This window comes from Bacillus rossius, chromosome 12, assembly GCF_032445375.1.
Source record: "Bacillus rossius redtenbacheri isolate Brsri chromosome 12, Brsri_v3, whole genome shotgun sequence".
Lineage (NCBI taxonomy): Eukaryota > Metazoa > Arthropoda > Insecta > Phasmatodea > Bacillidae > Bacillus > Bacillus rossius.
The window spans coordinates 31,424,441-31,568,619 of record NC_086339.1 but is presented as its reverse complement, the minus strand read 5'-3'; the positions used below and the strand labels follow the sequence as shown (position 1 = coordinate 31,568,619).

The window sequence follows — 144,179 nt, the reverse complement described above, 5'->3', positions numbered from 1 at the left end:
ATCCCGAAAATATCCTGAGTTCACCGCGCACTCTTGCACCTTCGTGATCAAGATTTCTTAAAATAAAATTTTAAAAAAATTATTTTAATTACCTTATTTTCGAATTGCGAAAACCCACTCTCCCGGGGGGGGGGGGGGAATAATAAAGAACGTATTTTTGCGAGAATTTCATTTATGTAACTGAAACGTCCCACTATGGTTATATGATTATTATTTATGAATATCTATATAAACATAGTTTTGATACGTGTAACTGTTAGTGTATCGAATTAATGTACCCAAAACACGTTTTCAATAAATAATATAATCTTTGTTACTTTTCATTTTACTGGTTATAATATTTAAAGACATACTATAAATCCTGTATGATTGCTATAGAATACGATAAAGTAAATTAAATTAGAATACATGCATAGTGATGAAGAAAAACGTTAATAAAAGTAGAAGGGTCCATTCACAAATATTATTTTTTTTTAAATTAACATGCTTACAGTATCTATACGAGATATATATTTACCGGTTTTAATTTTCAGTGCTCGCATTTAAAAAGTAATATTTTATTTCCTTAGCATGATGCCTCGGGGAACGGCGTGAAAAGCATGACAGCTCATTTTGGATATTTGATTGAAGACAGGTGATTGAACATTATCTTGGGGGGGGGGGGGGGGGGGCTATATACAACACGTAGAACCACTGCATCACACACTGCATCACACAAAGTAATACGATGTTTAAAAAACAAAATAAAAAAGGCATATAACACACTTAACTTAACCTACCGTTACAATAATAAAATACTAAATCACAGTAATGCGAAGATGGTGATGCGACAGAAAAAAATATCCGTTTATTTTTTAACACGCGGTTTTTACCCAAACGACAACCAAAATTAAACGATTGTACATAGAATGTTTCCTTGCTGTTACGTGCGCACCAAACATACATCAGCCTTCAGTGCTTGCAGTTGTTTCTACTACATATGTTTGATTCAAATTCAACATTAAAGTATAAAAATCACTGTGCGTAGACACATTTCAGAGATTTCGCAGATGAAATTAGTATACAAAACCAACTGTCCAGTTTAACCATCATTTGAAAACAAAATAGAAAATATTTAAAATCTGGTTTTCTGTCGCATCCGCCATTTTGCTCGCGCTGACGTCACAGAACGTCGAACGTGATTGGTTAGAAATGTTCGCGTCGCCGCCGATCGCTGTTGTGATTCCAGCGTGAATAGTGTAGGAAATTGCACGAACGTCGATTATTTGTGATGTGTGCCTCCGTGTCGGTGAATGCTGAGGCTTGTAGGGATGGAAATCATTTCAACACATCGATATGTGTGTGTGTTTATTTCGATATATTGCTTGAATTATATCAACACAAATAAATATCCTCCAGAAAATATCGATATTTTCCATTGATCGGTCTATTATAATGTACAAACTTTTCTCCATCCTTTACTTGTTATAAAATTATTATTTAAGTATGTGTTATATTGAGTTCTTTATACATCTAAGCTAATATAAATGTATAATCTAATAGAAGTTTAGCTCTTTCTAACAAAAGTGAATACAACTAACACAACTGAACACAACACTGGATACAAAATCACTTCATCACACGACAACACTGAAAAAGACTGAATACGAGTAAAAATAAAATCAGTTTGCTAGACAAAACGCTCGTGTATCTTCTTCTTCCACGTCTCACCAGCCACTGTCCTCGCCCAACGGTCGACAACTGCAACGCTTAAAATTTACCAAACTTTAAAAATTCCCTATTGCGAACTCCAATATTTCCCTTTTTTTTTTTTTCACCCCTCCTTTTAAATACTTTCCAGCGGCGTAGCAAGCGGGTGGCAGGGACGCCAGGGGCGCCGGAGCAGGGGGGAGGGGGGGACACTGCCGCGACGGTTTCGCGGTTACTTAACCCTCCCCCCTTCTCTTTAAAATCCAAGGAGGGGGCCCGCCATTTTCAAATTCGGCCAGGGGCGCCAGTTACCTTAGCTACGCCACTGATACTTTCCACCACTTATTTTTTTTTCTGCCAAATTTATTTACAGATAATTTTTTTTTTAATTTTAATAATGTTATTTTATTCATACTATCGGGGGGAAAATATCGATGGTAAAAAATCGATATGAACAATATCGATTGCAAATTATCGATGGTTTGAACGTGAAGTATCGATATCGCCGATGTATCGACACACAGAGGTTCGAGGTCGGGACTGCCTAGTGGCCGGGTGTGTGTCCGCAAGGAGCTGGCGCACAAGCTGAGCCGCAGCTTCGACATGAAGGAGGACCAAGAGCTGCTGGGAGGGGAGTCGTCGGTGCGGCGGCATCACTCCATGCAGCGGCTGGCGCGCGGAGAGACGGCCGACTCCAGCGTGGACCAAGAGACGGTGGGTGCTCGCGGATAGCTTGGAACACGGGGACCGACAAAATTCGTGGGTTCAATTACCTCCAGGATGGACTCCGACATCCTCTACACGCTCAGGCAAAAATGCCAACAGTTCATTGGCTGCTGCTGACTTGTGAGTCGTCTCGACCGGGTGACCTGTGATTCGACACTTCTAAGAGTGAGGGTCTCTAATCGGCCCTCAGTCCTCCAGATTAACAGTGAACCAATGGCAGAAGGTAAGCACTAAGGTATAATTATTTGAATTTTAGCATAACACGAAATGAACCCGCGAATTTTACGGGTCTAGTCATTTGTTACCTCCTGTCCAGAGAAGAGGGACGGGAGGGCAAGATTTTCAATCACACAGAGATGTGGTGCAAAAAAGTACGTGAAATAAATGTTTATTGTCAACAAAAGTTTTCGCAGTAAACATCACCCTTCAATACACCAATTAAATAAGCTTGACATTAAACTTTGGAGACATTACTTTTGAGGAATAACACCATGAGAAGTGCCACGTTTCTGTGAACAAAAAAAAAACAATAGTTAAATACGCCTCCCCTTAAGTACAAATTTACACAAGGTTTATTAGGGGCATTATCTGTAGCCGACAGGGATAGTAAATTAATTTTACATATGGGAAATACCCTTGTACCTAACAAACATCAAAATGAAATTAACAAACTTCTTACAATTCAAGTTCTGGGCATTTTCAAATTTTACGTTAGTTCAGAAAAAAATTACCTCGTGAAAAAAAAAAATACATTTTTCTACATAGACGCCATTTAGTTCGAAGCACTTATCGTTAACGCTGCGCCAGTTTCTTCAACCCCTCTGCATATAAGTTCGTCGCCTTAGAATTAAACCAGTTGACAACGGCAGTCTTTGAGTTCCTCGACATCAGCTTGACGACGGGACGTTCATAGTCAGTCACCCACGAAGCGGCCGCGTCATAATATCTTAAAGACGGTCCCAGCAAACAGTCATTAGCAGTAGCCAGTCTCTCGGATCGCTCAAGAGGTGAGTTTCACGCGCCGGGAAACGCGGCCACCCGCAGTGCAGACGAGTAAAGCGGGAAAACGCACACACAGGGGCATTTGTCGTAGCATCCCAGGTTCCATTACGATAAAAGCCGATGGCATCTTCGCAAAGTCACGCGTCTGGCAGGCATGACTGCTCTCCGGAAACCCCGGGGTTGACAAGGAGGGCGAGGTCAGCGTGTTGTGATTCCATTTGTGTGTGCAAAAGAGTTTTCACCTGCCCCTGTGTGCGGGCTTCCCGCTTCACTCGTCTGCACTGCGAGTAGCCGCACTTCCTGGCGGTTTAATTCCCAGGCGGCGAACTTTTATGCAGAGGGATTAAAGAAACTGATGCAGTGTTACTAAAAGTGCTTAGAACTGAATGATGATTAAGTGGAAATTAAATTAGATATGTAGTAAACTAAAACCTTTTTTTTCAAGAGTTTATTTTTTAATGACCAAACGGAACTTATTTTAAAAAAAAGCCCCTTGTAATACAAGAACGACATTGTAACTTTGTACAACAGATGACTATGGTTACTTAAGCATATAAGAAATTCCTTTTTCCAGATAATACAGAGTATTTTTTTACGAAAAATTATATTTTAATTAATGTTTCATTCAAGCTTATTTTTTTAAACCATGGGAAAGGTAATTGAATATTAAACTATTTTATTTTATTATGCTTATTAATGTTCCAGTTAATGCTGTAAAGCTATTAAGCAAACTGTTCACAAATAACTTTTAACTATCGGAGCTACTGGGACAACACAATGCATAAATGACCGTGTAAGAATCCGAACTCTGTATTACTGCGAACACTATTTTGTAATAAATGTACAAATTTACACATGTTTGTAATTTTTCATTAATATTTCTGCTCCATTAACAACAAATAGGGCAGAGAGAGAGAGAGAGAAATGCAGGCACCAGGCCGGGCCTGGTTCAGTTTCGAGATTATTTAAATGCATGAATAGATCTGGTATAGGTTTCATATCATGTTTTTTTTTTTTTTAACACTAAAGGCATATTCCAAACAAAAAGGTTTTATCGAACATATTTATGGGCTAAATATGAAATTTAAAAAAAAACACACTCGCTCACTGTATTTTTGAATACAAGTATACACGTTAATTATAGCATTATAGGTAATTGAGCTCCACTAAGCTAGAATATTTCGCAACCTTCCTGCAACGTGCAACCCCAACGCGTTTGATATCTGTAGACTTCAGTAGCGAATCATGGGTACATCAGCTGGTATTCGATGCAGACCGATCCTTATTTTGTGCGCACTAAGTCGTCTCTGACTACCATTTACCAATATAGCTGTAAAATTAAAATATCGTAAACATTGACACGAACATTTCTTTACAACAAAGTTCACCATTTTGCTAACATTATTTAATGTAACAGTAGTAATATTATTCCGAACATACTGAAATTATCTAGTATTGTAATGTTTAAAAAAATATAACTGAATTTTAGGCGGTGAAACAAAGCGATTTGAGGTTTCATATCCTCAACAACGTACCAGCTGCTTCCGATATGACACAACATTTTGACGGTTTTATATGGATATTATTTGTTCAAAGATGGACACAAAAATGTTCTACTTACGGTTCAACTTGGGCGCGCGGTATATATCCATATTTGAACAATGACAACCTGATGCATCACCACAGCTTCTTTCGTGTAAATTTTCATAGCACACCATTATATTTTATACTTACTGTGAGTCACCCAGTCTCATAGAGTGAATTGAATTAGTCGTGGTTGGTCTTTTTATTATAATATTTGGCTATCCGAAATTGATTTGGAGAATTAGATAGAGTTCGATTTAAATAAATTCTTTAAATTTTTAAGCTAAACTATATTTTTTTTGGGTTCACGTGATTTATCACCTGAAAATACACCAATTTGAATATTGTGGAGCGAACTACTTATAGGTATGTAAAAAAAATTATTATTAACTTGCGATATTTAACTGTTGATGGTCCAAATGCCCGAAGAATGCTGAAGCCTACGCCAACTTGCGGTGTCATTTCATATCGTACTGCAATTGTAAATGGTGTGATTTAATTTCATTCTCCTAGAAACATATTTATATAAACATTTGTGTTTTATCTTATAATATCTTATTTTTTAAAAGTGCTAAATTTTCTTATCTTGTTTGTAAAAATTAATTTCTTCGAAATGCAGCGAAAGAACTGGACTTTTAAGTGCTCAAGAAGGAGAGATAGGACTTTAAAGACGCCATATTGATTGCATTCGTTTTTAATTCATGACAATTTTTTATCGTTCAATTTTCAAATTTTTGTTTCGTTAACGCATATTATGTAATTTTATTAAATGTAATAATATAGTTATATTGCCTGGTTGCTACAAATAGTTTCCCTTGTGGTGTTTAGTATCGAATTCTTTTCTGGGAACGACTAAAACCTTAATAATACTGTCAAGACGAAAGAACATTTTCAATTTTAAATGTTTGACAATTGTTACAGCACAAAACTAAATGGCGCCTTTCTGGTCCCTATTTGTCCGCCTGAAAATCCAAGCGTGTTTTGGTGATCTGTTTGGTGAATGTGGTTGTTGTTGTTACGCAGGGTGCCCTTATAGTTCCTGATCAGCAGGGCAACCTGAGGATCACAGTTAAGAAGACCAAGCCTATCCTGGGCATTGCCATCGAAGGGGGAGCGGACACGAAACACCCTTTACCTCGCATAATAAACATACATGTAAGTATCGAGTGCCTTCCCCAACATAGAGGCATTTTCAAAGCCAAACTGGAGTTAAGTTTTCCTGTTATGAAAGAACGTTCCGCAGTTTAACTCAATCGTTTCCTAACGAACTGGATGAAGACGGAATTACAATGTCGCCTCACGTGACCCGCAGCCAATCGGGATGGCCCGAAGAATTCTATCCGTCCGGCCGTTAAAAGCTCGGCAAGCTCTCGCTTCGGACGGACGGATGGATTATACATATTGTTTGGGTTATTTATAGGTCGTTCAGATGTTTTGTATAACAACACTGATGTTCTTTAAGCTCACGGCCAAACAATTTATTAATGACTCTGAATTTTTCCCGAGAAAATGCTAGTAGTAGGTATATTAATGTATTTCCTGGCCCTGGCTTCTGCCTAAGGATTGAGGATTGTCGTCGCCATCTTGGATTGTGACGTCACGGTGGCCATCTTGGATTTTGACTGCACTGCGGCCATATTTGATGACCTTGACCTTCAAAATGTGCTACAAATGACTCAAAATGAATCAAAATTCCTAAAAATTCGGAATTAGCAAAACCTCACCAGACCTTTGCCTTAGAAAGAACACAAATTCCTAAAAATGTCTTAAGTCTCCTAAAAGCAAGTCGCCATAAGACCTTCATTTACAAAAAAAAAATGGATAGCATAAAAACCTTCGCCATCAAAAAAACACTTTCATGGCGATCGGCCAAATGGTGTTGGAGTTTATTAACTTCATACATACCAACATCAAATTTTATATATATATATATATATATATATATATATATATATATATATATAATTATAGTTATTCCTGCCCTTGGTTTGACCCTTGTTCGATGCAAAAAAAAATGTTCTTTTTATGTAATTTGGCGAATTTATAGTCAAATTCGGCAAATCTTGGGTAAATTTGGCAATTGTTGGCGAATTTTAAAGGTCAAGGTTAAAGGTGAAGATCAAGGTCATTCAATATGGTGGCAGTGACATCACAACCCAAGATGGCGGACTCCTGGCACCAGCTCCTCACCTGGCACCTAGCTTCAAGTCCGGCTATTATATACTACTGGCTCATAAATATAAACATAGTCACATTAATATATACACAGGCCGAAAGAGACCTACTTAATTCCAAATAGCCAACACTGAAATAATTTTAAAATCAACTTAAAAATCCACAATGACCCAAGCTGTTCTGTGGAACTGATTTATGAAATTTACAAATCAATCGTCATTTTTATCGATTTTATTTTTAGTTATTAATGTTAAAAATAATCTTTGTTTTCTTAGTTTACAATCAAAATAGAAGTATACATAACTATATTCGCTATTATACAGGACATCCATAAAATAATGTCCCAGTATCAATGGTATATTATAAAAGTTTATTTTAGACTATTTACAACAAATTATACAGCAAAATGAAGGTAAACCAATCTAGTGTTCAATATGTGCACCTTTGTTATATGGATATGGCACACATCCAACCTAAAGTCCAATTCTTCCCACACTTTTTTTAACACGTCCGAAGTAATGGTAGTATCTTTCAATTCTGTGTCTCCAACACTGGCAATTATTACGTAGCGGCGGAACGTAGACGCGATATTTTTATAAAGCCTCAAAGGAAAAAAAAATTCGCATGTAATGTCAGGTGAACGTGGAGGCCAGCGAAAAAAGAGCTCTGTCGTCTGGACCATTACGCTCAGGTCAGGGACTTCAACAGCTAAACTTTAAATGAAACGCACGTTGAACTGAAATTACAGATTCACTCCTAGCAAATTTGCAGAACACAAAACGCTTTACGCTCGGGAAATCGCCATTTTGCGTAGGTGGCGCTGCAAGCGAGAAAATGTCAAATTAAGTACTAGCGCATACGCTCTTCTAAAACTTGTTTTGGGTTACTCTTTTAATCGAGACCTCGAACAAAAAAAAATACTCTGCAACGCTTACAGTTGGTACTGTTTAAAATGTGAGCCTGGGACATTATTTTACGGACGTGATGTGTTTTGGTACACAACTGCCGCGCCATCCGCAGAACCGCTAGAGACGTGGCAGTAGGATTAGGAAGAGCCTATGATGTACATTCTGTATTGCACAGACCCGAACAATCCCGAATATCTACTTTCGGCCAACTTCGTAAGTTTTTTTTTTTGTTTATTACCTACTTTACACAATTGTAGATGGTTGGTTATGTTAGGTTAGTATAGCTACATTAAAAATACTGTCAAATCATTTTAATGCCGACGTTGGCCGAAGGTAGATATTCGGGCTTGTTCGGGTCTGTACAATACAGAATGTGCATCGTAGGCTTCCCTGGCAGTAGAGGGAAGCCTACGATTCACTCGTCCTTCTGGAAATCCCCGAATTCTCACGTTGGCAAGCCTTCTTTTCACAGTTGAGAGAGCCAAACCCGAAGTTCCCCGAAGTTCATGCTCGTTTTTTTTCCGTACCATAACAGGTGTATTTATTTGGGGGGGGGAAAAAGAAATTCGCTGACATTTATTCTCCAAATGCACGGATTTAACTTATAAGATGTCATTCTTAAAATTAGCAAGAAGTAATTATAAATACTTTAAAACATTGTGGATGGTTGCTTGCTTAGCAAATAACTTTTTAATATATAGCTATCCAGCGCTAGGAAACTGTTTACATGATTTCACAGTATCTTTAATGTAGCTATCCTAACCAAATCAACCGTCCACAATGTTTTAAAGTATTTATAATGTAGCTAACCTAACCTAATTGACTATTAGTTATCATGAGTTGTATATTTATTTACAATGAACAAAAAAAAAACAACAATGATGCACGATCGGGAGTTTGGCTCTCTCGTCTGTTGAAAGAAGGCTTGCCAACGTGAGTATTCGGGTACGTCCAGAAGGACGAGTGAATCGTAGGCTTCCCGGCAGTAGATGAAGGTGGTTGTTGTTGTTGTTGCAGGAGAACGGAGCGGCCTTCGAGGCGGGCGGCTTGGAGGTGGGCCAGCTCATACTAGAGGTGGATGGCCAGAGGGTCGAAGGTCAGTGTCTCGCCCCCAGCTCCGGCAGGGTGGACAGCCGCCATTTCGCCTCAGGTCAAGCGAAGTGCTGCAATAAGGGCCCATGCTCCAGAACAATGTTCTGAGATACCAAGGTGGCACAGTTTTATTGGTGGCACACATGAAGTCGGAGCACAGTTACTCCAATGAACACATACGTACATAAGTCATTGATTAATATTCTGTAACTTACTAAATATAATATATTTAGTAAGTTACAGAATATTATGTTTTCCTAATCTTTCACTATTAATAGGTACATAAACACATAAAAATAGTAGGTAATCTATTTATATGAAATTTTTCAACAATTTAAATGGTTCTCTTCAAAAAGGGCTCACAACACCATCACATAAAACTTTTCATACCAACACAGCAAATTAAAATTTCTGGATAATATTTGGTGACCGTAGAGATAAAGATATGTAGAATTCATTTTTGTCTCATAGGCCCTTATTGCAGAAAACTCCTCAATTGTGGGCTGGATACATTCAGGCCAGGGGCGTAGCCAGGGGGGGGGTGTTTAGGGGTTCAATCCCCCCCCCCCCCCTTAGCAACAAATCTTTAATTAATTTCTTATTCATCACTCAAACAAATTTCATATTAAAATTAATAAAATTTTTACCATTACAATATTTAAATTTAAGTACTGAAAACTGCTAAAATAGCACTATTTTACATCTTAAAATCCAAATTTTCCCGGGTAGGACCCCCGGACCCCCCGCTATAATAGAGGGGAGGGGGGGGGTCCATGCTTCTTAACACCCCCCATACACAAATCCTGGCTACGCCACTGATTCAGGCCAAGTGAAAGGCGCCAAAGCCAGAGTTTTTAAGTACAACTTTAAAAACTTCACAGAATACCATACACAAAGCAATATTTCAGGTTAGATTGCTATTATTTTGATTTGTTTTCATGTAAGATGTTAAGTACTGGTTCAGTGTAAGAGAACGTACACTCATCAACTTGTTTAAACAAAAATGGATAAAATAAATAAATAATAATTTTATTTTAAGAAATGGCACTTACAGCGTTTTTATCCTGTACCCTTAAAAGACATTTCAGCCAAGTGACTTCAGTTCAAGTATATTTAGGCTAAGTGTATTTTAGCTAGATGGTTTTAGGAGTGACTTCATGCTGTGCATCGTACAAAAAAAATTAAATAAAAATTTTAAAATCAACTTATGAAAAAAATCACTGCAAATAAGATAACCTGAAGAAATTCAAACCAAAGACCCCAGCTTGTATTCAACCGATGTTAAAGGCCTTCGAATTCACATTTTTTTTTTTACCAATAATGTGTACAATGTATGTCCAATATAATTACAGAATGTCTGGATTAAGACCCGGAAGTAAAAAAAAAAAACATTGAAAATGTAATAACTGTTTCCATTGTATGAAAAAAGCACAAATTATATAATAGCCTAGCCTTTGCCAGAAAATTAAGAAAGCATAAACAATGTAATAGTCATTTTCAGGAGATAAAGAAGCATAAACAATGTAATAGCCGTTGCCATGAAATTAAGAAAGTATAAACAATGTAATAGCCATATCCAGGAAATGAAGAAAGTATTTACGGAGTAAAAGCCATTGCTAAGAAATGAAGAAAGAATTTACCATGTAATTAATAGCTATTGCCAGGATGTGAAGAAAGTATTGTTAAGAACGTATTGAGATCATGGATCATGGCTGCGAGGCGAGCCAGTGGATCTTCTAACGTCATCTGGCCTGCAGGTCCCTGGAGTAATTCATTTGTGAACAGCCATTTTAAGTGTTGTGATATAATCAGTAGTGTAAATATTAGTAAAATAAACTATTTCATTAATTGAGCTATACTTTACAAACCTTTTTTTCTGAATCGCAACAGTATCAGCAATGCGATAGCTGTTGCCATGGAGATTATTGGGGAAATGTTATAAAAATCGCTAAAACCATTAATTTAAAACACTAAAACCAATTGGGAAAAAATCTTTTTTTAGGTGCAAACGGATTTCCTCACCCTTTTTTCCAAAAACCTGGAGAAAATACATAATCAATATCTCACCTCTTTAGGCCTCACTTTCTCTGCGCTATGCCAACTTCTGATAAGACAGACGAACAGACAAATTCTTTATTTTATTAATATAGATACTGTGTATAAATTAAGGGTTTTTAACTCTAAATATTTTATCACTAAAATAAGTTTAACAATAGTTATTATGTTATTGGAGCAAAATAATAACAATTCAAAAATATTTTATTATTACATACTGTTTATAGTGTAATCACATTTATACTTTTCAATAGTCTCATGCCACAAAAAAAATGGTCAAGCCTAAAAAAAAATTGCGCCAGAATTTTAGTTTTGTCCAGACTGCGCAGCAAGACGGCAGTGAAGCCACAGAATTTTCATGAAAAATGGGAGATAACGTGATTACCTTTCCTCTCTTCCCCTCTGAAACTTGCCAGATTATTAAAAAATGTTCGTGTGTACTCAGCGCTTGTGATTGTGGGACTCGTAATCGTTTAACCCGTGCAGCAAATTATTCGCGAAATAAAAAGTGTCACTGGGTGTGTGCTTAATGTTTCATTGCTAGTGCAAATCACTCATTAATTCCAGTGATCATTTAACAAAAGTCTTAAGTATCGCTTTTAAGCAAACTCAAGTGTAAGTGTTTCTGTTTATAATGACTAATTTTTATATTTCTGATGGCATATCATAAGCCAATGAAGACCTCATGCGCAGAAGACAAGAAGCTTTCAGTATCACGGACATATCAGTCTTTGGAGTAGTTAAATGTTCTTAATTTATGCAAATAATATTCTAGTAGTCCAGCAATTGGTCAACGAAACCAAACCGTAGTTGTTTAATGACTAATGTGGAAGTTTGTTTAAATGCTTGAAAGTAACTCGCTATAAAGAATAAAAAAAATTGTCACCATGACGTGAAAATGGATAAAGAAAGATGTTAACAACACATTACGGCAAGGTATTCGCGTTAAACTCCATTGTAACGAAAATAGTTTTGCCTCAATTACGAACATGGCAAAGATCGCACACACAATACGGAAGTCTAGAACTCACGTAGTTTCGGTTCCCTACCACGTTCGTGCAACTTCTGATTTCTATCAAAAATTGAAATTAAAAAAAATCGAAAGGTTAGGTTAGGTCAGTCACAACATGCTTGTTTTCATTGGAAACTTCTGATTTAGCGGCTGAAGTGGCGTTAATACCAAAACGCAAAACTTCAGGAAATCTTCGGAAATTCTTGCAGGGAACCGAAACTACGTGAGTTGTAGGCTTCCCCACACACTATTAACTTGTCATGTGCTGATGTGAAGTGTTTGCTCTGTGGCGTGTGTGCCGCACAGGCCTGCAGCACCAGGATGTGGCCCGCCTGATCGCCGAGTCGTTCGCGCGCCGCGAGCGACAGGACATCGAGTTCCTGGTGGTGGAGGCGAAGAAGTCGAACCTGGAGCCCAAGCCGACGGCGCTCATCTTCCTGGAGGCCTAGCGGTCGCCCTCCCTGCCCTGAGCGGCCCGCACCTGATGCGGGTCGGAGGGTGGGGACGGGGCTCGTGGTCCCGAACCAGGGAGAGCAGGGCTAGCGTGTGGTCCCAAGACCGGGTTACAGGGCGAAGGTAGCCTGTGGTCCCGAAACCGGGCGTAACAGAGCAAAGCTGACTTGTGGTCCCAAATTTGGGGTATCGAGCGAAGCTAGCTTGTCATCACAAAACAAGGGTTTAGAGATTAGTTAGCTTGTGGTCCCAAAGTCAGTGTATAGAGCAAGGATAAGTTATGGTCCCAAAATTATAGTGGCAAGCTATACTGTCTTGCGGTCCTGAAATAAGGGTAGAGAGTTAAGCTAGCTTGTGGTTCCTCACTCACGCTCTCTACCCGTCTCGTGCACGAGGTGACATTCTCTCGTTCGATGTTGTCACCGCCACCGTCTGCCTCAGCTGTTTTGAAACAGGTGTGCGTTCGTCTCGCTCGGCGAGTGCAGCGAAGCAGCTTTTTCTTTCATGTTCAGAAAATAATAAATACCTGGATGCGCAGCATATTGTTGTAGCTCAGTGTTCCTAGGGCGTAATAATTCACAGCTCTGTCCATGTCTAGTTGTTCGTCCTCGATGTAGCCATCTTGTGTAACCCAGAGCTCTGCATGCCGTTGGGAAAGTTCCGGAACGCCCAGCCTGAACTGAGGAGGTGGGATGTGCGCAACACAGGGGTCATGTGTACCAACCATTGGAATGAAATTACTTTTGACGCATTTTGTAATTTATGTTCTTGCCTTTGTTTGCTTCTGACATTCAAATTTCCACCACGTTAAAAACAGGTAAATGCGTAAAGTAACTATTCGTTTTAAATTTAGGTAGGGATATAAAATAATACGAAATTTCAAGAAAACTTATTGGCACCTAAATTCCCTTATAACTAAAAAAATCAAATCTATGACACTATATCCACTACAATTGTTTTACTTGAGATCATAGGTTTTAAGTTGTAGATAAGCAAGTGCATGTAGTTAGCACTTAATATTCTTTATTGTCCGTTCACCGTGGTACATATACAGGCGCCATAACCGGAACTGACATTCACCTGTTATCAGTGATGCCAACCATCACGAGCAAGGCAGATGTACAACACCTTCCCCTTTATACTGCAAGACATGTGACCACTTGCAAGGGTTCTAAGGTTTACTTGTTGAGACCAAACTTACATACAAAGTTGTGCAATTGCTTATTAACAGTACACACTATAATTCAGAAAACAAGTATACTGCATGAAACACACATGTGCAATTCACAACTCACTTACAACACACTAATTGACAAGCAGACAACATTACAAATTTAAGCGCTTCACAGGCTTCACCTCCCTTCCACTTTTGGTAGCCAAGGTATGGCCACTGCTGTCTGTTGCTTCTTGAGATTTATCACCCTGCACAGTAGACACATCAGTCACTGCATTCGTTGAAGTTTGAGGCTCAAACCCCCGGAAGTCAGGCTCCAATGATGAGGTGCGTGGAGTCTGCTTCAGGCGGTTACCCTCCTCGCCATCAGTCTTGGTGTTGGGAACCTCGAGCAGGCGTGGAGCTGACTGGTGGGGCTTCTGCGAGGTAGTGGTTTTTCTCAGATGGATCACATTGCGACGCACTATCCTATCACCTGATCCTCGCACCCAATAGGAGCGAGGTGATGAGTGTTTGCCCACAATGACTCCCGGCTCCCACTTGTCATGTTTGTGGGTTTTGACAACCACAGTTTCCCCCTTAACGAATGTTATCTCCTGTCGCCTGGCCGTTTTGTTGTATACGTCTTTCATCTGCTTCTCCTTTGACATTAATGCTCTCACCACGTGTTCTGGGGAGATGACTCTAGGTCTGAGGGTGTTATATGAGACAGGCAGTTTACTCCGAAGTCTCCTATTAAATAGTAACTGAGAGGGGGACCAGTCTAAGCCAGGAAGAGGGGTGTTTCTATATTCACGAAGTAAGTTTCTGAAATCAGTGCCCTGACTTTTGCGTAGCAGCATTTTGCTAATCTTTACTGCCATTTCTGCCAACCCATTACTGCGTGGATAATGAGGACTACTAGTTCGTAGCTCAATTTCACTCAGGGCATAATACTGACGGCATTCATGAGAATTGAATGGCATGTTATCAGCCATCAGCACTCGTGGGAGACCATGAGTGCTGAATACTTGTTGCATGGCACTGATGACGGCAGAGGAAGTCTTTTTGGGAAGTTCACACACATCTATCCATTTGGAATATTTGTCCACAAGAACCAAATAATCTTTCCCAGCGAAGTCAAAAATGTCTGCACCTACTGTGTCATATGGCAGCTTTGGAATGGGATGTGGGCAGAGGGGCTGTCTGTAGTTGGCTGGGCGAAACTTCTCACACACAGAGCATTTTTGAATGAACTGCACAATATCAACTGACATAGATGGCCAGTAAAACAACTGACGGCCCTTGGACTTGGTCTTCGATTCTCCACAGTGGCCTTCATGAAGCAGCTGTAGAACATATGGTCTTAGAGCCTCAGGAACAACAACCTTATCGCCGAGGAAGACTAAACCACTTTCAGCACACAAGTCATCCCGCATTTTGTAATAAGGTTTGCATACTTGAGGAACTCTACTGTAGGGGGGCCAATCTGACTGACAAAATTGGGACACTTGACAGAGAGCCGCGTCCTTAGTTGTTTCCAACTGGAACTGAAGCAAGCGTTTGTTTGACATAGGCAAGTGCTTACTGACGGAATGTACTACCTCAACCATTGCAGGATCGTCGAATACCTTGTCTGAAAGATATGACCGCGACAGGTGGTCTGCGAAATACATGAGTTTACCAGGTAGGTACGTAACGTTTAGGTCATACTTCAACAGTTTAAGACGTAACCTCTGAAGGCGTGCTGAGCCTATATGATGAACTGGTTTGACCATAACATTCACAAGTGGCTTATGATCAGATTGCACTAGGACCTGCTTACCATAAATATAGTAGTGAAATTTAGCTGAGGCAAAAGAAACTGCTAAGAGCTCCTTCTCAATCTGGGAGTAGCTCTTTTCTGCTGCTGTAAGGGACCTGGAGGCAATGTGCACAGGGTGGAGACCCTTTGGGCCCTCCTGAAACAAAGTAGCACCAAGCCCACTCTGTGATGCATCACACTGTATAACAAGTTGGTTTGTGGGATCAAAAGTTGCCAGAACAGGGGCACTAGTGATGAGCGACTTGAGTTTACAAAAAGCCTCTTCATGACACGGGAGCCACAACCAGTCTACATCTGCTTTAAGAAGTTCATACAATGGGGAACACACACTAGACATACCTGGAATATAACAGCGAACAAAATTGAACATCCCCAAAGTACGTTGAAGTTCTTTGCGATTGCTGGGAGCCTGTAGACTAGTTAGAGCTCGGATTCGCTCAGGATCAGGTGACATGCCTGCGGCGGAGAAGATCTGGCCCACATACCTTACTTCGGAAACCTTATATTGAAGCTTATCTGGGTTGAACTTGATGCCAAGGCTGGCTGCACGCTCCACCACTTGCTGAGCACACGTATCATGGTCACCTTCTGTTTCGCCTGTGCAGAGGATGTCATTGAAGAACGTCACCACTCCAGGAATAGAGGCAAAGTTCTCTTCGATAAACTTCTGGAAATTTTCTGGGGCATTGGCAATGCCGTATGGCATGCGTAGATAGCGATAGCACCCAAATGGTGTCGAGAAGCAGCACTTGTGAGACGAGTCTTCATCTAGTTGCACTTGGTGGAACCCTTCCTTAAGATCAAACACTGAATAAAATTTTTTCCCTGTGAGCTTCTCGGACATTTCTTCCAATGTCGGTATTTCATGGTAGTCTCGAATCACCACCTTATTGAGGTCAGTCGGATCAAGACATAACCTCAACTTCCCACTTGACTTTTCCACAACAACTAGGTTGCTCACCCAAGCGCTAGCACTGAGCTTGTCAACTTTACATATAATGCCTTTCTGTTCGAGTCTGTCCAGTTCTTGTTTTAACGCAGGTCTGATTGCTCTAGGGACCCTTCTTGGAGGCTTACAAACAGGGTTGCTATGGTCGCGAATGTTAATTCTACATACTTGGGGGAAACAGCCAAAACCAGTGAATACTTCATTGTGTTCTTTAATGAATCTGTCCTTTGCCTCGTGGCAAGCTGAGTGAACCCTTTTCACAAGATTGAAGTCAACACAAGACTGTAGCCCTAACAAAGGAGTGCTGTCAGAGTCAACTATAACAAATTCAACATAAGACTCTTGGCCTTTGACAGAACAACACAAATTAACTACTCCTTTTGCTGCAAGAATGGTCCCACCCCAAACCTCAATTTTTAGGGATGTTGGCCTGACCTTGAACTGTTTGTCAACCATCCTGAACAAACTGAGTGGCAAAATATTTATTTCAGAACCGGGATCCAATTTTATGTTCACTGCTTTGTCCTCAATCAGTATACGCTCCCTCCACTCATTGATGTGGGTTGTTCTAGTCCCTCTAGGATACACAGAATTGACTGTCACCGCATCACAGTATAGACTCTCACTAGAAGAATGCTTTGCTTTTACCTCCCGAACTTTCCGAACTCTGCACGAGGCAGCAAAGTGATTCATAATGCCACATTTGGCACATTTTTTTCCATATGCTGGGCATTGTCTGGCCTTGTGCTGTGTCTGGCACCTTGAGCAGTTGTACTCACCGTTATCACCAAACTTGCTGTTTTGTCTTGGGCGTGACGACTTCCTATCCTTAGTGGACACAAAGTCACAACTTACACTATCGTGAGTAGAACTCCGAGCTTGAATCTCCTTTGCTTGTTGTTGACTTTGTTCCATCAGACGGCAGTGTGCAGCAACTTTAGTAAGAGTAGCATTGTCTAACCTCAGCAGAGACTCCCGAACGGACGAATCTCTGATGCCCTGGACGATGCGGTCAACCAGCATATTCTCTTCCTGCGAAACTGGGCGCTCATAGCCACATGTTTTAATCAGGCGGCGGCAATCAGTCAAGAAATGATCAAAAGTCTCACCCTCAAGTTGCACACGCTGGTTAAAAACAAACCGTTCATACAAAGGATTTGTTTTTGGTGCCACGAACACGCGATACGCTTCCTTTACTTTAGAATACACAAGCTTGTCCTCCGGTGGGATGTCGAAAGTTTCGAAAAGGGCTCGTCCTTGGGAGCCTAACATGTTTTTGAGTAGGGCGATCTTAACCTTATCTGGGCCCTCATCCTGGCCCGTTGCGATTAAATAATTTTCAAAATCTCCTTCAAACACTTCCCAGTCTTTTCGGGCCGTGGGACTCTCCAAGTCGACAGAGTCAGGGAGCTTTACAAGATTGAGGCCTGCCATGGCACAAACAGAAAAAAACTATACGATTCAGTCTGTCAACAACATTGTTCGATATTCACTATTAACCACCGACGTCCGACAAACACGTGTCGACAAACAAACGCACACCTACAGGTTATATCACCTATAGCACACAAATCCAACGAACATGGACGAACTGAAATATGAAAGCAATTCCACACGACTGCGCCATGTTTTACTTGAGATCATAGGTTTTAAGTTGTAGATAAGCAAGTGCATGTAGTTAGCACTTAATATTCTTTATTGTCCGTTCACCGTGGTACATATACAGGCGCCATAACCGGAACTGACATTCACCTGTTATCAGTGATGCCAACCATCACGAGCAAGGCAGATGTACAACAACAATAATCTGAAAAACCATTAAATGGCCAAAATTATGTTATGTTGATGAGAAATGAAATTAGACGTAAATAAAAACATTTCAATCAGCCATCTTATCAGGTGGTGTTAAAAATAACATTTTATTTAGATAACTAAAATTTCTGCATTTCAGCTTGAAAGAATTTACACCGGTGGTTTTATTGTATTATAAAGTACCTAGTGTATAATTGTCGTCAGAAGGTAATTTAAATGGTGCATGCTAAGCTCGGAATGCCTGTTGCTGAAGTTTGTGTCAAAGGAAAACTCTTGTTTCAAATGTGACGAATAGTGCTACACCCTAGAGAGAAAATAAGGCATTTTGGCTATTCTCATAATGTGGTTTGTTTGTAAAGACATAGAAGTCTTGACAGATTATGCTCAAGGACTGATGACTTTTTTTAAGTCATGAGATCTTATTTCCTTCCTAAAGAGCAGGCAAGTGCCTTAGATCGTTTTCTCAAACTTGCATTACAGATCTAAAAAAAAAGTTTTCATTATATGTAATTTTTGATAAATTTGTAAATGTGAGGTTAGGAGTGAGCTTTTCGCGTGCATTTCTTTCATACGGATAGCATAGTTAAAATTTAGAAGTTCAGCATCTATTTTCATTTTCATCTTAGTTGATGTATAAATTTAGCTAATTCAAAAAATTATGAAATTGTATTTTTGAAAGTTTCATGTAACAATTGCTTCATTCTTGCCAGACTTCTAGAACAATCCCATCAGCATATTTCGACTTTTGATATTATCACTGCATCTCAGCATGGTTTTTAAAGGGGAAAATGTTCTTGATTCTAAATTTTAATATACTATTTACTTAATGGTACATTTATTTTTTTTACAAATTTCTCCAAGTGTGTTTTTTTTTTTTTTTTACTTTGCTAGTAAAGAGTTAAGAAGTTTATGAAAGTTATGTTGGTATTTAAAGGTTACTAAGCCAAAGTAACAGTGATGGAAGTTTGTATGCCTGAATCAAATACTAATATGCATGTAGGTCCTGATTAATTTTTGTGTCAAAGTATATTTACTGTGATGTATCAATTGCTTTGCAATAACTTCATTGATGCCTGAATGATTGACTTTTCTCATGTGAGAGGAACTGTAGTAACATTATGGATGTTAAAATGCTAGTTTACGAATATGTGCTAAAGAATTAACAGTAAGAATTAGTCTTGTGTATGACTGTGTGTATATGAACGTGATGGTTAATTATTGTACCCTGGTAAACACAGTCATATTTTAAGTACAGGACTATGTCCGGGTTTATAAACTACGCAAGGGACCCAAGGGTAGTAACAACGCAACATGCAACCCACGCACGTAAATTCACAGTCTTTCATAAAGCACGAAAGTCTAAAGACATGTCGCCCACTCCCCTTCAACTTGAAATTGTAAAACAGCATAAAAAATTTCTTTTCTGGGCTTCTTTCAATAATTAATGTTTATCATGAAAACATATGTAAATGTCAATGATTTTATATTAAAAAGTGCTATTTTATTTCACCTTATTGAAGGTTAACATGAGTGTTAAGAGGTTTGAACATTTTTAGACTCAAAGCAAAACATTTAATATTTTATAGTTTTCCTTACTCTATATTCATTATAGAATCACTCAGTCATGTAATATTGACAAATTAACTAATTTAATGTACAAAAAATACTAATGTACTGTTTAATTGGTGAAAAAAGTTATTTGACTATAAAATGTTTCATTATAGGGAAAAGTCTTTGGAGTCGAATGATTTTCTCATCTCTGTATATATAAAAAAAAAAAAGGTTCTTAGCCTGCTATGCACTTAATATATCAGCGTCTTCAAAAGTTTTCGGAACACTTCACTTACAATATGGAAGACGGAAATGCTTGCGTTGCGTTTTAGCTTCTAGCGTGGTTTATGACCGGATGTTTGATAAAACGTGGTTATTGAACTTTGACGCGTCTTGCGTTTCTTGCGTGTATTTTATCAACCGGGTCTAATTCTTGCTGTTGACGCTTGGGTACCGAGCCTTGACGCTGCTTCGGAACTCGCGCGGGATGCGACGATTTCCCCGCTGCGATGGCTCCCCGTCCGGTCGGGACCCGAGTATCTCCTGGTGACTGTACCCGCGCGGGGATTGCCGCTGAGAGGTGTGACTGCGCCAAGGAGACGCTGCAGCGTGACTGCGCCAAGGAGACACTGCAGCGTGACTACGCCGCGAGGCACCGCTTTTGAAAACTGACATAAAACCGAATAAACCTCACACTCTTCGAAGTGTTTTTTTTTTTTGCGTGGTGGAACCAGTAGCGTGGAGCTGCTAATGTTAATGTGTGCCAAAACAACAAACAACAAAAAATATATATATATTACAATCGACCTGTTTAAATATTTCCCAGAGTGTTATACGTGTACAGCAGGAATATATTTTGCGCTTTGACTCCGAGAGTTAGTTACCACGATATGAGAACTATGTATCTGCACACGAACTTCACAATTATCCTGTTTTAATGCCTCTGAGTTATTATTCGTGATGGCCAAAGCCTTCTTTATTCACCTGTGTACATTTATAGCTCTTAATTACTTCCAAGAAAAACATGCGACATAAATTATTCAATCTTCTCATTCAAATTTAAGAAAAGAGATAAAGTAATTTATGAAAGGCATAAAATCCCGGCAGACCTGAAAAATGACCATAAACAAATTTCATACAATTTTTTTTTTTCAGTCAGTGTGAAAAATTTTCATTCTGATTTTGAGCTGGATGTCAGTTTATCTTGAATTTTTAATCTTCTGAGAAACACACACAAATTAACAAGGGAAGAAAATTAATCCCAGTTATGAATGTAAATTAACATTGTGTTGGTTTTGATACCTACTTTCAACTCAAAACCTTGATATGTTCGTGATTTAATTTCAGACATATTTTCACTGGCTTATAAAAATTATATATATATATATATATATATATATATATATATATATATATATATATATATATATAATTTTAATTTTAATTTTTTTCATGGTAGGTGTGTGCTGTGAATTTTTTTTAACTTGTGTACGTAGATAAAGGAGGTTTGTCATTAACCCATCACTTAAATGAGTCAGAGGCAAAGCAAAATTTATATTTTCGTGTAAATAGAGGAACTTGGAAAATGTGTGAATCAGTAGTTTTAATACGTGGTGCAAACATTTTTAGTGCGGTGCCTGTGTTAGAAGTTAGTGTGATGTAAAGTCTGCAAATTTATTTACCTTGTGTTTCATAGGGCTAATAATATTTCCTGAATAGTTACATGTGCTTGGAATGTGTGTTTTTTAATACAGGTTTCAAAAAAATTCAGCAGTTAAAAAATTATTTTCTTATTGTTAGTTTGAATGGCAGGTAATACATGCAAATTATTCATTACTATCTCAGATTAATAATAAAATTGATCTCTAGTCAATATAACAGAAGTTTTTCACAAACACACATTTATTTCTATTGTTAAATGGCGTCTCAAAGATCCAATCTTTTACTGTCGATCGTGTGATGTCCATTCCAAGGATTTGGCAGTTAGCTACATCTGAAGCTTGAACTCTCCTTTGCATCGGGTGTTTTAACCATCCGTAAATGAATGAATAATTAATTAATTGTTTAATTAGGGCTTAATTTCCGACCGACAACGGGGAATTCCGAGACGATTCAATCATCCAGTGAGAGAGCTAAGCTGGGCGGTAACCATTAAAACCAGACGGAAAGCTAATTCACGCAATTAATAAGGTAATTTAAAAGTATTAAGTTAATAAAGGAGAGATTAACAAGAGAGCTAAGTAAATATTGTTAACATATTTAATATATAATGCATAAAATTAAGTAAAATATCTCTTTCTCTCCGAATAAATTAAGTTTTCTTCATAATAAACCAAATTATTGTGTACCTGGTATATAACCACATGCTAAGTTTTTCCCCTTTGGAATTTTTTCCTGGTCAACAAATACAAATAGTTTTACTGCCTTGAAATCTATCTTTTAAGAATTTTATTGTATTTATTGAATAATATAATAAATATCATTGCAATTACTGTCCCTTTTTCAGCTAGATTTACACATCCTTTTTACATTTTCGACAAAGTTCCTAACTCTCTATTATCTTACGTGCAAATCTCAGTTGCAAAATGAAGTCACATTCATATAACACAATAAGAATTTTACCTGCGAACAATCACATATTTATGTTCATTTTATGACGATGCTCCATCGAAAATGTGAACATAATGTTATTGTATTGCATTAAGGCTGTCGCATATATTGCTTTCTAAATTATATAATGTTAAACTATTATTTTTAGTTGTTTATTTCCAGAGATTCTTTTATAATTCAGAAAAAAAAATTATCCTCAAAATCTTCATAGTAACAGTACTGCCAAGCACCTATAACATAATAGATTCTATAAGCCCCTAACTCATATTATTTGCAGCACATTTTACCAATTGCCTGAATCACATTTATCATTATTTTTTGCAAAATTGCAAATCATTGTTGATGTACAGTGTACGTAAAGTTAAACTTTTCAAAAGTAGTTTTTTGAAAAATAGGTAGGTACTGAAAAATCACATTATTTTCTGGGTTTGTTTTTCTGATTATTAATTATTTGCTTACAACTGTTGTAATGATGTTTGATCGAGTGCCAAAAGTACTTTCATTGTTAAATAAACAGAAAATGATTTTTATATCCTGCAATGAAAATTGTATCACAACTCTGCAAAAAAACAGTGTTTAGAGTGAGACTTGTTGTTGCATTATTTGTAAACGAATCGTTAGTTGTTGCACTTAGCAAGAGGAAAATATCAAAGAGTAGAGCATTAGTTTTCACTAAATCAAAATAATTATTGGTTGTTTTTACAATTGCAAAAAAAATTTTTTATCATAAAGCAATTTTTTAAAAGGTATGAAAGTTTAGCATAAACTGTTATGCAATTATTTCTTACAAGTTTACCTATATTAAACTTGCAATTCATTTGAGGTGATAATCATGACTAAGAAATGTTGAAGTGCCCGTTTGAAAAATTGTTAGTCTGCATATTTTGACACATGTTTTACTTCCTTTTGAAAACTGTTAAACTTGTTTGATTTTTTGTGATGTATAAAATCAGGTAATGAATATAATTACGGTACCTAATAAGATTAATAAGCACATAGTATTTTTAAAATAGTTGGTAATTTTGAGATTTAAGTTACATGAGTGTACATTAAGCTATGAAACAAAATTATAGTATTTAAATGTACCTTTTTTGTCTATTTTTATTTGAGTTGCATTCTGCCACTTAAATAAATACAAAACTAAATTATTTAGAATAAATTTTTCAACTGTTTTATGAAATTTAGGTGTGAAAGGTACCATAGTTGTTTTCTTTTATTTTGTGAAATAATTTAAATCAATGAAACAAGCATTCACCTTGTATCTTTTAAGTTTTTAAACTGATTTCACATACAGCAATAATATAACCATAATTTATTCATGCTTATTAGGTTAAACTAAGAAATAAACTCAAATTAACAAATATGCAAATGAAAATATGCTTCTACGCATAATTTGAAAGATCTTTTGGTTGGTTTTAGTAGTTTGCAAATTTCATTCCACACAAGCACAATGCTGTGCGTGAAAAAAAAAAGGTATTTTTTTATGAGCAGTACATATGTTTAAAGGTGAGTAAAGGTTTTGACATTATATGTAGATAGTGTTGTAAAATTTTATCATTATTGTTAATAGAAATGTTATGTTCTGCATATTTTACCTTCATGTTGTGCTGCTGATATACTCTAAACAAAAACATTCTAAACAATATTGGTGCTTATGTTGTTAACGCTAAGTATCCTAATTAAACTACAGCATAGCCACATCATATGTATATGTCACTGTATCGTATTATTTTTAAGTTATTATCAACCACTAATTACGTAGTTTTTCAGGGATGATTAGTTGAAATCTACTTTATATTACCGCTGTAGACATTGTAGTACATTGCTAAACTAACAGTGCTTTCTTAAACTAGCTAATTGTCATATATAAAAACTACTACTAAAATTATTAAAAATGTATGTCTGTAGTCATGCTATAAAAATAGTGATGAATGCTTCATATAATGAAACAAATTAAGTTAATGTGACTTTGTGATATGGAATGTTTTACAAACTCTGAAGAAATATTTTAACCCTATTAGTTTACACAGGTTATTTCGCTAATGTTTCTAGTATGAAAATATGTTAAGATATAGTTATAAATAGTTAACACAAGGTATTATACTTAAGTTTATAGTAAAATGCAATGATAACTATATGCAAAAGTATCTTCAAGGTAAATTATAGTCAAACAGAACATAGCTGATATTAATTTTTATCAAAAATTTATAGAAAGTTTTCTTAAAACATCGACTTTACAGTAGGATTGAAGATATATATTTTATTGACAGAAGTTTTTAAAGCAGTTAAAATTAATCCTAAAATTATTTTAAACTACATATTTGGGAAACACAGACAGTTATGTGATATTTTAAGTGATGAGAAGGTATTTGTACTCACATTGAAACATTTTGTAAAATGAAATTTATACTTGGATGATTGTTAACCTTATAAAAATATACTACGGAAAAGTTATTTAAGTTTATTCATTATTCCATACCAATGACATAATGTCAGTGTGGACTTTGATCATACTCTATAATAATAACAATAATCTACTAAGGGGAAACCATTCTCTCTTCAGCAAATGACCAAAAATACTTGTAAACATCATGTAATTCACAGCAAAAAAGAAACAAGAATTGTGACCAAACTGACATATTAGTTTTTTAGTCAAAACTATTTTTAATATGATTCGGTGAGAAATAAAATGAGTTATTTGCTCAAATTATAGTATATTTATTCATTTTAAAGTTTGTGAAATAAATATTTCTTTTTGAATAAACGCATTTCGACTTGTAACAAACTACCACAAGTTATCTGTTTTTAATTTGTGTAAGTAATTGCATAAACTTAATGCTGTATATAAATTATTTTTATTGGGCATGTTCTGGAAAGAATTGCGCTTAAGTGCCTAGCAAAATAATTTTTTCTAAGTTATGGGAATGCTTAAAGAATTACATAAGATATTTAATTAATTTAGGCTAATTTTATCTGTACATAGTCAAAGATGATTATGTTTTCTTACAATCTGCAGAACATAGACTTATTACTTTAAATATTTTCATTTTTAATCGTTTTTGAGGCGCATCCATTTATCCATTTTTACAGTGAAATGATCAATTGACGTTTAAATGTGACTTGGATGGTTATGTTAATAAATCATAATTTAAAATTTAAATTATTAACTTTCTTATTATTTAAATACTACTTTTATTGAATGTGTGTAGTAGCAAGTTTTAAAAAAAATGTTTTTATTATAAAATATTTTAATTTTTTTATATTTCTAGCCTCATTACTATAATTTAGGATAAATTAAACATAAATATCAACAATTAATCATTAAATATTTTAATCATATTTTTTTATGACTTAAATAATATTCCTACTTATAAAATCCTAATAAATACACAAAATATGCCAAAACCACATAAATGTGTTTTGAGGATGCCATTTAAATAAAAATTAATTGTATAAATACATATAAATTAAAATAGTCAAGACAAGCTTGGTGAAGTGCAATGTTTCTATTTATGTACATACATATATGGTTCAATAATTAAAAATATGTTAACCAAAAATGTACTAATGAATTCATGATATTATTTATTAATTACGGATGGATAACTTTCAAATGGGCCTACTGATATGATAACAAAATTATAATCTGTGCACGAATAAGTATACTTGTAAATGACTATCTTTAAGTGTCGGCATATCGTAATCAAAATGATCTGTGAGGAATGCTGATTGCAAGTTAACTCAAACCATACACATATTTCAACATTTTATTGTAATATAATTTTTCTTAATGCTTAAAAAGCCTAATATTAGTTTGTTGAATTTTGTAAGAACTATTCACGTAATTTTTGTAAACATTCAATAAAATATATTACGTTACTATTGTGCCTATTTATTCATGATTATCATTACCACGTTATTTAAACATTCTGTGTGAACAAACATCCTGTTAAAGCATCAACAACAGTGAATACACTTCCTTTAAACTTAAGTGGAATAACTACATTTACCATAAACTGGGGTGAATAGGATCAAAATCCTGGAAAATATATACTTTTAATAAAATATTTAGCTTATATTTACAAAGTAGGTAGGTACTAAAATAAAACACATTAGGTTAAGTTTCCATCATGTTTGTTTAGCATAAACAGCGTGTTAAATGTCATTATTTAACTTTGGTTTTGTGTTGGCACTCTTGTTATTAATTGTTACATAGGACAGCCATCTTCTGACATCACAGTAGTTCTTTGATACCAGCTTGGAGAAGCTTCCTTGTATTCTTGAAGTAAATTTCTGAAATTGGTGTGCATAGATAAACATTTAAGATTCCTACTTTAAAAAAAAGACTAATTTTAATAGACTTGACTTGTAATTTTTTTCTAAATAATGTGTAAATAGGGACTAAATTAATTTTTCACACATCGTTTATAAAAATTATAAAGCTAAAATATATTCACACTACCTAATCTCTGTCAGTCCTACATTTTCTTTTATTGGTCTAAACTTAAAGTATTACTTTCTTTTCCAGTGTTTGAGATGCTTGGAATACATTAAAGTGGTCCTCGTTCAAAAATGCTCTTTTTTTTTTTTTTTTTTTTAAATTGAATCTGGCAGTTTAAGCATTTCAAAATTGCATGACTATTCGGAAGGAGAAGAAAAATTTTGAGTGTGTCAAAGTCTTCCCTTCATTGTCATTTGAAGCAACTGAGAGAAATCAAGGCGAGAATATTAACTCATTAACTCCAAGGGAAAAAAAGATTGTCAAACTTTGCTTCCTATAGATTTCGAGAAGGATATTGTCGAATGTCCATAAACATAAGCTGGATGGAACGGTCCTATAAGTGCGTTTTACTTACTATAATACACAAATGGTATATTGAGCTACATCTTGATGCAAATCACACTGCTGGAGCAGCTATGTCGACTAACTAATCATTAGATTAGAAGACTGAAATTTTATACTATACAATGAAACGGCTCCGATAAGAGCGAACAAGACTTGAAAAAATACTAAATCCTGGCTTTTGACCTGATTTTCGACAAGGAATATTATTAAAACACTTCCCATCTTGTTAAAATTCACTAAACAGTCAATACTATAAAGTTTCCTTTGTGAACTTTGGTTTGGTGCCATCCACCACAGATGGCAGCACCGTGGTTGTTGCACATTTTCGTTCCTCAACTTACGACGTATTCACAAAATTACTCCAACCAAATGCCGTATACCAAGAGCTAAGATGTTACACACACACACACACACACACACACACACACACACACACACACACACACATACATACATACATACATACATATATATATATATATATATATATATATATATATATATATATATATATATATATATATATATATATTAAAGTTTTTTATTATAACTAACAGATTTTTCACACTCTAATTTTATGTGACTTTGAACTGTCACACATTCAAGTTAATTATTTTATAGTAATAAATAAAAATAAAAGAGTGTGGACAGTGACAAAGTAATCAACGGCCACAGGAATTCATGAAAGGACGTGAGCGACTAGTCCTTCATGTAAGGTTGCATCTGCGACCCTGTGAGGATCCCTGCAGCCATTCGGAAGGACAAAAAAAATGCTGACATTCATGGACACTTCAGGTTGAAGGGTCATTTAAGGAAGTGTTCGAAATCAGAAATTTCATTAGAAAAAGTGAAGGCTGTCGAAACCGTAGTGGCTAGTTCAAAACTGGCCTTTTAAAACAGTAAGAAATTGTTCTGAAATGTTCCGTTCTGATGTATGGCCATACTAACAAAAATGTGAACTGTAAAAATATTTTTCGTGGATCAAAGGTAACTGTTTCGTGATATTTTAGGGAAATGTTAAATTTCTGGAAATCAACATTTGTATATGTACTATTCACAGTGAAGGTTAATAATCTCCATTATGTGATTAATTCTATTTTCAACTAGCTGCAGTACCTGGCGTTGCCCGGGCTGAACACAGGGTGAAGGGGACCTTTTTCGAACTCAGATGTAGTTAGTAATTGTCTTTTTAATTTGAATGTCAAGTGTGCAAAATAATTTTAAAAAGCTGAAAAATAAGAGATTACTAATATTGAAAAGATTCCATTATCTAGCTAATGCTCGGCATGCATTGCACTGCCTCATTCAGTTTTGTTTTGTAATATGTTTGGAGTAGTTACACATATACAAATCATCTATCCATCTCTCTAAATATATATTTATCTCTATCTCTTCTATATATAAATCTCTATATAGCTCTATACATCTATATATCTCTTTATCTAACCCATTTCATTCTCTATACCTCGTTCTATCTCAACTTATCTCTCTGTATCTCTCTATCGCACTATATATATATATATATATATATATATATATATATATATATATATATATATATATATATATATCACACTATCCAGGGCCGGATTTAGAGGTCTGGAGGTCTGGAGGTCGGGGCAACAGAGGAACCCTGGCCCCAAATTATTTTCCAAATAAAATGATCAATTTTTTTCAGTCTACTTTTCCAATAAATAATTTATTGTGAAATCAAGTAGATTCTCTTAGTATTTAAAAAACATACATAAATATAATTGGAGACAAGAATTATATGAAATTAAATTTTAGTGTTAATGAATATTTCTGTTAATATTTAACAATAATATAATCATGTGTGTACAAAGTACTGTAGGTAAAGGTAAAACAGCAAAAAAATAATATCAAAGGAAAATATGTTTACTAGTGTTTACTTGTCGGAATTTGAAAGATTTTTTTTCCGAAGTCTCTATTGTGGGGGGCCCTCCGTTTGTGGGGGCCCCGGGGCTTTCGCCCCGGTTGCCCTCCCCTAAATCCAGCCCTGACTCTACAACCGGTATCTCTTTTATATTTAAATTAATTATGTCATGTGTGCGTACTTATACAACAAAAACAGACAAAGTGCCGCTATATAATATGAAATAAACACATTTTTCGAAACGATTTGTGCTCAAACAATTACAAAATAGTTATACCATATCAGAAACATTCACGAGCATGCGCATAAAAACTCACCAAAATTTCATCGCAATCGGATGAATGGTATAGGAACGCATACGTCACAAACAAACGAAAATTAAAGACATGACAAGCGCATCAAACGATGGTGCGTTTAAAATTCAAGGCAACTAACTCTATCTATTGACGAAGTTAAGAACAAAACTGTTATTAGCGCCTTTATTTTTCTAGCCGCTGCGAGCTCCACTAAGCGGGCTGGTCTCACCAAGGAAAAAAATATGAATTTGCAAGTCCTTATTATGTGTATGATCGTGTGGCAGACATAGAGAAATGACACTCACTCACTATTTGTATGTCTATGACCTATGATTTTTGACGTGACAACGCAACGTCTAATAAATCGATGAACGCCGGCTGCACGCACGAAAAAGTGTCCCGCTACGGATGTCCCACTACGGATGTCCTGTTTGCTCATTGTACGCATGCGTGGCATCTCTTTTCATGCTCATTGTACGCATGCGTGGCATCCTCTCTTCCACTCGATTGGAACAACCATCTATTTGACTTTTCAATCATATTTTCGTCGTTTGAATTATTAATATTATGTAATTTAACGATCGTCCACCGATTTTCAGCATAATCGGTACGGTTATTTAAAAGTATTGTTGAATATTCAAATACGTTTTGAACCAACAATGGTGTTTTACAGTTACACATAATTATTATTCAAATTACACCCGGAATCTTTTGCACAATGTTTTAAAAAATATTGTAACACATTATAAATAAGTTTGGTGTATTTGGGATGCGTATTTGTTATAAAATCGTAATATTATTATTCCCCTACCGTGAACAAAAATGTTATAAATATGTATATAACATCTAAAATAAGTATTTAATTATGGCCTCGTGGGCGGGCAGTCAGCCACGCTAACTTTCGATCCAAAGGTAATCGGTTCGAATCCCGGCAGTCGCGAAATTTTTTTTTTGTACTTGTAAAAATAAATACGTCGCACGCAACATTTCAAAAGTAATAAATATGTTTGAATTAATGAATGCAAATAAAAGTAAATTGGTTAATTAAATTGTACATTTCATTTCACTCCTTTGTCTCCATACAAAATAGTGATAATTCAATAAAAATAATTCAATTTTATTCATGAAAGTATGCAGAGGTATATTTTATCATACAAAAGATAGAAAATTTTAAAAAAATATATATAATATTTTCAATGCCTAAATGGTTTGGTTGCAAAAACCTATTACGGCTCAGTCTCAGGCCGAATATGATATTTCCTTTTCTTCTGGATCAATCATTTCATCAATGTTTTGTTATAACGTCACGTTAAACTATCGTCCATAAACCGACTTTACAGACAACCCATTTTTTTTCTGTTATAAAATGAAATTATCTCTTTTTCACTCCCTTACCGATGGAATTTCATATTAATATATGGTATATGTGTTAATTCAGATTATGAGCTCGCTGTAGGCCAAATTTCATCCAGATCCGTTCAGCCGTTCTGGCGTGATTGAGTAACAAACATCCATCCATCCAAACTTTCACATTTATAATATTAGTGGGATTATTGATGTGCACCCAAAAGAAATGGAAATTCCAAACGTATGGTAATTTATGAACCAAGGGAAAAAAAAGCGGGAAATTATAAACAGCTTGAAAGGTCGCATTTGGTGCTACTTTGGGGGGGGGGGGGGGGTGAAGTAAGGGGAGGGAAGGTTCATTTAGAGCCAAAAGAGCAGTGGAAAGAGAAATTGCCCATACGTAAGTTATAGGGCTTTAGGAAAATGCTAATGGTTTGTCAGTGCAAGGATGTGTTCATTTTGCTGAATGGATTGTGGCTTTTTTAATGGTTGGAGTAAAAAAAATGGGTGCGTGTACTTAGGTACACGCGTGAGAAGTTATACTTCTTTGGCATCATTAAAAAACAGTTTTTAATTGCATGCAAAAATAGTGCGTGAAGTCCCTCCGCGCGGAAGAAGTAAAACTTCCTAATGTGGAAATGAAAATAGGAAGGGGTAGAAATTGATTTTTAGTGAAATCATATTGTATAAAATCAAACTAAAAAAAATAAAGGAAATAAATTTGTAACGATTCATAGATTGATTTTCAGAGAGAGAGAAACCTATTGAATGTCTATAAAACTAACTTTTTTATGAGAGCAGATTTTCATGAAATAAATCATGAAATCATTCAACGATAAAAGCTGTTTATTTAATCAAGCGGACGGGTTCACCCCAAGGAGAAAATTGACGCAGTGAGACCTCGTGGACATAGAGAAATGACACACACTCACTATTTATGTGTATATGAAACATGATTTTTTTCTGCAATTTAAATTGTAATATACAAAAAGGGTATTGAAAATTGAAACAAATAAGGCGACACTACAAACTGTCAGGATCTTTATTTTTTTCTTACTCTCTACTTAGTTTCTTAGAATAGCATTCACTCTCGCTCTCTCTATATATATATTCCCCCTCCCCAGGAACGTTAAACGTTTAACGCAACCTTGTTGGAAGTCGCATTAGAAGTATAACTTCAAAAAATTGGTTGTCTGTAAAGACGGTTTTACGGATGATAGTTTAACGTGACGTCATAACAAAACATTGATGAAATGATTGCATACTTTTATGAATAAAATTGAATCATTTTTATTGAATTATCACTATTTTGTATGGATACAAAGAAGGAGTGAAATGAAATCTATAATTTAATTGATAAATTTACTTTTATTTGCACTCATTAAATAAATATGTTTATTACTTTAACGAAGAGATTATTTTAACTATAACTTTTATACATATTTGCTATTTAACTTTTTCCAATCTGTGTTATTCTGTTAAGGATAGGACGATGATAGGAAAAGTAGGAAACGAATGGGAGTGTTTCAAGGATGATGTGAAGGAAAATGGCTTACCCAACACCAAAATGCAGTCAAAAATAATATATTTGCGCCACGGACTCTGCAGCAATGCTAGGAGGAACGGGTTAGCAAAGAGCGATGAAAATGTTACATTGAAATGCATGAAAACAGAAATACGCCACGGACTCGGTCGCAATGCTAGGAGGTTCAGGTTAGCAAAGAGCAATATAAAATGAGCGTAATGTGACACAGCGAAACGGGACAATGTGCGTAACGGGACACTTTTTCGTGCGTGCAGCCAGCATTCATCGATTTATTAGACGTCACGTCAAAAAAATATGAGTCTTTAGTACTTGCCAGAGCTGTGTAACTTCTAACCTTAGTAACGAGCAAATTCATTTTTTCTAATATTGCAAATAAATTTATAAAACGGAACTAGGACACAAAATTCGAAGTATAATTCTTTAGAATAATGCAGAGCATAATAAGTATATGCAAATTGTGTTTTCAACTACATTTCGGAACACAAATCGCACATAGTTTCCACCCCCGCCGCTAGAATTCGCTGCCGAAGCAGCTACGTCCATTATCTCAACATTCAAAATGCAGAGAAAATTTAACTATATAATGAAACGGCTTTGATAAAAACGAAAGAAAAAATACTTGAAAAAATACTAAACTTCTACTTTGGACCTGATATTCGACAAGGAATTTTATTATAATACTGCCCATCTCATTAAAATTCATTAAACAGTTAATACTATAAACTTTACCTTTGGCTATGTAAACTTTCTTCGAGCCATTTGTCACAGATAGCATCAGCGTGGTTATACAATTCCATTCGCATTCATGTAATTCCAGTCGAATTCATGGAATTACTCCCACCAAATGCTGTACGAGGGCTAAGATGTAACACATCAAAACATTGGACAATCTAGTCAAAAAAGACTAACTTAACTCCGCGTGTCATAAATCATATTAAATGTCTTAAAGATAAATTATCTTCAAACAAGATGAATCAGGATTATTATGTTAGGTACCTGCATTAGTAAATGATGTTGCTAATTAATCAGATTTCAAACATGAAAAGAAGTCTAGTGTTATATATTTCCTCGCAACTTGTAACTAAACGTATTGAGAAATTCTGAATAGCAAAACCTTTTTTTTGAAGCGAAACTTCTTTATGGGCGGGAACTTAAGATGAGGTTATGATGTCATCCGAGCGTAACGAAATTTAGCGTAACAAAAAAACGTAAAGCTCAAAGCATCATGAAAAGTGTAACGATCAGGAAGAAAGTACTATTTAGCGCCAAATTTTCTCCACTCGCACTTCTATGGCGACACCGAGCAATTGGGTGTGGTCGCGAATACGTCAACTGAACATCATACACGATATTCTGAAACCTTTTAATAATTATCAAATATTGTTAATTGTATGTATTCTAATTATTTTTATTTACGCGACGTCATAATGTACGCATACGCAATACGACTCGATTCGTTGCATGTTATGCGGTATCAGAAGTAACGAGTAACGATACGATAGTAACGAGTACTGATTGTTATAGTAACGAATACATACGGGTACACTTTTTTTCGTTACTTTTACACCTCTATACCGTAGTGGCTACATGCAGGGGCATAGCCAGGGGGGGGGGGGTTAGGACTTCAACCCCCCCCCCCCCCTTAGCACCAAATCTTTAATTAATTTCTTATTCGTCACTCAAACAAATTTCATATTAAAATAATAAAATTTTTACCATTACAATATTTAAATTTAAGTACCGAAAACTGCTAAAATAGCACTATTTTACACCTGAAAATCAAAATTTTCCCGGGGGAGTACCCCCGGACCCCCCGCTTTAATACGGGGGGGAGGGGGGAACATGCTTCTTAACACCCCCCATACACAAATCCTTGCTACGCCACTGGCTACATGGTAGATGGTAGCCACACACTTGAGAGTTTTTTTTTGTTTGTATGTATCTATTAACTGCAGTCCCATAAATTTTCAGCAGGCTCTAGGGTTAAAAATTGTTTCGAAGAGCATCTTAGGATTTTGTGAACAAATAATGAACATTACATACTGTAAAATAGGAACCCTAATCAACAAAGTCATCTGAAATCTAAAATGTGAAAATATGACATTACATAAAACAAAATTACGTTACTGATAAAACGTCAGTCAGTTTAAATATTAAGTACCTGATTTTAAAAAGTTTGCTTCGAATACTAATCATCCTACCCAATTTATGTTGTTACGAACGAATATAGAAGTCGCATTTGACTGCACAGTGCATGAATGCAGTGAATGAATATTAGGCCGTTCTTGATTTTACAGTTCGTGCTGAAATTTTTAAAAGTTATAATGCAGCTGTTTTATAAGTTATACTTATTTAGGCGCGTTATGAAACAATTATGAGAGCAAACATCTACGACGTGCGCGCAACATGCGACGGAATTTTCACTGGATGAAAAAAAAAAGCTGCATTATAAAAACTACAGACAAATAACAATTATAGTTATATGTGCTTTTACATCTTATACTTTAGTGATTTATATTGAATACTGGGCCAGATCATCAAAACATTTATTTATTGTCATGGGCGTCGCAACCGGGGGGAACACGTCCCCCCCAATAATAAAAGTCTTCAATTTCGTCCCCTCCAGTAATATATTTAGTTTCGTAGTTATATTAAAAATATGATTTCTGTGATACAACCCATATGTTGTGCATGGTGCATTTAGTCCAATCGTGGTAATGTTAGCACTGTGTTTTTACAAATTTGTTCTCTGAAAATATTTTTTATAAAAAATAAATTATATATTGCAACCCACTATAATTAGAATATTTAGGAAAGAAAAATGCCTAAAAACCACCTTTTTGCACCTTCAAACCCCCAATTTTCCCGGGGGAGGACCCCTGGACCCCTCGCTTTTTTTCCAGGGGATGGATATTCCTCAACAACTAAATCAATTGCAGTCCCCCCCCCCCCCCCCCAAAAAAAAATACTTGCGACGCCCATGTTTATTGTGAATATTGATAGTGATAGAAATTGCGTCTATAAACGTTTTCAAGTTTATTTTGAAGTGCATTTATATAAGTGAGTTTATGTTCCCGGATGTAAAATTTATTTTAATTATAAATTATTACATTATTATTTAATAAGTAATTAATATAATTTATTAGAATAAACATTTGGTATATTTATTAATATGCATTAATAATTAAAAATTCTCTAGATTATTTTACTATATTATATAATAATTTTCTACATGTGTGCATATTAATGTTGAATATTGAGTATTTTCTTAATTTTTTTATTTGCTTGAATTTTTAGTTTACCAACCGTCAATATATCACTCCAGTCCATTTATTATTTTATGTATAGGCCTATTACTTATTTGCATGCAGGGGCGCAACAACAGGGGGGGGCAAGGGTATTTTGCCGCCCCCCCCCCTTCTGAAACCTTGAAGTGGGGGCAAGCGGCGGCAAAGAAAGTGCTGTACAAGTCGGATATGTTATTTCCACTAGCTGTGTGATCAATTTTTAGATAATAAAACTGCTTAAATAGCACCATTTTCCACCTTTAAATCCAAATTTTCCCGGGGGAGGACCACCGGACCCCCCGCTTCAATAGGGGGGATTGATGATTCTTTGTAAAAAGGCGTATTGCCCCCCCCCCCCCCCCCTTTGAAAATTTAGTTGCTGCGCCCCTGTTTGCATGCAAAATTAAAATGAGTGTTTTGTCATTGCCAACGCGTCTGCGGTTTTTTTTTTTTTTTTTTGTAATAGCTGATTAACATTATAAAAAATATACACTATGCTCCGTGTTACTCTTTTCTTGTTTGCCAAGAAATGAATTTTAAGTTAAAACTGTGCAGAGGAAAAAAAAAACTTTCTGGGGATTTACTCGTGTGTGCGTTGGCACCGCTGTTCGCGGGATTGTTTTGCCCGTTGCCACGACACCGCCGGAGTTCCAACACAAGTCATCAAATGGGTCAGTGGAGCTGCCGGGGCCAGGTGTATCGACCGGACAGTCTGCTGCCTCGCTCGCTCGATGACCGAGTGCCGTGACTCTTAGACGCCGTCGTTCCTGCCCGCGAGAGGATAGCGCGAGAAGATGGGCAGCGAGGAGCTGGTGAGCCTGACGGCCAACCTCGGCCGGTCGTGCTACGAGTCGCAGGCCGTGTTCGACGTGGGGCGCAAGATCGGCCAGGGCCAGTTCAGCGTGGTGCACCGCGCGCGCTGCCGCCTCGACGGCTCCGAGGTGGCGCTGAAGAAGGTGCAGATCTTCGAGATGATGGACGCCCGCGCGCGGCTCGACTGCATGAAGGAGATCAACCTGCTGCAGGTACACACGTGGGAATTTTTTTTCTTTCTAGTTTACGGACTTCTGCTAGGGAAAAAAGGGGGGGGGGGAATTCAAAATCACGTGGTAATTATTCCATGTCACCAAATATTTTAATACGGACAATATGGAGGAAGCTAGCGGTGTAGCTACGTTTTAAGTGTGATTATATATGTGTGTGTGTGTGTGTGTTTACAGCAGTGGCATCTTAGCGGCGTGGAGTGTGTGTAGAAATAGTTTGAAAGCGAGGCAGTAAATCGGCTCGCACTCGGCCAATACCAACTGGCTGAAGTTTCCCACATTGTCGTATTACGATATTTGTTATCACGTCACCATGATCCAGTGTGCATTGGTCCGGTGTTAGGGGAAGCCTACAACTCACGTAGTTTCGGTTCCCTGCAAGAATTTCCGATGATTTCCGAAGTTTTGCGTTTTGGTATTAACGCCACTTCAGCCGCTAAATCAGAAGTTTCCAATGAAAACAAGCATGTTGTGACTAACCTAACCTAACCCTTCGATTTTTTTAATTTCAATTTTTTAGAGAAATCCGAAGTTGCACGAACGTGGTAGGGAACCGAAACTACGTGAGTTGTAGGCTTCCCATCAAAATCACGTGGTAATTATTCCATGTCACCAAATATTTTAATGCGGACACAATATGGGGGAAGCTAGCGGTGTACCTACGTTTTAAGTGCGATAAAAAATATATATCTGTTTTTACAGCAGTGGCATCTTAGCGGCGTGGAGTGTAGAAATAGCTTGAAAGCGACGCAGTAAATCGGCTCGCACTCGGCCAATGCCAACAGGCTAAAGTTTCCCATATTGTCGTATTACGATATTTGCAATCACGTGACCAAGTTTATCCCATGATTCAGTATGCATTGATCCGGTGTGCGTGATTTATTTAGTTATTTGGTACGTCGGAATATTCTGGACATAAACAGAACCTTGAATATCACAATAATAACAAATTTTGTCAGGTCTTGAGGAAATGTTTTTCTTTAGTATACATTTTATCATTGTTTTATCACAAGTTTTTTTTATGTCCAGGATCTTTCATTGAACATAATTAAAAAATGGCAATGATCATGCAGCACAGGATCAGTGTATATAGGATCATGCGCCATTAGGATTAAGGGATGAACCTGGATACGTAATACGGAACTTTTTTTTTAGTTCTGCTTGCCTTTGAGGTGATTATTTTGAGACACTAGACCAACTTTTGTAACATTTAAATTATTTTCAAAACTTTTGTTGGTAATGGTGAATTCACGTCAATATATTATTAGCACCATGTTAACTTACATGTGTGTGTGTTTCTGTTTTGATACTACTAGTGTCAAATGTGATATTTTATTAATAATGAAAATAGTTTCCTATGTAAACTAACGGGTATTTTCCTGATTGCAAATACAAAGATAGTTTAATTTAGGTAGCCCGTGCCGTAGCTGCTATCATGCGCGATTCCTACTGTGCTTGCAAACGCTTACCTTAATAAAAACAGGGACGTTATAATAAAAACCTGCCGCGTGGACAGGTATCGCGTGACATAGCAAAGATACTTGCTACAATATTGGGGTAAAATCCATTAAAGACGAAAATTGAACAATTATCTTTTTTAGTGACTATACATGTTGCTACGCGAAATGTACCTATCATTATTCCGGCAAGTTGTTTGCAAGCACGGTAGGCATGATGGCAGCTGCGTTACTGCACGGACTGCCTAAATTAACCTGTCTTTATTAAAGTAGCAATTAACGAAAACACCTATTACATTAGTTAATATACGAAACCATTTTCATTATTAATAAAATACCACATTTGACACAAGTAGTACCCAAAACAGAAAAACGTACACACGTAGTTAACATGGTGCTAATAATATAATTGACGTAAAAACACCACTTCACCTATAAACGTTTTGCAAATAATTGAAATTTAACAAACTTGTTCTCCTATGTCCAAAATAACGACTGGAGTCAGTATAACTAATATATAAATGATTTGGATTTTTTTTTTGTTTTATTTTCGAAGAAGCATCAAAACTATAACTTTACTTTCATAAATTGCACTGCTGCATTCTTGAAATACCTGCATGCATTGTGCATGCACTCTTAAGGAGAGAGGTCTAAAGTATATTCAACAACAACAACAAAAAAACCGCTGCGGAAGTTATATTGCCGCGGGAGAAACGCATCGTGTGACATCAGCTTTGGGCTGTGACCGAATACAAGTACACGGCTACGTACTAGCGACTCCGCTTACTTCACTTGCCCTTGTAGTGCACGAGAGCAGTTCGTGCATGCCTCTACAAATATGATACGTACCATACAGTTTTATTTTCTGTATGGAACTAACTTTCGGCTAACGTATAGTTAAGTATATTTTGCGACGCCACTTTATAATTTAAATATTCCTTTTCAACTATTATTTCAACGTCCCGGGCATCGTGAAGTATGCTTCATCCCTGCTAAGTATAGAACACGTTACCGAATATCTTTACTTTCCATGCCCTAATATCATTTCCTCAAGAAACATATTATAATGTGCCGTTCAAGCATGTGAATCTTCCTCGTTCAAAACGCCGATTTCCCGCGTTTGTACCGCAATAACGTACAGGTCGTAATTATTAAAGGGCAGCGTTGTTGACGACTTCATCAATAGCCCTACTATATCGCGATTTTAACTTATGAAAAACAATATATAATTAAGATGTCCTACCGTCACCAAATATTTCGCTTTGTTATTACTTTGAGTGCAACATTGATCAAACCTACGAAAATGAGACATATTACATTAACAATTTAATTTAATGATTAACCTGCTAAAGAAAAGGAATATTTCAAATATTGCTAATGAAATAAACAAAAAAAAAATTCACCTAACATTGCAGATGAAATTAACACAATACACTACTACATAGACGTATCACTGAAACATTAATGCTAATTGCATACTTATTTAAACACTTGCATATTATTGAAATTTGTTTCATTGCACTTATTTTGTTACAATTTTATTTTTATTTTATTTCTTCACTCCTCGAACTTTACCAGCTATTTTCGCTCCTAAACGCTTTATCATTCATTTTTATTTTAACGACGGAGTCCAGTCTTTCATTCTTACAACTATGTATTACATATGTACTGCTTCCCTTCGTCCCTCTATCCTTATTCACTTGTTATCATTGGCCAACTTCAATGACGTCATATCGTTCCCCTGCATTTTTTCCGACCATAAACGCACACACTGCTTGCCGGTATTGAGATGTAGGCTGGACCTTTTCTCCCAGAAAAAAATATTAGCAGAAAGTAGTAAGTATTTACTGTCCATTACAAACACGCGAATTTATGGCAAACTGCTTAGGTTTCTACAATTAACTACGATCATTATAATATGCATGTATTTATTGGCACTGGCTCATAAACCTTTTGAAATAATTATTTCTTTATTACTATTAGGTTAATTCTTGTAAGAAATAAGATTAAAATCATACGAGTATTTTTTTTTTTAATTGATGAAGTATTCTGTCAATTTAAACTACATAACGCTTTTCGTAATTCCAACATTTCTTTGCTTGAAACAGGGTATAAGCCAGGGGGGAGGTGATGAGGAAGGAATATATCCATCCTCTCTCCCCTCCACTCTAAATCCTAATTTAAAAAAGGATCAACAAACTGAAAGAATTTGAAAGCAAACAGCTGGTAAAGTGATCCTATTCCCCCCCTTACACCCGTGCAGATGAAATTCTGCGTACGCCTTTGTAGAAGTACGCAAATTCGTTTACTCGCATACTTCACTTCCAGTTCGGACAGGCCTCGTGACGTCACTTAAGGCCCGTCTACAATAGCAATGTCCTAAACTGTGTCCGAAGGACACTCGTCGCTGATTGGTCCACGTGACCCTCTGACGTCATGCGTCAAGTGGGCGAAGGTCCGAACCTACCTGGTCCGAACACATTCGTCAATTTGAACTTTTTGTCCCAACCTGTGTACTTCGGACACAGAAAAAGAACAGAACACCCACGATATTTGAATTTCCGGTTCCCGTTTGAAAACGTTGTGTTTGTTTTTGTTATTGAAGGAAATGGAAGGTGTTGTAATTCAAGAAGAGCAAGACGACATTTAAATTAGTGCTGTTCGATTGCTGTGATATGAGTTCATTTTTAGCATTTACATTTGCCACTTTGCCTTACTGAATAAATATATAAAATTGAACTCCCACAACTTTCAAAAGTTCAATCTCAAACTACAAAGCATCAAAACAATAAAAAACATTTTGTTTGGTACATTTACTGCGCTCTGGTAGCAACTTTAGAAATCAATACCATCGGACATCGCAATTGTGGACAGGGCAGTTTTCGGTGAGACAATGTGACTTCACTCACATTCGGATAAGGACACGGACCACGCACAGGTTCGGACTGTTGTAGACGGGCCTATGAGGACAAGTGCATACTCACTATATAATTAAGGCTGGATTCATTTAACAATGTTACTAACTACTTGCCTGAGAATCCACGGTAATTGTTGCCGATTTGTGTCCAGTATATATCAAAGTTTAATTATTCGTATTATCAATATCAAATGCATTCTGGCTATGGTACAGTTTCCTATCACGAACGCACACAACTGCTTAATTTATTTTAAAATTTTACGTTTAAAAAAAACTGTACATGTATCTCAAAATTTTATACAAATTTAAAAATCAAATATATTTTTGTATTTCTACAGACTTTCATCACAAACACAACCAAATATTCTCTCTATTTTAATATATTAATTTAAATTGCAATTGGACACGCAATAAGGAACAATTTCCGAAACTACTCGTTGCTAATAAACTCGCTCAATATGATCTCACGCTCACTTTGCTAACTCGCCTCTGATTTACTCCAGTGAATAAAGGTACAGACTGTCAAAAGTTTTTTTTTCTTGTTACTCACTTGGCATCGTGAGTTTTGATTGGTCCTCGAAGAATCGATAACCTTTACAGTACGGAATTTTCAAAAAATAAATTAATAACTGTTCAATTTAATTCAAACTAACAAAATGACGTCACCCCACTCTGTGCCTCAGAAAGTGCCTTGAGTAATCTACACGCTCAAACACAAATGGAAAATTTTCACTGACGTGTAGCTAGTAAACTCGTTTTCGTCAGATCTAGATCCGAAACACATTTAAAAACTAAAATTATTTGACACTTAGCTGTAACACTTGCCGAGTCTCGTGATATAAATAATACAGTATATCCATAAATTAATGTACTAATTATAAATTTTAATAGGTTCTTCTGTCAGCGTTGAAGAGTTTTGATACAAGGTCACAATTGAAGAGTAAATCAAACAGATTTGGATAAGCGCATGTGCGAATACTGCTTTGTTGTTTTATCACTTGTAGTACAAAATAATGGCTCGTTCCCCAATTATTAGGGGGTGATTTGTAAACTTTATTTGGTAACAGGGTGTAGTCCCCTCCCCACTGGAATCTCTTTGTACAAAGTGGTTGAAAGTCGAAGTCCCTGACCATTGGATTGGTCGTTATGGTCGAGACGACAGAGCTCTTTTTCGCTGACCTCCACGTTCACCTGACATAACGCCATGTCATTTTTTTTTCCTTTAGGGCTTTATGAAATATCGTGTCTACGTTCTGCCGCTACCTAATGATTGGCCAGAGTTGAGACACAGAAAGAGGCTACTGCTTCCATTACTCCGGACTTGTTGCTTAACCATAGTGAGGGAAGAATTGGACTTAGTTTGGATGTGTGCCGTATAACTAAAGGTGCACATATTGAACATTTGTAAAAAAAAAAAGTTAGTTTTCCTTTAATTTGATGTAGATTTGTTGTAAATAGTCTAAATTAAACTGTTGTAGTATGTATACCATTGAAGCTAGGACATTATTTTATGAACATTCTGTACAATACACACACCATATGAATAAATATACAGGATGTAAATGAAATGGCGGAAAATCTCATGGATGCAGGTAGCCAGACCTACACCAAGGAGAATGGGTATTGGAACCACCCCTCTGTTGCCAATAGTATGGGCGCAAAATCACTGTGAATGTAGTGTTGTGGAAACGGTAAAGCGAAGATAAATCAACAACCACAACTAATGAAACGCTGACCTTCCGGATTCAATTAAGATGCATGCCAACACGTATGCAGGGAATAAAAGGTGACCACAATTCGATCGCATACGTAGGAAACATGGCGTCACCTCTTTTACTATGCACGTATTACTGTACCTGTGCGCGTGTTCTAAGCTATCGTTGTGAAACAATAACAGAAATGACAAAAGGAACATAACAGGTCCTTGTACTTGAACACGCTCAGACAAACCGTTTCTGAGATACAGGCACTCAAAGTCGGAGCATTATGATAATGCGGACAGGTATGCAACACGCGCAGCCCGCACGTGGTAACATGCACACAACAGAGCTGCCATCTGTTTCGTCTGCTGGAGGCCACCATCTTGTGACGTCATATAGTTCTGTTGGTCGCCACCAGGTAGCAGCAGGGATTATTTTATTTTTTTCTTTAACTAAAATATTCTCAGTGCCGAGGCTGGGATTCGATCCATGGGACGTGAAAACGTCGAGGATGTTAAGGATAGAAAGCAGGCATCTTATCAACCAGACCATGAGACTAATTGGAATACAGTGGAATAAATAATCTATATATGCTACGTACTGACGACAAGTTTAAGATAAAAGGGGGGAGGGGTTTTTTGTCTTCCTTAATGCATACCTAAGGCGCCACATTTGAAATTATATTTATTATACCGCCGCCATATTTAATTTCAGCACAGACTACCAGATGGCGCCAAATTAAAATATTAGTTAAGGAGTCGGCGGACAGGTGTCGCACGCCGCCATCATGGTTCTCAAGTTGGCTGGTGATGTCGCTAGTATCACGCGCCAAATTCAAAAATTAGTTGCCAGAGGCGCCACCATCTTGGTTCTCAAGTTGGCTGGTAGATGTCGCTAGTATCGCGCGCCAAATTCAAAAATTAGTTTCAGAGGTGCCGCTATCTGGGTTCTCAAGTTGGCTGGTAGATGATGCCACCGTCGCCATCGTTTAGTTCATATAATTGCTACCAGATGGCGCTACCATCGCCATCTTTAGTTCCAAGTGTTGCTACCAGAGCGCGCCACCATCGCCATCTTTAATTAATAAAGTTGCTACAAGAGCGTGCCACCATCGCCATCTTTAATTCTTAAAGTTACCGCCAGATGGCACCAAGTTTGAATTTAAAAACCTACAAGTTTTATGTAGTCAGTCGAGACAAGTCGGGAACGAGTCGACACAAGTCTAGACGGAGTAAGTCTAGACAGTCTAGACAGTCGAGACAAGTCGGGGGACAAGTCGAGACAAGTCGGTAGCCTGTATTCACCAAGTTCTCCGTTGCCGCCATCTTTAATTCATAAAGTTGCTACCAGGTGGCGCTACTGTCGGCCATCTTTAATTGAAGGCATTGTCGCCGGATGACGTCAAGTTTGAATTTAAAAACCTACAAGTGTTATGCAATGTGTAACCAGTCGAGGCAAGTAGAGATAAGTTTGGAACCTGTAGCCATATTCTAAACTATGTTTATTATTTATTTTGCCTTTATATTTTTAGGTTTGATGATAGAGTATTTATAAAATATTGGTGTTGTGTAGTGTCTCTCTCTTCTTCTCGTAGTGGCGGAAGACATCTCGAAGGTAGTGTTAGAATTTATGTATAAAAGCAATCACTCTAGCTGAGGAGGTTAATAACTTAGTCACAATTTTTTTTAAAAATACTCTTAATTTAAAACAATTTTTAATAAGAGAGATCATTAAATGTTTTTTTTTTAATTAAAGCAAACAACTTAAATGTTAAACACATATGTATTTAAATCTTATTACAAACAGCAAGGGATAAGAAAAATCACCGATTTAAAAGAAGTAAATAATGAGTAATAAAAGTACACAATATTCACACACTACACATCATAGTGGCAGTCAAAATAACATTTACATAAACCAGAGACTCAATTATACATAGTAGTATGGATGGTCGAATAGCCAGAATTTAAGTGGCTGAACATTACAATGGGCGCAATGGAATTTTCCATACATTTTTATACATTTATCCAGTCGGTTTCCATAAGTCTTTAAAAGTTCGTTGAAGCTAGGACAGTTTCTTTCATTATGTATATCAATAATGTTGGCACTGCACAGTTCACTCAATATAAGTTTATGTTTGTCTCCTAGGACTTACACTACATCTCCTTCTTCAGGGTTGACGATTCCACAGAACAATGATGAGATTTGGTCATAGCTCACTTCACATCATAGTGACAAAGTCAAAATAACCTATTTACATAAACCAGAGACCCAATACCTAAATAATAAGCATAACTACAAGTTACATAGAGTATAATATACTCTGAAATACATAATAAAGAGAAAATTGATATAAATAACATAATACTTTGCTTAATAGTTCCAGAAGTAATGAACGTACAGCTACACGAGCAATCTCAACAGTTCTTTCATCACTAGTGGTTTCTGTGGAACATACTTGAGTGGTGTCTTCACTGATCGGACCTAGATGACTGAGATCTCGGGTTCGACTCTTGCGAGATGTAGGAAGGCGAAGCTGACACCGGCGTTTAGGCTGGACTGCTACTGATGTAGTAGGTGCTGGCGATGTGGGACTCATCTGGGTACAGCTAGATGATGTCTGGACTGACGAAGTCTGACCACATGCAGATGCTGGCGGTGACTGAATAGCTGGTTGGTTGAATGCATGTGCGAAAACCTCTTCAGGCATTGCAGGGAGAACTGTATTGTCTCTCATCATATTCACCTTACAATGTCCATAGCCCAGACAGTTGATAACTTCTGGAGGCGTATCTTGAGGTCCTGGGTTTAAAACCTGTTTCATGTGAAACACAGCATCACAACTCTCCGAAAAATGTTTTAAAACCCCATCAATATACTCACTATAATCAACAGTGCCTAGCCCAGGCGTTACACTTGAGTATATCCTGTTCGGTTGAAAGTTAGACATCTTGGTTAACTACTTCTGCTGTAGGTCCTTACACCACCACAGTTTCAGCTCGACTGCCATCGCACGAGTCGAGGGTCGTATTTAAAAATATATGTATCACTTTGATAAATATGTTTGTTATGCAATTCCATAGAGTAGAGCATTTATTAGAACAGTCCATTGTTAAAATTATTTTCACTTGTATGTTATACTCTATGAGATGTTAATTGACAATTCACTCTCGTTCATACAGTTAGATGTTAGATTCGCTCCTAGCATGAGATGCGATGTCCGTGCTGGTCTCCCCACAATTAATCGAGGTGATGGCCTCTCTGTAATCAATGTAGGGGGTGATTGACGAGATGCAATTGGCAGTAGTTCGACAGCATCGTTACTAACGATGGTTGGTGGTAACATTGGTTCACGAGCAGGATGATTTGAGGTTACGTCTCCAAAAACTTGACGTGATGACTCTATTGGTGAACGATCACGCTCAGGAGATCGTACCCACGGCTCTTCACGTGACCACCGTCGCCCACGTCTGCAGTACTCGGTTTCAAACCAATTGTGTAGAAATGTTTCCTGATCCTCTGCTTCACTTGGTATGTCCTCTAAGGTTATGGTCCTAATACATTCACGCGTATTCCACCACAAGCTGTTGAAATCAATGTCATGGCGCGAAGGCATAATAACAACTGCACGAGCCCTTCAAATTTCTTCTTAGCTTACAAATTTAACTGTGGGGAGTGAAGCGGTAGAGCCTACACAGTAGAAAGCTGCAGGATGTGTATCAATGATGGTTAACGTAGGTGGTGTTGTGAATAAACCCGTCACACTGTTCCTTCCAACTGCCTCCGGATCGGTGTTCCGCCGCAACTCGCACCTTACTGAGGAATAGTCTGGTTCCGAGCTTATAGTTTCAGTCGCTGATGCAGCCTTAAGCGCTTCTAATGTTGTAGGGAATGTACTGTCTGGTCTTAGATAATAGACGACAAAATCTACCTTGTTGCAGGATGTCTCGATGATGTCCGGAGCATCCTCGTCACAATCACTGGTCCAGTAATGACCGAAGTTGCAGACCTCTAGTTGGAAGTATCCATCCTCGGTGATGTAGTTCACACGGCGGAATCCCGGCGTTACTTCTGCGTACTTTGCAGTTGGATCGAACGGCATTTGCTTGAATTTGTAGCAGCAGCTCTATACCCACTCGACTATGTGTTGACTGCTGTGTCTAGGGTGTTGACCTCAATTTATACCGCTAGGACCCCCCCCCCCTCCCTCCAGACCAATCACGTGTACCGTTGCTTCCGTTGTCCCCGCCTTGCTGGCGGCCTCCAACGTTCCAACGCGGTGATCAACCATCCAAGCCCTAAGCATGCTCGCATTGTGTCTTGAGATCGGACCTGGACATCTATTATTATTACACGCGTACAATTTATTTAATTCTTTCAATGATGGACAGTCATATTCTGCTTGTACATCTAATATTAGCACATGATGCTTACAATAGTTAGTTAGCCACCGTTTATGTTCTATTCCTACAACCAATACAGGTCCGGTCAGATTACATGCCAATATGGTGGGTATTGAAGCGTAAGGAAAGAGTCCGTGTTCCCACTGTAAACCATGAAAATTTCTAGTGAGCCAAGCATTTGTTTTTTGATGCTTCCTGGTGAGATATCGCCATTCAAATGGAGGTTGAAAGTTACGTGTTATTTCATTTCCTTCTTCATCTGCAATGCTAAGTTCGTTGATAATAAACCCATACTGACTAGAGAAGCCTTGGAGGTTTACACATTTCGTCATGGTGGTCGAGACGAGACTAAGCCAATATCCTTTCTAGGACAGTATTTTAACAGTTTTGTCTCTTGGGTTATACGATACAAGTCTATCATGTAGCATAATCGCAAAGGCTTGAGTTAAAGCAGGGATGTTCCTTGAAGTTGTAACTTCAATTTTGCAATATATTACATTTGATGCAATCCTTTCATCCTGATGAGATACATCAAACATAAACAGAGTTGCTCTGTCTTTGAAACTTTGAGGAGTCAAAAGCGGTGCACACTGCCGTCCATAGAAACTCGACTGGAAGTTTGCATACATGTTATATGCAAGTAAGTAATATCCATTAGTGAAATTGTTTTCTAAATCAATGTAGGGGTAGCATTCTGAGTTGAGGTATACTTTGATATTCTTTACATCTGCCATCAGTCGGGGTTTCGGGTGCGATTCCTGCGGCGAGTCTAAGGAGCTGTACGTGAAAATTGGGGTGTTTTCCGGGAGGGCGCCAGGCTAGCTCAGTCGTCTAACCGTGAGTGGGTCGATCGGCCCCATCGTGTCCCCTAGACTCGGTGGCTTGACTTGGAAAGTAGCGACAGCCGGGTTAATCCCTGCACCGTAGAAAAAAAAACCGACCCGGAGTCGCGTGGGGAGTTGCGTTGAAAAAGGTATTCGGTGATGACTATAGTTACCAGTCGTGAGGAATCAGAGACAAAACTTGAAGGCTCCCCACGGTACGCGCACGTCTGCTCCGGGCCGCGAGCTGATCAGAACTGCCTCAGGGGTTGGCGTGCGGAGGGGGGGACACTCCCTCCATGCACCAAGTTTATGCCGCTCGTCTCATTTGGGTGAAGACTTGGCGAGGGGTGCGTTCCACCAGCAGGAGCCAGTACTGCGGGCTGAGGCCGGGCTAATGGCCTTCGGTCGGTACGACGTCAAACGCCCCCCACTGAAGCCCGGCCTTGCACGCGATCAGGCTCTGCGTAGGTTTGCACCCCTAGCATGTCGTTGACTCCCCATCCTGGCGCCTGGGGTGGCTGCGGCTGGTGGGGCCGGCACTCTGGACCTGGTGGCTGCGGCTAGTGGGGCCACGTGGAGGCGTGATGAGGTAGGTGGTGGTGTGCAGTGTTGTGGTCATGTGGTGGTGTGGTGTGGTGGCCTAGTTTTCACAGCATGTCCAGGCGGTTGGGGCTCTGGGCGGTCGCAGGTAGTAGTGCGTGTCCACCGGTGGTCGAGTTTTCTCCGTCGTGCCCCCAGGATTGCGGGGGCCGCGGTGGCCTCACTCGGCCCTCCCGAGATCGTACTCGGCCAGGTACCCCGGGGGCCGCCTGTCCCTGGCGGGTCTCATCACTTGACGTATGGGCGGTTCGTCGGGCGCTTCTGGTGGGTCCTGAGGCGTCCAAGTGGTGGTTGTGGTGGTGCTGTTGTGGTCTTCCATCGGTGTTGTACGGCGGTTGCTCGCGTCGTGGTTGTTGGATGGCCCACTAGAGTAAGGTTGCCTCCTTCGTTCGGGTATACCCTGGGTTTCTCCTGCCTCGTCGTCGGGTTCCTCCACGACGGGTGTAGTGCCCTCAGGTAGGGTTGCCGCCTCCTCCTCTGATGCATGGGCGATCACTGGCCCAGCCGCACAGAGTTGTAGTTGTTGTCTGGTGGCGCCGAGTACCATGTCGTCGGGCTCGTTGATGACGGTGGTGGTGTCTCCCAATAGGCCCTCCAGATCGCTCAGTGAGACATCGGTGATGGTCACCCGTCCGTGGCGGGTCATCTGTCCTGGTTGGCGTGACGTCATCTCGTGCGTGAGATCTTGTGCATCACTTGGTGTTTCCAGGTCATCGAGGGCCTCTTCTGGTGTCCTGGTTCGGATGTCGTGGTGTTGCTCTCCGGTAGCCGGTTCGGGCTCTTCTGCTACCAGTTGTTCATCGTCGTGCATGTCGTTGTGTGTCTCGTCGTGGTCGGGTACTTCCGGCATCAGCTCACCCGGTGTCGTGGCCAGTCGTAGATCGTCGCGGTGGATTTTCCGGATGCGCCGGCCCCCGAGTCTGACCAGATATGCGGTCCTGCCCACGCGTCTCTGGATTTTGTAAGGCCCACTCCAGTGCGGTGCCAATCCGGCGCAGTAGTTGCGGGGGGCTGCAGACAGCGGGTGGACCCGGGCGTAGACTTGGTCTCCTGCTCGGACTAGGGGTGGCTCCCACGTGGTCTTGGGGGTGATATTCTGCGAGTAGGTCTTTTGTCGTCGCCGTGCGTCTTCATACATGTCTGTCCTGCGCTGGTCACGTTCCTCCGTCCCTTCTCCATCGTGCAGCATCCCGTGGGTGGCCCATTCGCCTGGGAGGTGCAGGTTACTCCCTTGCACCATCTCGGCGGGTGTGTGGCCTGTGGCTGCATTCACACGACGGCGGATGCAGAACAGGGCGTCGGCGAGGTGTTGGTCCCACTTCGAGTGGTCGTCAGTCAGTCGGAGTCGGAGTTGGATCTTCAAGTCCTGGTTCCTGCGCTCGGTGGGGTTGGCTCTAGGATGGTAAGCTGGGGTGGTGTGGTGCTGGATATGCACCCGCGCGCACCAGTCCTGCCATTGCTTGCCGATGAACTGGCTGCCATTATCGGTCAAGGCCGACTGTGGGTAGCCCCACCGAGGCAGGAATTCCTGCGTCATGAGGTGGATGATGGTGGACGCCCTGGCATTGCTGCACGGATATGCCTCTGTCCATCTTGTGAACATATCTGTCACGACGAGTATGAACCTCTTCCCTCTGGGCGACCTGGGGTAGGGCCCCATCAGGTCGAGTGCGATGGTCTGGAAGGCGTGGGTCGGTTGTCGTGGGTGTTGTTGCTGCTCCCCATCGCGTCGGCGCGCCTTGCGGACCTGGCAGACCTCGCACTCGCGGACGTACTCCCTCACATCCCGCGCCACGCCAGGCCAATGGTAGTGTTGGGAGACCGCGTGTCGTGTCTGGTCCGTACCGGGGTGTCCTGCCAGGTCGTGGTCATGGTAGAACCTCAAGACGGCCTCGCGCGCCTCGGGAGGCACGTAGGTCTTCCACGACCCAGCTACTCCAAGCGCTCGGTGCATGATCCGGCCGTCCTGGTCTCTCCACGTCGGGTGTAGTTCGTCTTCGGCTTGTTGTCGTCGTCGGGTCATTTCGGTTGATTGACGTTGAGCGGTCATGACCCGTTGGTTGACATCAGTTGCGGTGTCAGGTGGTGGGTCGGTTTGGTTGGCGTCGGTCGTGATCCGTAAACAGGTGTTTAGTGGCGAGAGGTGTTCGGTGTTGGGATCGGGTGGCAGCATGTCCTCCCACTCCTCCACGTCGATGACCTCGTGTTGGTCGCTCGGTTGCCACGACAGGGCGTCTGGCAGCTGGTTTTCTCGCCCTGGCATGTGCTCCACCACGAAGTCGAAGGACTGGAGGAGTAATGCCCACCATATGAGTTTGCCTTTTCTGCCCTGCATTGTCTGGAGCCAGGTGAGGCAGCGGTTGTCGGTCCGGAGAGTAAAGGTCCGGCCCTCGAGGTGCGGCCGGTACCTTTTAACTGCCCAGATCACCGCCAAACACTCCTGCTCATTGCTGTGGTATCTACGCTCAGCAGGCCCAAACTTCGCGCTGGCGTACTCCACTACGTGCTTGTCTCCTAGGTGGTCAACTTGAAACAGGACAGCGCCTACCCCTAAGGCGCTGGCATCTGTCTGCAGGATGAGTGGGCGTTCTGGGTCAATACGCGCAAGGGTGTGGCAGCGAGTGAACGCGCTCTTCACCTTCTCGAACGCACGTTGCGCATCGCTGCCCCAGTGGTAGCGCCTTTGCGGTGACAGCAGGTCGGTGAGGGGTGCGATTACGCGGGAGAAATCGGGTATGTATACCCTCAGCCAATTGATCAGACCGATAAACCTTTGGAGCTGCTTCCTCGTACGTGGAGCCTCCGCGGTCGCGATCTTCTGGAGATGGCCAGTCTGAGGCTGGCTCCCCTCCGCGTTGACGTGGTGCCCCAGAAATTCCACCTCCTCTGTACCCAGGTGGCATTTAGCGGGGTTCGCAGTCAGGTGGTGGGTAGCGAGTCTCTCGAGCACGAGTGCTAGGTGGCGGCAGTGGTCCTCCCATGTCTCCGAGAAGACGATAACGTCGTCTAGATACGCGAGGGCGAACTGGCCGAGGTACCCTTCTAGCACCCGCGTCATCATTGCTTGGAATGTCACTGGTGCACACTTGAGCCCGAAAGGCATGGCCCTGTACTGGAATCGCCTGCCATCAGGGACGGTGAAGGCGGTTTTCTCCCGGTCTTGGTGTTTGATTGGTACTTGCCAGTACCCTGACTTCAGATCTAGCGTGCTGAACACGCGGGCCCTCCCGAGGCCGGATACCGCCGTCTCGACGCTGATCTGCGGGGGTGGTGCGCTGATGGTTACAGCGTTGAGGGGGCGAAAATCAGTACAAAAATGCAGGGTACCGTCCCTTTTGGGGGCCAGAACGATACACGCATTGTAGGGGCTGTTGGAGGGTTCGATCACCCCACTGTGCAGCATTTCAGTGACCTGCTCCTGTATGATCCTCTGCTCCTTGTACCCATAACCCCGGGGTGATTCATAGATGGGTTGGTCGGTGGTGGTCGGGATGGAGTGCTCGGCTACAGTGGTGCGCCGTAGGGGCTCGGCGGTCGCGAACACGCCTCATCGTTCGTGCAGGACTTTGTTGATGGTGCTACGGAACTCCGGTGGTACATCGTGGTGGAGGTCGTCTAGGGTTATGGTTGGGCCTAATGGACTAGGTGTTCGACCTACCGCATACACAACGAATCTCTCAGTTCGCCCCACATTGATTTTAGCTGGCCCCATCTCCAACACGGCATCGTGTTCTGCCAGCCAGGGTTGCCCTAACACAAGCTCTTCCCCAAAGTCCCCCACAACAACAGCGGTCACTGGTGTAGTTAGCTCCCGAAGGCTTACCTTCACATCCGCATGTCCCATCATCCGGCCGTTGTGGGTGGTGGTTGCCAGCCGGAGCTCGCCCTGGTGTGGGCGGAAGGTGCCAGGAGGTACCAGCGAGGGGTGGATGAACACCTGGCTCGCCCCCGTGTCGATGAGGGCGAGGGTCGGGCGCCCATTCACCTCGACGGGCACGCGGAGCAGGTGGTCGCTGGGCTGTGCGAGTTGTCCCATCCTGGGTGGTTGTAACTGGATTGGTCCGCTGTGGCCGGGCTGTTGGGCGTGGTGTATGTCGGCGCGGTGAGTGCGCTCGGCGGTTGAGCGTGGTGTGGTTCTGGGGTCGCCGGGTCCTGTCATGAGTGTCGTGGTGGGTTCTGACATGGTTGGTATACCTGGTGGTCTTCGGTAACGAGGTGTTGTGGTGGGCGGCGCTTGTCGTGGCTCGTCGTGGTTGTCACCGGTGCTCATGTGGCGTATGTCGGCACGGTGGATGCACTCGGCGGTTGAGCATGGTGCGGCGCTGGGGTCATCGCGTCCTGTCGTGAGTGTCGTAGTGGGTGGTTCACGTCGTGCCGCCCTTGTCGCGGGTGGGTTTGCAGTTGTCGTGGCATCACCTGGTTCGCGCGTCGGTATTGCGGGTGGGGGGCTCCATCTGTGTCCCCCCCTTACTCGTTTCCCGTCGTCTCTTGGTCGTGCGAGGTGGTGTGTGGCCGGTAGGTGGGTTGTGTCGTGCGCCGGGCGTTTGCTCCCCTAGGACAGTCGCTGTGCCAGTGGTACGTGCCCTGGGAGCATCCTAACCTGCACTGCGGCGGTTGATAACTCGCGTTGGCTTCTGGCCGCGTCAGGCCGTCGGTGCGTAGCGTTCTTGGCTCCCTGAGGTTGGGGCCCCTCTGTTGTGGTTGGGGTGGTGGTGCCTGGATTGCTAGCAGGTGTCGGTGGTTGGGTGGGCTGCTTCGTTCTCGCTCGGGGCCACGTGCGCTCCTTCCCCACATCCTCTGAACATTTTGCTCCGTCGCCACCGCGAGTTGCACGTATTCCATGACGGTGTTTACGTGGGTGACGCGCATGAACGGCTGGAGCTCGTCCCTCAACAGTAGGGTGATGGTGGGGAGTGCTCTGGTGGGCTCTGCGAGTGGTGCTATGCGCTTGAAGAGCTGTAGCTTGTGTGCCACGAAGTTCTCAACGGGTTCGCCATCTCGCTGTGTGTTCCCGTAGAATTGTGCGGTGCATTGCACCATCGTCGCGCCTGCATCGAACCGTTGGCTGAAGGCCTCCGTGAACTCCTACCACTCCATATCAAAGCGGCCCCATAGGCGCCACCATGTCAGGGCGCTTCCCCGCAGCTGTTCGCTGGTCCGCTCGGGCCACTCGTCGATTGGGGTTCCGCTTCGCGTGAGTCGGATTTCGCACTGGTGGAGGTATGCGCGAGGGTCCTCGTGAGGCGCACCACTGAATTCGGGTAACCTCGATGAGTATGGGGCGGTTCGCACCGACTCCATGCGCGTGTTGGTGGGTCACGTTGCTATGTCGTACCCAATCGGTTGTGCTGTGGTTTGGTGTGGGGGCATGCCGTAACATGTGTTTGGCTTGTTCCCGGTGACTGGCACTGTCAGTGTGGGTTTTGGTGGTATTGTATACCCTGTCTCTAATTTTTCCTTCCAAATCTTCTCCCAGTCTATGTTCCACTGTTCGTGGTTCGCTTGGTTGGTTGGTGACATGGTATTGGTTTGCGCTGCGCATTGGCACGTGCTTTGCCAAGGCAGTGAGCCTGTCAGCAAGTCGGCGGTTCTCGGTTGCTTGCAGTGTGAGCATGTCCCGTTGGATGTTTGGTGAAACATAGTTGTGTTGCGACTCTTGGTGCTTTGGACAGCTGTTTTCGTTGACGTGCCGCGCGCGCCTTAGCGGGTCCACGGGCTAGGTGCCCGGACAGCCGCACAAAGCGGAGATCGCGATTGGGAGGGCGGGTTGGTTGCGCGCGCCGCTCCAGTGGCCGGGAGAAGGGGGTGGTGCGGACACCCGTGTAAAGGTAGGGGCCGAGAGCGCCCGGACTGCCGCACAAAGCAGAGGACCGAACAGGCGGGGCGGAGGAGGGGGAGTGGGGATAGCAATGCGAAGCGACGGCCGAGAGCGCCCGGACAGCCGCACAAAGCGGAGGTGAAAAACGGTCGTTGAGGGGAGGGGATGTCGCGCACCCGCGTCGCGAAGGACGCGAAGCTTGATGATGCGGGTGGGTGGGGAGAAGCTCCTATGTCCTCTCGCCTCGACGCGCCGTCTGTCTGAACCTGATACGTTCTCGCCCGCAAAATGGCCGTTTCGTGCCCGCTTTGTCGTCTGAGTTGGGAATGGCTTGAAGAATTCTGTTTTTAAATTTCTCCTGGATTGTTTTCTGTCCGGTTTTGTTTGACGGGTGTTTCTCTTGCTAATTTATTTTGCACTATTTGCCACACGCAGGGGCGCCATTTGCCATCAGCCGGGGTTTCGGGTGCGATTCCCGCGGCGAGTCTAAGGAGCTGTACGTGAAAATTGGGGTGTTTTCCGGGAGGGCGCCAGGCTAGCTCAGTCATCTAACCGTGAGTGGGTCGATCGGCCCCAGCGTGTTCCCTAGACTCGGTGGCTTGACTTGGAAAGTAGCGACAGCCGGGTTAATCCCTGCACCGTAGAAAAAAAAACCGACCCGGAGTCACGTGGGGAGTTGCGTTGAAAAAGGTATTCGGTGATGACTATAGTTACCAGTCGTGAGGAATCAGAGACAAAACTTGAAGGCTCCCCACGGTACGCGCACGTCTGCTCCGGGCCGCGAGCTGATCAGAACTGCCTCAGGGGTTGGCGTGCGGAGGGGGGGACACTCCCTCCATGCACCAAGGTTACGCCGCTCGTCTCATTTGGGTGAAGACTTGGCGAGGGGAGCGTTACACCAGCAGGAGCCAGTACTGCGGGCTGAGGCCGGGCTAATGGCCTTCGGTCGGTACGATTTCACATCGTAGTGGTCAAATCTCGATTTATCAGCATTACTGGTGTTATGTCTAGTGGTTTGAAATGCTACAATTATATACCGTGGCTTCTCTGTGGAAAATACTCGATTTCACATTCCAAGAAATTGTTTGAGCATGTGGTAAACTAGGATATGATTCTATGCTCCACGATCGAAAAGCTAGGTCGATATTTTTTCCCTTCTCCACCAGTCGAAGAAGCAGTGTGATTTGGGATGGTGAAACCGTGATCTGTGGAACAAGCCATTCGAAGCTATTTAGAGTTAGTGACACTTGTTGTGGTTGGACACTTACATCTTCAATGGCATTAGTAAATGTATTTGCCAATACTATCACTAGCCCTTGCTTTGCATTTATGATAATATGCTTATAGTCTTCTGCGAATCCGAGCAGATGGTTTAGTGGCACACAAATCTCAAACTGTCCAGCTGCAGTAACAGGAAGGCTGTAGTTGTCTTCGAGACTCCACCCTGACATTTTACTAAGTCCATTTTCATCACTTGTGCGTGACAAGTAGTTTTTCATTGTAGATACAGTCCCCACATCTCGACACTCATCAATCTGAACACCATTCAACTCATATGCTATCCGACTCATAATGTGCATTATTCCATTGTTTATAATTTTTGCATTATCCGGTGCTGTACCATCTGCCTTGGTGAAATTGCCACGTATGCATAGAATTCTCTTGGAGATTAGAGTGTAGATGTCAGCATTTTGTATTGAAATTCTTACCTCAGAGCTTGCTTCATAGGGACCATGTAGGAATGGCCTATAAGAATGATATTCATTTTTGGTAATGTCATCATCGTATTGTATCGGCTGTTCAATTTCTAAAATACTATCGCCCATTTTGATAAACTTTATACCCCAAATTCTTAAGTAAGCGTACGTTGACTCGTGTTAGTCGCTTGAGGTCTCGTGATCTACTGACTCTAGGTTTCGTCACTCCGCTACCTTTATACAGATTAAAGTATTTCACGCCCATATTTCCTCAGATGTAGACGTAAAGTGATTTGTTCGTTTCGAAAGTTAATTAGGTAACTGTCCTGGTCAACAACACGCACAATCAGTTCCTGTATTCTCTTGACGGTGACTGGAGTATAAATGAGACTTTTTGGTAGTTCGGTTATTTTATATCCAGGTGGTACAAGTGGAGCAAACTCATGTAGCGTGCTGTTTATCTTTCCGTTGAGAAAACTGTTGCCGACGATATTTGTTGTAATACGTATGACGTTCACTGGAAGAATATTCACAGCCAGTGTTGATTCATGTACTATTCCTTCCTTGTAGATTCCAGCTTCAAAGCCAAGCATGCTTCGTAGAGTATCGTTAGCACGGAAATCTATTGCTGCATCACTATACATTGCACACTGTAGTGTGTTGGGGTTGCCTCAGTGGCGTAGCGTGGGTGGGGCGGAGGGGGCGCCCCGCCCCGGGCGGCAGCCCGCGGGGGCGGGTCGCCGGTGAAGCTGGTTGAGATCTGATCTATGATTCATTCATTACATTTGTCAGACACACTATAATGTTCCATTTTTATCTACAATTTTGCGCACCGACTATTTTTTAATATTTATTTAAAAGAAAAACTGCGAAATCACTGACAGAGCTCTTTATAACGTTTGTTTGTTTACATACGAACGGCAACATCGCATCACGCCGCGCCGCCCGGCGCGCGCGAGCCGAGTTGAGCGGCACTCCTTATTATGTTAATTACTCATACAAAATCTTTTGTTTCACGCGTCGGCCCGTGTCGATGCCTCTCTTTCGCACTCATTGAATTTAGTACTACGCATTGTACTGTAAAGTTTGACCTTAACCCAGGGCAAACCAAACAACTTCCGCAAACCGGGACACAGTAAAACTCCTATATTGCCCCGTACCGCGAGCGCAGGTAAACCCAAAAAAAATATTAAAACCCAAACTAATAGCAGGCTTAAAAAATACTAATAAGGTTGCGAACAGTGAGAGGAGGCAGCAAGTTAAAAAGACGCAAAATTTATATGACAACATTTAATAAATATATATATATATCATAAAATCGTTTCATCACAAATAGGCGCATCCATCATAAAATACATGCCCTATTACTACTTATAAAAAAATAGCTATATAATAATACTAAAAAAATACTTCAACAATTCCCCCAAAAAATTATAATTTGATCATATACTTCGGAGCTCCGAAAATTAAATATAATTACCAAAAAGGCATTAAAAATATATAAGAACATATTAATACAAATACAAATATAGATACGCACCGGGCGTATCACCGCTGTAAATACCAATTAACATAGGCGAAATCTAGCAAAAAATTGACACACCTTAACATGCAAATTAATATACCAAAAATTTAGCAAATTACAAATTATGGGTTTACAAGCCCTTCTCAGTTAAGTCATTTTCTAACGGTCGACGCCTTTTTTCTTCTAGGTCTGGCAGGGATTGGGTGAAACACGCTGAACGTAAAATCGCAGTTTCAGTTTTATTAGTCCGTTAATTTAAATCCCAAAAATCCACAAATTATAGTTTCGCACCAGGGTTCAAAGGGGCAATCCTTGTATTGTTTTTCTTGCAAGCTGTTTGGCAATTCCGGCTCTAACTTCGCATCTGATGAAGGATTCAACAAATGGTGGAAGCTAAATACAAGAATAGGAGACCATTAAAATAGCCTGGGCCATGAACAGAGCTTCTTGAAATGGAAGGAGTTGGAAGTTCGCCTGAACTGTAAAGCAACCATCGATCAGAAACAACAAGATGTTTTCGAAAGTGAGGAGAAGAAGTGGAGGGATGTACTGTACAGGTTGCTGAATATTATCCAGTTCTTAGCCAAACAGAATCTGGCCTTCAGAGGACATCGAGAAGACATTCGAGGAGATGATAGTGGCAATCGCGGGAACTTTCTGGAGTTAGTGCACCTCCTAGCTAAATACGACCCTCTTATAATGGAACACCTGACAAAGATAAAGCTGGGAGCAAGAGTCTCAGTTTCGTATCTATCGCCAGAAACCCAGAATGAATTTATAAACTTACTGGGACAGCAAGTTCGATCCACCATCATCCGTCGTATTCAAGAAGCTAAATATTATTGCGTAATCTTCGACAGTACACCAGACATCTCCCACAATGACCAAATGAGCCAAGTTCTGCGATACGTACATATCGAAGGAGAAAAATTCGCCGTGGTAGAATCTTTCATTGACTTCTTCGAACCAAAAGGAAAAAATGCAGAAGATCTCAGCAACGATATAATCGCGAAGATAACATCAGACGGACTGGACATACAGAATCTGAGAGGACAGGCTTATGACAATGCTGCCACAATGTCAGGGATCCACAATGGAGTTCAAGCCCGGATTAAAGCACTGAATCCGAAAGCTATATTCGTTGCATGCACAAACCACTCACTAAACTTGGCTGGGGTACACGCTGCTTCTGAATCAGTGGATTCCGTGACGTTTTTTGGAACTCTGGAGAAGCTGTTTGCCTTCTTTTCCGCATCAACTGTTCGATGGAACGCTTTGGTTGCCGTCACAGGTCAAGCAGTAAAACGAGTCACTGAAACGCGCTGGAGCGCTAGACATGTAGCTGTCAAGATGCTTAAAAATAAGTTTGAGGTAGTTCTTGAGGTATTGGAACAATTAACAGATTCATCTCAAACTTCCGAAACAAGATCGGGAGCCAGTCTTCTCCTGACAGCCATGCAGTCATTTAACTTCCTAACTTTTCTTGGCTTTTGGGCTGCAGTGCTACCTGAAGTAGATGACGCACAGATTGACCTGCAGCAACGAGGGTTAAGTGTGGATAAGTGTGCTCAGAAACTCTGCGCTTTGAAAACCCTCTTAGTGGAAAGTAGAGACCGTTTCGTGCAAGAAGCAATTGACTTTGCTAAGACTCTCTGCGAAAAACTCGGTGTCGAACTCAAAACGAGAAGAATTCGCAGGAAAAAACGCATGCATGGCGATGAATCTTCTGAAGATGCAGCTTTGTCTCTCGAACAGGAAATCCGTCGAGAGATTATCGCATCATTCGACAAGATCATTCAAGAAATGACGACTCTATTCCAGCAAATTCAAGAAATATCGGACAAGTTCGGATTTTTTAGGCCAGCGAAACTTTTGGACAGCAAGTTCGGGGATCTTTCCCATGTATTAGAAGACATCGACAAGGACGAGTTTCAGATGGAGCGGAAGCGTCTTCAGCAGTTTGTTGTTGTTGCTTGTTCTGAATCAGAGGAAGATATAAGTGGTAAAGGACCACTGGAGCTCCTCCAGTTCATTCAAAAACTGAATCTCGGAATTTCGGTTCCAAATATAGTCATCTTGATTCGTATATATTTGAATTTGGCGATTAGTGTTGCAAGTTGTGAAAGAAGTTTTTCGAAGTTGAAACTAATAAAAAATTACCTCAGATCTACTATGAGCTCCGCTAGACTATCAAACTTGGCTATATTGTCAATTCAACAAGAATTGGCTGTTAATATTGATTTTGACAAAGTTATTTCTGACTTCGCTGCTCATAAGGCCCGTAGAATCCGCTTGTAAAACCGCTCATCCTATTTTAACTTCAATATAAGGTACCTCATTGCATGTGAAATTTAATTTTAATTAAGCACCTATAGAATGGGGGCGGCAAAATAGGTCTCCCGCCCCAGGCGCCGAGATGGCACGCTACGCCACTGGGTTGCCTCTTAATGTGAAGGAGATATCAGTAGGTAGCATTTGTTTCACATACATCTCAATGTCTGCAATTTCATAACTGCCTGTTGGTAGAACCAGTTCACATGGCTGCTCTTCGCCCTTTAGGATATATCGAAATATATTGTTTGTTTCATGCACATTAGGAATGCTATTATAGCTGTGGAAGTCAACAAGAGCCATTTCCCACTCCCCTCCACTAAATTCTAGGGGAGGAAAGTGTGTGGAACATAGTTCCGAACTGTTTTCTGTTAGTATTAACGTGATCGACATTTCAGGTTATACGATTACGTCTCTCTACGTGGTGCAACTTTCCCTCGTTTTTGAACTGTGAGCCTAAACTCTTAATTGTGTTTCTTATATACAGAGAGCAGAAACTTTATGCATAAATGACCACAGTTCCATGAGTTTATTCTCTGCTGTCTAGTATAGTTGTAGGTTATTTTAGATTGTTTCAAATATCGCAGCAATTAATGGTGGAGGCAAATCTCCGAAACTATCGTAATATGTAACATTCAGTCCCCTCTTGCTAAAGGAAACCCAATGACTTACAGGCCCTTCCGAGGAATCTAAATTAATTATAGCACATTCATTATGCCATGGTTTTCTTGGCATGTTGTTCCTCATAAACACATTTCTAAAGTATGGAATTTTTAATTTTTTTATTGCTATCTTTAAGTCTAGGTTGGTAAGAAGATGTTTCGGTAAGTTATTTATTATTGTTTCTTGTTTCTCTTCTTCTTGCTTCTGGGTTTCTGCCTTCCCCCTCCTACCATAACTGGGTAAGGTTACAAGAAGAGTCCGGACCCGTTTTTTGAATTGCGTGCTAGTGCCTGCATTTTAGCATTATGCTGAGCATTTTGACTTAACAATTTCACCTGGTTCTTAGCGGTGTTAACAGACTTGGCTATACCTGCAGCTCCACCAATCAAACTACCTAGCGCAGCCAGCGCTGGGAACATAAAGGGCAACAGTCCACCCTTCTTGTGTGGGCTTTCCTATTCTGTTTTTTCTTCATGGGTTTGTGCCTTATACCCGATCCGAGTTTATGTTTAACATGCATGATTTTATTTACACCCCAAGCTGCAACTTTCTCCCCAAATTTTGTCCCTGAATTCTTTGCAATTTGCGCAGCTGTGTCTGCTAATATACCATCGGCTAGGTGCCTATCACTTGGATTATTGCTTTGTGAATAGCTAATATCATGCTGCTTGCAAGCTTTGTCGAGAGAATTTATGCCTGGGTCACCACGTGCTAGTCGTTTCGATAATGTCGTCCCTGGTCCACAGTATTGATATCCTGGCAGGTGTAGTTTAATTGGTAGCTTGTTAATAACAGAATTTATTAACCCTCCACCTTTCTGTATCTTCCTTCTTGCTCGAGCAATAACAACGAACTGATAGTATTCTTTATAAGTATTCCTGTTTTATAGGTTCACACTTAGTGTCATGGAGCTCGAAGCACAGAGCGAGTCGTTACCAGTGCGCATCACTAATAATGATGAAGTCGATGCTTGCGACTCACGACATGGATCTTTATTACCCTCAACTGTTCGATGCATAATCGCAGGTCCCTCCAACTGTGGAAAAACGTGTGTACTACTGAGTTTACTAGAGGAACCAAACGGTCTTCGGTTTAAAAACGTGTACCTATACTCGAAATCACTACAACAACTAAAGTACCAGCGACTGGCTAGGATTCTACAATCGGTGGATGGACTGGAGTATTTTCCATTTAGCGATAATACAGATGTCGTGTCTCCTGACAATGCAAGGGCCGATTCTGTGATTATTTTCGACGATGTTGCGTGCGAGAAGCAAGGCATAATTAAAGAGTACTTTTCCATGGGTAGACATGCCAAGGTAGACTGCATATACCTGTGTCAGACATATAGCCGTATACCCAAACATTTGCTCTGCAATAACGCAAATTTTATAGTACTTTTCCGCATGGACGAACTTAATTTACGTCATGCTTATGATGATCATGTAAACACCGACATGCCATTTCAGAAATTTAAAGATATGTGCTCCTTATGCTGGAGCATTAAGCACAGATTTTTCATCATTGTAAAGGATTTTACATTACAAAAAGGCAGGTATCGCCGCGGTTTCGACCACTTCATAGTTGTGCATCATTGAAGAATGAACTATAGCGTCTCCAAGTTTGGTGGTGAGAGTCTTAAACGTCAGTATGAGTCGTGTTTGATTCCTACATATGATGGACAATGCAGTGCGGATGGTAAACGTTTGAAATGTGTGGCCACACCTAGAGATCCTGATGATGCTGTTAATAAAAACTATGTTGACGGTATTTCTGGATTGATTACTCATGCCTTAAGAACCATTTCGGATGAGTTGAAGCAACGGTTTACTGGACTCAATAGCTCACTCACTGACATGAGAAGTGTACAATTAGAGCTTACCAACTACTTGCATACTATGGAAACGAATAAGCAGCACTCGGTGGATCAACTGAATAAAAATCTTTCTGAAATGCTAATAAAATTAAGTAACATGTTTACTTCGTTGTTGGAAAATATGCTCTTTTCATTTGAAGGAAAGTTGCGTGAATCGATTTTGACTGGGGTTAAAGATATTCTAACATCAAACTTAACAGATTCTTTGCAGTCAATAAGTGTAAATAGCACAGGCAACACTCAGCGGTTTACACAAATGGTTCGCACTATCGATAGCATGAAGAATGATATACATAAATTACTTTCTCTCATCAATACAGGTTCGAAGCCTGCTGCTCCTAAACCAATAGCTCCACCGAAGCCTGCGACTCCTATACTAAGCCTTAGACATCGTAGGATGTAAATCTGGGTACACAAGTGCGATCGATCTAACATTTATCGGTTCAGTTTTAGAGCTATATAAGACTTCAGTTATCTTGTTTGTCTTCAGTTATGTCGCTCGAGGCAGATAAGCTAGACCACGTCATTAAGAATGTATGTTCTAAATATTTATTAGCAAAACGGGCTCGCTTAGAGCGTAATGAAATCAATGAAGCTATTTTTCAACCGATTACTTCCCGACTTGAAAAGGTAGCACCTGCGCCCTTCGTGAAACAAGAACCCTTACAATCTACTTTTAAGAACCTTCAACCTAAGGCTACATCTAGTAGCAGCGATGATGATTTACCACTGAATCTATGGTATAGGAAACATCAGAATTCGGAACCTACTACATCAGATGAATCCAATACCGATGAAGCACTCACATATCTAAGTAATTTTAACCCTAGAGTAAATGATGTGATATATGGAGTATATAGTCGCAAAAACCGATGGTTTATAGGAAATTCAGAAATGTTCTTTCTCCCCAGAAGTGAGGTGCGTGTGAATGATGAAGTTCTTCGGGCTGCACCTGGCTTATACCATTGAATATATATAATGTATAGAAGTCGCGAGCCCAGGTTAAATTTTCTGTCCGGTTTCTTAGAAGAATTGTTGTAGTTCCAAGCTCCGCCGCTGTGATCGCTTTCATCGCTGGGTATCGGCTGTATACGCCCCTGGCGGTATTTGGCAGAACTAGGTTAACCAGCCCAGTCGTGACATCATCCTTCACCCCCCCCCCCCCCCCTTGAAAATCCCAGACCAACGATTCAAATTACCCGGCAGGTCTTATCAACATCGTTAGGCGACCTTGAAGAGGAGCTTCCCTTACCGTCGTTTGAGAATGATGAAATCCCAAAAGAAGCTAGCCACGGAAATCACTGAATGATGGGATTCTGTACCCGAGTGAAGTGAAAATTAGCTATTAAAACTTTGTATTGGGCCAATAGTCAGTGTTACGTTCAAAATATGGTTTTATTTTAAAAGTAAAATACTTATTTAAACTATATTTCGCGTTTGTGCAAATTTACTTTTAGATATTGGCAAGGAAAATCAACATACCTTAAACAACCTTCTCTTATTCAACGTTATCTATTAAGTAGTAAAAGGGGTAGATATTATTTTTAAAAATAAAAAAAAATTATATAACCCACTAAATCAGTATTGGCAAGATATATATAAATTCAATATTAAAATACGCACATTAAAAATTTTTGTAATTAACTTTTTTCTGTAATAAAAATTCAGGATGATTTTGGTTTAATTGGTTTACGTATATTGCTATATTTTCTAAATCACATAGAAAAGGGAAAACAGTGCATCAGTGAAAATTCAAAAATTTAGTTTAAGTAATACTAGCCATACCAAAAGATCAATATGCGAGATAAGAAATTTGGTAACTGCTCTACATTTCAAATAAAAATGCACTGGTTTCATGAATACTGTAATGTATGCGTAATAAGGCATATTATGTTATTATACTAAGCATGACTATAACTAAAAAAATTACAGTAATTTAAAACGATGGCATTCTTAACATACAATAAGTGCGCGAGTCTTAGTTTATTTTTTAATTGGCTTCTTCGTCAGATGGAAAAGAGTTAAGATTTCATCAAGGAAAAATATATTCTCAAAGTCACTAAACCGGGAGATAGAAAATAAGGTAGGTACTTAATTTTAAATAAAAGTTAAAATAGACTTACGCTAAACCAATTAAAAATAAGTCGTAAAAATATTTTTATTTATTAAATATGTTCTATACTTGACAGTTCTTTGTGTATAATTCTTCAAAAATATTTGAAATTTAATACATATTTTCTTAAAATGGTAGAATATCAGCAATACCCGGAAATTACGTGAGCAAAGCCACGGGTTATTAGATACACTTTTATTATAAAATAAAAACAATTATGCATTTGTAGTTCACGAATGTGATATTTTGTTTATTGCTTCACAACATTCATTTGCCAGTCTCAAATTTCATTGTACCACTTGTCAGAAATGTCACCAAAAATGAGAGATAGTTTTTTTTGACGAATTTCAATTACGAGGAAACCTTTCGCAAGACTTTTTTCTTCGCAGTAGTCACTGGGACACCATTAATTTAAATCCACTAAGATAATAAAATTGTATGTATAATGATTTGTTTTTGTATATTTATATAACTTTCCAACCAATTTTTAATGATTTTCATGTGAATAAAAACTTGTAAAGCAATTTAATTAACTGTGTCATAATACTTCTGATTAGATGGAAATACAAACTTTTCATCAGTAATATACGATGATAAAAATATTTATTATTGTAAAATAATATTCACTGTTCAAATGCAAATTTAAATATATTATTCATACATGTTTCCTGCTAATTAATGGTTTAAAATAATAATTTTTTAATATAAAATCATTTTTCTCTTGTGTTAAAATGGGTTGCTAAAATGAGGAATTATAAATATGTCACTTACTAAGTCCGTGCACAGATTTACACAAAACAGCAATGTAAATAATCTTTTTTGGTAGTTTCTAATTTTGTGCCCTGGATAACATGAATTTGGTTTAATTCATACCAAAGTGAATTTTTTGAACAACTTAAATTGATGTCATAAACAAATATTTATTTTATATTAAAAATCCACAAACAGTTTTTAAAATATAATATTTATCACGCCAGATGGAATAATAAACAAAAAATAGCTCTTATATGTTGTCTGTGTTTAAAGAATTGTATTATATTTCATGGAAATAATATTTACCTTTCGGTTATTAAAAGAAAATATATTTGTATTCAAAATACTTGCGCATCGTTTTTACGAGCATAAAGGCCGGGATACATTCGCAATAGCACGCAAACAGCACACAGATAGCACACACGCACAGAGATAGCACAGAGCTTGATGCTACATTCACGCACAACACAACACAAAATAATACCGGAAGCATTCAAAAAAGTTTTTTAAATGTAAAACTCCCGTTCACAATTTTGGTCACTGAAGTTGGCATACGTGACGTTTGTTTAGATTCGTGTGTTGTTATTGTGGTACGGTTTTCGTTAAACCCAGAAATATTTTAAATATTTCAAATTTTACGTACAAAACACAATGAGCATTCAAAAATATATATCACTGTTTATTTCAAATCCGGCTTCTTTAACACATTCAGACACAGACTTCCAAGCATTTAATTTAGCTTCTTCATTTTTGTATCCTGCGGATCCCCTGTCATACAAAATATTTTTACTTCCTATTACAGCTATCAAAAAGCTATCAAATGTGCCTTCCATTTTTATGTTATCGCGTGTTTGAAAACAATAACAAACTACTCAAGTCAAGAGCACCAATACTTTCGTGACAATTGTTCTTTTATAAGCCCACTCGAGTAGTACTTAAACTGTTTGCTGATTGGCTACCATCATGGTCGCGCACAGAAAATAACCTAAAAGTTAAAAGTTAATGAACTTTCTGTGCGCCGATCCTGTGCTATTTTTCTGTGCGCGTGCTATTTGCCAATGTGGCAGCTCATATCTAATAGTGTATGTTGAACTTCTGTGCGTCTGTGCTGTTTGCTTGCTATTGCGAATGTAGCCCGGGCTTAACTTGTGTATCTAACCTCAAAGCAAGGAATATAAAGAGTGGGAACTCAATGCTATAACAAACACTCTTATTTTCTTTGGAGATCCGGGAAATGTGCTTTATTTATAAGCAACTTAACATAGTAAATCGTTAACTTTTCAGATCTATGTTGGCAAAATTGATTTTTTTTGTGGTCATTCGCTACTGGGAATATTCACCATATAACGTTTAAGATTATTTATTTTGAATAACGAAACAACCAAAACATTATGTAAAAATGCTTCATCTTATGTTAAAAAAATTATAAACTGCATAGCCACAAAGTATGACATCATACCATTAGTTTCTGTTACTAATAACAACACGTGCACGCGTTTGAACAGTCATCGCAGCCATAGTTGTTTCATAGCTACCAAAATCATTCAACGTTGTCAAGAATTATTCCAAATTATGTTTTGCCATTTTACTCAATGCGCCACTCCGTTAACACAACATTTTATAAATTCTGAACCACGAATGTCAGTGGGAATGTACACTATACTGTACATTCCAATCTGATACGCTTTAAGAAATTTCTGTAGTTTTCTTATTATTAAAACTTAATTTTTGATGTTGGCATCTTTTAACCGCACTTTTTTTTTTTTTTTTTTTCGGTGGCCGTACTCCTCCAATTCAGTTGCGCCCGCCGATATCTAAGCGCTCGGATTTCAACAAAAGGCACCGCCTCTCGATAGAGTGAAACAGAGAATTACGCGCACGACCTTGAAAAAAGCGACGCTACAGCGCTCTGGCGTGGAAGCTGGTAACTACGAGTACCCTCTTGTGGAAAGAAGAGCTGTCTAGCGGCGGAGCTAACAACTACCTCAGTTTTGGATCCGAAAATTGGAATAATAAATCCTATCCCCTCGCGACTTCTATAAGTTATATATATTCAATGCTTATACGCAGTGGCGTAGCGTGGGTGGGGCGGAGGGGGCGGCCCGCCCCGGGCGGCAGCCCGCGGGGGCGGATCGCCGGTAAAGCGGGTTGAGATCTGATCTATGATTCATTCATTACATGTGTCAGACACACTATAATGTTCCATTTTTATCTAACATTTTGCGCACCAACTATTTTTTAATATTTATTTAAAAGAAAAACTGCGAAATCACTGACAGAGCTCTTTATAACGTTTGTTTGTTTACATACGAACGGCAACATCGCATCACGCCGCGCCGCCCGGCGCGCGCGAGCCGAGTTGAGCGGCACTCCTTATTATGTTAATTACTCATACAAAATCTTTTGTTTCACGCGTCGGCCCGTGTCGATGCCTCTCTTTCGCACTCATTGAATTTAGTACTACGCATTGTACTGTAAAGTTTGACCTTAACCCAGGGCAAACCAAACAACTTCCGCAAACCGGGACACAGTAAAACTCCTATATTGCCCCGTACCGCGAGCGCAGGTAAACCCAAAAAAAATATTAAAACCCAAACTAATAGCAGGCTTAAAAAATACTAATAAGGTTGCGAACAGTGAGAGGAGGCAGCAAGTTAAAAAGACGCAAAATTTATATGACAACATTTAATAAATATATATATATCTTAAAATCGTTTCATCACAAATCGGCGCATCCATCATAAAATACCTAGCCTATTACTACTTATAAAAAATAGCTATATAATAATACTAAAAAAATACTTTAACAATTCCCCGAAAAAATTATAATTTGATCATATACTTCGGAGCTCCAAAAATTAAATATAATTACCAAAAAGGCATTAAAAATATATAAGAACATATTAATACAAATACAAATATAGATACGCACCGGGCGTATCACCGCTGTAAATACTAATTAACATAGGCGAAATGTAGCAAAAAATTGACACACCTTAACATGCAAATAAATATACCAAAAATTTAGCAAATTACAAATTATGGGTTTACAAGCCCGTCTCAGTTTAATCATTTTCTAACGGTCGACGCCTTTTTACATGCTTTATATATTAGCTTCACCTGTATGTTTGTCTGTCTGTTTGTAACTCTTTCGACTAAGTTTTCTTTTCTTGCAAAGCACATACTTTTACCAGTTTCAATTGTTCCTTCCTCTGTGCTAGCCTTTCAGCTTGCTTAACTATTTTTTTTTTACATGCTTTATATTAGCTTCACCTGTATGTTTATTTGTCTGTCCGTCTGTAACTCTTTCGACTAAGAGTGAGTGGCTCATCACTGTAAAATGTCCCACCAATTTCATTACGTTCGTTAGCCGAGCGGTCTAAGGCGCGCGACTTCTGTGACGTCAGCTTTCGGATTCAGCGAACGTGGGTTCTACTCCCAGCCACGCCGGAAAAAAAGACATGTTTTTTTTTCCGGTAAATTCTAAGATTATATCCATACATCTAACTGTAAATGATTCGGAGAGACTTTACCATTTCTTTGTGACGTTGCAACTCCAAATAGTTATCTCAGATGGTAATAGTTAGTGTCGGTAACTCATTTCCCTATGATAATTATACATAAATATAGTTTAAAAAACTAAAAAAAAAACATGCTTTTAAAGAATATCAAACCAAAAAGTTAAAAATAAATATAGTTTAAAAAACTAAAAAAAAACATGCTTTTAAAGAATATCAAACTAAAAAGTTAAAAATAAATATAGTTTAAAAAACTAAAAAAACATGCTTTTAAAGATTATCAAACTAAAAAGTAAAAAATAATTTTAAAATTTAATTTATGACAATAGTATATAAGCAATACTAGTATAAATGAGAAAAAAGCATGGGGCGCTTAATATACAAAAAATATGGCACAAAGCGCCTCAAGCTTCTTTCTCATTTATACTAGTATTGCTTATATACTATTGTCATAAATTAAATTTTAAAATTATTTTTTACTTTTTAGTTTGATAATCTTTAAAAGCATGTTTCTTTAGTTTTTTAAACTATATTTTTTCTTCTAGGTCTGGCAGGGATTGGGTGAAACACGCTGAACGTAAAATCCCAGTTTCAGTTTTATTAGTCCGTTAATTTAAATCCCAAAAATCCACAAATTATAGTTTCGCACCAGGGGTCTAAAGGGTCAACGGGGCAGTGGCACAATTACCTCAGATCTACTATGAGCTCCGCTAGACTATAAACTTGGCTATATTGTCGATTGAACAAGAATTGGCTGCTAATATTGATTTTGACAAAGTTATTTCTGACTTCGCTGCTCATAAGGCCCGTAGAATCCGCTTATAAAACCACTCATCCTATTTTAACTTCAATAAAAGGTACCTCATTGCATGTGAAATTTAATTTTAACTAAACACCTATAGAATGGGGGCGGCAAAATGGGTCTCCCGCCCCAGGCGCCGAGATGGCATGCTACACCACTGCTTATACGAACTACTATTCAAACCAGATCCATCTGTATACTCCGACATTGCCTTAAAACAGTATAGACATTTACTTGAAATCACGAATTGATATTTTAAAAATAATAATGCTTTTACTGGACAGTATAAGACATTGGAACATCCAAAATTCGGCATTATATATCACATGTTTGGAGGTATCAGATCGCAGCGGAAAGGTAGTGGACTGGTTTTAAAAACTATTTTATTTGAAGCGCAAAAAGGAGTATATTTACTGGGACGATCCAAATGAATTAGTTTCTCCACTTCGCTTGTTACTGGCTTCACAATCAGCCGGACATACTGGCCACAATAACGAAATACTGACTGTTCTGGAAGAACTGTGCGAAGCAGGTTACATATCATGAGTAAAGCCGGGATTGCCCGAGAGCTTCATGCTCCTGCAAGACGGAACTACAAACGTTGTAAGGTTATAGTGTATGGTCTTAATTATTTATTTCAGGCAGACCTTGTTGAGATGATTCCATATTCTTGAATAAACAAGGGCTTCAAGTACATGATAACAGTCATCGATGTGTATAGCAAGTTTTCCTGGGCTAGACCTGTACAATCGAAGAATGCAGCTTATGTAACCAAGGCTATGGCAGACATTCTGCGTGATGGGTGCATACCGTCACACCTACAGACAGATCTTGGCAAGGAATTTTACAATGCAACCTTCAAGGCTTTGATGAAAAAGCATGCTATCAATCACTACCTACTCCACATTTAGTAATGTTAAAGCTTCTGTAGTGTAAATGTTTAACAGAACATTGCGCACCAGGATGTGGCGTCAGTTCACAGTTAATGGTAATTACAAGTGGTTGGATCTTTGTCGAAACTTATAAGTGAATATAATTCCACAGTGCATTCTACCACGAAAATGAAGCCTAAAGATGTAAAGGATGATCGTCTGCTTGGGACTGTATTCACCAACACGAAGAAGAAGGATCCACGAAAGCGTAAAGCTAATGTTGGTGACATTGTGAGAATCTCCAAGCAGAAAGGTGTATTTGAGAAAGGTTTCACGGCGAATTGGAGTCCTGAACTTTTCCGTGTGACACACGTTCGTGAATCGGAACCCAGGACCTACTACATTGAAGACTTGGACCACAAGCCTATTCGTGGTGGCTTCTATGCTGAAGAGATCCAGCCTACAATGTATCCGGTCACATATTTGGTGGAAAAAGTTCTCAAACGAAGAAATGGTCAGTCTTTTGTGAAATGGTGGGGTTTCCCGTATCACTTTAATTCGTGGGTAGCAGATACAGAAATCGAGAAGTGCTAAAGGTGAATAACACCTCACTTACATTTTTTTCTCTAGTACTTAAGAATGATTATTGTTTATACATACACTACATTATTTAAAGTATGATTATCGTACAGGAATTATCTCATGTCATTTATGAAGTTGGGCAGTATAAATATATTTGGCTATTCGGTTGTTCTAGCTCCTGTGGCGTACGTCTGGTTTGTCTGCTTCGAGAGAGAGAGGGGGGGGGGGGGAAGTTTGGAATGTGTAACGGTTCGTTGAGGCTGTTGTTAACTTTCGGGAATGCATTAGTGATGGGCAGAACGGATCTTTTGACCGAATCGGTTCTTTTGGATCAGTTCCGTGAGATGATTCGTTCATCTCGGTCAATTCGTTCTTTTCTGTGTATGGGATCTGGCTCTTTTATCAGGTGTCGTAACTCGTTCATCTTTTAGAGTATTACGTACGTGTTTTTGTATTTGAATTTGAACATTGCTTTCCGTAGCCAGTGAATCACAGTTGCGTATATGAAACAAGATTATTTATATTTTATTACTTTTTAAGTTACAAATATTAATATATAGGCTATTTACACTCTAGTGACAGTAAAGTGTTTACATGTAGACCAACACATTTAGAGAAAAAAGACAAAAATTTAATACTACTGCAATTCAGTATGAAGAGAAACAAATGAAGTACATTAATTAACCCAAAAATGGTAAGTGTGAACATTTGTAGTTACTTTCCCTGTTATTTTTTAATTCATACGGTTTTTTTTTTGTTTTTTTAGTTTTTTATTTCCAAATTTGTGTATGTGAATGTGAAAAAGCAATTTTAAACCACTACTTAACAGTTGACATTTTCAGGTATAGATACTTTTCATGTTACCCTATTTTATTTGATTAGTTATCGTTTGCTCTTGTGAACATGCGCACGCTGTGATTACTAATTCTTCAGACTCCTGACGTCATGAATCATTTTACGAACGAATCAGACCGGGCGCGTGACCGGTTCTCTCATCTCGTTCTCTCGTTCTCTCCGCGTTTTCGTTCTTCCGAATCTTTCAAGGTACCGGCTCTCAAAGAGCCGGTTCTTTACATCGCGAACGAATCGCAAGATTTCGTTCTCTCAAAGATTCGTTCTTTTTGAACGAATCGTTAACGAACGACCCATCACTAGAATGCATTGAAGGTTGAGTTATAGGGCCTCACAGCATCGCTCCGCTAAGGTGGTAGCAAATACAGTAAATAGGAATACCGGACACTCGGTAGCCATATTGGAAACAACTGCGATCAGCGCTCCTATCGGGCAGTGTTGTGTGTAACGTTGTTAGCCCATTTGTTTACGTGTTTTGACGGTGATTATTTTGTGGTAAATAATTTATAACGCGCAATTGAGATGGATCCGCCGACATATGGTACGTGCGGCAGTATATGCGCAATGTATGGGTGCAGTAATTACAGAGTTCAGAAGGATGCCAAGTCATTTTTTTCTTTCCCGAAGTCTGACATGTAAGTACATTGTTGTTTGCGTTTTGCTGTAAAATTTTGAAGAGATTTCAGGTTGAAAAGAATTCAAACTATATGCAGTAGCCTGTTTCTTAAATTATAAGTAGTGAAACAGTATTAACTTTACATTTTGAGTTGTAATTATAGAAAGTTTTATCGCAAGCTTCCTGGGCATCAAGCAATGATAAAATGAAGAATAATGTCAAGGAGACGAAAGTATTGAGATTCACTAAGAAGAGGGTAAAGAGCAGGCTCTTTTACAGATGAGGAGATCAGTAGAATGGGGAGGCGACGGTAATAAGTACCTGGGAGTTGTATTACAGGAAGACCTTGGGTGGAAGGGTAAGGTGGAAGAGTAGTTTTCAAGGGAAGAAGGGGCCTGGGTATGGTGGGGAGAGCCCTGAAGGGTGCCAATAGTGTGCAGAAACATAAGGCATACATCTCAATGTTTTAGTTACAAAATATTCTTCTGTGTTTGTTTGCAGCTATAAAGAGTGGGTGCACAAAACAAAGAGAGCTGACCTTGATGAAAGTGTCAAACTTAGAGGTCCAGATTGTCTCAAATATTTGAAAGTGTGTGAAATACATTTCAAGGATGATGACTTTAGAAATCCAAGAAATAAATCCCAAGGGTAAGTGTTTTGTTTACAGGTACATATTTTAAATGTTTGGTTTTTGAGAAAGTTTGTTAAAGTCAGTTTAATTGTTCCATAATTGTGTTAGCTTTTTGAAAGTAATGCAGTGCAGTGTCTGTTACAGTTTTTGAGTTTAGGCTGCATTTGCAACAACATGCGCTGATTGTCGAAATCATTTACAACACCCACTCAGAAACTGTACAGGTTTACATGTAAAATTTTTGCATACTGTAGAAGTGTTGGAAATTATTTGCAGAACAAATTTTATTTTTAAATCACAATATAATTCATTACTTCTGTAGTCAACGTATAAGCATTATAAATTCGAAATGTTTCATTAAACGTCATAATATTCAAACCTACTAGTGTAATATCATATCCGTCCTGTGTATCTATTGGTAACGCAAGAAAAAGCACGTTAACATTTTTTTAATGTTTTACACATTCTTCATCTCATGTGCCTTTATTTTCACAGACAGGCACCATTTTGCTGCACCTCCCTACTAACTGCCAGGAAGGCCACGGTGGCCGAGTCAGTCCTGTTACCTCCCACCAGTGCGATCCTGGTTCATTTCACAGTGGGGCCATGCCCCAGAATTTTCCATGTAGGAATATGCTGCACAATGCCATTGGTTGGTGGGTTTTCTTGGGCATCTCCCAGTTCCCCCACCCTTTCATTCTGTTGTCACTCCATGTTAATTAGTCACCCTGTACCAGTGATAAAGACCTGGATTTTAAGCACTGACTTAAATCTCTCACTCTTATTCTAATGCTCTCGCTCCTGCCCCTCCCATCTGTTTATGTATGCCCATACACTTCACTATTCTGCTTGTAAACCCCACAGTCTTTGTCTCACACATATTTTCTTTTTTTCACTTCAGTCCACAATTGTACCTTCTGTCATAATTCATATTGTTTCCTCCTCCCACCTGTGTCTATCAAGTCAGGTTATGTACTATTGTTCTTAGCTGGTTGCTATAGTTGGTATGGATTGTTTGTTAAAGAATATCAGTGTGTTAATGTTATTTTGAAATCCATTTCCAGGTTAAAAAAAGGAGTTGTTCCAAGTCTACATGTTTATAATGGAAGCACGAAGGTAGATTCCAGGAGGAGTCCAAAGAAACGGCCTCGGTTGGATACATCAAGCCCCTCTAGATGTTCAAACAGAACAAATACACTGCCACAAGATTGTGAAAATTCAGGTAAAATTCTGTGATATTTCCTCCTTCAAGATTCCAGATTTGTGTGTTATTAAATAGCATAATCAGTACCAAGTATAAAACTCTTCAGTTGCTTATGTACAAGGCCATATTCTAATCAATTTAAGTATGCCAATTGCTTCACAAAACTAATTGTGCTTGTCATATCTTTCTGGTGTGGCCTTCTGAAATAAAAATTTTAAATTTTTTCAATGCCAAATACAATTGTAACTCTTGCTGGTCCAGCAAGTGTGCTCGAGGTCAGAGAAAATACTTAATTGCAGTTGTCAGTTTTTATGTTGTGTACTGTACAGCAGCATTTAACAAATCATTTGTGTTGGAATTATGTTTGTTTTCATTGAAATACTTGTCTGTTTTGCCTAAACCAAAACATTATTTTGTGGTGCATGATCACATAGCATTGAAATGATCTCTCACATCTGCGATCAATATTTACAAACTGGTTGGGCAGCGAATATAATAAGCAGTCGGTGACTTATATTTTTTTTATCAGAGTGACAAATGTAACTTCGATTGAAGTGGGATGCAGTGCAATTGTAATTTAACTTTTGTTTTCAGGGCCTCTTCCAGATGCGAGGCTACCAAAAAGAAATAGTACTGCTATTTATTTGCAAATGCAAGCTGAGGTAAGGAAGTTGAAGTTAGCACGAAGCAGAATTTCGAAATTGAAGAAAACAATACAAAAACTAAAAGAAACTAAAGAACTCCCTAGAACTTGTACTGATATTGAAGATGGGAATTGTTGGGCTAGTGTTTTCAAAGATAAAGATAGCTTCCTTTTCCACCAGCTAAAACTGAAATGTAAAAAACTGAAGGCTCGAAGATATACTGAGTCAGACAAGAGTTTTGCTTTAGCTCTTCATTATTGTTCGCCTGTTGCATACAGATTTCTGAGGAAAACTATATGCCTGCCTACTGTTCGCTCATTACGGCGATGGTTGGGAGGTATAGCTGTGTGCCCTGGGTTTGCAGAAAATATATTGCAATTGCTGAATATGAAAAGCAGACACATGCGTACAGAAGACAAAGTTGTCTCGTTGGTCATGGATGAAATGTCGTTGAAAGAAGCAGTATCATACCATGCTGCTGGTGACATAATTGAAGGGATAGCACCTTGGAAGTTTGATGTAAGCAGTACAGGCACAGGAGTGGAATCGGATATCCCTCTAGCAAACCAAGTGTTGGTTATCATGATGAGAGGTATTAAAACAAATTTCAAACAGGTAATAGGTTACTTTTTTTCAAATGGGCCTATTCCAGGAGAGAGTTTAAAAAACATCCTTCTGACCGCGATCAACAAAGTCAAGGGTGCTGGTTTCATTCCGAAAGTAGTCACTACTGATCAGGGAAGTAATAATGTCCAATACAGAAATTTATTAGGTATCACAGAGGAAAAACCATTTCTAGAAGAAAATGGGGAGAAGGTATTTTTTTTCTATGATGTTCCCCATCTACTGAAATCTGTTCGAAACAATTTCAAAAAATATGTTATTGTTGCTGGTGGAAAAACGTTTAAATGGAAACACATTGAAGAATTTTATCACAAAGATAAGGATATGTATCCTAGATTATCCCCAAAATTGAAGAACATTCATATAACATTGCCTCCATTCAGTTCTATGAGGGTGTGTCTGGCTGCCCAAGTCTTAAGTCACTCCGTCAGTAGGGGTATTTTGATGCATTTAGCGCTGAATAGCATGGCTCCCGAAGCTGCCCATACCGGAGAATTTTTGGAACACATGGACAATTTATTTGATTGTTTCAATTCGTCATCGCTCAGTGCAAATAACATCTTCCGAAAACCTCTTCAAGATAATTCAATACACTGGGAATTTTTAGTGAAGGCATCACATTTGTTAGAAACCGTTCATTTCACAGGTGGTAGCAGAGAAAAAATTCGCTGTATACGTGGATGGAAGACAAACATCTGTGCTTTGAAGTTGTTGTGGAATGATCTGTCTACAAAATTTCATTTCAAGTTTTTGTTGACGAGAAGGTTGACACAAGATTGCTTGGAGAGTTTTTTTTCTGTCATGAGATCGAAAGGGGGTAATAATGTGACCCCAGATGCCAGTAAATTTCGAGCAACTCTAAGGGCAGCTATGGTTCAGCAGCTTCTTACATCATCTCCTGACAGCAATGTTGAAATGGATATGGAAACATTTTTGTTGCAGCGGAAAGAAATAAATGATGCTAGTTTTAAATTATATATTGAGCCACAGGTAACACTGAAGGATTGCCCGGATCATATACCATTCTGTGATGAAATCGAAATGAATGCAGTTACATACCTTGCTGGCTGGGCATGTAGTCAGCTTCAACATGAAGACTGCAAAAGAAAATTTACCAAAGAGAACTGGTCTATGGAAATAGATGAAATTCACATCAGCATGAAAGAGTATCAAGGTTGTTCATTGTTATACCCCAGTGATGAAGCAAAGCAAGTGACAAGAATTGTACATGGGTGTGTTAAAAGTATGTTGAAGAAAATTATTTTGCAAAGTAATGTTGGTGTAAGATCTTCTCTAATGAAAGAAATCATGTGTAGGTTGCCATCTTTGTCAGTGTGTTCAGTGTGTAAAACCATGTTTGTATCAAAACTTCTTAATGCTAGTATTAAGTGTTTTGTTAAAGTAGTAAATGAAAGTCACATAATTAAAGCAAAGAAGAAGCAAAACATGAAAGCCAAGAAAATAATGCACAAGTAATATTCAGGTCACACACTTTCCTGTAAGGAATACCACAGTATATTAGTTATGTTTTATTGTGTTATGTTAGGTCTCTGTAACATAGGAAATAGGCCATTTTAAACTAAAATCATCAGTCATCCTATACTGTTTCCAGCCTGTCTACGGGTCAGCTAAGTACAATGCCTCCATCATCCTCTGTCTTTCCACAATTCCTCATCCTTCAATTTATTCCAGTCTTCTCCTCTATCCTGCACTGCATTTAAAATATCTTTAAAGCAAAAGAGACACATCAGTTAGGCTAAGTAAAAAAATTATTATAAAAATTATAAGCTTGACGTCGTACCTCCTCTTTATTAAACAAAAAACCCGGGTCACAATCCTGTCCGCGGCGCAACACTCCAGCCATGGCCTTGGTAGTGCTAACACTCGTCACCAGATGGCAGTGTAAATATAAAGAGACAATGTATCATAGTTATTTTATATATGTTATTATTGTAAATATTTAGGTAGATTATTATGAAGTGTATACTGGAAGTATGTTTTGTAGATGTGGAAATAATATTGTAAAATGCAAAAGATCATCATCATGCAAAAGAGATAGAAATATGTAAAACTTTAACACAGATGGTTCTAGAAGAAACTTGTATAAATTGTGCGGGCTAACAAGCCTAGACAGCTCTCATCTCCCAGATTACCTCAGTTAAAAGTGGTATCATTGGCTTAAATTCTTCATCTTCCTTTCCTTAGCTAGTGACTAGGGATGCAACATCGCTCTTAAAAACATCGATATCACGAACGTCGATGTTCAAACGAAAAAGTATCGATGTAAAAAAACATTGTTCTGACAACCGATACATCGATGTTTTAACCGATGTTTTTAAATATTAAAGAAAAACATGACGAAATGATTAAAATTATAGTATGTATACAAAAACCATACCTACTACAGGTTCCTGACCACAATATCCACAACCCATTTACAGTCGTGTCTCATGCAAAACAAAAAAATGTATTAAAAGCAATTGAAAAAAAAAATGGTTGTCTGTAAAGTCAGTTTACGGACGATAGTTTAACGTGAAAACGTCATAACAAAACATTGATGAAATGATTGCATACTTTTATGAATAAAAATGAATAATTTTTATTGAATTATCACTATTTTGTATGGATACAAAGATGGAGTGAAATGAAATCTACAATTTAATTGATAAAATTACTATTATTTGCACTCATTAATTCAAATATGTTTATTACTTTAACGAAGAGATTATTTAACAATAACTTTTATACATGTTTGCTATTTAATTTCAAGATCGTCGAGAATGTTTTACGCTTTTTCGCAATTACACATTTAACGACGAAGTTTGTTCATCGTGAAATTAAACGTAGAATTTAATAAAAATGCCCTTACAGTTAATAAAATAAGTATTAGTAAGTTTAAGAAATAATTTCCTCTTTAATCTCTAACCCATACACTCGTGGTGCGCTGGGGCTGAGATTAAAATTCGTTCATAATATTTTACGTTTTTATGTCTTCCAGTGCTCAAAATGATATGCAATTGTGGCCCCGGCCACGAAATTGTATTTATAATTCATTCATAATAACGCCCCTCGCGATAAACAAAGGAAAATATGTATTAACGAGTGCCTGGTTGCCGCGAAAGCGGGTAGATAGCCGATTCGTTCGGCTCGCGTCCGTCACCGTAGATGACAGCACTGTAGGGGAATAATATGATTTCGTTTTTATAATATAATTTTATAACAAATACGCATCCCAAATACACCAAACTTATTTATAATGTGTTACAATATTTTTTAAAACATTGTGCAAAAGATCCCGGGTGTAATTTGAATTATTATGTGTAACTGTAAAACACCATTGTGCGTACAAAAACGTATTTGAAAATTCAACATTACTTTTAAATAACCATACCGATTGTGCTGAAAATCGGTGGACGATCGTTAAATTACATAATATTAATAATTCAAACTACGAAAACATGAATGAAAAGTCAAATCGATGGTTGTTCCAATCGAGTGGAAGAGAGATGCGGCGCAAGCGTACAATGAGCGTAACGGGACACATCGTAGTGGGTCAATGTGCGTTACGGGACACTTTTTCGTGCGTGCAGCCGGCGTTCATCGATTTATTAGACATTGTCACGTCAACAAACGGATTTCAAAATTCAACATTACTTTTAAATAACTGTACCGATTGTGCTGAAAATCGGTGGACGATCGTTAAATTACATAATATTAATAATTCAAACGACGAAAACATGATTTAAAAGTCAAATCGAATGTTGTTCCAATCGAGTGGAAGAGAGATGCGGCGCAAGCATACAATGAGCGTAACGGGACACATCGTAGTGGGACTTGATGTAAGTTTTTGGACATACGCCATTGCTAAGAAATTTTTTCTGTTGAAGAAAAAATAAAAAATAAATAAAACCCAAAAAGGAAAAAAAAAACACAAAATTAAGCAAAAAAATTGCTGTTGTCAACACGGATATAAACATCACAAAATATTCCGTAACAGGAATATGGTTAACAAAACAAAGAAAAAAATGTACTAAGAGAACTGAAAAAACCCACAAATGATGATGACACGGAAATATTGAACCCAAAAAATTCAGCACAACGGTTGAAACGAAACAAAAACACGACAAAACGAAAAGACGAAACAAACGTTGCGTTACGGGACACTTTTTCGTGGGTGCAGCCGGCGTTCATAGATTTATTAGACGTTGTCACGTCAAAAATAGGGAAAAAGCATGAAGTGTATGTACAGGTTAAAAATGTAACATTAATTTTCTCGATAGAGCTAACGAGACCGTATCGGTACCAATCACTAGCTTGTATGCAGGGGTGCAACAACTAAATTTTCAAGGGGGGGGGGGTCAATATACCTTTTTATAAAGTATTATCGATCCCCCCTATTGAGGCGGGGGGTCCTCCCCCGGGAAAATTTGTATTTCAAGGTGGAAAATGGTGCTATACAAGCAGTTTTATTATCTAAAAATTGATTACACAGCTAGTGGAAATAACATATCCGACTTGTACAGCACTTTTTTTGCCCCCGATTGCCGCCACTTCAAGGTTTTAGAAGGGGGGGGGGGCAAAATACCCTTGCCCCCCTGTTTGTTGCGCCTCTGCTTGTATGTACAACAAGCTATGAAATTGTCCATGAAGTCTCGCTGCTTTTTCCCTATATTTTTCAAAATTTAAATAAAATTCTTATTTAAACAAATTTTTTTAACGGTATTTATTTTTTCCAAATGATTTTACACACCTTAAAGTACTGGAAAAAATTAATACTGAAATCAACCAAATAGTTCAGTATTTACATTTTTGATACCTACTTAAAAATTTAGGTTTTTATAGTAAGTATAGACAGTTAAAAAAATTGTATCTTGAAAACTAAATGTCGTATAGTAATGTTTTTTATATATTCAATAAATATTCATGAAATGATAGCCAAAATATTATAAAAAACTAGGGTAATTTTAATGATGAACGATGTCGATGTTTTTCGACTTTTTCATCGATGCATCGGCGATGTATCGCTCTTCAAAATATCGATGCTAACATCGATGTTTCATGAACGATACATCGATGTTTTGAAAACATCGATGTATCGTTTGCATCCCTACTAGCGACTCTTCGTGAGACCGCGGGCTTTCCTTCTCTCTCTCCTTCTCTCTCTCATTTTCTCGCACCTATCCGCTAGCGACTCCTTATGAGACCGCGGGCAATCCTCTGCTAGCGACTCTTAGTGAGACCGCGGGCTTCCTTCTCTCTCTCTCTCTCTCATTCTACCTCTCTCTGCCCACCCATCCGCTAGCGACTCTTCGTGAGACCGCGGGCAATCCTCTGCTAGCGACTCTTAGTGAGACCGCGGGCATCCCTCTCTCCAACTTCCATCCTTTCCGCTAGCGACTCTTCGTGAGACCGCGGGCATCCTCTCTTCTACACCCAATCCTCCTGCTAGCTACTCCTTGTCCGCACGTCCTCGGTCAGCTGCACTGGGCCGAACGGTCCACTCCCGCCTCAGAGTGTGAGGCTGCTCTACCCAAGAGCTGGCGCCGGGCAAACAACACAACTGAACGACCGAGCGACGTCCACCCCGTCTCCACAGCTTCACAAGAGACGAGGCCGCGACATTTGGCGCCCGAACGTGTGGCACTCCATCATCGAGACTACCAGAGTTCATGAACAGTCAGCAGGATTCGGCGACCCGAAGTGTGTATATTCACTAAACAAGTGTAGAAGAATGTGTGCAGGACAGAACTTGTAGAAATTCGTGACACAATGCTACCACACAGACTGACAACCACACGCGAAACAGGTCAACCACCAAGGGACTTTGACCTAATGACAGGAGAGGGACCGTGGCACAACACATCTGAGGGCAAACTAGTGAGATCAGAGTTACCAACTGGTACATTGGTTTGTGATACAAGAGCAACACCAAGGCCCACACAGGCACCAACACAGAAGGCAGGGGCAAACCTCATAGACTGGGAGGTACTTGCAAGCCCAGCAGTGCAACCAAACGTGCATATGGGGCGGACAGCTACCGCAACAGGACGCGTAGTGCTACCAGAGTTCAGTGGGCTAGCGCATGAGGACCCATGCGAGTTTGTGCAGTGGTGTCAGGGACGGTTGACACAATGCGGGGTGCAGATTGAAGAATGGACACAACGCACGAGTGAGCAATTACGCGGGCAAGCTCGTGAGTGGTGGAACCTGTGGGGTCGCTATGACATGCAGTGGCAGGAGTTCGCTACCCGCTTAACACGGCGCTTCGACGACCGCATAGCAGTCATGAGCTGTAAGGCTCGCTTCTACGGCGAGACCCAAAAGGACTCAGAGTCAGTAGAGCAGTTCGTGGCAAACAAGCTGCGGCTGTACCGACGCATAGCCCCAGGAGAAGACCCCGAGCAAGCTTTGCCAGAAGTTACTGCATTAATGCGAGAAGAGTTGCAACCATTCCTCAGGCCATACTGCAATGGGACTGTAGAGGACTACGTACGACAGGCAACAGCTACAGAAGGCAACCTAAGACACCTCCTGGGACGTCGGACTGGGACAACTATCCCCGAACGAGGACCCAGACATCAGGTTGGAGCACCTGCAGGGACAAGCAGGGCCATACCGCAGGAACGTCCATGGCGGACAGCAACACATGCGATCGAGGGCCAACATGGTGTGACAGACCAAAACACATCTCCAGGATGGCGGAATGCAGGCAATCGGCGCGATGGAGGCCGACCACCACAGTGCCGTCTTGGATGCCCACAGGGCACGTATCACTGGCATCAGGACTGCCAGAGACACCAACTGCAACAACAACCGGCGGGAAAACGGGCAGTAGGGGTTGTAGGACCTACAGACTTAACCCCCGTACCAGCCAATCCCCTGCCGCAAGCCACAGAGAACAACATTGAACAACTGGGGCAGCTCACCACGCTAGAAAACCGACTGATGCGGATCCCCATCACCCTGAACGGGAAACAGACTGCCGCACTTATAGACACAGGGGCGAGCCATGTATTCGTCGCCCAGCACTGTGTACCACCCGCAGATATCACACCCAGACGCTGTGCCCTGCGCCTTGCTACGAACACTGGAACCGGGACAGCCATTGGAGATGCCATCATCACTGTGGGTATACGGGAGATGGTGACCCAAACTTCAGCAGTCGTGGTAGAAGGACTCAGAGAAGATTTGGTACTCGGACAGCCATGGTTGGTAGAGCAGGATGCCTTGATTTCACCAGCATCAGGCCTGGTAAATTTAGGTAAACGTGAGCGCCTGGCAGTAGATACACTAGGAAGCATACCACCTTCCCACAGGTCACACGACCACAGGCCAAGAGACATGACCTGTCGCCTGCTCACTGTGGGAGATGATGACCCACCTCCAGCGGACCTGATCGAACCCAAACAACGAGTTCTCGACGCCCAGCGCACCTCCTCAGATGCTGAGCGTCGAAGAGCAAAGCAAGCAGAAGGACTGGATGAGATATGGACCATGCCCGGCGAATGGACGGCCCACGAAGTGACAGATGAAGGGGAAGACCCCGAGAATCGCTGTCGGCGGCACCAGAGGGCCTACACTCAGCAGATAACCCTGCAGACCACACGACAACCACCGGAGCTACAGCCTGGTGACCACGTGTATATCCGCACACATCCCCTGTCCAATACAATTAGGAACTACTGTGCTGGACTGAGCCCCAGGTGGTCGGGACCACACCGCATCCTGAAGCAGCTAAGCCAAAGTACGTATTTGGTGCGCCGGGGTAGGCAAAGGCGAAAAGTACACCGGGACCACATCCGGAAAACAGCACTCCCAGAAGGGGGCAATGCCGTGGGGGATCCTACGCCAGATGTGGCAGGAACAATGCCGGACAACCACCAATCTGTCTCACCCCAAGGAATGCAGCATCTGTTCCAGGGAACACCGAGCCCAAGGACAAGAATGGAGAGGCCTGCAGAAGCCCCTGCCACGACCCCGAGGCGACAGCACCGGAGGCACCCAGCACGAATTCATATCCTTGATGTCACAGGGACACCAGAGGCGGGCGTAAACACCACAGAGGAGCAGCCCCTGGTGACAGAACCGGAAGACATTGAGGCAACAGAACCACCCTCCCCTACCCGAGGTGGGTGGGGGCATGGAGCCTCCCTCGCCGATGCCGAATTCCGGGTCAACGTGGAGGAACCAGCGGAGGACAACCAGAGACACCGCCGACGACGCCGCCGGCCCCCACTGTTCCGGGCAGATTATGTCACCGGCTGCGAACTGGCCACACTGGTGAATGGCGACCCAGGGAGTCCAGAACCAGCGGGCCCGCCCTGACGCTCGCAACTACGAGGAGAGAAGGCATCATGCGCCTGCTGGAGGGCGCGCGGACGGCCTAGACCCGGGCTTTTCCAGGGGGGGGCGTCTGACGTCGTACCTCCTCTTTATTAAACAAAAAACCCGGGTCACAATCCTGTCCGCGGCGCAACACTCCAGCCATGGCCTTGGTAGTGCTACCACTCGTCACCAGATGGCAGTGTAAATATAAAGAGACAATGTATCATAGTTATTTTATATATGTTATTATTGTAAATATTTAGGTAGATTATTATGAAGTGTATACTGGAAGTATGTTTTGTAGATGTGGAAATAATATTGTAAAATGCAAAAGATCATCATCATGCAAAAGAGATAGAAATATGTAAAACTTTAACACAGATGGTTCTAGAAGAAACTTGTATAAATTGTGCGGGCTAACAAGCCTAGACAGCTCTCATCTCCCAGCCAATCTGAGAGAATAGTTATCAATGTGAGCTCTCATCTCCCAGCCAATCTGGGAGATTAAATTTTACCTCAGTCAAAAGTGGTATCATTGGCTTAAATTCTTCATCTTCCTTTCCTTAGCTAGCGACTCTTCGTGAGACCGCGGGCTTTCCTTCTCTCTCTCCTTCTCTCTCTCATTTTCTCGCACCTATCCGCTAGCGACTCCTTATGAGACCGTGGGCAATCCTCTAGCGACTCTTAGTGAGACCGCGGGCTTCCTTCTCTCTCTCTCTCTCTCTCTCATTCTACCTCTCTCTGCCCACCCATCCGCTAGCGACTCTTCGTGAGACCGCGGGCAATCCTCTGCTAGCGACTCTTAGTGAGACCGCGGGCATCCCTCTCTCCAACTTCCATCCTTTCCGCTAGCGACTCTTCGTGAGACCGCGGGCATCCTCTCTTCTACACCCAATCCTCCTGCTAGCTACTCCTTGTCCGCACGTCCTCGGTCAGCTGCACTGGGCCGAACGGTCCACTCCCGCCTCAGAGTGTGAGGCTGCTCTACCCAAGAGCTGGCGCCGGGCAAACAACACAACTGAACGACCGAGCGACGTCCACCCCGTCTCCACAGCTTCACAAGAGACGAGGCCGCGACAAGCTGGTTTATTTAAAGATCATCAACAAAGCCAAATTACTGAGGAATAACAAAATTATTAGTAATGCTTAAAATAAAAGTAAAGGTATATGGAATGTTGTAAATAGTACTATTGGTAAACTTGATGAAGGATTTGAAAATATAAACATAAATATAAACATAAAGATTTTTCCTGACTTATTCAGATGATGCCCATGAGCACTGTAAAGCTCCTTACCAAATTTACTAGTGTCAACAACAGTGACATTATAGTAATTTTTTACAGAGCATGCTTATTTTACTTTTTGTTGCTTCTACTTCTTTGTTGACACATGACCTTTACTACCAGCTGTTATTACAGCATTCTTTGAGCTAAAAATTATAGTTAGGTTATGGTAGGTTGAATCACCTTCAGTAAAGTATTTTTACACTTTTATACTACTGATTTAACTGTTTTTACCCCAAAATTTTAATGATCTCATCAGCCCTCCCCACTATGACGAGTTCTGCTCTTGGAGTGCATAATTACAATACTGTTTGAGACAAACACTGTGTTTCTACTCGCTCATAAAGCACTCTCTTGCCCACTCTTGATGTCGCAGAAAGTCCTTTCTCCAGTCCCAACTAAGAGAGAGTGCAATCCTGGTTTTTAACGAGAGTTTACACACTCTTGAAAGCTGCGACACGGCCAGGCCAAAGAACAGTCTATATAGGCCTACATACACATAAGTAAACAAAAATTTGGAAACAGAATAAACTTACTGCAAGCATATTTAATGTTAAGTAGCTTACAAAATACCCTTACGAAAATGTATAAAAAAAATATTTTAATGCATGTTTAGTCTGTTTTTATAACATCATGTTCACCCTAACCTAATTGGTACACAAATATGTCATCACTTGGTTCTCTTTTAATTCGTTCCGAGGTCATGTTCGTTTCCATTTCTGTCCTCCAGCACTAGCAAGAGAGTACATAATAATTTCCAATATTTTCGCCTGTTCAGATCATGTCACAACAAAGATTATTTCTGCTTTTCCAATGACAACAAACATTTAGGACAGTATGTTCAATATTTGCCACAATGTCATCGCGTCAAATTTGTTTATTATGCACAACCAATATTACGCATTTCAATCTGACAGTTATTTTAACCAAACCACTGAAAAAATGACTGTAACGTTTGTAACAAACTCGTGTATGTCATTAGAAATACATTCATTTTTTAATTTCCGCCACTAGCATACAACACCTCACGCAAGAAAGCGCTAGCGTCGGTGGTTGCCAGGCTTTCCCATGTTAAACGACAGGAGTGTCCGGTATTCCTATTTACTGTATTTGGTGGTAGTCTGCTTCTAACCGTGCTCCTATCATCATGGCTTCCGCCAGTGTTTGCGCGGAGGGTGTTTGTGATTGTAATTTAAACAGTGTTACGATGGACAATGTTCGGGAATTCGTAATGGAGGTAGTACGTCGCTCCATAGGTATGGACTTTAATGATATACATTACCACCTTACATCCTCCGCCCTCAACATTCTCGCTGAGTTCCCTAAGGAAGAGGAATTTATTACTTATTTATATCAGGCGGTTATGACCTGCATCGAGGCCGCAAAGGAAGCGCAAGAGGCGAACGAATTTGTGGATGAAGGAATGGACAGTGGCTTGGGGGATAGTGATGAAGACGAATAATAAATTTGTGTGTACTACGACACCAAAGGTTGTTACAATCAGTCTGACATTCAGCATCGTAGAGACAACATCAGCACTACAGCCTTGCAGTCATACCTGTAGAGCTAGCATCAGCCTTGCAGAGCTAGCACTCGGCAGCACTCGATATCAACTACGCGTAGCTTCACACATCAGTTATCGTGGTTACTGGCAAAAATGTCATTATTTCTCTGCAACATTCAGTGCCTCACATCACAAAAGGGGTATGTGGTTAAGCAACTTGCAGCAATGTTAATCGTGGACGGTAGTACTATTTCAAAACAGTTTTCTTTTAAAACATTTTAAATATTTCTTTATAATCCCCAGAAAATTTATTTTTTTAGAAATTATAAATTAAATTAATAACAGGTTTATTATTACATGCTTACCAGAATTTGACTTTTACCATCAAATTCACAGCAAAAATTACGAGGAAAAAAATAGAAACAACCAAAATTAAAATATATATTGTTTTCTTCCTACATAAGAAGCCATGTTATTTGACAGAGTAAACATGCTGCTCTTGCAATGAAATGAGAATTACGCGTTTGACGCACTCGGAGATCGTCGATAGATTGGACTTGTATAAAAACTTAGGCACTTGAATCGTGCATCGTAGGACATGGCGAAATACATACGTTTTTAAAACTTCCACAACACAAAACAAAATATTTATAAATATATATAGATACATCTGAAACTATCATTTCCAATATGGCCTCGTGGCCGTTCGGTTAGCATCGCTGACTACCAATATAAAGGTTGACGGATCGAATCCCCCGCCGCCGCTATACCTTCATTTTTGTACTTCTATAATATAAAAATGAATCGCAAAATGTGTTGGTAAGCGCATAACTCAACAACGCCTGGACCAATTTGGCCAATTTTTTTTAATTTTTTTTTTTATGTTTTTTGAAGTTCAAAGATGGTTTTTACGGCGAGAAAAATTCGAATAATTGCCGGAAAAACCCTAAAACCAGCCCCTTTCTTTTTCCCATTCAAACGTTTTCTAACTAAAACGAGCACTCGTTGTTTAAACAAAGTAGGTATGTTCCTAACGTCAAAGAGTCAATTTGAACTTTATTATCTCTGTACAACGTTCAATCATATCCATCAAAACAGTGTGCGTTGGAGCACAGATAAATAAAAAAAAATAATAAACCGAAATCGAATAGTTCAATTTGAACGGCTTCGCGATATTATTTCATTTGTTTAACTTTAAAATGCATCAGTTTTCAAGTCATTACATCAGTCAAACAAAACCAGCGTTACCAAAAGTATTTCATAAGTTTAAGTTTTTATTATTTCTTTTCCCTATTTTAAATACGGCTTGAAGGATTTGACTCCAAGTCATATCAAATTTAAAAAAAGTTGAAACAACAAACTGTCAATGTCAGTGTTTTTTTTTCCCTTGGATTTTAGGTTACCTACCCTAATGAGTTTGCTTTTGTCAATTTATACACGAAACAAATTCTTACCTATATAGTGTTTTGTGCAGTGTTTATTTACCTATGATCGCTAATTATTGCATGTGACAAAATAATCTACAATATAGATATGCCTCCTATTAGACGAATCAATTTAGGTAGAAGAACCCGAAATGCTACAAACCAAGCTAATTACCGATCTAATCATGCAGTACAATGAAAATAAAAATTATTATGTTTCACATGATAAACAATAAATAGATGTCTTATTTTGTTATTTATCTTTTTATTTATATGTTTTATTTAATTATATTTCTTATTCACAACACCCTATCACCAGGGTGACAGTTATGTTCAGGAGAATTTTTTGCCCCGACTATAAAATATGTAGGAACAAAAAAATGTCACATTACAAATCATTTTGACAGGACTTTATTGCAATTTAATTAGGCAGTACGAAGTCTGCCGGGTCAGCTAGTGTTAAAATAAATACAGCGCGCGCGACACTACAATAGTAATAAACATATATTTGAATTAATGAGTGCAAATAAAAGTAAATTTATCAATTAAATTGTAGATTTAATTTCACTCCTTTGTATCCACACAAAATAGTGATAATTCAATAAAAATGATTCAATTTTATCCATTAAAGTATGCAAGGTAGATTTTATCATACAAAATATAAAAAAATTAAAAAAAAATTACTTTCTGAAAGAATAACATATTTATAATGCCTAAATGGTTTGGTTGCAAAAAACCTATTACGGCTCAGTCTTAGGCCGAATTGGATATTTCATTTTCTTCTGGATCAATCATTTCATCAATGTTTTTTGTTATGACGTCACGTTAAACTATTGTCCGTAAACCGACTTTACAGACAAACAAAATTTTGTTTTTGTTTCAAGAATGATGCTAGAATGACAACCAATAACATTTTTATGTATGTGTAATGTCTGTATAAAAATTTTCGGGGACGTGACAAACTTGCGGGTGCGATCAGGGGCGCAACAACTAAATTTCCAAAGGGAGGGCAATATGTGTTTTTATAAAGAATCATCGATCCCCCCTATTGAAGCGGGGGGTCCGGGGGTCCTCCCCCGGGAAAATTTGTATTTCAAGGTGGAAAATTGTGCTATTTAAGCAGTTTTATTATCTAAAAATTGATTACACAGCACTTTCTTTGCCCCCGTTTGCCCCCACTTCAAGGTTTCAGAGGGGGGGGCAAAATACCCTTGCCCCCCCCCCCCCCTGTTGTGTCGCCCTTGGGTGCGATGTTACTGAAATGAGCATCAGGAATTTTTTTTTTCTTCATATAGGTAGGCTAATGCTTGAACTTGTGTATTGGTAACACAATTAATAGTTCTTGTATTTTTGAGGCTTGTTTACTGAATCTGTTTGTGAAAAAAAAATTTAATACTTTCACGTACAATGATTTTTCCAAAGTAAAAAATAAATTTGAATATTTTTAAAAATATTTTTGTAACATTTCTGTTAAAACCAACTTGTAAACACTGATGGCGGCCGTATATGTAGTGCGAATGTAAAGCCAAGCAACTTGTTTATAACTAGTCGTTTCGTCACGTTAAAAACATGTTCACAGTAATGTGATATTTTGCTCTCGCATTGCGTCTGTCGTGTTAAGGCCCAACCACAGTTAACGAGCTTTTCACAAGAACGTTATTGTTATACACAACAGTTTAACTCCGTGTAATTAAATCTAGCTACAATCATAAATTGCCATAAGCCCGGTATTAATATTTATTTATGAGAAGTCTCTCAAGGTTTGACTTTGGCTCAAGACTATGTTACTACTAAGACCGTGAAAGATTTTCGGCCAATCAAAAGCTCTGAACGTCCTCCTAAGTCATTTGAGAACTTTATTAATGAATAAGAAAATGTGTGTGTTCATTAGAGTAGTATATGAATGGGGGTTCTGGGTGTGGAGCAGGAGCTGATGTCCGCCATCTTGGATTCTGACGTCACAGCGGCTATCTTGAATGACCTTAACCCTGGCGGCTATCTTGAATCCGCCATTTTGTTTTCAGCAATCTGTGTTACTGCCTATTAGTAGGTATCTAGAATATTCCGCCATTATGAATTATAGAACTTTATGCCATCTAACACCCCACTCCATAGCATTTACTTTTCGTTACAGTCGTCATCTTGAAAATCAGTAAATATTATCTATCAGAAAATATTGGGGAAAATTTAGAAAAAAAAAATCAAATTTTAATAAATCATTCTGTAATTTTGAAAATTGTCATATTGAAAATCCATAATTGTCTGATTTTAATGGAAAATATTTAAAATTCATAATAAATTATATATTTAAATTTCAATGGTAAAATTTATAAAAAGGCATTGGGTTCAAACCCGACGAGGGCAATCAATTAAAAATGGCGACGATACTTCCTCCACAGAAGCCATCGATAGACTGACCTCCCACCACTAATGCCAAAGCAGATATTACATCAGCCAATATGACATCATGGCTGTCATCTTCGTCTGCTGGAGGCTGTCATCTTGAATCTGACATATTTTTCTCGTCTGCTAGAGGGTGCTGGCACCATATTAGTTTAATTTTTACTCGATAGAGTGCTGTATATATTTATTACTGTGGCATCCGCCATCTTGGTATTTGGACACCATCTTGAAATTCTGTAATTTTTAAGCTATAAATTAGGACAAAATCCCAAAATTCATCAAAAAATTCAACAATTTATTTACTAGCTGTTTCAATTACCTTAGTTAGATCCTTTACTGATGCAAAAAAAAAATAAATTTACCAAAAGAAATTGAGAAATAAAAGAACAAAATTACAAATAAAACTTTATTGCAATATTTCTACAAGTACAAAAAAACAAGCACTTCACTAGAATTTCTCGATGTATACAGTCTTCTTAAAGTTAGAAGCAAGTACTTTGCATGTTTTCACATGTCTTTTCAGAGCAATTACACATGACAGTTGGTTACCTCATTTTTCACACAGCATTTAATTTTGCAAAACATGTGATGTTATGGATTTTATTCTGTTAATAGGTACCAAATATTTTCTTATAATAGCACAGTACCAACTACAGTAACATGATTTTTCAAAGGCTATAGCAACCAAATAAACAAATAAATGGAGTTAAGTTTATATTGGTTGTAGCCAGGCCGATGTGCTGGTTTTTGTTTTTAGAAAGTGCTTATTGCTATAACTATAAATGTGTTAATACTATGTTAATTGTGGCCTGGCCATAAATGAGATTGCAGCATTTATTTTCTAAATTTAAATTCTGAGGAACTTATGTACTAGGAAATTTATAAATAAGGGTTTAGACCCGTTAAATGTGGTAACGTAAAAATACGGAAATGGGTCACGAAAGCATGCCTCTCATTTTAATTTATTGATAAGTGACAGTCAAAGAAATAGTATTAGTACATGCTACTAGCAGCTATTCCTGTGTTATATTTCTTTGCAAAGTGTTGATGTTGTCTACCTAAGTGCATGATTATATTATAGCCTACTTCAATGAAGAATACTCTTTTTTTCAGCAACTGGACCATCCCAACGTGATAAAGTACCTGGCATCGTTCATCGAAGGCTCCGAGCTGAACATTGTACTGGAGATCGCAGATGCCGGAGACTTGTCCAGGATGATCAAGCATTTCCGGAAACAAAGACGCCTCATCCCAGAACGAACGATTTGGAAATACTTCGTGCAGCTGTGCAGCGCTGTGGAATATGTTCACTCCAAGCGAATAATGCACAGAGGTATGATGTAAGGGTTTTAATTATAACGTGTGATGGGTGTAAGCAGGGGGGGGGGGGGAGAGGATATTCCACCAATTTCAACCCACTTCTTCCTTTCCATTGAGCACTGCATAACAGTTACATATTGAATAACATTCTCATTGAATCGTGGGCAATTGGACAAGTCGTAAAAAAACGAGGAACCAGTAACAACATTAAGTAGAAGATTCACACGATCCTGTCTCATACTATCAGGACAGTGTAATTGTTCCTTATTGCTTATCCAGTTCTATTTTAAAATAAAGGAATAGGATGTTTGTGATTCAAAGCTGTAGGATTACCGAAATGTATTTTATTAAAAAATATATAGATATGTAAGTATAAACTTCGAAGAACCAATGTTCCTCAATTCCAACCCAAGAGCAATTGTGTAGCCTCTCGTGTTAAACACTCGAGGGGAACAAGGAGTAGGAATGGAACAGTGTGTGGCGAAATGTCATATAAAGGTATTACAACTCTATGGTAACAACACATTTATTATCGCTTATACATGAAATTATTCATTACAACTTCATTAATGACAAAAAAGTAAACAGTTGACATTTGCGGCATGGCTCTGATCCAAAAGTCTGCGAACAGAAACGTTTAAGGATTATTGCAACGTGAGACACGTGAATGCAGCTTAACAAATTCACTTCACAATTGCCCGTGCTCTCATACTTGGCACCGTGCTGGGCGCTGGGTACACCATCAAAACAAAAGCTAAGTTACAAGCAATTAACGTACATAAATTTCCAGAGTGCAAATGAAAATATATAACAAGACTCCTCGACTTATGGAATATTATGTGACACACCTCTGTCAATGCGCAAGTTAGCAAACATCAGCATAATCATTAATATCATTTAACTAAAATGCTATTTATACACAACATGACTAAAACAAAAAGGAACACTATACATGTTTTCACGAGGGTACGCATAACCTCTAATTATTAATATAACAGGTCGTCAACTTAGATTACTCTTGTCGACACGTATTTCTGCGGGCAAGTTCTTATTCGTCGATGCAGGGGTTACCATTGGCTATCTCCCCAAACTATCGTAGCGGGAGAAATGCTCGTCGGTGTGGGGACTGGCATTATTCTTCACGTGTCGCTGCCGGGATTCGCACCTAAGTGTTGTGTGTCCAGTCAGATGTAAAGTCTTTCATCGGGACTCACAAGCTCACACCGCTGTCTCCAAGCCTTGCCTCAGTCACCACTGCCCCTCTTCTCACTCTAAGTTTTCTACCCACTCGGTCTATAGGTGTCTACGACGAAACAGTACTTTACCAAGTGGTAGCTTCTTCCAACGGGCAGCGTGACGGCAGACCGGCGAGACGTGTTGACGGTGTAGCTTCCATCGGCAGGGAAGGCCAGCAGGGCCTCCGGCTGGTGTCGCTGGTGGTCGCGACGAGTCTCCTCCCTCAGCGGAAAATGGGACCCCTTTTATACTCTGTGAACTGCTAGTATCGAACATGGCAGATTGTTCTCGATCGGGCCTACCGGAACCGGCGCCTTCGGCGATGTCCGGTTGGCAGCCCGCCAAAACGAGCCTCCCCGAGGGCTCCCGAGCGGCTCCGAACGTCATGCGCGCAGCGCGCGAATACTTGGCTTGTGCTGGTTGCATCGGCGCGCAGTTAGGTGCCGCGCGACACATCTTGATGTGCATATGCGGAGCACACGCAACAATTGTTCTGTGTAACATATCAGATTATGAGGCTCCGAGGAGAAAGGATTGAGGGTTAACAAGACACACACCAAACTAAAAAAAAAAAAATGGAACAGGTTTTTCTTCATATCGTCCTTATGGCTGAAGGAAAAGGATTAAATTAACCTTTATTTGGCAACACATGCATTACCACTGTAAATTTATCTTTTGGTGTAATGGGAAGATAAAGTTGCATTCCCCTTATCATAAAAGCTAACGGACTTGTTACTTCCAGTGATGTTAAATTTCCAAGGCAGAAGTACATTTAATTGTCAATGACAAAAAACAGGCAATCAGCTAACATGTTATATAAAATATTGTTTTTTAAATTATTGTACAGAAGAAGAGTTGGAAATATAAAGGTAATATTGCCTTTATTTCCATTTAGATTTACGTACTTTTCTTTTAAATCGTTCAGTTTCACTGGTAATCTGTTTAGTAATTTCATGTCATGAGAGTTTTTTTTTTTTTTGTTGGCTTTTGACTGAAATTAGTGATAACATATTGATTGTTTTATCACTGGTCTAATTATTTGTTACTAAACGTAAAAAATCAACAGCATTGCGGAAAAAGTATCAATACTTTTCTATCGTTATTACTATGAGTGCAGGATCGATACTTTTCTGTCGATATTACTGTGAGTGCAGTATCGATACTTTTCTGTCGATATTACTGTGAGTGCAGTATCGATTCTTTTCTGTCGATATTACTGTGAGTGCAGTATCGATTCTTTTCTGTCGATATTACTGTGAGTGCAGTATCGATTCTTTTCTGTCGATATTACTGTGAGTGCAGTATCGATACTTTTCTGTCGATATTACTGTGAGTGCAGTATCTATACTTTTCTGTTGTCACTGTGAGTGCAGTATGGATACTTTTCTGTTGATGTCACTGTGAGTGCAGTATGGATACTTTTCTGTAGATGTCACTGTGAGTACAGTATCGACACCTCTAATTTGACACCATGTCCCTACCTGGCTGCTGTAGACATAAAGCCAGCGAACGTGTTCATCACGGCCCAGGGCGTGGTGAAGCTGGGCGACCTCGGGCTGGGCCGCTTCTTCAGCTCCAAGACGGTGGCGGCACACTCTCTGGTGGGCACGCCGTACTACATGAGCCCCGAGCGCATCCACGAGCACGGCTACAACTTCAAGAGCGACGTTTGGTCGCTGGGCTGCTTGCTGTACGAAGTGAGTACTTTGCGGGCGCTCATGTTTTGGAGAGGGGCCTGAGAATGCGGAAGGAATAGCTGCCCAGAGCAAAGGGCTCGGGGGCTCTACCCTACAAATTTTTTTAAAATTTAACTCCTTGAAGAACATTTTTAACCCAACCAGGAACTTAAATCTTGATTATGCTTTAGCTGATTTGGCTTAAGAATTGTAAATAATCTCATTTAAATATCCTTGGGTTAGCTTCTTTTTTTAAATTCTAACAATCTAACACTGTTGTAATCGCCTCATATGAAGCAATAAAATCTTGAAAGTTCTAATACAAAATCATTATAACCCAATTGAAATAGGTATTGGCCAGCATTTAAAATTGCGTGCTAGTTACAATTTGATTGTTCGTTTTCCCATTATTTTTCGCAGAAAACTATACAAACCAGGAAAATGAAAATATAGCTGGTCTGCACGAAGCCGCCCCTGGTTGTATATATGTAGAGCGAGTCTGGGATTCGTCCGACAAGCTTTGGCTGCAGGTTCATTACAACGATACAAGTTGAAAACATTTATACACTGCCTACGGTCTAATGTGCTTCACAAGGCTGGTATTACGTTTTTGAAGTCTTGGTTCAAACAATTTATTTGTAAAAATAGAGAAATTATTTCAGATTGAAAACTGATTGTCTGGATTATATTTAATCGAGTGCAGTTCTAAAACCACGGTTTATTTTGTCACAATAGCAAAATTATTTCATTGAAATAATTGGGGGTAGTAATACGCCACAAAAAAAAATGTAGAAAATGAGTGTCGCCACCAATTATTTCAATGAAATAATTTTGGTACAGACACTAAATTCACAGTAGTTATAGGACTTCATTCAATTAAATATAATCCAGAGGCTCTATATTGAATACTGTAAATTTTTACAGTAAAAATGTAATTAATCTCCAACTTCAAAAACCTATACCAGCCTGGGGAAGCACTTTAGACAATTAGTTGTATACCGGTAGTTGTTTTCAACCAATTTTGTCGTAATGAACTTGCAGCCAAAACTTTTTTTTTCCGTAGAATTCAGATTCACCCTGATGAGTGGTCTGTCCCGTGGACCAATGCACTTCTCTCACGGGTAACTTCGTTAACCATTAAAGTAAAGTTCAGCAGCTAAATGATTTATAATATTAGTAGAGATGTACTGTACTTAATTTTAATCAGGATACTTACCTAGTTATGGTGTGCATTTTCACAAAAACTGCTGACAAGAAAACTGCTTTTGTTAGTTTTAGTGTACTGTAGTGTATTCAATGAAAAAGTGAGAACAGATTACTGCTGAAAATTTCTAAAAAAATTTGGGTACAGCAATTTTATTAATAAAAGGGATTGATAATGCCAACAATTTTTCTTCTCACTAGCATTAAGAGCTCCACTATTAAAATATAATCTTTCTTATATTATTTGAATAAATTAAATTCCGACCATTCTTGATGTGGTTTGTTAACATCTGCAGATTATAGTTCCTATGCGTTAAGCAGTCCTAGGCACCAGAATAATACTTTTTTGTTCTAATCTGTGCAGATGGCAGCTTTGCAGTCTCCCTTTTACGGAGATAAGATGAACTTGTACACTTTATGCAAGAAGATTGAAGAGTGTGACTACCCTCCTCTGCCATCAGATATTTACTCCCAAGAGGTAATTGTTGCACTTGTAGCTTAAAGGTTCACTCATCATCGGTTGCATGCCCAAATTGTGTGTGTAACATCTTGGCTATCTATATACAGCATTTAGTTGGGAGTCATTTCATGAATGGAATGGAATTTTTAAACCATGGCAGTCTGTGGTGGATGGCCCGAACCAGAGACAAAGGGAAAATTTATAGTATTAACTGTTTAATGCATTTTAACAAGATCGGGAGAATTTAATAAATTCCCTTGCCAAGAATCAGGTCCAAAGCTGGAATTTAGTATATTTTCCAAGGGTTTTTTTCTTCCACTTTATCATAGGTGTTTCATTATATTGTTTAAAATTTTGTTCTGCAAATCAAATGATTGTACATTCAATGTAGTGGCTACTGCAGCAAATTCTAGCAGTGGGTGAGGAAACTACAAGCAATTCATATTCAGAAGTGTAATTTTGTATCATGACTTCATGAGTTTCATATAATATTACAAAGTATAAGTAAAATGTGAATGTAAAAAAGTGTTACTATTGTAAGTGATGCCAGATTAAAAAAACATTTTTTTCTGCTTTATTTAGATCATACATTCTGGTACAAAATTCATTCTAAATGAAAAAAATATTAAAGTGTATTTAAAACATGAAAGTGAAATGAAATTTGCTCGTTACTGAGGTTCGATGATGCACATCTCTGGCAAGTACTGACAGTCTCACTCACTTTAAAAAAAAAAAAGTGTGGAGATAATGATTAAAGTGAAAGGTTGGTTAGGGAAGCTAAATATATGGTAAAATGTTGCAACCCTTACTCAAAAATAAAATTTAGCTCTTGCACAAATTCAGATTTTTCGAGCATGGGACTGACAATGTGAGAATATTAGTTCCCCCCCCCCCCCCCCAATTTTTTTTCTGTTAATGAACTGAGCACCAAGGATTGGGCACACTATAGGGCAGAGTGAACATTTGACCAATGGCAAGTTTCAATAGTGAGATGAAGTAACCTGGAATTTATAGTCTTTGAGTGTTCACTGTGTTTTACTCTGTGAATTTTCCCCTTCCGTAAGACAGCCATTATGTATTTTATTCTTGTCCGGAGCAGCTGCGCACCTTGATCGACATGTGCATTCGAGCGGACCCTGACCAGAGACCGGATGCGGCGTGCGTGCACGGCGTGGCACGGCAGATGAACAGCTGCTACCAGATGACGGGCAGCAATGTGTCCATGTCTCGCCAGCACCACGCGGCCGTGTTCCCTGGCGCGGGCCATCCCACACAGCACTCGGTCAGCGACTAGCCACAGGTGGGTGAAGCCTGGGCTATTAACCGTGTTCACAAATAATGGGTGGCAGTAAATAATTAAAAAAAAAAAATTTTGAACATGAGCAGGGGTGTAGCCAGGGGGTTTTTTAGGGGTTCATAACCCCCCCCCCCCCCCCCTAAAACCAAATGTTTAATTAATTTCTTCTTCATCACTCAAACAAAATTTCATATTAAAATTAATAAAAAAATTTCCATTACAATATTTAAATTTAAGAACAGAAAGCTGCTATAATAGCACTATTTTACACCTTAAAATCCAAATTTTCCTAGGGGGAGGACCCCCAGACCCCCCGCTTTAATACGGGGGGGAGGGGGGCCATGCTATTTAACACCCCCATACACAAATCCTGGCTACGCCACTGAACATAAATCCAAAAACAAAACCCTGCAAAGTTACAGGTGTAAAACAATAGTGCAAAAATGGAAATATTTAGCGGGCTTCAGAGAACTACTCCACTGACTGAAAGGATGTGTTATCCCAGTGACGTTAAAAACAGTCTATGAAAGCAGACGATGGGCCAGTGACTCGGACTTTTAAAGTTAGTCGCATGCACTAGCAGCAAGCAGTTAGATGTACAGCACAGTGGATGGTTGTGTAATGTCCACACATTTTTGGCTTTGGCGACTAGCAGAGGTTGACTCTTACATGTTGTGATTACAGATTCTACAAAGGTAATAGCATGGCAGACATCATTCGCAGAAATGGCCGATATGGTAAGGACAAGATATTATGGTTTTATTTTTTTTATTTTTGTGTTTTTTTTTAAATATTTTATTGTCTTTATTTGTTAGAAAAAGTATTAAACAAATATAAAATCTATAATATTTAATACATATTTTACCAAGATGTACACATTTTGATTGAAAAGTCACTAATACAGTAAAATCATTAGTAATAAAAATGTCTAGCTTTTTATTTTTTCTGAATAGTTCTGTTCAAAAGTATTGTGTGTTTGAAACATGTGCTATCTTTAAAGTAAAAATTTATAAGTATAATGTGTATGTAAAAAGTGTTACTATTAAGTGATGCCAAATTAAAAAAATAATTTTATTTTCTCCTTCATTTAGATCATACATTCTGGTGCAAATTGATTCTAAATGAAAAACATTCAAACAATTTACCATGCTAAATTGTTATATTTTTGTATTTGAGTTAAATAATGCCAAATTGCTAATGAATATCATGCATGCATGCATGCATTATTAAGAGAACACTCTGCATGCACTGGCATGTATGCATGCATGGGCATTTGGTGTGCAAAGGGCAGGCATACAAGCTTGTGCGTTCGATACGCACTGGCATGCATGCATGGGCGTTCGATACGCATTGACATGCATGCATGGGCGCTCGATACGCACTGACATGCATGCATGGGCGCTCGATACGCACTGACATGCATGCATGGGCGCTCGATACGCACTGACATGCATGCATGGGTGCTCGATACGCACTGGCATGCATGCATGGGCGCTCGGTATGCACTGGCATGCATGCATGGGCGCTCGGTATGCACTGGCATGCATGCATGGGCGCTCGGTATGCACTGGCATGCATGCATGGGCGCTCGGTACGCACTGGCATGCATGCATGGGCGCTCGGTACGCACTGGCATGCATGCATGGGCGCTCGGTACGCACTGGCATGCATGCATGGGCGCTCAATACGCACTGGCATGCAGGCATGCATGCGCGCTCGATATGCACTGGCATGCATGCATGTGTAGGTGCTTTGCATGCACTGGCATGCATGCGAGGATGCTCTGTGCTCACTGGCATGCATGAATGTGGGTGTTCTGTGTGCCCTTACAAGCATGCATGCATGCATGAATGAAAGTGTGCAACATTCGCACACTGGTAATGCATGCATGAAAGTAGATATTATGAATGCTCTGGCCTGCATGCTAGAACTCTGAGACCACTGGCATGCATGCGATGGTGCCATGTGGGCTCTCGCCTGCATGCTAGTGCGCTCTGCAAGCATTGACATGCATGCAGGAATGCATATTATGGCGCTCTGTGCGCACTTGCATGCATGAATGTGTGTTATGGCGCTCTGTGCGCATTAGCATGCATGTGAGAGACCACTGCAACCTCTGGCATGCATGCGAGGGTGCTCTGCAACCTCTGGCATGCATGCGAGGGTGCTCTGCAACCTCTGGCATGCATGCGAGGGTGCTCTGCAACCTCTGGCATGCATGCGAGGGTGCTCTGCAACCTCTGGCATGCATGCGAGGGTGCTCTGCAACCTCTGGCATGCATGCGAGGGTGCTCTGCAACCTCTGGCATGCATGCGAGGGTGCTCTGCAACCTCTGGCATGCATGCGAGGGTGCTCTGCAACCTCTGGCATGCATGCGAGGGTGCTCTGCAACCTCTGGCATGCATGCGAGGGTGCTCTGCAACCTCTGGCATGCATGCGAGGGTGCTCTGCAACCTCTGGCATGCATGCGAGGGTGCTCTGCAACCTCTGGCATGCATGCGAGGGTGCTCTGCAACCTCTGGCATGCATGCGAGGGTGCTCTGCAACTGGCTGGAGGGCGCTCTGAGCGCACTGGCTGGAGGGCGCTCTGAGCGCACTGGCTGGAGGGCGCTCTGAGCGCACTGGCTGGAGGGCGCTCTGAGCGCACTGGCTGGAGGGCGCTCTGAGCGCACTGGCTGGAGGGCGCTCTGATCGCACTGGCTGGAGGGCGCTCTGAGCGCACTGGCTGGAGGGCGCTCTGATCGCACTGGCTGGAGGGCGCTCTGATCGCACTGGCTGGAGGGCGCTCTGATCGCACTGGCTGGAGGGCGCTCTGATCGCACTGGCTGGAGGGCGCTCTGATCGCACTGGCTGGAGGGCGCTCTGATCGCACTGGCTGGAGGGCGCTCTGATCGCACTGGCTGGAGGGCGCTCTGATCGCACTGGCTGGAGGGGCTGAGGGCGCTCTGAGCGCACTGGCTGGAGGGCGCTCTGAGCGCACTGGCGATCTGCGCGCAGTGGCCTGCGTGACAGGGCGCTTTGAATGCTCTAGCATGCGGGCAAGGGCGTTAAGCGCAATGGCATGTTGGCGAGGGTGCTCTACACGCACTGGCTAGCATGCTATGTCCCTCTGCACGCACTGGCCTGCATTCTCGGTTCCTCTGCTAACACTGGCATGTTTGAATGCATGTGAGGGCACTCTGCATTCACTGGCATGCATCATGCATGAGCACAGGTACATGAGGGGGATACAGTATGCTGCTCATACACTGAGAAGGAATTATTGAGTGGCCTAAGTTAGGGAGAGAATTGATGTGAAACATATGCTAGGATGGTTTTTCTCAGCTTCTAACAATATATGGTTCTTTCCAATAACATAGTAGGTTTTACATACACTACAACGGGAACTAAGGTTACAAGTAAATATATAAACATGTAACAGCACCCTGCTGCATATTAACGCATATTTCTACCACACAGTGAAGTGCTTACATATATATCTTTGGCCATTTAAGGATAATAATTTTTATAATGTAACTTAAACAGTACACACAATAATATTTCTATCTCAGTAGGATTTAAATAACGTTGATGTAGGTTCAAATGTTGTGTAGTTGAGTCACAACATATTATTTAAAGATGTTATTTAAAAGTGTACAATTTTTTTGAAGGTTACATTTTTTGACTGATTATGGTTTTGTTTTACAGGTTTTTGCAGCACTTCATTACAACACCATAATTATTTTTGAATGCATACAACTTCCTCACCATACACATCTATATACTATCTGTTTTTATTCATATTTTAAATCTTTGTGTATACAAAACAATATTTGTTTTTAGTTGTGAGAAAAATTTATCCACAATAATTTGTAAGTATTAATTTAATTGTACCTCATTTCTATTCAGGTTAAGAGGACATTGCTAACAGAAATATTTGAAACTAAAATTAATTAGTAATATTCTAAATTGTTTCACCATATGAATGTTATTACAGTGTGCCTTATAATACAGTATTTTTTTAATTCATGCTCGATGTTTAAACTTCCTTCATGTGAACTACTGTATGTTCCTAAAAAACTGTTTATTTTAATAAAATCTATTAGTGGAAAAATTATTTCTTCTTCTTCATAAATGTGCACTAAAGGTTTTCATTTTCTTACTTGATTGTAACTGGAAGGAATGTGTAATATTCCAGTTCCAATGAATGAGCTAGTACAATTTCTACCCATTATAGAAATTATATACATATATGTAATCGGCTAGGTTTCCACATAATACATCTTCCTGGCTATTGAAAATACATGATGCAACTGAAAAACAGCTACAAACTATAGCTATAGCATAGGTTATTTTTATAAGTCATAATACACAACACACAGTCCCAACATGCTTAACGAATACGTGAAACTGATGGAAGAGCTTAAAACATAACTAGTTTTAAGTGAAAAATATTTAATATGGAAAAATAATTAAACAGTAACTGGAACTTAATACATGCAGTCATACATTTGACTACCCATCCATTGAAATTTTACTTCCTAAAGGTTTCACAACTTTAAAGAAGACAATTCACATACATTATTAATGTGCCTGCTCCACATAAACAGGAAATTATTAAGAAAGTTAGTGGAAGAAATTGATGTGTTCCAACCCTTCTGGCATGTACTCAAGACTTGATTCATCTTTGTGGGATGTGTTGTAACCTTTCCCATAACCTGTAACATATATTTAAATGTGATAATGAAGCACAGGAACCTAGAACAATTGTAGACAGCTGTTAAAAAAAAAACTTTTGCATGTAACTAGCTATGTTTCCTAATTAAAATCTTACCCTACATCAGCCTTCACCTAACAAGAATACACATTTGCTATATTAGTGTTATTTACAACATATGATTACCTCATTAAAACAAAACTACTCTATGAAATATAACCCTCTAGTATTTTCACATTTATTAACTTTGTAAGTACAATTTTCAAGTTCTAATCTGTTGCATAAATACTAAAAAGCATTGCCAGCTAACATGAGATTTCAATCCTACATCACATGAGAATGGGTACACTGCTCCACTATGTACCCAGATTGCAACAGTCCGACACCAAGGTGATATGAGATATTCCTGCAACTGCCCAAATAGCTGTTTGGTGGTACATCTCGCTAACAGGCTCAGGTTTGTCAAGTTTCTCCCAGTGAATAGAATTAATGATGTACGAGAAACAAAAATTGCTGCATCATTTATAAAAATGTTCCTTCTCAGCAAATTCACCTATTTTGTTTACCTGATAAAAAAAAAATTGACAGTGAAAAGAAAGAACAAAGAAGAAACTTTACAACATGCAACAAAAAATAGCATGTAGGAAAAACTGGCGGAAGGATCTTCATTAGTCTAAATGAACAAGCAGATATCAAAAATAATATAAATAACTCAGCCATGGAACAAGACTACAATGAAACAGGGAATGAGAAACTTTTAGACCAAATTGAACACATTGTACATACTATTTCCAACTGCAGCCCACAAAAGATAGGTGTAGATTAAGTAAGGTTTTGAATTCTCTGCTTCATCATATGTATTTCTAAATGATGATCATCCACAAATTCACCAGCATCAAAGCTGCTAATGAGCTCATGTATCCTGATTGGCCAGACTATTCTCCAGTCAATGATACCCACAGGGACCAATCACGACTTGGCTGTGAATGGCCCTACATAAATACTGCGTCTGAACACCTGAGTGTAGGCCCAATGCACCAGCTCGCGACAAAAGTACTAAATTAATAAAAGTTACTGAATAAAACATATTTATATTTACAGGCGTACATCTTGCTTCCCTTTCTTAGCTTAGTTTAGGCTGGCTGGCAGCCTGGCGGGAAACAACTAGTGCCAAACAAACAAATGCGAACAGCAATGTCCAAGTGCCCATCCCCCGCATGGGAGAGACTGTCCAACTATTCTTCCAGATCCATCCTTCTGTTTCCCGCAACCAACCTGCATACATAATGCAAGATTTTTGCACCCCGCATGAAAGAACCCAAGATTTTCCCTGTGTCTATGCAGGTTTGACCTGGGCCCAACTTGTCTAGTTTTAGTCTAGAATACTCAGTGAAGGGAGTTAGTCATGGCGCTAATCGCAGCCACGACTGGCCAATCCCCTCCTAGCACATGATGCATGCTACCTCTCCCGCATGGCTTAAACCCAGCTTGAGTAGAGCATATAGACTTTGGCCTGAGACGCACTTAATAGTCTCTCCCTAACCAAGACCCCTCCCAAACACACTTAGTTATTAGTTAAGTTAGGAAAAAAAAATCCATGCTTTCAGTTGCCAACCACCCTCGAAGATGCACACTTGCATGGATTCAACCAAAGCCAAGAAGTAGTCAGTCACAACTTTTGTCACTGTTCCTCCTTTAACATATCAAAATGCCTCAAGCTATTACATAATTTATATTTAACACAAATTCATGCTTGGGCATAACAGAGTAGCTGTAGCTATACGACTCAATTATACTAAAACATCTTATTATAATAGTTAACAAAGGTTAAAATATTATGCAGAATGTTTTCAGCCGATGGATTCAACAAATTTGTTTGGGGGTGAACCAGTGCCGACGTTCTGTGAAAAAAATTTTGCTGTGCCGCACCCTCTTTTGCTGAATACTCGCACATCATTGTGTAGTTTAGGGAATGGTGATGTGTATGATATTTAGAGATGTTAATATTCTGGAAAAGTGTTTTTGAGAAAATTTATCTGTAATTTGAGAATTAATACCAGATCCTTGCTGAGTTCTTTTGTGTTCCACATTCCTCCCAAACGAGGAATCGATTACGTATCAGGTCCAACACTGAATCGCGACTCTTCCGACAATAGAATGAATCTCCGTTCAGCCTGCCCCTATCCACAGTTTCTACTGGTTGTAGGTGCTCTGTTGCTAGTGGGACACACCCCATGGACCTACGTGCACAGAGTCCATCAGCATGAAGACGAATACTGACAGTCTGAGATGACACCCTGCTTCCTGTTGCTGTCGGCAAGGCGTGTTGCAGTATGTCGCATTCTGCCTCCTGTTCCCACAAGCTGTCAAAAGATGCTACTATAACTCATTCTGCTGCTGAGAACTAGGCCTGTGCAAATACCTGTAAAAACTTCTGGAAAATTAGACATATAATACGTAAGTGAAAGGGTTGGTTAAGTTATGTCGGCTACAATAATTATGTGGAAAATGTTTAAGACATTTAAATTATGAAATAAAAAATTGTGTTTTTAATTATGCAGGTAATCACTTAACCTAATCAACCAACCTACCCATTTGCCTTATTTTCCACAACCTGCTACTCTATATGTTGATCCAAAAAAAGTTCACAAACTGCAAAATACCATTAAATCCATTCAAGCAATTTCACAAAAAAGGTGAATTGTCTTTTAAAATGCTGTATTCCCAAATTAGTGATTAAATGAGCTCATATTTACGTTTTTCAACCCTAATTATTCACAAGTTTTATGTTGTTAACGGCAGCCAGATAAATTGTATTTTAGTTCAGCCATATTATAAACACAATTTCTGCTAATTTAATCTGAAATCTTTAACAATTATTAGGTTTTTAAATTTTTTTTTTTGAGTAGCAACGTCTGTTTTATCATAGATTCATACAGCAAATAAGCTGCTACTGTATCACATTGGTGTTAGATCAATTGTGCATATTGATTTATATGCCGTTGAAACTATGATGTTTACTACTTTTAATGCCATCGCAATGGCATGTCCATGTTTTGTGGTTTTATAGTCCATGGTTGACGTTTATTTTTTTTTCCCCACTTCTGGTGGATGTGGCATAATGAATACAAATAATTATTTTGTTTTCGAGTTTAAAATGACAAAAATGCAATGTTTTCAATTGTTCATGCGATTTTTCCCTTGCTGTTTAGCGAGACAGCTGCGGAAAAAAATAAAACTTTGAATACTTGTATGTTTAAAACGTAGCTTATTGTTCAAGTTTTTGATTATGATGTCCCAGTAAACACACAAATGATTTAATCTCCAACAGTGAACATTGGTGTATGATAAACTCACGAGGTATGCTATGTTAAAATATTCGTAAGTAAATGAATATTTGTTATTTTGAAGTGTTAATATTTGAGGTCAAATCAAATACAAATGGTTTATTATTCGTATTCACCAAAATTCAAATATTTACATAGGCCTACTGAAATACATCTTGCCTGATTACCTAATTACTATATGTTGACCTGTGTATATTGGTAAAAAAAAGTGTTAATTTCCCCGAAAAATATATGGCTGAATTTTAAGAAGTGTAACAGAAGAAGTATAAATTAGTATGGCAAGAAAATTTAAATCTCATTTTAACCGAAGAAACCATTGAAAAGCCAATAGTAAGAAAACTGTAAATGATACCACGGTTTAGATTCAGAGCGTAACTTTAGAACATTGTTTCAGAAATACCAACGTAATGTGCATTAACCACATGAATTTATGAACATATGCATGTACATGCGTTGCATACCCGTTACGGTAGTGGTATTTAATCCACGCCGTTATGCTTATAGAAGACGTTCAGCTTCATTTATATTCTACTTTTTGTTACAGGCAGTTTTTTCTTATCAACAGTAAAAAGCACAATTTGAAGAGTAACAAACCAAAGAGGCACAATTTTAAAAGGAATTTTTTAAAAAATGATCTATCAATTTTATTCACTAGGACAAACTTGTCACACGCAAGTACCATCATTGAGGTATTTGAGGGGGTTGAAATTAGTCCCAAAAATATCTCACTCATCTTTCCCAGGTGTCGGACAGTTGCCATCTGGGTACCCATTAACTACTTTGTGTAGAATTTATACAACATTTTTACTTTGAAGCTTGAAATTCTATCCTGCAGCTAGAATGTATTGTACATTATGTAGAGGCAATCATCTCTGTAGTCTATATTCCATTCATATTTCTTATAGACAAATTAGATATTTTATTCTGCTTTATAAAGAGTTCACTTGCAACAAATGGAAAGAAATGTATAATTTTTAAATTATTTGAAAAAATCATTTAAATCATTTGTTCTTTGCACCGATAAAAGTGTACTGTATGGATGTACTGAACAGAGATACAAAAGTGTTAAGAATGGTCTAGTCAAAAAATCAATTTTCAAAATCCCATGTACTTTTTGTTGAGTCCTTGAAAAGTGTAAATAACAAAGGGCTTCAGAGTGTAGTAAGCAGGCAGTTAAACACAGATAGTGGTCAGCTCACCCAGGTCCTTCATCAGCCGAGTGGGAGCGTTTCGGAGATGGAGCGGGACGGAGGGCAGAGCCCCCCGGTGCTGGGACACAGACTCCTTGGCCTTCAGCAGGGCGTGGTACACTTCCACCGACTTCTCGGCCCTGCGCAACGGTAACACACGAGGGCTAGGACGCGAAGCTCGTCCGAATCTCGCATGCGGCAGGAAGAGAGTTCAAACAGAATTCCTTCACCTTGCCAAGTACACAGCGCACTGAGCCAAGAGGACATCACACTCCGGCATTCCCAGAAGTTGGCATCCCTGCATTGCGGAAACAGCCATGGTCACTGCCATTGGGTCAGCCAGACCTGAAACCACATTTTACTTTAAATGTATTGAATGTAAAAATAGCGATGGGTCGAATCCAAATTTTTTTAATTCAAATCCCAAAGTACCTCGAATATACCCCTCAAATCCAAATCCAGATCTGAAGGGTCAAAAATAAAATAATATACAATAAATTAAAAATATTAACTATGGTTTTGAAACATTCAAACCTTTAAATGTTTGTTTCACAAACTAAGTTTCCAATATTAATATATATTATATTTTATTTATATACTGAATATTAAAAGTACAATATTTTGGGGAATGGTAAGAGAATAGATATGAAGGAAAAAATTAAATTAGTAAACTTCAGAGGTTGTCAGTATTCAGTTTTTTAATTCACTTTGTTTCCTCTAATATTTTTCTTAGAATCTTTTTCCTCAAATATTGAATTCTTCAAATACTATGGATTTAAATATTTAATGGTATTTGAGGATTTGATTGCCCCATCCCTATGTAGAAAGCATGAAACCAAAAAACACAACACATAGCATACCTGTTTAATACATACAGGATTTAATAAAAATTAAAAAAGCAATTCCCAATTTAAAATGTTAACAGAAACAATTTTTGAATCGGAAAATGGTGAGCAGATTTCTTATGGCTGTTTTAGATAGTAACAAATTTTACAACTACTATTTTGTCTCATTTTTGTTTCTTATTAACTTTTCCAGTGTAACATTATTCTCAGACTTTTTTTGTAGACCTCAACATTCAGGTGACCATTAAATAATTTTCACAACAATCCTAGCAAAATTTTCGTTGATCTCACTGTGAACGATGGCCTGATCCTGTTATAACCGCATGCGCGTAGAGCAAAGTTCAGCATGATTGCTCCACCACTGGTTCAGCGCTACAACATAACTCTAAATAACATCTGCACCAACACTCAAAACATTTGGAAAACATAACATGTGGTTTTAAAAGGATGGTAACCTTGCTTACACCACAAAAAGATCCACTGAAGTTTTGGAAGAACTGTTTTAATTGCTCAACTTATATCTCAGTTTGTGAATTTTTTTTCATTGATGCCTTTCAGCAACTAAAATATTCATGAAGCATTAACAAAAAGAAGGCAATTATGTCTGTCACAAGATATTGAAGTGATTACGCTATGGCTTACAGCGAAGAGAAACTTCACAACCTGATTGTGAACTAGCATTATGAAGGCCACTATTGAATACATTCGATAAACTCCTACATTACAATTGTAGTATAGATTTTAATAGATTAAAAAGGTGCTTTTTATGTTAAACTTTAATATTCGAGATGTTCGTTGTATTGACAGGGTAGAGCATTTTACCAAACCATCGCTAATAACGAGATGAAAGCTAGCTTTGAAAAACTTACTGAACCGATGATTTCAACTCACCTATATCCTCGCTCGCCGCTCTCACCAGCCTCCTAGCTATGAATATAGGGTCCTCCCCCCCTTCGAGCATGCGTGTCAGCCAGTAGAGCGCAGCATTGTCGTCCGACGCTCTTATGGACTTGTGCATGGCCGATATGATGTTGTAGTGCTCCTCCCCTTTCTTGTCGTACAGCAGGTGTGAACGCTGCAATCAGAGAACACATTACCTATTTAACAAACACTCAACACTCATCCAGGTAGTTGACGACTTTAAACAAAGCTGAATTATTTCTTTGCAATTACGAAGTAAGCCTCTTTCTCTCGAGTAATATGAGAAATGTAGTACAGTTTATATTGCATATTAACATCTTAAGTAATCATAAAGAAAAAAAAATTCTGAAAAAACTGAGTATGTACCTGCCAGGAATCTGCCCCGGATCGTGTCGGCAGGAGGCAAATTGATCTGACTACTCAGCCTTCTCCAAATAGCAAACCCATGAATGCCCTTCAGGTATCACATGTGGGACTGGATCCTAAGAGTCTCAACTGTGCATAACCGCCATCCTCGACTAGTGTCTACACACCGTGTTGAGCCATCAAGACCTTCCCCAACAAGGACAGACAGGAAGGACAGATTGGGAAAGACCTACAACCTTCAAAAAGATTGTTGATAAAGGCTCTTTCAGGGCTTCCACCACTGCAGTTCGTGCTCCAGACCAACTCAGTGCTCACAAATTACTGTAATGATCTGCCTACTTTTATCGTTAACTTAAATTTTGAATTTTTTTTCAGTCTTATTTGTAAGAATAAGATATTTTTCTAATATACCACAATCAATATTTCAATTTATTGAAATAAATAATATTGGGCATTCCTTACAAAAACATTTCATACAATTACTTACAGTACGAAAAAAATTAAAAAAACAAGAAATCGAAAACTTCAGCTAAAAAGTGTTTTAAATAAACTATACCTCAAAAACAGTCCATCTTGACACTTATTTAACATTTTGCTATTCATTATTTAGATTAACACAATTGCTGCTAATGGTGCTTGGATACTGATATTCATTTCTAATTCTAACTCGAAGGTACAATTTTGGGCCGGCACTAGCTTTTCAAATTAACAATATTCCGCATAAAAATAAATAAATTGTATTACATGGTTCTCCACATCCAGAATCATGCAATACAAGTTAAACTAGTAAGTGAAGTCTACTGTCATTTTCTGACCCACCAATTGACCATGACACCCTCTGATGAACTGGTTCCTCCATCAACTCCCCCGGCGTAAGCCACACACGGTGGTTGGACACGCATCACTGTTCCAGCCTCACTGATGCAGAACTTTGGTCACTTAATATTCAGCTGTGCAACCAGTTAATGTCTAAGCTTTCCTTAAACGTTGTCCATTTGTAAGTTGCCCCGGCAATTAGAGACAGAATTTGTGAGTTGCCCCGGCAATAAGAAGATAATTTGTGAGTTGCGCCGGCAATAAGAGACAGAATTTGTGAGTTGCCCCGGCAATAAGAAGACAATTTGTGTGTTGCCCCGGCAATAAGAGACAGATTTTGTGAGTTTCCCTGGCAATAAGAGACAGAATTTGTGAGTTGCCCCGGCAATAAGAGACAGAATTTGTGAGTTGCCCTGGCAATAAGAGACAGAATTTGTGAGTTGCCCCAGCAATAAGAGACAGAATTTGTGAGTTTCCCCCGCAATAAGAAGACAGAATTTGTGAGTTGCCCCGGCAATAAGAGACAGAATTTGTGAGTTGCCCTGGCAATAAGAGACAGAATTTGTGAGTTGCCCCGGCAATAAGAGACAGAATTTGTGAGTTGCCCTGGCAATAAGAGACAGAATTTGTGAGTTGCCCCAGCAATAAGAGACAGAATTTGTGAGTTGCCCCCGCAATAAGAAGACAGAATTTGTGAGTTGCCCCGGCAATAAGAGACAGAAGGTAGAGGTCTCTAAGCTCCTGGTGGGGAGCGCCGCCAACTTGAGAAGGAACGAACTGAATCGGCCATGCACAAACGGTTTGACAGTCCATGACTGGATCAAGGCCTCGGGTCAGTCGGGGCTTTACAGTGGCGTTCAGCAGACACGCACAAGAATGAAGTTCCCCTCGCAGGGAGTGCTTTGTAGTTCAGGCGGACAGACAGGCAAGACGCACTGGCCACAACAGGGGTATGGAACCCTAAGAAAAAGTACATCCTCGGTACAATCACGAGTTTAGTGAACTATGAACTGCCTAGGTACCTCACTCTGTGCTCAAAAATTTATAAAGACTAATTCTGAGATTCGATCATCTCTAACCTCACAAGTCCAGCATCCTCCTAATATGAATGTAATAATATTAGACACCTAGGTCACAATGAGCACAAGTAACGACTCTCAGCGCTGTCCAGAGCAACTAAGGGCTCGGAGGCAAATAATTATGTTGTTCCCTCTCCCAAATACTAAATGTACACTTTTTGAAATTCCACAATTAAAAAAAAAAATCTAAAGACTAAACGTAACCATGACCATAATTGTAAACATTAGGAACCAATTGTATTTTTTGTCCAACTATCAGGGTAACCACACAAATTAAAAAATATTTTTAAACTTACACCAAGCCCCAGTGCCCACATCACGGCCCTAATAAGGATCTGCACACAATTTACTCAGGATCATGCAGAGCTATTAAAAGACACATAGCCTACAACAGTGTTTTGAAGCCTTTCTCTTATATTATTAAAAGGGCTATGTTTAAATAACATAAAAATTATAACTGGGTAAACTACTAGTAAATCAATGAATGAATTAATTAATGAACAAACTAATTGACATTCAGGTCATAATGCCAGGTATAATGGTCAGCTAGAGTAGCAGTGGAATTAATTGTTTACAGCTCATTGTAATGTTCAATGCCTGTTTCCCACTTGAGAAAAATCCACATACTTCCCTTCCCCCCGTCCCAAAAATCAAACCTGATTCGCCCTAGTGGGAGGTGGATGATCTGACCACTCAAACATCACAGTAGGAAAAAAAAAATTAATTACAATAGTAGGTGATATCAACAAGCACTTTTACCTTGATTCCGTCTTTGATATCATCGAGAGAAATACGAGCAACAGAAGACACATCAATATCCTTGGACTGTAACGCTAGCTGGAGACTGTTCAGTGCTATTCTGGCATCTCCATCACATATTTCAGCCAACCACTGCACAGTCTCTTCATCAACCACCACCCTACAACAACCCATGACCCATGCTGTCACCGCACGCCATCTTTTAAACACAACCGAATAAAATTTTCACACTATTTTAAAATCCACGTGAAAAACAGAACATAAGCCTCCTTGTGCTACCCACGGGAAAACACAAAATTCAAATGCTGGCTTAAAATTATGCCTTTTTTCCAGGTTAATGGCAGTACTGATTGTGAAGGAAAGTAACGTGAGAAAAAACAATCCTACACATAATGCACATTCTAAGCACTCAATGATAACAACTGATTTCCTCACGCTGGCAACTACAAATGTCAAGTCACACCAGACCATCCACAGTGACTTCAGAAAGTGTGCAAAACCAAATTGTACAAACTGAGCCAAAAATGCATTACTTTATTTTATATCATAATATTCCTGCTTTTTGCTGCGAGAGTTACTGAGGGATGGTTCACGAACTATAACTAATTTGGACCTCCCTTGTCTGGATATCCAGATAATATTTAAAAAACTAAAAAAGTAAGATTTACTCATTTTCGTAGGTTAAACTTAGGTCTACATATACAGTAATATTAAAACTTAAATTTAGTTGCAGAATTTGTATTGATTGAAATAAACATTGATTTTTATAGTTTTAACCATCTAAATCTTGCATTACATGCATTTTAAGGCAAATTCCGTTTCATTCGGACTTTTGATGATCTGGACAGGGTGCACTTACATCTAGTCCAGATTAGCGGGATTCTACTGTAACTCTAACACCCCCCACGTACGAGGTAGGACTTGAACCTACGACCTCAAGAGTCTGGAGTCAGGAATACAGATTCCAAGACAGCCATAGCCGGTAAGTGTAATGCAAAATCTGTACTGCCAGTAGGGAACTGAAAGTTTTTAGAAAGCCAAGATGGCAGTGGCTAGTTCCTTCTCAGAAACACCATTTATATACATGTTATAAATTAGAATAAGCTGATAAAATTCTTAAATATTATCAAATAATTAGTACGTATTCAAAAGAAAAAATGTTCGAGCAAATGCAGTAAATCCAAAAAATTTTCACCGACAATTCTGAGGTTCTGTTACTGTTCCCTAACTTATCTTGTACTTAAGGGGCCTGCCTAGTCAGGGGTGTACTTGTGTTAGTGAAGCAGGGTAATAAGTGCTATGCTCGCTGGTGCTTCTAGCACAGTATGTACTGCCTCAAGCGCAAGGCTCTGAACAAGAGCGCAGATCTTCTTGTCGTGCATGGGGACATGATACCTGAGAGGTAAGCCCAACTTAATATGGCACAGAAATTAAAAATAAAGGTGTAATTGTAAGTCTCGAGTGCTTTCAATAATCTCCTCCCTGTCAGTTGGCCACACTGTAGTAGCACAAATTTTGCTTAATGAATCTTAAAAATATTATTTTTATTAACTGAAGACAATCTATGGCACAGACCTTATAACACAATTTTTACGTATTACCCCCCCCCCCCCCCCCCACTAATTCTGGATCTATATTTCACATAGTAATTAGCCGCACCTGGGTAATTTGTTGTCCTGGCAACCGTTCACGTCTGGCGTGAGCACAGCGCCGCCAACAGCCACCACCGCTCGCTGGAGGATCGTGACCAGGTTCTCGGTCCTCAGCTTCTCCAGCACGATGACCTTGCACCTGCTGAGCAAGGCCGAGTTCAGGCTGAAGGACGGGTTCTCGGTGGTGGCTCCGATGAGAACTATGGTGCCGTCTTCGACGTGCGGTAGGAATATGTCCTGCACGAGACACACACACACACACACACACACGTGCTTAGGCCTGGTTCACAAATCACGCAAGAATGCAAGATGTTCAGCAAACACGTTTCGGAGAACTGATTCATAAAATACGCAAGGCGCGATAACGCAACACAAGTATTGTTCAGTTTCCAACTTTCTTGCGCTTTGGCTTTGCGTTGTTAACGACCATACTTGATGAGGAATGATCTGAAAACTTTAAGAGATGCAGGATTTAATGTTCCTTTTATTAAATATATCATGTTTACACACAAATTCTTTGTTTTCATGATAAATATGAAATATCACAATACCCCAGGGTATCAATATTGTTTCTACTAATATACAATTTCAAGTTATTGGGTTGGTGATGTCATGTCTTGAGACTTGCGTTGGTTGCATGATGCGCTCTTGTATCCCTCGTGTATTTTATAAACCCAGCCTTATCTAGTAACGTACTTAACTGTATTTGCACCTCAGAGTATGCAGTATAGGAAAATACAAATTGGGTTATTGCATGTTCACTGTATTATTTTTATTTTGGTTAATTCTTACGGATATTTCACCACATACCTTTTGTTGTTAATTTATGCATCACATATATTTTACACATTATCTGCTATTCTTAATAACTCAGGCCATTAGTTTTCATAATTTTAATTTTAGTCTCACTAATCACTTCATAGTCACTCACTTGAAGTTTTTTACTGTGTTCCCACAAATGAGTAATGCATAACTAGAGACTTGAACAATATTTTTTTTTTGTTTCTCAAAAATGGGTTTTATTTTTCTCAAAAATTGTTAAATTTAAAAAAAAAATTTGTTAAGAAATTTTTTCTGATCAACTATTTTCTAAAATTACAACAAAATCTACTTATATAAACACCATTCTTCAATTTTGTAATGATTTTAGTTTTTAAGAAACTTTACTTTAGACCTACTTTAGGTCAGTAATTTTATTCTAGTTTACTTAAATAAAAATTTCATCCCATTTATTAACAATGTCTTTAAAAGGGGAGCAAATAGAAAATTTTCTTAAGTTATTACCTGTGTTCTATTTTCGATAGGCGTCTGCAGAGCTCACATTACTTATTAGTTTCTTTGAGTTTATTGACACAAAGAAATTGGAAAATTTCATTAGATACAGCTCCAGATAAATAATTCCAAAATTTTTAAAATACAAGTCTTATTGCTAGAATGTATATGTTTGTTCAACTTATTTCAACAGTGTAGCCAAAAATTAGCTGTGATGTTTTCCCCATTCATATATTACTGTCAAAAAAATTACACTGAACTTATATTTTTAATTTAATTGTTTGGAAAATCCAGTATTGTGGCTATCAGCGCAACAAATGCTCACCAATGCTTTAATATACTGGTCTCTATAATTACAATGCATTTTTGACTTATGTTTTAGTTCCCAATTTCTCTAATATATATATATATATATATATATATATATATATATATATATATATATATATAAAATACAATGAAGTTATTCACCGTCAAGCAGTAAATATAATTAGGATGCACAAATCTCAAGTTAAACCTAAAATATAGAAAAAGTGCATAATAAGAATTTTAAAGTTGGCAATATGAAATGATTAAGAGAAAAAACTTGCTTCATATAAAAATTTGCTTGTGATTTGTTTTATTAAAAAAACAATATAATTATGTGCAAATTAAATTTGATACTACTAGTTGTAGCAAGGTTCAAGCCATGCTAACTGCTATTATTTTTGTAGCAGCAAACCACGGTCTGATTACCATCTTTGCCTTGCTGGGTGGATCTTTAGGTTTCACCAGTTTATTAGAAATGAACAAAAACAAGGTGTGATTCCGTCTGAAATATAATTACTCCATACTGAGGAAACTTATAACAGATACAAGAAAATATTAACGTACAATATTAATTACATTCTTAAACAGCTCTTAGGTATATTCAAAAAAATTATTGGCCGGCCGTACATGGAACTATCAAAAGTTTCATTTACTAAAAATACATAAACCAATAAATAAAAAAAAAATACAAATATGTTTAAACGATCCCAGTGTATATACTTAAAGTCCAGAAATTATGTTTATCTAATTAACTGCATCTGATGACGTAATTTAAAGAAAGTTAAGAAAAGGGTCAAAAGATACAGAAGCACCGGAGGTCGGGGCTTCGTTTCAGAGATCACGCGGGTACATGATGCCAGGGCGCTTGTGTCCTGTTGTGGAAGGGAGATGAAAATGCCAATTCGGCGTCCGGCTCTCGGACCCTGTCAGACAGGGGAGTTGGCTTCTATTTACAGATGCATCGCCAGCCAGGAACTGGATCCCGCGAATACGCGGCTGGGCGCGTTCGTCTTCATCATTTCCAAAAAAAATTAAAAGAAAAATAACTATTACATTTTGTACTACGCAGACGGACTAAACTACTTGAAAAAGATTATAGGGATAGCATCCCTTATTTATGCGACTACATAGTCGGTTGCGGCCGGATGGAAGTCTTGCAGTGTCTCGTCGACTCGCCGATAATCGCGAAATGGTCCGTCTGCAGTCGCGACGCGAAGTGTCTCGCGAAGAACCGTGTCTCGTAATTAAAAGTAAATCTTGAATCAAAAGTGGAGGGAAGGGGGCTGGGAGTCCGGACCGTAAGATCCCGAAGTTCCCCGAGTGGGCATCATAAAAAAACTCTGACTGATGTCTCGAAGTTGGTAGCACTGGCCGACTTTAGCGCTACCTGTTGAGGGGTGTCTGAGATAAAAAAGAATCGACTCGCCCAAGGCGTCTGCTTAAACCAAGGGTTACAGTTAAAGGGACAGTCAGGTGCTACACTCTGGCGGCCTACAGGGTAAGTTGGCTGGGCGGTTAGCGAGTTTGCCACTAGGTGTCGCGGGGTGGTCCATCTTGGCACACACATTTTTTATGCAAGGCGTCCTTGGAGACGGTCGCTGTCTGCTGGGGTTTCTGACCTGTCATTGGCCTTAGGCGAATTCTTAGAACTGAGAGAGGAGGGGGGTGAGTAAAAGTGCAACGACGCTGAGAATGAGCGTCCATGACGTGCTTTTCGAGGAGAGAACCTAATACGTATTCGTGACAGTAAAGGCTATGGTCAGCACGTCTCTGAGAAATGGTAACAGCTCGTCCAGAGCTGCTGTAGGCGGTTTTAGTCATGAATTGAAGTAACGTTACAGGCCTGGGACGTGCCTGTAAGCGAGGGAAATTTTAAACTGGCTGCCAGCAAAGTATTAGATCTGCAAAATATCAGATACGTCTCTGGGAAAGGTGCTTCAGACTACTGGCACAAAGTTTAACTTAGGGGAGTACAACAGACTAACAAAGTGTAAATCGCCCTTTAGTAACCAAATTATAGAGCAAAAGAAAATTTCCAAAAATAAATTAAAAATTATAGTAAAATTTAAAAAAAGTGCCAAAATTCCTAATTTCCGGCACATAGTCAATTATCGTGCATTTTTTTTCATTTCTCCCCTTACCTTTGCGAAAAATATCATAAACATACTGAACTACCGATTCAAAAATAAAAATCTTTCCACATAGCAGAAAAATAATAGCAGCTACATAAATCAATTTACACCCAATTTTCTATTACAATTGATGAAATTATTAAATTTAATTAAAATTCATTACGAAGAAATTTTTTTTATTGTATACACATACTGGTTGTAGGAAACAGTGCTTTGAGGTTCGTGGGAGCGCATCAGCCTCCCACCCCGTGGCTCAGCAGACAGACGATCGCTCCTGTGTCTAACCCTGCATGCTGCCTCTGAGATTGGTGGGTTTCAAGGGGTGAGGGTAAAAGCCAGTACAACTGGCAACGCTGTCACCCAAACAGGTCTGCATCCAGCAAGGGTGGCCTAGGAAGGGGGGAGGCTTTTAAACACAGGCTTGTCCCAGGAGACTGGAACGATACACCCTCCCCGTCTGAAAGCTTCCTCACAACTACCCACGAGGGAGAAAGTCTAATTGCAGAGACAGAGACACGTTTTTGAAGTGTTTTGAGCCCACCCGCTCGGTAGGAGCTTTCACAATATATTACTAACATAGCTATATTGATCATGAGAAGTAATGCATAAGCTGTTATCAGGCAAAAAAAACCAGTAAAAATTAATTCACTTTATTTTGGTAACCACATATTTTGTGGTATGGCATCTCTCTCCTACAAATTTGGATAGAACATGATTTTTAATTACAAAAAAAGCATTAAGTGTTTCTCACACAGTTTAAAATTCGTTGTCAAGTAGTTAAATTAACACTATAAACCAAACACTTTAAATTTGAACCTCCCGTCTGAGTTTTTTTTTGCTAGTAGTAATGGGCCCGCCCAACAGAGTGTGTCACATGTAACATGGTTTGTTTCCACTGTAAGAGTCGCACTTCTACATCTTCCTCCTTGTTCTATGCAACTGACTGCTTCCTACGGCCCACCCAGCCTATATACAGACAAGCTATATTGTTGGGGATGTCGCGTTTGACACCCTCTACCATAATATACCAACAAAATTACAATTGGAGAAAGTGGCAATTTTTTTAGGGGTGAACCATTCCCTTAAGTGACAGTAATGACAAAAAGAATTAAATTACTGACACGGAGTGTGAGGTTAAGCCGTAATACATACACCACAGGACTGGATAATACAAATAAATACGGTCAAACCTCTCTGAAACGACCCCTCAAGATTCCCAGGAATAGGGTCTTAATAGAGGGGGGGTCGTAATAGATGTTTTCCAAAATTTTCAGTTGATTTCACCCCCCCCCCCCCCTTCAACCAAACCGCTACTCGCTAAGAAACCAGCCGTACAATGGCAGGATGCTGTCACTCACAATGCTAGGCGGCTTTGCTTTAAACCCACTTCAACCTTCATGACAAGTTCGTCGCCCTACAGGCTACCTCTAAAGAAAATATGTCAAAATACAGTTTATTTTTACTGGTTAGTTTACATGTACGTTTTCTGCTTGCCGTAGTTAAATACACTAGAACCCCGATGTCACTAACCCCGGATTTAACGAAGCAGTGATTTTACGAATACATTCTCGGGAACAGTCAAAAAATTGGACATTTTGACCAAAATGTGAAAATCAGAAAAAAAATAAAAACAAAACGAAATGAAAGATCATTAAAATATGTTAATTTTATCACACAGCATATTTTTGTGTCGGCTTTAATACTTCCAATAATGTTCATGTAAGAATAACAAAAAAATAATGGGACATTTCCTTCAAAAATATGGCAGCAGTAGGTTCTGCAACGCGAGTGGGCGCACACGAAGCTCGCCCCGCTGGCTGGCGGCAGCGGCTTCATGATGCATAAGCTCACCCCTCCCTCCCCTCTGTAACATTCTTCAAGGCTAGCTCATCCCTCCCAGACACACAAACCATCTAGTGTCCTCCCTTATAACACCCCAACTTCGCTCTCCTTTGAAAAACCTTCAGTGAGAAAATGCCCATTTCACCCTCCCTTCTCCCGTAAAATTGGGCTATTATGAATGGGGTACTAAAGTGGTGAGGGAGGGGTAAGATCGTTGTAAATATTTTCGGACCCCTCCCTCCACACCAAACACGCCCAAAAAAGTATGTCAAAATATGTCACTTTTCACACCAAGTTCGAGTTGTCATCTCTGGCAAGGAATTTACAAGCTTTCAAACTTAAATATAAATGTATTTTAATAGCAAGGGTCCTATGAAAAGGAATATACCGAATAAAATCAAGCTGCTGTCACCAAAGCAAGCATAAAAGGCCCAAAGCGTGGTCGCTTCGTTATTGCTCGCGCGAGAGGCGAGACGTGGAATGTTAGAAGAAAGATAAATAAGGGGGAGACAGAAGGCAGCCAGTGTGTTTCCTGCGTGGGGAATAAGTGGCGTAGCCTTTTTTTTATGCCGGGTGAAGCGATCTTTTTCTGTCAACCCACGGGAAAAGATAATTGCTTGAGCTGTCCAAATAAACATCGCTGCGGCAGTTAAAACATGTCGAGGCGGGCGTGCATCCAGTCGGTCGCTGTGTATATCTACTCGAAAAACATAACATCTCAATTCATAACAAGATTCCTTATAACCTACACGTATTGCCGGATGTTTTCAGCCTGATCCACACAAATTCTTTAGCCACGTTTTAAATGAAAACAACTGGCGGGCCAGTGTTGTGCCCTGTTTTGCGGACACATAAAGCTTTTATCAATTTGCTGACAGTTTTAATATATTTTTACTCTCCTCGTTAAAATGAAACAGATAACGTGATTGTTAACAAGTACAAGCAGCATCCGAGATCGGCCGCAGGGCATGGTACGGGGAGAGGGTGAGCAAGGGCGAGCGAGCGGTCGACTACCATGTTCACACGCTGCGGCCGGAGGGTTTTTCCTGCATTTAAGGGATGTGGAATGGGGGTTCTTAAGCGCTGACAGCGGTCGAAAGGAAGTGGTATCTATTTTTAGATATGCACTGCCTCAGCAGTACAGCACTCTGTAAGAGTGCTACTCACCACAAGAAACTTATTTTCTGTCCGATTTTCTTCCGATTTTCGGCAATTTTTTCACGGTTCCTCGAAATCAGGTTGTAATAGAGAGGTGGTCGCAATAGATGGGGTCGCAACAAAAAGGTTTTACTGTAGCAATTTACGAACCTTGGTATGGCTCAACCACTTAGACTAAATTTCCCCAGTGAAAACATATTACATGTTTTTTAAAAACAAATGAGTGATCAGTATGTAAATGTTTTAATAATTTAATTTTTTAATTAAAAAATTTATTTTGTCAGTATATTCACCCGCAAGCAAAAATATTATTTTCAATATTTTCCAACAAAGTTTATTAAAGTACCTAACTCTTTCTTTGTGGATTTAAAATACTGAAAAACTTGTAACAGAGATATAATTTTTTTTATTAATACAAAATCCTCTTTAAAGGGTAATCAACTAGGTATTACGCTACTTAAAAGAGAAAATAAAGTTTTGTAAAACATTTAAAAACCCTAATTTATTTTCATAATAATAAAAAAACTGTCCCCTGAAGAGCTAAACAAACATTCCCAGAGCATTATATATGGTGGCAGCTCTGGCGGATCCACTGGCAAACCCCCCTCCCCCCTCCCGCGGTGGAACTCTGAATAATTATATTCACGCCCAATTTATTAACACAGTTTACCAATCTTACTAAAGTATTATTCTACTGCAGTGTTACAGATAACAGGACTTTTTGAAACACACATAAAATGTACTAAATATTTTAATCCTAAATGTAAAAAATAATATCAGAAAATTTAATTTGAACATCCCTTAACCATCATTCTGGATCTGCCCTTGGGTGTCAGACACAAAAGATTCTTTGTAGGGTTTATAGAGATAAAAAATGTACAAAATCCTTTTCAATCAAACAGAGGTGCAAGATTTTTAAATTCTGAATTTCTCTTCCTCAAATTAGTATTTTTGTTTACAATTTTTCCTCAAATATAAAATTGTTTGATTACTAAAGATTTAATGATGTTATAGGATTTGATTGGCCCATTACAAACTAAGAGAGAATAGCATGGTTTTTTTTTTTTTTTTTTCACGCTAGTTTAAAAAAGTATTTTAACTCAAGATGCTTCACATCACATGCTGGAATCCCACACAAGCTGGACAAGAAAGTGATTCACTGACCTGCTGCAGTTTGTTGAAGCGATGGATCTCGTCCATGAACAGCACAGTACGTCTCTTGAAGTTCACTTCGTTCTTCGCAACTTTGACAGCTTCTTTGATGTCGTTCACGCCGGACATGGTCGCAGACAGCTTCACGAACCTCAGTCCCTGGCCGCCATTGCGGCATTTTTTTGCCAGGATGTGGGCCAGAGTCGTCTGAGACACATGGAAGTTAATTAATACATTAGCTTCGGTCAGAGGACATGAGGGTTATTCGTAACTAATTCAAATGACAATTAAGAGGCCCGTCTACCTGGGCACACATACAGTGCGCAGTGCTTCAGAAGAAACCATGCAATTTTAAAATTCTGCTAAAGATATCCTAGTGGTGTTTGCTCATCAAAAGCATTTAAGAATATGCTGAGGACAGACGACTAGTTCCGTTTTCAACTGGTATTTTGAGAAGAATGAAAAAGGCTGAAACATGTACTTTCAGAATAATTCTTAGGCATGAAACATCCGGTAGAAATTATTGAAAGCACTCAAGACTTACATTACACCTTTATTTTTATTTCTGTGCCATATTACTGAAACTATATTTATTAGGAGAGTGAAAAGGACTAAAACGAGTGTTTTCAGAAAACTTTTTAAACATAAAACACCCATTACAGGTTCTTCAAAGCACTCGTGGGCCTTGCATTACACCTGTAACTTCATTTCTCCATCACATAATGTTATGGTTACCGCTCAAAATGTCAGTAACATCGACAGGAATGTTTAAAAATCTGGTTACGCAAAAACTTCTTGTTTTTGTCACCGAGCAACAGATTAAAGTTTTAGCGATACATGTGCTACATTCATTTTCCGTGGCTTCTCACAGAAAGTTGAAGAATATTTGAGCAATATATAAGTACTGATTTGAGTACTGTACACAGATTTCTCTGGAATAAAAGTATAAATAACACAAAAAAAATTCATATGGAAACTACTTTCTCGCTGATTTATTTCTTAATGTTCTAAAGAAATGCATGAGATATTGTTATCATTTTATACGCTAAGTAATTATAAAAATGAAATTGAGCTACAAATATTGTGTCTAAATATACTTACCTGTAGCATCTCTTCTACCAACAAGTCAACTAGGCTATATTTAGAAATATGTTTTGAAACTGACTTTTAAGCTTTACCTTTACCTGTAATGGGTTTGTGGGAATTGATGAAACACTGTAAAACTGAATACCTCGATTGACGATGAAGCGACAAAGTCCTGCAGATGTGTTAAGCCAATAGGCAGTGTATAACAGACGCTTGACAGACGAACTCTCTTGTAGCGGTTTGAACTGCGCGCGCCGCATCGGCCTCCGGCACTCCGCTCCCCTCCTCCTCCCCCCTTCTTTTCCCCCCTCCTCCCCCCTTCTTTTCCCCCCTCCTAGTGGTTGTTCTATGTCTACTCGTTCAACCCCCCCTCCTTGATTGGCGCATGCGCGCACTGCAGCACGATGTTATAAATTGAGCTGCAACCATGTCAGGAGCCTCTTTCTTGCTTCTGGTTTTAGTCAGGCTCGGTTGTCAGCAGTAGCTGATCTGTTGTAATCTACTAGCATGTAGTCCGTTAGGTTCAGTTTGAACTACGTGGGTGTGCGACCTCAGGGGAAAATGTAAGTTGGTTTGAGTTGTGTGTGAGGCGGTGGCCCTTACCTTAATGTAGAGTCATTTATTCTTGAATTGGTTTGTCTAAATTCCTTTTCGGCCGCCCCCTTGAAAATTGTTTAGTTTGAATTAATGCATTAACGTAACTTCACTGTCAACTTCGTTTTTATTGGTAACTGTCTCCCCCTGAGACGCCGTCGCACGTATTTGATTATTTCTTAATAATGTAACGTCTTTCTTTAATTGTAACTGCACTTCGCAGTAGTTTTGTAAAACATAAATAATGTAACTTCTTTCTTTAAATGTTTAATTGTAACTGCACCTTGCAGTAGTTTGTAAAACGTAAAATGTCTGAATTTAACTGCATACTTGGCACTGCTTTTGCTTCGCGTCAACTGTGCGTTGTATGATGGGATCGCTTACGGTGTAGCCGGCTTACCTTCGAAGCTTGTTGTAAACAAGCCCGTTTTGTCTAAAATCATTGTTTTTTGATTTTTGTATTTAGCCTTGCCTAAATTGTATTCACTTTACCTCATCAGTAACCTAATGTTATGATTTGATGTTTGAATAAAATGTCTGTGTACCTGATACCATTTACCTTGCATACCTAATCTGCTCCATTCACGTAAACCCCAGTCCATGCCAGGTTCTGGCCTCCCATCCCAATGCTCCTAAGCTAGATAGGCTTTACACTCTCGCACGTACCTTCCCGCAACCCGGTGGGCCCCACAGGATCATGCTGGGAATGTCCTGCCTCTCCAGCAGCGAGCGCAGGATGGTGTCGCGGCCGAGGACGTGACTCTGGCCCACGTAGTCCCCGAAGTCGGAGGGTCGCATCTGCTCGGCCAGCGGCACAGACAGGTCCACGAGCCGGCTCGGCAACTGCGGGGCTCCCCCGTCGCTGCTCCCCTGCATCTGCACATTCCAGAGAACCACACCATCAGCAAAAAAAAAAAAAAAAACCACAAAGCCCTACAGTTTCTCCGACAGCACAACAAAAAAAAAATTAAGCATTACATTATGTATTACTTCTTTATACCTTTCTACACCAAACACCATGGATGTTGTTAGAGAGGCAGGGATGGCACTAAAGGATGATGGTTCAGTTTCATGGTTTTTTTTATGCATGAGTTAACTCTGATGGGACAAAAATTACAAGTCTATGGCTAATATTTAGGTATATATTTACTAGCTAATACGCAGCATGTGTTTCTATGCTTTCAATTTTTTTAATATTTTTTTTTGAAGTAGGTACACATATACAAAACATCTCTTTCTATATATCTAAATGTCCCTCTATTTAACTCACTATATTTCTCTATATATACAAAAATATATCTACATAGGTCTATCTCTCTCTCTCTCTCTCTCTCTCTCTCTCTCTCTCTCTCTCTCTCTCTATATATATATATATATATATATATATATATATATATATATATATATATATATATCACTATGTATCTATGTTTCTAAATATATCTCAATATATCTCCCTATCTATATCTCTCTACATCTCTCAATATGTCTATATACATCCCTCACTCTCCCTACATATCTCACACTATATCTCTATGTATCTCTATCTAAGTCTCTATCGTCCCATCGCTCTCTTTATCTTTACAAAACAGAAGACAAATTTTTATCTATTGTTTTACTGTCACAGGTGTGACATAGGTATATAAAAACACGTATGTATTTGAATGCAATAATGTATTAAAATTTCAAAGGAATCAGTGAATAACTTTTGGAGATTTAGATTTTGAACAAACAGTTACATTTTTATTCATATAGATATCTGTTCCATGGATTCTACAAGGAGATGTAGAACATGTCATGATGTACAATGTTTCAATGTTTTATATATATATATAAATGTAAAATACTATATATATGCACATGCATTGCTATTTACATACATTTAAAAAAAAATTACAAACATATTAAGTAGGTAATCCTTAAAATACAGTACACTACATTTCACAAATTTTATTATACAGTATATTAATGATAATTGTACATGTTAGTTTTAGGTACCTAGGTAACTATTTTTATTAAAAAAAATTATCACTTTATACAATAAATGTAGCAGTTACTATAACATACAATGTCAGATCAACGGAACAACAGTTCTATTTCTCTACTTTCTATCAAATTAAAGAATTCCTTCAGAAAGTATGAAGTTAGTTTTATAAGAATGATTTACTTTCTTTTTTTTTTCAATTCTAGTAAACTTTTTGTATTTTTTATTCTGTAGGATATTAAATTGTAGAGTTTAATACTCATATAATTAAGTCCATTTTTGAATTGAATGGTGTTATATTCTTCTATTCTCAATTTTAGAGCATTTTTAGTGTTAAACATGTTACACAAACTATACATATATACCTACAATTTTTTTTTTTTTATTTATTTATGAATAAATAAAAGGGTTCTTAAATTGTATTCATTTATGGCAGTCAGGAATTTAATTTTTTTTAATTTTGGTTTACAGTGACACAATTTTTTTTATAATTTTTTAATATGCAAATAGATTTTTTTGTAATTTTACAATTTTTTCAACTCCTACTGCATTACACAAATGAAAACCTTACAAGTAATGCGATCTGTGCAGATCGCGTTTACAATTTGCCCATGTTTACATTTAAAGTATTTTAACTCTTTTTAAATTTTGTGATACAAAACTTTTTTTTTTAGGTAATAGGGACGGAGTCCCAAAAAAATATTTTCCTCGAGGCCCTTGGTTTCTCTCGACGGCCCTGCAGAGTCAACTAACATTCATGTATGACATTAAGACCAAAAAAAAAAAATGAAAATACCAGCCACAGACAGATAAAATGCAAACAAAATTAAAATTCTGGTACAGAACCGGATACCGAAGATGTATTTTCCATGGTATCATATTGTATACTATAATCCCACCCAGTTTAGTATATTTTGTGATACATTTTACATTTTAATTATTCATTTTCGAACTGATTTTAACATCCCAGGTATCATAAAGTATACATGGTTAACTTAATGTGTAACCATTGAAAACTGCATAAAAAAAAAGTGTGCAAACATTTGTAGCAAAAATTTGTGCCACAAGATGTGTTAGCGTCAAACTAATTTCAACATCCTTCTCACTGAACGCACCCTTGAAATTAAAGGATCCTTTAGCCAAGGCTGCATCAGGAAGGGCATATCCTTACTATTCAGAAACCATTGATGTTAGCTGTATCCGAATAGTGGCCTAATGGATCCCTTAGCTAAGGGATCCATAGATAGTGCATCGTAATGAACGCGCCCATCTTTGAGTTGTATCCGAATTCTCACAAGGGATGTCGATGCATCCTCTCATGCGTCCACTAATTCGAGATTTTTAGGGATGCGACTCTTGCATCCACTGATACGTCCATACATCCCTTAGCTTTGTTATTGTGAACATAACCTTTAAAGAGCGAACGTGTGATACGAGATAATTAATCAAAATGGATTTTGAACTAGAAGATAAATACGTGAAATGTAACTATGGTATTTATAATTACTTATACCATTAGAATATGTTTACATAATTCACATAAACAGTAAATTAATTTGAATTATAGGAAAAACAAGTCGAAGATTCAAATTTTCTTCCATATTTCAATTCCCAACAATAATTGAAATCATCAGAAATTTCAAACAATTTTGAATGTTCATTTTCGTTTTACTGGCCCACCTTAGATGTTATGAATATAAAATGCCAATCCACATTAGTACAATGACAAACCAACAGGTAGTGCTAGCTGCAAAACAATTCGGATATTGTACATCCTTTAGAATGTATCCTTTAAACTGTGGGTACATTTGTTTAGGGATGTAGGGACGTGAACTTAAAGGACGCATCCCTAGGTATTCGGATACAGCCGTTGTCTCTCTCTTCTTTCCCCTTTCCACCACATCTAAAGGTAGAGTTGCTGTATTTAAAAATTATAGTCTTCTTCTCCTTTAATCATTTCCCTCCCACACCAGTTTAAGGCCTTACAACCAGGGTTGTATTGTAATAGTGTTTTATTTGAATTTTTTATTTTGATATGTTACGCTCACAGCTGGGTTTTCACCTGGTGGCAAGAAATCTCCCCCCCCCCCCCCCTCCCAGGGCAATTTTAGTCTTTAACTAACCTTTACATCTCAGAATTTCCTTTTTTTTATACTAGCAAAGGGAACTTGGCTGAAGTTGGCTTTATTTCAGGGTTATTTTTCTACACCTCATTTCCCCCAACCAGCAATGTGGGCGGAGCCTTAGCGTACAATACTATCCATAAAACAAAAGGCGCTCACATTGCCGGGTGGGGAAAATGAGGGGTAGAAAAATAAGTCAGAAATAGAGCCAATTTCAGCCAAGTCAAAGGGAGGCATACAGAGTTTATTACCTCAAGTTCCTCTTCAGCAACGTGTTTCGTGGATGATGACGCAAGATCATTGCTACAGTGGTCTTTTTTCTGACGTTTCAAACGCGGGCTCACTTCCTTTAGAGATTGAGAAGCATTTATAGTTTCTGATGACAAAAATAAACATTTATTTGCATGTCCTTCAATATCCTTCGATGAATACAGTTTAAAACAAATGGGACACGGAATAAAATCCGAACCGCAACTCGACATTTCAGTATCATTCGATGAGTTCAATAATTCAGTTCAAGTTAACGGGTTGAATACCGAACCCAGAACAATTACAAACTTCGTGGACCACGATAAATCCAAAACATAACTTAAACGTTCAACGCACGCGGTAAAAATATTTCATAGGTAACCATAATTAAAAACACTGCACATTTCAATTGAATACCAGTTGTCAGAACCACGGTCATAGAGATAGTTCTGACAACATACCTTTCTTCTCCGTCCGCTAACCCATTTTTAAAATTGTGTTAAATGGTAATTTCGTATAAAAGATAAAATATATTTCTCACACCGTTTATTTTTAAATTTCGGTTTCAGTTTAGCATTTTTTATTTATTTGAGAGCTTTTTCGGGGTAAAATGCATTGAAATTGTAACACCCCTCGTGCCTCAAAATTGAATTATTTTGAATTAATTAAAAAAGTGCCTTGGAAACTTGCGGGATAAAAAAAATAAGTTAAATAAATTGATTTACCAGAGGCGACACGAGGTGGGGAACAAACAAAATTTAGGAACTTCCTGTAACAAGCAAGGAGGAAGTTGGTGGATCATTAAAATCAATAAATAAAAACTACACGATTAACTTGATCTATAGTTTCGCTGTTTTATTTGCCCTGATGAATTATCTTGTTTCCATTATTTTACATACAAAAGGTTTTAACAAGTTTCAAAGATTAAAAAAAGAAAAACGAAAAGGGGGCCGGCCCGCGATGATTTAAAACAATTTACATTCTTAGTTTGAAATATACACATTTGCATTATGAGTTTCACACCCAAAATTGGATGGATCCGATGATTACATTGATAATTAGTTCTATTCGTTCTACATGTTCTTGAGGAAAACACTGGTCGCTGGTGGGTTGGTCATCCGCTTAAGATAGTTCGTAGCTAGGTAAGGGGGAAATGTTGAATTTACATTACCACCCGGGGTCTTCAAACGATCACGTCGGGTAGTAGAAACGTTTCTTCTAATGTGACCCACGGAACAGGAGGGGGGGTGCAGCCACGAGATGGGAGCAATCAGTCTCTCCCTGTCATCGACCCTGTCTGCAAAAGTCCAAATCAAAACTGATTAGAACTTGTATACAGGCAGTCTATGGGGCAGAAAATGCCCAAAAAAAATTTAAGGAAAAAAAAAGGGGGTCGCGAATTATCACTCACCAAAACAGGGGAGTTGCCCAGCACGCTGCAGTCGTGGAGTCAGCCAGGGTCTGGAGCTCGCGAATTGCGCGGCAGGACGCGGATGATTTCTTCATAATAACAATTAAAAGAGACAAAAAAATTTCGAAGGCAAATAATTAAACTATGCAGACAGACTAATCTACTAGGATTGACTTGAGGGATAGCATCCCTTATACAAAGCGACTACATAGTCGTTAGCGGTCGGATGAAGTCTTGCCGATTCGCCGATACTCGATGGAGATCTGTCTGCAGACGCGACGCGAGTAGATCTGTGTCGCGGCAAACCGCGTCTCGTAATTAAAAGTGCCCGCCGGCTCTTACAGGTGATTTTTTTTTTTTTTTTTCCTAACCTAACTAAAACTAAGTGTATTTTGGAGGGGTCCGGGTTAGGGAGGGACCTAGGTGCGTCTCAGGCCGAAGCCTATACGCCTAGTCATGCTGGGATTAGCCATGCAGGGAGAGGGTCGCATGCATCATGTGCTAGGAGGGGATTGGCCAGCTATGGCAGCGATTGGCGCCATGACTAACTCCCCTCACTCTTAAATCTAGACTATAACTAGAGATAGGTTGGGCCCAGGTAAAACCTGCATAGACACAGGGAAAACCCTGGGCACATTCATGCGGGATGCAAATTGGCATGCATTACGTGTAGGAGTTTACAGGAGACAGAGGATGGTCTGGATGAAGTGTTGGACAGAGTAGAAAAGAGTCTACCATGCGGGGGTTGGGAACTTGGACTCGTAGTCCGCTTTGCTTTTTATCCAGGACTGGATTTAGTGACCAGGGACGCAAGCGCCCCTGGTGGTGAGTGGTTGCACTGACCACTCACTCCGCCGCCAGTCAGCACCTAAAAAACTAAGAAACTAAAACAGAAAAAAGATAAATGACTTACAAACTAGGCATTTCGTTACGAAATATGCAAACACCCAACTCAGGGATGGACGTGCAGTGCTTAAGATAAAACTAAAATAAGAACTAAAAATATATATTTTTTTTAATTTTTTTTAATAGTTTTTTTTTTAGATTTTTTATTATTATTTTAGAAATATATATTTTTGATGACTATTACTTAGTATCTAGGACTTATTACTAATTTACAAATCTCTAATATCTACTACTATACTACTAGTTAAATATAGAGGAACTGTCGGTGTATAAAGTTACAGGTGAATTAAGTCAAGACCTATTCGCATTCTGGCATTGTTGCAAGCTTGTAATTCAAAATCCCATGTCTTTCAGAAACACAACCGGCACTGGAGGTGAAGCCTGCCAGGCGGGCCATGCCCATCGTACATAGGGAGTCAGCCCTAACACAACAGGCAGTGAACTCCCGGGAGCCGAACCTACACCTGCGTGCTTCGGACCATTTTGAATAAGCAAATTATTCGTTAATGTCTATAATTTAAGTTTCAACTCGCGGGAGACTGATTGGCCGATCGCTCAGCCAGCCACAGCACACTACGGAGGTCTGTGAGCCAAGATTGAATTTGGCATTTTATATTTTCCATGCAACTCTGGATCTTGTTCGCCCAGTGATGAAATATATGGGTTTCTGCTTATGGCACATTTATCATAGAATTTTTGCGCAGTTCGGAAATAATAATGTTTTAAAAGTTCGAGTTTGAGCTCTCTGTGCATAGCCCTTACGGGGCAATACACAGGCGCATCTGTCGCAATACGAATAATCTTATTCTGAATTCTCTGTAGCTTGATTAAGTGAGATTCCGCTGCTGTTGCCCACACCGGCGCTGCATACGTGATTATTGGTTTTATTAGTGCGTTATAAATTATTATTCCGTTTTTAACAGAGCTACCTAAACGTCTGCTCATGACGGGGTAGAGGGTCATGAGCCTAGTGAAAGCTGTTTTTCTTTTCGCCTCTATGTGATCGCGCCATAGTAGTTTCCTATCCATGTGTACGCCTAAATATTTAACCACATTTTTGTGAGGAATTTGCTCATTGAAAAGTGCTAGTCGTGGTCTATCTTCAAGTGGCGGGAGATGTTTACGCGTAAAAACTATAGCTTCTGATTTAGTAGGGTTTACCTTAATTCGCCATTTTGTGCACCACTGTTCTATTGAATTTAACGCGGTTTGTAATCTGTCTGCTGCGAGTTCTAGAATACTAGATCTGCTAAACAATACCGTATCGTCCGCGTAGCAGCCAATCTGAACTGATCGGTGTGCGGGCTTAGGCATATCGTAGATATAAATATTGAATAAAACCGGCCCCAAGATGCTGCCTTGTGGGACTCCTGCTTTAATTATTTTTAAATCGGACTGTGCTCCTTCTGTCGTGACTCTAAACGATCTATTTTCTAAATACGAGGTCAGTAATTTAATATAACAATCGGGGAAGCCAGTTTTATATAATTTATAAATTAAGCCTTCATGAAGTACTCTATCAAAGGCTTTTTCTATGTCCAAAAACGCTGCGAGATTATAGCTATTCTGATTGAACGCAGTTATTATTTGTTCTGTCATACGGACCAGTTGATGCGTTGTTGAATGCGCGCTGCGAAAACCAAATTGTTCGTCCGGCAGTACGTCATTTTCTTTAATGTGAGTATTTAGTCGCTGTAGAATTATGCATTCAGCTACTTTTGACAATGTACTCAGCAGACTAATGGGCCTATAATTTTGGGGCAGTGTCTTATCTTTTCCGGATTTATGAAAAACTATCACATTCGCTTCTTTCCACTGCGATGGAAAATACTGTAGTTTAAGTATTCCATTTATTAATTGAGCTAGGTATTCCAAAATTTCATCGGGCAGCTTCTTAAGGACTACTGCCTTAATGCCATCGTTTCCCGGTGCCTTACGTGGTTTCATACGCCTGATAGCCTGTTTAACTTCCTGAGATTGAGTTAAGTAAGGTTTTGAGGTTAAAGGCTGATTAAGTTTAATTGTAAGGTCTCTGTATATTCTGGCATTAAATTGCGGGTCACAGGGTTCGATATTAGGTTGAAAGGCTAATTCAAGGGTATTCGCGAAGGCTTGTGCTTTGTCTGTCGGTGTAAAAGCGAACCCAGTGCGTGTTTGTAGCGGAGGTATTTTATCTATCTTATGAAGGAATCGCTTTGTCATACTCCAGGTGCTACCATCTTGCACCTGTAGCTGAGAGACTTTCGTCTCCCATTGGCTGCTCCTCCATAGAGTTATTTCATCGGAAATTATTTTCTGTAATTCATTAATTCTCGCTTTAATGTCGCGCTGCCTACGTCGAGTATATTCGCGCCTTAATCTATTTTTCTGAGAAATTAAATCCCTAATATACACCGGCAGTTCATCTTGCTTAAATCTAACCACCTTTTCTGGGATGCACGAGTTAATTGCAGTTTGAATTTTAACTGTAAGTTCAGTGACTGCTGATTCGATGTTATCTTTTGTTTTGAAGTTGGCAGCATCGGCTGCAGGCAAATTATCGACTAAATACGTCTGAAAGCCTCTCCAGTCAGCTTTCTTGTAGTCTTTAATTTTTCTCGGAGGACTGATGTCAGTGTCCACGTCATCGAATAGTAGATGTACTGGAAAGTGGTCAGACGACATTTCGTGAAAGACTCTGAGTTCGAATCCCGTTTGAACTCTCTTATTTAATGCAATATCTAAAATATCGGGGTTGTGCCTTAGTACTCCGCTATCGTGAGTGGGCTCTGAGGGAGCATGTACTTGATAATTTTTGTTAGACTCGTGTCTTTGCAGCAGTAGGCCATTGGCTGTATTGCTCCGACAGTTCCAGTCTTTATGTTTGGCATTAATATCGCCAACTGCTAGGAATGTGGGAGCTGAGCCATATAAGATGTCCAGCTCGTTTTCAGTTAGTGACCTGCCCGGTGGTGCATACATCGAAATAAGCACTATTTGTTGTTTATTGACTTTAAAAGTAATTGCAACAGCTTCTAATTTATTAAATTCAGGTAAATGAAATTCACTATGTTGTATACTTCTGTGGATTAGTAGGGCAACCCCTCCACTTCTGGTATCGCGGTCGCGCCTATAAATAGTGTAATTTAAGATAGTTAGACGATCTGTTGGAATTAAGTGTGTTTCGTTTATCGCCGCGATTCTAATATTATGTTTAATTAAATGATCGGTAAATTCGATTATTTTATTTCTAATTCCTCGTGCATTCCAGTAAAGGATGGTACTTAATCTACTGTCTACGGGGGTAGTATTAATGGCAGAACCTAAATTAAGGGTGTGCGGCATTAAAGCTGGCCGCTAATGCTGTCACGAAGCCCGTGGTGGCTTTTATTTTGTCCTCTATTGACTTGGATGGATTACACCAAATAGCCATTAAAATGCACATTGGTTCCAGGACGTGTGCCAGGTTAGGGTCCTGTGTAATGGCATCCGATTGGCCTACGAGCTTCAGAAAGTCGCTCGCGTCCATCGCTGGCTTCTCCGCGGGATTTAGCTGCGGTGAAGCAGTTGGCATTACTGTTGGTGAGTCAGTCTGCAACGGGCTGGCTTGTTGTTGCCCAGGCGCGACTTTCTTGGAATCACTGGGGGTAGTGGTGGAGTTGGGTGGCGCCTTAGTACCTGGCTGATCCATCACTTGACCTTGCGCCCGGCCTTTACCGTTTTTGTGCCCCGAATGGTGTTTCTTCGGGAGCCTCTGGGGCAGGGGCTGGCCTCTAGGCCTGGGTGGGTTTGCCAAGACAGGATACTCCAGTTCATGCCTATCGCTCAGCACTGAATATTGGTTAGGGCTCTGCCATTGCGGGGGGGTGGGGTAGCTCGGGGCTCGCCACGGCTGCCTTGGGGGCTGGGGGCAGTAGCCTGAGGGGCCGGCTTGTTGTGGTGGCGGGCGGACTTGAGCCGCGGCTGTTGCTCGCTTGTTTTCGCGCAATGCGCGTTTGGACTGCAGCTCTCTGTCTTTCCGCTCCTGTTGCGGGAGGTGACGCCAGTTCTCCCTCTTGTAGGCCATGCAGCCTCTGTAATTGGCGCAATGCGGGCCTTCACATCGCGCGCACTTTGCCTTCGTCCTGTCACCTCCCTGGGGGCAAACCTCGGTTTTGTGCCCTTGGCTGCACCATCGGCACACAGGGGAGGCTCTGCAGCCTTTTGCGGGGTGGCCAAACCTCTGACAGTTGCCACATTGGAGGGGGCCTTTGGGGTGTCGATAGTCCTCAACACGAATGCTGAGGCCTCCGAATGACTTCAGGTCGTAAATCCTTTCTGGATTTACGGCCTTCGGGAGCTCTACGACTAACTTATTTATAGGCTGCCTTGTCTGCCTGTTGTACAGAAACCAGAAGTTCTGCACTGGAAGACCCATTGCGGCGAACTCGGCCTGAATGAATTGTTTGTCGGTGCTGCTATGCACTCGACAAAACACAAACTTGTTCGGGATCTCGTCCCGTTGCAGCAGCACAGAGTGTTGCACTCCGGCCTGCTCCAGTGCACGCACTGCCCTGTGGTACTCCTCCACAGTGGCAGTGTGAATCATGAGCTGGTCATGGCCGCGACTGACGCACGACCAGCGCTCCTGCAGTGCTGCATCCAGCACTGTTTTAATGGCCGGGTAGCTGTGGCCAGAATCAACAAATACATACAGGGGTTTCACCTGCATTTTCTTTGCCTGAGGGGCAGGGTTTGGCGGGGCAGGGCTCGAACCTGCGGGCGTGTTGGCGGCCGTTTGACTGGCCGAGTTGTTTGCCCTTCTGACGGGCTGCTTGCGAAGTCGCTCGGCCTGCTGCCTGGCGATCGCGGGGTTCGTCAGTGGGGGGCGCAGTCTTTCGTCCTTTCCTCCCGTTTTTTGTTTTTTTGAGACGACTGTTGTAAAGCCGTCGTCACTAGACATTTCTTGTTCGTCGTCGCTCGGCAGGGGCACATCGATACACTCCTGCATCACCTGCTCGTCACTTAACTGGTCAGTCATGTCACTAGTTACACCCTACAACGCACTAACACCCACTGACCACGCACCCGGTATTAAGCCGGGTTGTGGCTAGGCTGTAGGGTTAGCTACAACCCGGGTTGTTTTGCACGCTTACACTTCTTAGAAAAAACCTGGGAATACCACCTGGCCTGTGTGCGAGCAAACAGGCTGTTCCTGGAATCTCGCAGCTCCGCTTGACGCGTCCGTCCTCGGCCAAGGCTCGAAGCGAACTCTCTTACAGGTGAAGGGGGGTCTGGGCCGCCGAAAGATTCCGAACTTGCCCGAATGCGGGCGGAAAAAAAACTCTGGCAGGAATTTTGAAGTTGGCATCACTGGGCGACAGTAGAGAACTCTGTCGGAGGGGTCTGAGTTGAAAACAAACGACTCGCCCACGGCGTCCATATAACTCAAGGGAAAGCAGGTGCTGCTCTCTGGCACCCTAGAGGGTAGGCAAGCAGAGAAGTTCGCGACTTGGTCGCTAGGTAGCGCTTGTGATCAGTTTTGGCACACTCGCTTTTGCGAGAAGACCTTGAGAACGGTCACTGTTGCCCAGGGGGTTACGACCGGTCATTGGTCTTACTTGGAACTGAGAAGGGGAGGGGGGGGGGGGGTAAAATGCAACGCTGCTGGGAATCTACGCCCCGTCGTGGCTGCAGAGGGGCGAACATAACACTAATACGTGATGAAAAAGGCCAATCTCAGCTCGTCTCTGAGAACTGGTCGCCTGCAGGCTACAGGCTTGTCTATGCAGTTAGGGTCACGAAGAGAAATGATATTACAGGCTTGAGGCGTAACTGAAGGCGGGGGAAATGGTAAGCTGTCTGCCAGTCAGGGATTAGGCCAGCAAAATACGATACGCCGATGGGAAAGGGGCTTCAGAGCACTGAGACAAAGTTTAACTCAGAGGAGTACACCAGACTAACAAATTAAAATCACACTCTAGTAGAGCAAATAAAATTTCCACACAAAAAATTTAAAATCATAATAAAAATTTAAAATATATCGTGTCGAATTTACTAATTAACGGCACATACTCCCCCGCTTGAATGCGGAGCATATAGGGAAAATAAAAAAACACTTACACTGCTCAGTAAAACTAGTACCAGGTTCGCCTGTATCCTACTACTTACAAAAAATTATGTTGATCAAATCGAAGGTGTATTATAATTAATTAAATTACCCTTAACGGTGAATGATGTCATGAGGAAAGTTGATCTTGATGTTGGGAATGGTGTCACGTGACAAATACTCTAAACATGGGCACTGTGAGGCGGGCCTAAAACACTGGGCCGGAACCGGAACTTGGTCCGTCGGGTGCCAGTAAAGGAAGGTGGGGATTTGTGTACCCCTGAAAATAATGAAAGTGGGAATGTAAACCCCTATACAATAGTCTTTCCATAAGGAGCCGAAGGCATTGGGACTCAGCCCTGCACAGTCAGGCGATGGAGAAGACAGTCAAATTTGCTGCTTGCCCGAAGGCGAAACAGAGCCTCAGTCCCAGAGTGACACAGGGCCTATGGGTGGTATTCCCTTGGCGGAATTTTAAATGATTGGGGATGAAAACCCCAAAAGATCAACAATCCGTAGGAAAGCATGAATTTAAAAAATATTAAATATTCGATAAATTAAGAAATTTCAGTGCATACCACTCTGATGTTTATTATTATTAACTAATATTTATTATTTAAATGTATTTTGCAAACAAAACGATAAATTAACGACTCTTCGCACTCAAATTTAAATTATTTAAAGAAATGTAAAATGCAATAAACCAACAATTATAAATCAAAAAGGGATAGATTATAATGGAGCGGTTAGATCTTCCATGACTGCTGATAGGCTTCGCACTGCCTGAGAGGGGGTTTGAACATAGGCCGTCCAAAGATGAGTGGTGGGAATGTAACCCAAAGAACACTCGAAAATGGTCATGAGATTTTTCACTCAGAGGACCTTGGTCATGGCTCGTTGGCTCAGAAGACCCTAACTTTTGCGCCGCTCGTTGGCTAGCTTGACCTAGCTCCTATTTAAGAAAAACACATAAAAGAAACCAGTTTGCCGTCTGGAAGTCACGTAGCTCTTACTTAAATAAACAATCTCATCGATAACGATGTAAAAGAAATACAACCTTGGGGTAGAATGCAAAAGAAAAAAGAAAAATGGCTAGATGTGACAGCTTCAGTGCTCAGACTCTATGTACGTCACTGTACATCACATTTACGTGCAAGGGAAAATAAAGAAATAAACATGTAAAAGTATTAACGCAAAATCAGTAAAAAAAAACTACAAACATTATTCTTGCTTACCTTACGAATTATGGTTATTAAAAAAAGGAACATAATCAGAAATTAAATATATGAAATCGTGGAACAAGATTCATGAAGATTCAAAAAATATCAGAGAGGTATTTCTGAGTAAAAAAAATATTAAAACTATTTACGTCAAGTAGCTTGTTAAAGATTGAACTTACGTATGTAAAAATTAAAAATTAAAATATCTTAAATTACCTAGCTTGTGCGAGCCTAGAAACGGGATGCTCAAACATACCTAAATTAATTAAGTGGACCTCTCGTTGGGGGTCAAAAGTATTTCACCACTCTCGGTGATTAAAGACTGATAAATATTAAAATGAGACTAGTCACCTCGTAGCTGCTTAATTTCTGGGGGAATAAATATTTTGATATGCTTGATTTTATTATTATTATTATTATTGAGCAAAAAAAAGGATGCCTGTTGCCTTACTACTTGTAATAGAAGCCGAATTAATTCCATGTCCTTTGTCTGTAACACTTTATGAGTCAAACACAAAGTTTATAATTAAATAGGGTCCATTTAAACTTGGTTTGAATTATTCAAAATAAATCCTTAAAATCATTTAATAAATAAAAAAAATATTAAATTCAAAGCTTAACCTTAAAGTACCTGTATGCTTACAACTATTTATGTCTTTGCTATATTAATGAAATGAAATTCATCCCGTTGATCTCAGATTTTGGATATCGTGTAGGAACACAAAATGGGCACTATGAGGGAGGCCGAAAAGACTGAGGCCGAAACAAGGGAAATGCGTCCTTGAGCACTCAGTGACTAATGGGGACTGTAACCCCTGTAAATGGGTATGGTAACCCGTAACTTACAAACTAAATTTGGGAATATAACCCCTGTACATAATTGTTTCGCTGTCCATAAGAAGTCGAAGGCATTGAGTCATAGCTCTGCACAATCTGACGATGGATCAGACGAAATATATGAATTTAATACTTGCTTAAAAAGCGAAGTACACCTCGGTCCGGGATACCTACATTTATTAACTCACATAGGCTCAATATGTTCAAGCTCCGACGGTTGATCAGACCATCAGGCTGAAGCAGAGAGACCTACGAGGGAATTTCACCCCTGAGTTAGTTCGGGTTCGAAACCCGCAAGATCAACAAATTTTGATGAAAAATGGATAATGAAAAAAAAATTTAGATGTTTTAAATACATAGCTGTACACCACCTTATAAAGGAAATTAACACCGATCCAACAAATTATAAAAGTTAATAAATTGTTTACTCAAAATTCATAATTACAAAAATATTATTTATCCTTTACCTTGCATTTTTAGATTAATTGGTATATTGCTCATAGAAAACTCGACGTTAAAAGAAAGGTATAGTACTCTATCTTACAATAAATTCCTCATCTCATGTCTAGCGTAAAAAGTATTGGGGATTCAACCCGTGTATATAAACCATTTAATTCAGGCCTTTTCTTAAAGGCATGAGTGATTGCACCTCTCGTTGGGTGATCACGAAATAAATCTAAACAAAAGCTAGGCACATGGATGTGTGTACTAACACAATGAAATGGTACGTCGAAGTATATTCACTTTGCTTGTGAACGATGCAATAGGATTAGAGTACTTGTTAAAATTACTTATGAGCATATTCTTATTTTATATTACTTAATAAATGGACCCTTTATAAATTTATTATATGTACTATTAAAATACTTAAGAGGCCGTGTCACAAATTTGCGCTCCTATCTATATCAATGTTATTTTAAAAGGCAGTTTTTCTCAAAGTCTATAAGAGGTAGGGGCCAGAAATTTTGCCTACTGAAAGTATACAATACATTTAACATAACCGCTTTTTTCAAATTTAGTTATCATATCATATATTATTTCTGTGATGAAAAAAATATAATCAATATTTTGATTTGTCCAGATACAGTGGAATTTTGCTTATATTTATAATTATTTAGCAAAAACTGAAAAGGCCATTGAAATGTATTGTACATCACCTTCCGATCAGTGTCTTCATGATCATGATGGGTTTAAAAACCTGGTTGTAATCAAGTCTTTAACTATTTCATGACAACATTTATACTTAATAATTTGGAGATAGGCCTTTTCTATCCTAAGCCCCTGAGCTTTCACTATCTGGTCTGGCGACCGACCTGACACTCTTCAACCACCCCAAGGGTCTCCGATTGCACATCCGATAAAAAAAAAGCTGTTCGTTCATTTGTTTTTGTGTCACAGACTTCACACATTTATGCCAAGGGAATATTCCGCTGATGTGACGCCATACGAATGTATTATTCGCGACCATACAACTTTTTTGTTTGTCATCGGGAAGAAATGTTCATTTTGAATTGAGCATTTTTAAATGTCAGCGTAGAATATGCTTATCTGCCCATTTTGTTTCTTTCCATAATAATGAGTAAAGTTAACATTGTCATAGACATTTTATTATATTCGTTTGCCGTCCAAGTAAACCTGTCACTATATCGCACGTAATTATATATTTTACTAATTTGTTAGTTGTCATTTTATTTAAGTTACAAATAACAGTAATCAAAAACTATTACTTAATAGTCCAGAAAAGAGATTGAGTTATTATTCATTTAATAGGGGTTTAAAATATGGTACTACATACATATTATATATATTATATATATTATACATATTATATATATTATACATATATTATCTTGTTGTCTTCTTTGTAACTTTACTGGAAGAATGGCATTTGGTATGTATGTTAACTCACAATGAAAATACTTCAGAAGTACTCAACAGTGAACAACCTAGGCCCTATACTAATTTCATTATGTTCATGGAAATATAATTAAAATTACAAATAATGAACTGTATGTGTTTCACGTAGAGATATCGTACGAACTGTATGTGGTACAGACCAACACTTGCTAAGGCTCTGAAAATACTTAATTTCAGTTAATGTGTGGAGAATATTAAAAGTTAGAAATAATGATATATATAAAACAATGCAAAGTTATCAGCATAAAAATAGAAGTTATTTTTACGTAGCGCCTATTGGAATGAATATTTTGTGTTGAATTATGTGGCATGATTAATATTCTCTTATGGTATGTGTGTTTTGTTAAAATCTTATAAAACATAACTTACTGTTGAAGGATTTTCATTTTTTTTTGTTATGATCTTATTTAAACAAGTTTTAATTATATTACACATGTCTATTTTAAAATCATTTTAATGTATACTTATAGAATTGTAATAGGCTTTATAAGGACTCTCAAAATGCATGTGAGTATCTATAATTATCTACATCACCATTATGGCCGTTTCACAAGATCAAATATTTATTGAATTCAATCAGTTGCATTCATTGTACATGATTTTCAATTTGTACATTGAATTCAATACAAATTGAAGATGTTATTCAACTAAGCTTATTAACTTATAAGTATTTTGTTTGTCCAGTACATAAAAGTAAAAGATTCTTTATTATTTAAATAATGAGCATCTATAAGCAATAACGTTTTCTAAATATTTACATAAACATAATGAAATCTAATTTTTCAATACTTTATATCTACGATCACATCAACGGCAGTATTATGTAATCAATGAGGTAATGAAATATCTTTAAAAGATATTTTCTCCTCTGTAAAGTAAATTTGTGATACAGCCCTCTTAATGTTAGTCTAGTGAGTTATTTCGTCTTCTAATATGCTACAACAATATATAAAACTAAGTTTTGTTAGTGTTTTAGTCTTTTGTAATGTTAAAGTGTAATGTAATCAATTCATTTTTTTTTTGTAAATTCTTATTCATAAAGATACATATCATAATAAGATAAATAGTAATATTTGTAAATTTAGATTCTTTGAAACAACATCGATAAGAGGTTCTCCTACCTCTGTTAAACTGTATGATGGTGCATTGTAAAAAAATTAGGTAGTCTGACTTAAGTGAGATTGTATTTAGATTGTGTGTAATGCATATGCAATATCTAAGCATAAGAATTTATGTTATTATCCTTTTAAAACGTTACACTATGAATTTCGTATACTTTTTAATGTCAACTACCATTATTTTTCACGGAATATTACATCCAGATAAAGAATAATTACCACATGTTTGAAGATTAATTGTATTCCGATACATTTAAAGTATTAAAATTTTTAGATACGACTCATACTACAGTTGTAAATGTGAGGTTTCTTGATTCTGAATCCCTGCATCCGCAATTTCCTAGTGAGCCGCCGGTCAGATTGTCATCCTCTCAGATTGTCGAGGAACCAGATACATTTTTCGTCGAGTAATCTGGCGGTATAGTAGTTTTATCACGCGCTGCGGTTACAGTTACTTCGGTTGAATAAGCCACTAAATCTCACTGTTAAAAGAGAGAACTTCTAGACCAGAATATTGGAAATAAAAATTTACTGACACGGCCTCTTAATCGTTAATTGTAAGATACTTAGAAAATGTAAACAATGGCAGTTTCTTAACATTAGCTAGTAAGAAAATACTTTGCTGCTAGGATTAAGGTAGTATAGATTATTTATAGTGCTTGTTTTGTGACATAAAAAATATATTATTAGGACCTACAAAGCATGGGTAGTTTGTTTACAAAATACGTGGCACGTGGGTGGAGCACACAGGACAGGAGAGGAGGTTCCGCGCGGTTGGCGGCCCTGTCATGTGGTGAAGAGCACGGCCTTAGAACTACAGGTCTGGACACTTGTCTATCTTGCCATGCATTCAACTTGACCCCCTTATTGACTGATTTAGTTCATGAAACGGCCGCTGGCGCCACAAGACAGTGGTCCGGTTTTAGCGTGTTGACAATAGGAATTGTTTTATATAAATCAGAAATACTCGTTTGTCAAGAAGGGTAGTTGTTTTATATTTTTGATGTTTATTATTTATATTAAAAAAGTTATGTATGCGCACCAAACTGAACATTGAAGTGTGCAAGTTTTGAGTAATGTTGATTTTTCTGTTTGGGGCGGGATGGTGGAGAGGTTATTGGAGGCAGTTTTTGAAGTAATGTGAACCTTCTAATTTTTTTAACCAAGTTCAAATAATTCATCGTGCTGTACAATGCCAAATCGCGTTTTTGCTCCAGGTTGTAAAACAAATTGCGACCGTTCATTTGACAAGTGTCGTGTTCAGTGCACCCAAACATGAACGACGCCGATTGTTGTGGCAGGCAGCAATTCCGAGGAAGGACTTTATATTAAAAAGTAGTAATTTCGTAGGCGAGAAACATTTCATTGAAGCTGCATTGCTACATAAGTATTTTGTAATTATTTCTTGCTGATTTGTGTACATGTAATATGTTTATATATCTATACATATTTACCATGTAGGGGTATGAAAATTAAATTCTAGTGAGTTTATTTGTCTATAGTTTCTGTAAACGAGTTATTTTATCTATTAGTTCAGTTTTTCCTTCGCAATATTTTGTTTGGTATATTTATCAAACAACTTGAAAAATGTACATGAAAATGTTGTCTCATGATTATCATAAAAATGAACACTTTAAAAATTGATAATCAGTACACTAGCTAAACTTTACTTTTTATTCAAAATAACATAGTAGCTCAAATAACCCTATTATTTGCAACCAAAGTACTAACAGTTATTTAGTGATAAGTCGACTGTTTCCACAGTTGCATAATACCTTCAGGGCTGTCAAAATAGTGGCAAGTAAGCTATACGTATAGGTTTATTATGTTTTTTCGTAGAAAAGTTACTATGTATAAAGAACTCAATAGAGGGATTGTCTATCATCTGCAATCTCCTGGATCAGGTCTGTGGTGCTTAGATACGTAGAAAGATGTTGGGATGACCCTTTGTTCATTATTAAATGAGAATACTCAGCAATTTAATAGTAATGCACTGTTATAGGTTTTTTTTGTTGTGGATGTTTGTTAGAATTAATTGATGTTTTCGCACAGAAAATATGTCATGTGCAAATATACATTTAAGGCTGTTTTAGTTGTATATTTGCAAATTATGAACTGATGCACTAAAATATCAGTTCAAAAGAAGTTTTTTTTATGAAATTAAAAATCTGTTATCAATAATAATAGTTATTAAACTATCCGAATTTTTAAACCTTTAGGAAGTAGGTAGTGATGTAGTTGAATAAAAAAATGTTTTAAAAATTCATAAACCTGAGTAGGGTTCATGGGTATTGAAGGGTTTATTCTTCCTGTAAATAGTTAATCTGCTTTCTCTTTATTTTAAACTGCACACAAACGATTGAGCATAATATTTTTATAATAATTTTTAAAACAGACTGTGTTTTTGTACTTAAGTTCGGCAGGGAAAATTGGTTTAGTTCATTTCAAATTATTGTTCTAAAATCACTTACATGCTATGGAACTCGTCAATATTGTTCTGAAGATTGGTGATGGTGTTCTCAACAAATGATCGAACATTTTTTTTCATAAATTTTATTAAACAAACAATATTTTTGTACCAATGTTCAGGGACAGCAGACTGGTGATTGGTTGATGCAATTTTGGGTTGGAAATAATTTGCTATCACTTAAGGAACTTTTCCTTTCATTCTTAAATACCATTGTGCCATCAGGAACAAATAAGAAAGTGACTAATTTCCCAGCATTAATAACAATAATAACTGAAGGGGAAAAATAATGTTGGACACATAAAAATAGTTATTTTGTTATACCAGATACAGTTTTTTTTATAGACAGTTGGTACTGGGACTTAACATGTATTTCCACCTCCCCTTCCATTATCAAAGTTTTATTACAGTTTTGTTTGTATTTTGGCCTGAAGACTATTAAGTTGTTAAGTATTTTCTATAGATCATAAATTATATATTAACAAAGTAAGTGTGCATGTTTTTCATAAAGATATTGTAACAGCTTGAAGAATAAAAAGCTTAGTAACAATGCTGTTCAGTTATATTTTAACCAAGCAAGATGGTAGGTACTGCATTTGTGTTATTGAAAATAATTGAGAGTTCTAGAAATATAAGAGTATATCTCCCAGTCGTA

The 144,179-nt window shown here is 39.2% G+C and overlaps 3 protein-coding genes and 2 long non-coding RNA genes across 5 annotated transcripts; 3 read left to right on the top strand and 2 right to left on the bottom strand.

Moving 5' to 3' along the window:
* Positions 1 to 2,330: 2,330 nt before the first annotated feature.
* LOC134537801 (whirlin-like) lies at positions 2,331 to 13,670 on the top strand. Its single transcript, XM_063378610.1, has 4 exons — positions 2,331 to 2,403; positions 6,025 to 6,156; positions 9,102 to 9,180; positions 12,550 to 13,670. The coding sequence occupies exons 1-4, from the start codon at positions 2,350 to 2,352 to the stop codon at positions 12,690 to 12,692; spliced, it is 408 nt and encodes a 135-aa protein (XP_063234680.1). The 5' UTR covers positions 2,331 to 2,349; the 3' UTR covers positions 12,693 to 13,670.
* A 13,043-nt stretch (positions 13,671 to 26,713) lies between these two features.
* On the bottom strand, positions 26,714 to 33,388 carry LOC134537194 (uncharacterized). The gene is made up of 2 exons (XR_010075969.1): positions 33,255 to 33,388; positions 26,714 to 26,889 (listed from the first exon to the last, which is right to left on the bottom strand). It is a non-coding gene; the product is annotated as an uncharacterized LOC134537194 (long non-coding RNA).
* A 3,039-nt stretch (positions 33,389 to 36,427) lies between these two features.
* LOC134537799 (serine/threonine-protein kinase Nek7-like) lies at positions 36,428 to 102,820 on the top strand. The gene is made up of 7 exons (XM_063378609.1): positions 36,428 to 36,837; positions 91,930 to 92,149; positions 94,867 to 95,069; positions 96,616 to 96,729; positions 97,811 to 98,011; positions 98,693 to 98,745; positions 101,697 to 102,820. The coding sequence occupies exons 1-5, from the start codon at positions 36,607 to 36,609 to the stop codon at positions 98,003 to 98,005; spliced, it is 963 nt and encodes a 320-aa protein (XP_063234679.1). The 5' UTR covers positions 36,428 to 36,606; the 3' UTR covers positions 98,006 to 98,011; positions 98,693 to 98,745; positions 101,697 to 102,820.
* Positions 72,532 to 74,935, top strand: LOC134537800 (uncharacterized). The gene is made up of 3 exons (XR_010076044.1): positions 72,532 to 72,793; positions 73,276 to 73,422; positions 74,470 to 74,935. It is a non-coding gene; the product is annotated as an uncharacterized LOC134537800 (long non-coding RNA).
* LOC134537798 (ATPase WRNIP1-like) lies at positions 102,427 to 127,957 on the bottom strand. The gene is made up of 9 exons (XM_063378608.1): positions 127,584 to 127,957; positions 123,892 to 124,101; positions 121,558 to 121,752; positions 113,688 to 113,917; positions 112,029 to 112,188; positions 108,979 to 109,162; positions 107,473 to 107,587; positions 107,252 to 107,382; positions 102,427 to 102,706 (listed from the first exon to the last, which is right to left on the bottom strand). Exons 1-9 carry the CDS (start codon positions 127,812 to 127,814, stop codon positions 102,615 to 102,617), a joined length of 1,548 nt encoding a protein of 515 aa, XP_063234678.1. The 5' UTR covers positions 127,815 to 127,957; the 3' UTR covers positions 102,427 to 102,614.
* Positions 127,958 to 144,179: the final 16,222 nt, after the last annotated feature.

Bases quoted from the DNA above. Each gene is read 5' to 3' on its own strand.
- LOC134537801 (XM_063378610.1), top strand. From the start codon at position 2,350: ATGCAGCGGCTGGCGCGCGGAGAGACGGCCGACTCCAGCGTGGACCAA. The intron at 6,157-9,101 runs GTAAGTATCGAG...TTGTTGTTGCAG, and splicing joins CTCGCATAATAAACATACAT to GAGAACGGAGCGGCCTTCGA. The intron at 9,181-12,549 runs GTCAGTGTCTCG...TGTGCCGCACAG, and splicing joins GGATGGCCAGAGGGTCGAAG to GCCTGCAGCACCAGGATGTG.
- LOC134537799 (XM_063378609.1), top strand. From the start codon at position 36,607: ATGGGCAGCGAGGAGCTGGTGAGCCTGACGGCCAACCTCGGCCGGTCG. The intron at 36,838-91,929 runs GTACACACGTGG...TCTTTTTTTCAG, and splicing joins AGGAGATCAACCTGCTGCAG to CAACTGGACCATCCCAACGT. The intron at 92,150-94,866 runs GTATGATGTAAG...TGGCTGCTGTAG, and splicing joins CAAGCGAATAATGCACAGAG to ACATAAAGCCAGCGAACGTG.
- LOC134537798 (XM_063378608.1), bottom strand. From the start codon at position 127,814: ATGTCGAGTTGCGGTTCGGATTTTATTCCGTGTCCCATTTGTTTTAAA. The intron at 107,383-107,472 runs GTGAAGGAATTC...ACCGTTGCGCAG, and splicing joins TGCGCTGTGTACTTGGCAAG to GGCCGAGAAGTCGGTGGAAG. The intron at 102,707-107,251 runs GTGAGCTGACCA...TATATGTTACAG, and splicing joins TCGGCTGATGAAGGACCTGG to GTTATGGGAAAGGTTACAAC.